At 37.6% G+C, this 121,896-nt stretch overlaps 7 protein-coding genes and 1 long non-coding RNA gene across 17 annotated transcripts; 3 read left to right on the plus strand and 5 right to left on the minus strand.

The window, feature by feature from the left end:
* Nucleotides 1-278: 278 nt before the first annotated feature.
* Nucleotides 279-7,733, minus strand: LOC108414116 (tumor necrosis factor receptor superfamily member 14-like). 3 transcript variants are annotated; one of them, XM_017686908.2, is made up of 7 exons: nucleotides 7,491-7,733; nucleotides 6,366-6,535; nucleotides 5,958-6,083; nucleotides 3,889-4,044; nucleotides 3,692-3,779; nucleotides 3,420-3,596; nucleotides 279-2,700 (listed from the first exon to the last, which is right to left on the minus strand). In XM_017686908.2, exons 2-7 carry the CDS (start codon nucleotides 6,502-6,504, stop codon nucleotides 2,664-2,666), a joined length of 723 nt encoding a protein of 240 aa, XP_017542397.2. In that variant the 5' UTR covers nucleotides 6,505-6,535; nucleotides 7,491-7,733; the 3' UTR covers nucleotides 279-2,663. The 3 variants fall into 3 exon arrangements, with proteins under 3 accessions (XP_017542397.2, XP_017542399.2, XP_017542398.2); XM_017686910.2 differs by lacking the exon at nucleotides 3,420-3,596; XM_017686909.2 differs by lacking the exon at nucleotides 7,491-7,733 and having other exon boundaries at nucleotides 6,366-6,884.
* A 6,238-nt stretch (nucleotides 7,734-13,971) lies between these two features.
* On the plus strand, nucleotides 13,972-31,318 carry LOC119262697. The gene is made up of 3 exons (XR_005129838.1): nucleotides 13,972-14,545; nucleotides 17,052-17,176; nucleotides 30,941-31,318. It is a non-coding gene; the product is annotated as an uncharacterized LOC119262697 (long non-coding RNA).
* Nucleotides 15,112-35,548, minus strand: LOC108414117 (tumor necrosis factor receptor superfamily member 14-like). Of its 5 annotated transcripts, XM_037535842.1 has the most exons (7): nucleotides 23,295-23,609; nucleotides 22,835-22,911; nucleotides 18,882-19,046; nucleotides 18,537-18,662; nucleotides 16,075-16,230; nucleotides 15,381-15,468; nucleotides 15,112-15,300 (listed from the first exon to the last, which is right to left on the minus strand). In XM_037535842.1, the coding sequence occupies exons 2-7, from the start codon at nucleotides 22,875-22,877 to the stop codon at nucleotides 15,138-15,140; spliced, it is 741 nt and encodes a 246-aa protein (XP_037391739.1). In that variant the 5' UTR covers nucleotides 22,878-22,911; nucleotides 23,295-23,609; the 3' UTR covers nucleotides 15,112-15,137. The 5 variants fall into 5 exon arrangements, with proteins under 5 accessions (XP_037391739.1, XP_037391740.1, XP_037391742.1 ...); XM_037535843.1 differs by lacking the exons at nucleotides 22,835-22,911; nucleotides 23,295-23,609 and adding an exon at nucleotides 35,366-35,548; XM_037535845.1 differs by lacking the exon at nucleotides 18,882-19,046.
* A 22-nt stretch (nucleotides 35,549-35,570) lies between these two features.
* mad2l2 (mitotic arrest deficient 2 like 2) lies at nucleotides 35,571-40,441 on the minus strand. Its single transcript, XM_017723198.2, has 8 exons — nucleotides 39,967-40,441; nucleotides 39,381-39,499; nucleotides 38,900-38,971; nucleotides 37,962-38,062; nucleotides 37,006-37,100; nucleotides 36,495-36,568; nucleotides 35,959-36,051; nucleotides 35,571-35,718 (listed from the first exon to the last, which is right to left on the minus strand). The coding sequence occupies exons 1-8, from the start codon at nucleotides 40,004-40,006 to the stop codon at nucleotides 35,665-35,667; spliced, it is 648 nt and encodes a 215-aa protein (XP_017578687.1). The 5' UTR covers nucleotides 40,007-40,441; the 3' UTR covers nucleotides 35,571-35,664.
* On the plus strand, nucleotides 39,779-45,902 carry smim1 (small integral membrane protein 1). 2 transcript variants are annotated; one of them, XM_017723199.2, is made up of 3 exons: nucleotides 39,779-39,882; nucleotides 42,819-42,944; nucleotides 45,481-45,902. In XM_017723199.2, exons 2-3 carry the CDS (start codon nucleotides 42,853-42,855, stop codon nucleotides 45,602-45,604), a joined length of 216 nt encoding a protein of 71 aa, XP_017578688.1. In that variant the 5' UTR covers nucleotides 39,779-39,882; nucleotides 42,819-42,852; the 3' UTR covers nucleotides 45,605-45,902. The 2 variants fall into 2 exon arrangements, with proteins under 2 accessions (XP_017578688.1, XP_017578690.1); XM_017723201.2 differs by lacking the exon at nucleotides 39,779-39,882 and adding an exon at nucleotides 42,281-42,408.
* A 2,549-nt stretch (nucleotides 45,903-48,451) lies between these two features.
* lrrc47 (leucine rich repeat containing 47) lies at nucleotides 48,452-59,790 on the minus strand. The gene is made up of 7 exons (XM_017723202.2): nucleotides 59,162-59,790; nucleotides 57,469-57,933; nucleotides 56,981-57,097; nucleotides 54,144-54,259; nucleotides 53,016-53,118; nucleotides 51,704-51,793; nucleotides 48,452-48,894 (listed from the first exon to the last, which is right to left on the minus strand). Exons 1-7 carry the CDS (start codon nucleotides 59,744-59,746, stop codon nucleotides 48,673-48,675), a joined length of 1,698 nt encoding a protein of 565 aa, XP_017578691.2. The 5' UTR covers nucleotides 59,747-59,790; the 3' UTR covers nucleotides 48,452-48,672.
* Nucleotides 59,791-60,045: 255 nt separating this feature from the next.
* cep104 (centrosomal protein 104) lies at nucleotides 60,046-111,618 on the plus strand. 3 transcript variants are annotated; one of them, XM_017723203.2, is made up of 22 exons: nucleotides 60,046-60,105; nucleotides 60,772-60,898; nucleotides 61,862-62,035; nucleotides 62,431-62,569; nucleotides 62,671-62,733; nucleotides 65,090-65,166; nucleotides 65,286-65,457; nucleotides 66,769-66,924; nucleotides 69,315-69,533; nucleotides 72,411-72,611; nucleotides 73,048-73,215; nucleotides 83,343-83,516; nucleotides 88,071-88,247; nucleotides 97,682-97,882; nucleotides 98,507-98,602; nucleotides 99,090-99,138; nucleotides 99,232-99,310; nucleotides 100,086-100,194; nucleotides 102,088-102,226; nucleotides 104,746-104,810; nucleotides 108,444-108,537; nucleotides 109,849-111,618. In XM_017723203.2, the coding sequence occupies exons 2-22, from the start codon at nucleotides 60,786-60,788 to the stop codon at nucleotides 110,013-110,015; spliced, it is 2,832 nt and encodes a 943-aa protein (XP_017578692.1). In that variant the 5' UTR covers nucleotides 60,046-60,105; nucleotides 60,772-60,785; the 3' UTR covers nucleotides 110,016-111,618. The 3 variants fall into 3 exon arrangements, with proteins under 3 accessions (XP_017578692.1, XP_017578694.1, XP_037391830.1); XM_017723205.2 differs by having other exon boundaries at nucleotides 69,315-69,440; XM_037535933.1 differs by having other exon boundaries at nucleotides 69,321-69,533.
* A 5,253-nt stretch (nucleotides 111,619-116,871) lies between these two features.
* On the minus strand, nucleotides 116,872-118,378 carry b3gnt7l (UDP-GlcNAc:betaGal beta-1,3-N-acetylglucosaminyltransferase 7, like). The gene has a single exon (XM_017723191.2). The coding sequence runs from the start codon at nucleotides 118,130-118,132 to the stop codon at nucleotides 116,945-116,947; it is 1,188 nt and encodes a 395-aa protein (XP_017578680.2). The 5' UTR covers nucleotides 118,133-118,378; the 3' UTR covers nucleotides 116,872-116,944.
* Between the last annotated feature and the right edge of the window lie 3,518 nt (nucleotides 118,379-121,896).

A 121,896-nucleotide genomic window follows, 5' to 3' on the forward strand; every position in this document is an offset into this window, starting at 1 on the left:
CAGAACTTTGGCCGATCAAAATTGAAAGGGTAAGAATTTTTGGTGAAAAACCAGAAGCTTATGATTCCACGTCTGCACTTCCTCTCTCCAAACCCCCAGTGAGGTGTGCACTACATAAAGCAATTCATAAAACAAAGTATGACTTTTTCAGTTAGAATTATCATAGTGCTATCATATTTAATACTTTGTGTATGGGTGCTCTCAACAGGAACCACATTTCTATTCTTGTTGATAACACTGCAGCGTTGGCAGAAGAAGAAACACAAGGGTGGCCATGATCCTGATCCAAAAAATACTCTTTACTGAATGCACCGGCAGAAACCAGAACATACTCAGAACTGAAACAATGCGAGACGTCACCATTAGGTACATGTTTTACCTTGACTGTGACCAAACCCCAAAAGATCCCTACACATCAGTTTCACTTCCCAACACAAATAATCCCAAAGAACACTTACATATAACACGACAACAATCAACACTAACTTTGTTTCCTAGAGACTGCAGTTTATGTGTTAGGATTGTGTTATTAGTGATATCAAAATGAAGATTTCTGCAGCAGTGAAGCTTTTCCAGTGCACAGTAATAACACCTAGTGGTTGGTCCAAATCTTTGTCTTGCATGTAATTTGTTTCAAAACAATAAAGGTAATTAGTGACATAAACATGATGCTGCAAAGTCTTCTTAGTATATAACATTACTGTAGTCTTTTACATATTCTTTCTATTCACAGTGAGAGCTTCATGTATGAAATATAAATAATGATGTAAATGTTTGGTGTTGGCCCAAAACTATAGAAATGCATACTAGTTAGCTTCTTCTGATTTCCAAAGCAGTCACATGGTTGTGTCCCAAATGAAACTTTGGAGGGAGTAGTCAAAAAATGCCATGCGAGTGAACTGGTTCCACGCCATGCTTAGCTAAGAAGTTGATATACCTGCTTGGCTACTTCAATAAACAGTATATGGCACTGAATCATGATGCAAGTTAGAGATTATGATGTTCCTAACCTTTTCTTAAGGATATTTTCTCTAACTGGACCTTATTGAATTTTAATAAAAGACCCTTGGTCTAGATCAGCAGTACAAGAGGAACAGTGCAATGGGAATTCCCCAGAGACAGATGAGAACCTGGTTGGTGAAACTCTTCAAGTGACGGATATGAAATCCAAACTGTTTGCAACTGAAACTGCAAAAGTCCTAAAACAGGTTATCAAATACATGAACAATAGTTGGTGCAAAGGTTCAGTTGTAAGGGCAATCTTACTACATGTGAGCTGAATTGAGTGCGTTATATTGCGTTTTGCTCAGGCCTAATAGGAATGTGAAACAAGACATCCTAATAAAACACATAAAGGGCACCAAAAAACAAGTAAGTGCAAGCGAGTGGCCAGAGCTGCTGTTTTTTGGCCAGTAATGAAAGCTGACATTGAACAAAATGTCTGAAGTGTGCAGTTGCATGGCCATGGAAACCCTCTTCATGAAGCTCCTAAAGCACAGTTCTTCAGTTGAAGTTGGTTCTAGAGGCAGTTTGGAACTCTTTGGTGAGGGATGCATGAGGTGACTTGTGGCAAAATTGGAGTCCTATGACAGTGCCATGTTAAAAGTCACAGAGCCCTTCAGTCTGATCTATTCTACTGCCAATGTTTGTCTTTGGAGGTTGCATGGCTATGTGCTTGATTTTATACACCTGTTAACAGTGAGTGTGACTTCAGCAATAGGTGTGGCATCAGAACTCATATTTGAATTGCCATGGTAACTATCGTTACAGTCACCATGCAGCCTCAGATGCGACACACAGATCACCGATCAGGCAGAGAAGGAGCTTTAACTCCAGCACAATGAAAATGATGTCACATAAATCAACATTTAATATTTATTCACTATCAGCAAAAAAACTTTGTCTTCTGGCTGACATGAGCAACAGTGGCTTTAAACTGAAGTGTTTTACTTTACATGTACTCATCGTAGACCACTGTAAAATGCAATAGTTATTTCTTTGTCATGTTTTTCTAATGTTTTGTGGAATGGGATTTGTGTTTCATTAGAGCTATTATAGCAAAAGTCTTTGTACTTAGATAGCTGAACTATCAGATGAATCCTCTATTAAACCTCAGAGACAGCTTTGACTCTGTACCACTCTGAAACTGAATGTTAATAAAGGTAAACGTCCTTGTGTCTAGTAATTTGTAGTGTTATTACATAGATTAGTTACAGATGTCTCAAAAAGAATAACAGTATCTTATGATACATATTTTACATTTTACACATTTAGTTAGAATAATAATTGTTATTTCATGAGGCACCACCTTTTTGGCATAAAAGCATAATGGATTTATTAGAAAATGTAATGACCTGACCTATTGCATGCACTGGCAGTGTCAACTTTAGTGTAAACTTTCAGATTATTGTGGTCACAAAATAAGATACAGATCCCAGTAACCTAGTGTGTACAATTAGTCACTGCAGGGCTGGAAGAGTTTTGTCCTTGTTCAGGATTATAATCATAAGTCTTTTCTACTTGTTCAGCAGAGATTGTCCTGCAATATTGTCCCCACATGAAGCAGGGTTTAGACCACATTGTTCAGCATGGGAGTCTTTGTCTGCCATAAAAGTCTTCACCTGCTCCTGAGATTGATTCCCAGCAAGGCCACAGCTGGGGACTCATTTAAGGTCATCTTTTTTGCTTGAATGAGGATGTCTGCAAAGAAGAAAAATGGCAATTTCTATGTTTAATCAGTTTTGTTATGTCTCAAATGAGTTGATTCTCTCAAGCCATGCCACTCCACCCACTAGCATCTAATATATTTGTTTTGCTATATAACATTGGGATAAACACAAATAAACACAAAAACAGTAAATAGAACATGCTGTTTGGCTAGAAGTCAGGTTTAGCTCCAGCCATCATTTGCATTTGTTCAATTCTATCAGCACCAGCACCTGGTTTAATTTAGTGAAAGATAAACTAGGTATTGGATGGTGACTGTAAATATTGGAATTCCCCCAGGAGAGATTTAGAAAATGGTTTAACTAACACACATCAAATCACAATGAATTATTTCTTTTTTGTTTGTTTATTTGTATTTTTTCTAATGTTAGTTCCCTAATGTTAGTGTTTCCAAGAGAAAGCACATCTCTAGCATCTCTATCTTATCTGACTTTTTATTTGTTTTTTTCCTTGAAGAAAAAAAAGAATTTAAAATATTTAAGTTTTCTCTTGTTAAATATTTCAGACAGAAGTAATCATGCATTAACAAAAAATGTTTAGAGGTGATCACAACAAAGCAATTCAACATCTAATCAATCTGAAAAAAGAAGAAAAAGCTGAAAAACAAATGTGATCATTTCAAGAATTAAAAACATAATATAAAAAACTACACACAAAAATTCTGAGCAAATAAATAAATATGAATTCTTTACCTGCATGTCAGTCTGCCACACCTTAACATGATTACAATTACTGCCACAGCCACAGCCACAGGTATTATAACAGAAACTAATATTCCAGCTATCAGAGCAACTGGAGTTTTATTTCCACATTCAGCATCAGAAGAATGTGTTCCTGCCTTTATTTCTTTAAGTCCCAGATCTTCACATCTATCAAACACAACATTGACCTGTATTTGTATTTTGCAATCCTGGAAAAATCGCAACGCAAAAATTATTCAATGACACTCTTTAAGTAAACTTACTTAGAATGTGGTTGGCACGTCTGAAAAGAACCATCTGAGAAGGTACCATCTGCACATTCAGCACATTCAGTATCTTTAAATGTTGTTCCTGCAAACATACAAGTTCTGCTTAGCCACAGTAAAGAAAGTAGTAGTAAGGAAAGTACACATGGTGTTAGTGAGAAAGTTTATAGTTTATACAGATGTGTTACACCAACCTTTATGCTTTATATATTGTCCAGTGCTGCACTTTGTGTGCTTCACAGCTTGTATACAGCCGCCTCTGTGTTGCTCAATACAGTAACATTCATCTAGTGGCTCACAGACTGTATCTGATGATTGAGTGCAGGGAATCTTTACTCTTAAACCCTGACCTGAGAAAAATATAAAACAACACTGTTCCTTTAAAACATATTACTATAAATGGGGCTGGTTCTAGCCTTCTGTGGGCCCTAAGCAAGATTTTTAGGGGCCCCCATCTGGCTAGCTGATAATAACAATGGTCCTCATTCAACAACTGTACTTAAGAAAAAGATTCTTAAAGCCCACTTTTGCAGTTTTCAGCAAGATTCTGACGTTCAGCAATGTTTTTTGTTTGGAATTTGTTTCTAGGTAAGAACAGAATCTACATACACAGAGCACAAAGGTGAGAGCTGATTCTGCAGTTTAAGAACTTCAGGAATCTGACGTATTACTGAATGAGGCCCAATGACTTCCACAAACTATAAATTTATGTAAACTTATAACTGGCCAATTTGTGTATTGCTGACTGACTGAATGCGCTTTGGGGTTCTAATAAGTAAGTACGTTTAAATTACACACAACCTTCTCAATGCAGGGGTCTGTGTGCTGACACATTACTTTCACTCATGCAAGTAACTTCAATTTGTTTTAACTTTTAATTTGAATTCAGTTATTTGGATCTAACTCTGGTTGTAGTGGTGACAGCTATGCTTTACCACTTGTAACATTGCTAGCTAAATCAGCAAGCTTTAAAGTGTATGGAACAGTAGTAGCAGTTTATGGAAGGGATGGAAAAGGAATAAATCAATGGTCATGTAAACAGCATGCTATGATTTCTTAAATCGGAGTAAAGTCTAGAAATATGATCAAGAAATCCAATGAAGAGAGTTGGATTTTAGCTCAGTAATCAGATTTCTGAGCTATGAAACACTGACGCAGATTTCTTTCAGGTTTCACACAGCAGACCGTGGTACCTGAAATCAATAAGCTGCGTTGCTGCAAAATGGTGACAAAACACTTTTGCAACAACAGTGAAATCAACTACATTACTGCCTGTGTTCTGTTTTCTGTTTATTGTAAGTCTTTCTCATTTATTATTGTACTGTATTGTCTTGCACTTGTGTTCCTGTGCTGGTCCTAGAGGAATGTTGTTTCGTTTCACTGTGTACTTGTATATAGCTGAAATGACGAAAAAGCCTGACGACATGCTTGACGAAATGAAAGATTTAAATATTCTTCATCTTTCAAGTAAAGTGGCTAGATGTTTTTAAAAATGCCACTGCATGATGTTTGAGTTTTACATAACACTAATGTCTTCTGTGAGTTTACTGGCTGATTGCAAAGCAGAAATCTGAGTGTTGCCCGACTCATGTAAATGTAGTTTGCCCATTATCTGATCACTCAAGTGTGTGTAAATGTGTTGATCGGATTACTTACACAATCTGATTTTCTGTAGCTATTGGATTTTTAAGTGCATGTAAACGTAGCCATTGCTGTTGATAAGTGATTTCAGCCGATGGTGGTGTTAACCATATGAATTAATCCAAAGATGTTTTTTATTTCTGTTTTGTCTTTAAAATGCATAGAAAACAACATCTGTCAGTCTGTCAGGTTGTCTGGTCCAGGCACATTATTGCCATATCTGGAGTTTTACATTCAAAATCTGTTGCACTGTTAAACTGAAGATGTGACTGAGCGAATAGCAGATAGAAACTATTGCTAAGCAGTGACTGGAGGGCTAAGAATACGAAGTGGGCCTTGAGAGTGGTCTGTCGAAGACAGGAGCTGTTAAACATGCAGGAATCACGAATGATGCTAAAATATGGTACATCTGATTAGCATCATTTTTTTCTGATAAGTTATTAGCCAGTTGTTGGGGGGGGGGGGGGGGGGGGGCTGAGGGATCCCAAACTGCCACAACTATGTCTTAATAGGCAGAGTTGGCTCTGACCATAAAGTGCATGTTCTTAATCGTGTGCTAAACATACACTAAGGATACAGAATTCTTCATAAAACATGAATTTCTTATGAAGGACAGACTTACCAGAATCACACACTGTACAGCTAAAGCAGTCTATTAGTCCATTTGGTGCATCAATGAAAGTCGAATCATGACATGAAACACATGTAGTGCTTGTTTCCACAGTACAGTGCTTATAAACACGATATCCTACAATTCCACAGATGAGCTGGCAGAGTAATGTTCTAAAGTTTCTCCAGTTATGACAAACCACTATGAATGACTTCTTCCTTAATAGAGTCCAGCTAAAATTAATAGAATTAATAGCATCATAATTATATATTTAATCCACACTCAATTACATGCATATGAATCTCAATACAGATTTGAGACCCCTCTTGTTTTGGGTGAATTCACACTTATCACTGTAACGCTTTTATCATAACTTATCATAATACAACTCTGAATTCAGTCAAATTAGCTTTAGCTTACCAGGTGTACACATGGGACAGCATTGTCCATCTATCTCATACTCAGCTCGGGCACATGAGCAAAAACAGAGCTCGAAATTCAGGGAGAAAATAGCAGCAATAAGAAAAATGATCTCCACTCCACAGATCATTTTAAACATGTTTGCATTTTATGATTTCAAGGAAGAGAAGCTGGAAAAAAGGGCAAAAATATTAGAAAGGTTGAAAGTTTTGTCAAAAGTGAATAACAAATACAGCATTATAAATCAAACTCTTGGATATGATTACAATCAAGCATCTTTGTATGTAATCTTTGTATGAAACTGAAAGCCACTACAACCATTCAGCCACTACAACAATGCATTCCTTATATTGTAGAATGTATTGTATTAAATTTAAATTTAAATTCCTTGGTACAACTGGTGGATCCAAAATGCGCTTCCTTATATTCTTCATAACTTTCATATTTTATGTAAGCTACATTCAAAAAGTGGGTGTCATATGAGGCCGTGACTGTCTTCCTTCCATTCAAATAGATGGGTAATGTAATTTTAAAACCTTATAATAGAAGAAGCTGAGCTCACAAATTTTTTTTGTCTACTGGAAGTCGACCCACAAATCTGGCCTATAGACTATAAACAGATGACGTCTCTTCAGTGATATACTCTGTAAAAATGATTTTTTATAAAATAATACAAAGAGTGTCTAAGATTTCTGGCTTTCAGCAGTAAATTGTAAATATATAGCGATATGTGTAATCATAAAACACATTTTCTGTTAATTTGAGGGGGGCTTTTACAAAAAAATAAATAAATAAAATAAAAATTTGCATTTAGTTTGCATTTATTTAGTTACTGAAAAATCTGCCTTACAATTTGGGCATGTAAATTCAGATGGACAAACCAAAATATACCCTGGAGCATTAGAGGTTGAGGCAGTATTAAGTAGTTTAAACCACCAGTGGAAGAAGAACTAAAATAATTTATTTAAGTACAGAACTGAAGTACAGTCACATAATAAGTACGCGAGTACATAAATACGTAGATATATAAGTTAGAATTGTATCTCTTCCAAAATTCTACAGTTGAAATTACAATCTAATCTGGAACCTAAATATTGAAAGTAAGACCCTATTCTTTTCACTCACAACTTCCATATATCCAGTTTTGATGGAATTCGCAACAGATGGGAGCTGCAACAGAGTAATGAGATAAAAAAACAAGTGGTGTCAAAACTACAGTCAGAACTTTAGTATTAGCACATTAGTAGCACAAACATCTTTAATGATGAATTTTCCTTTCAACAGTGGTTTATAAAGGCTGTAACGCACACAGACTTTTTTCACTGCTGCCGTCTGGCAGAAGGTACCGGAGCATCCGTGCCACCACTGCCAGACTCTGCAACAGCTTTGTTCCGCAAGCGATCAGGTTTTTAAACTCACAAGGACTGATCTGAAAGCCCCCTCACACAAACGCACACACACACACACACACACACACACATACACACACACCTCTACTTGCACTATCTGAAATATTGCTGCTAACACTGCGTTTACACCATTTACTGTTGTAAATTTTACTACCTCAGTAACTGCTGTGTTTGTTACCTGACTGCATGACTCAGATCACAGCATGTTAAATATCTCTGCACCTTATTCCACGACCTCATGTCCAGAATGAGTGCTGTGTCGGTGCTGTGCTGTCCTGTCTGTTTACTGTGTCTGATGTCTGTTTAATTTATCATATTTATTGTTTCTAGCTTATTTTTTGTTCGCACACTATGTCTGGATGTTTGCACTTTATACTTTGTGTTCCTTGTTGCGCCGTGTTGCTCCTGGAGGAATGTAATTCACTCCACTGTGTACTTGTACATAGATGGAATAGCAATAAAAGCCTCTTGACTTGACTTGACCTATATTGCAATGTGTAAACCACTCATCTTCACCAAAATGAACAAAACCAGAATAAAACAAGTTTAAAAGAAAAGAGATCAGTAATATAACACCACAAAATCTACCAAACTTAGGATATTATTCAATAATTAATTATAGAAAATATGGAATATTTTAGACAGTCTGTCAAATATAAAAACATAGTGAGGTATATTCAAGTGAAATTTGGAGTAGGTTTGTAATATGAGACTCTCACATTAAGCTATACAGATTTCAGAAACATTTTAGAACAGTATGATCTAACCACGCTTCATTTCCTGAAATCATGTGTTAAATGTTCTAACACTAACACTAGAGGTCCCTTGACATTATTGACAGTCTATCTAATACTACTAGATTGAATAACATATAAGATCATCATAACATGGTAAAATGCAGTAGACCCACCTGTTTATGTGGAGCCTGGGGTCCTGTCAATACCTTTTTAACATGCCCAGTGTAACTTCAGCTCACTTCTCAACAGCACAAACATCATAGAGACCCTTTGGGTTTTTTTAATTTCCCATTAAAATTGCCATTAAGTACAAGTTATTTGTTTTTCAGGAGATGTTTCTTAAGAGATTAGATATAAGATAATTCACTTGCTCAAAGAGGGGAAAGTAAAAAAAAAAAAAGACACTGGACTTTAAAAAAATTGAAGAACTCTGCAAGACCACCAAACCTGTCCCCAACTTAAATCTTGCGTCTTTGAGAGAGAGGAGAAAAACTAACTCTGCTCTTGCTTCAGAACTGAAAAAATCTCCAGGTGTTTTTTTTTTTCCATCCTTCCACTGTGAGAAGAGAACTCAACACTGTGTCTGAAAGGATGTGTAGCTGTTAAGAAGCTCTTACTGAGATAAAGAAATAAACAAATAAGAAGAACATTTGCAAAAGAAGCTGTTTTTATTCTCAGAACAATGGACTGACCACCCCAGAGTCCAGACCTCAGCATCACTGAATGTGGGGGTCGCTTGAATTGTGAGAAGAAAAGGTAACCTACTTCCTAGAGTGAACTTTGGAGGTTTGAAGAAATATTCTTGCAGATCTTTGAGAAACTGAAAGCAGGTCTCCTGAAAAGAATGGACACATTAAATACTCTCTCATCACCTAAGCTGCTTATCCTCCTGGATAGTAGGGGGTGCTGGAGCCTATCCCAGTGCTTACTGGGCAAAAAGCAGGAAACACCCTGGACAGTTCCCCAGACCATCACAGAGCAGACACACAAACATATGCATTCGCACACATCTAGGGGCAATTTAATATCTCCAATTGGTCTGACTATCTATCTGTGGACTGTATGAGGAAGCCGAAGCAGCCAGAGGAAACCCACACAGACGATGGGACTTTAACCTAACTTTTCTTGCTGTGAGTCTACACACTCGTGAAACATATATCATATTATATTAATAGTACATTATAAACTTATTTAGTTGTTGAGACTTTTATGTATTTTTCTGTTAAATGTGTGATCTGTTTTTTCTCTGATGCTGAAAAAAGTAATGATGGCCATTCAGACTAGAAATTAGATAAATGAACAGTGATTTCTGACTTTTGCCATTTTACATTTGGCCACTTGCATAAAAAGGAATGAGAGCATTGAGCAGCAGTCTTATTTAATAGAAAAATGTTATCCACAGTGAGTTATATATCTAGCTATACAAACTTTATAATGCAAAAAAAATTAAACATACATGCATTCTCTGAATAATTGCTTATACAGTGGTGTGTTGGCTTACTTTAAGTTGTTGCTGACTGCATACTTGAGCTTGAATGAGCAGAATGCAGAATTTACCATGTAAGATATCTTTTCTATTTATCTTCATTTCCCAAACAAACACACACAGTGTCATTGTTGTGAAGCACCACTCTGAATGAGTTACAAGCCAGGTCCAGGAGGTGACTGGTTCAGGAGCGTAAAAGTGTCGAAATGGTTCAAATCCCTGTTTCAATACACCCATCACTATGGTTTGATCATGAATTTGATTTATTGACATTATCTGATTCTGAAAAGGCTGTTAATGCATACATATTTGGCATTTTCTATTCTGCTCCAATATAAAAATGTATTTAAGGCAATTACTATATCTAACTGTGACAAACTGGAGTGTTATAGAAACAAATATTCAATTATAAACCAATATAATTTATCTTATGCTGTGCAGCAAAATAACAGCACAAAATCCACCAAACAGGATATTATTAAATAATTCATTCAGGAAATATATGAAATTTTTGGACATTCTGACATATTCATATGAAATTTGGAGTACATTTTTAATATGAAATGTATCATACACATTTCAGAACAGCAATCACACTCCATTTTTGGAAATCATGTGATAATGGCCACTCTGACACAGTAAAGTGAGCAGCGTTAAGTGTTATATTATCCCTTTACACAGTGAGAAAAAATCCGATCTGATTCTGAAAAGGGTGCAGGCTTTTTCTTGTCTGCTTCATTATAAGAAGATATTTTAGACAATTATCACATCTAGCTGTGTCAAACCTAAACAAACCTGAATGCTATAGAAAGAAATATTAGCAAAGAACAGCTATAGCCTTATACAGCTCAGAAATAAGTACGCCGGTGTAACCTTGCCTTTCTACAACACTGCAGCAACACACACAAATACAGTTTGTTAAAAAAAAAAGGGCACTCCATTATGATGAATGGCCATTAGCAATAATTAGAAACTCACTACAAACATTCCAGAATATTCTACTGAAGTTACAAAAACATTTGGAATTCCAGCCTGATCCTTCTTCCATTCCTTATCCCACCATGTCCATTGTTTTTGAAATGTGAGAAAATGATCTTATAAAAAATAAACATTTTTTACATTGTGATTTCTTGTAATAACACTAAATTCAAGAAATTTTACTAGAACTCTACAAAGGGTGTGTCAAAGCCCACTTAGTTAATCACATGTTAAAGAGTTCTTACTTTGGAAGGCTGTTCTCTGAAGAGTCCAGTGATGTGAATGAACTACTGACACAGTGTAGTTTAGCTTAGATTTTCCCAAAAGCTCCAAAATGAAATCCTGTTTCCTATTTGAAAATAAAATGCCAGGTTGTTGTACAGTATGAACACACCTCAATAAAGCGGGCAGCGCACTCTACCTCATAGAGTACCTGGTTCCTCATAGCTCCAGTAAGAGGTCATGCATTTTAAATAGTCCACACCTACTTTTTTCCTTATGACTACAGACTATTAAATGATTGTATGTGTTCAAATCTGCGATGGCAGAGAAGAAACCAACATTCCCTTCTTACATCCAAGAAAAAAAAACAAACAAACAAACAAAAAAAACATAACACTCCTTTTCACAGTGATGGTGAGGTTCAGTGCTCTAAGCCTTACAGAGAGGTAGGTTTCTTAGTTGCTGATAAAATGCGAGCAAATCAAAAGCAAAATGTTGTGAAGTTGTGTTAAAAACCAGCAGGTTAACATTCCACGCTATATTTTTGAAATGTAACAAGCAGGTTAGCATTCCATGTCTTTATATCCTCTCTCTCAAAAACCTTTGGAGACAAACAGCAATTAAATACATATATACATTAATGCTTGAAAGAACTCTTTAGCATTTTGTGAATGTCTGCATAAATGTGACCTAAATATGATGAGATTATCATTGAGTCATAACAATTGGCAAAAAGAACCCCATAAAAATAAGACAAACATTTAGTTTTTTAGAAAATGTATTAACCAAAGTGATCTAACATTAAATGTCTTTGTTGGCAAAAAGTTTGTCAATGTCTGCTTTCAGGAGCTGGTGTGACCCTTTTGAGCAGCAAAAACCTCAACCAATTGGTTCCTGTAACTGTTGATCATCCCTGCACATTGACGTGGATGAATCTTGGTCTGTTCCTCCTTACAGAACTGCTTCTAACAGAAGCAGAACTCTGTTATTTTGGTGTGCTTTCCTACGTTAAAAGCATCTCAACATTTCTATCGTATTAAGGTCTGGACTTTGACCCACTCATGCCAAAATGTAACATTTCTTCTGCTTCAGTCATTCTTCTTGCTTAACTGATGTTTTTAGGGTTGTTCGGGACCCACATTCTGTTGAGGTTCAGCTCATGGATGGATGTCCTAACATTTTCCTGTAAATTGTCTTCATACTATCCAGAATTCATAGTTCCATGATGGCCAGCTAAGCTAATCTCACAAACAGCATGTGCCAGTCACAATTACCAAAATGCCATGAATTTTCCATTAATCACTGCTGTCTGTACAATTAATTGCTGTCAGCCACAATTAATGTCCATTAATTTGTAGCTTTATTGGACTGTCATCATATGAATCATATTTTAAATGTTACGCATTCGAATAATAATTGTTTTTTTATTAGGCAGAACCTGCATTTCTTGCATGGAAAGTTAATGGATAATTTCTGGTAGCGTCAATATTGTAGTGTAAATTTTCAGGTTACTATGGTCACAAAATAAGCTACAGCTCCCTTTAACCTAGCGTGTGCAGTTGTTTAGTGCAGGACTGTAAGGGTTTTGTCCTGAACCCCTTTTCTGGGGTTCAGTCCACCTTATTCAGGATCATAAGCAGTCTTTTCTACTGTTCAGCAGAGATTGTCCTGCAACATTTTCCCCACATAAAGCAGGGTTTTGACCACATTGTTTAGCATGAGTCTTCATCTGCCATGAAAGTCTTCACTCGCTCCTGAGATTGATTCCCAGCAAGGCCACAGCTGTGGACTCACTTGAGGTCATCGTGTCTGCCCGAATTAAATTTATATGGCTGTCTACGAAGAAAAAATGGCTTATATTCTTTCACATCTCAGTCAAATCACAGCCACACTCCAGCATTCACTTGGATTTATTCAGTTCCATCAGTAGCACCTGATTTAATTTAATGAAGGATTGATAAGATAAAGTAGGTATTGGATGGTGACTGTAACTACTTGAATTCCTCCAGGAGAGATTTCTAGTCCTTACACATCAAATCACTATGGATTATTTATTTATTTGTTTTTTTAGTTTGTTTATTTGTTTTTGTATTTTTTCTAATGTTAGCTCTATTGTTAGTGTTTCCAGTTCAAAAGCATATCTTACCTGACAGTTTTTTTTAAAGTTTATTTCTCCTTGAAGAAAAAAAAGAATTTAAAATAAAAGGCAATGTTGAGTTAAAGTTTAGTCTTCTTAAGTTTTCTCTTGTTAAATATTTCAGATAAAAGTAATCATGCATTAAGAGAAATGTTTAGAAGTACTCACAACGAAGCATTTGCTTCTCAAACACTTAAGCAATCTCAGATGGAGAAGCTGAAAACCAAATGTAACCATTTCAAGAATAAAACCATGACTAAATAACATAAAAAGAGGTTGCACACAAAAAAATCTTAACAAACAAACAAATAAATAAATATGAATTCCTTACCTGCGTGTGAGCTTCTACACCTTAACATAATTAATATAATTGAATGAAATGAAAAATGATATAATAAAATGAAATAATTCCTATGCAACTCTTATTTTATTTTATTTTTATCCTTATTTTGTTGTAAATATTCTAGAGATTTAGCTTTAAGTTTTATTATTTATAATGATGATAATGTTTATACTGTTTCCCATTTCTATTACTGAGTGCCTTACTCCTGTTACTCTGCTGCTGCTGTATTACTGTGAATTTCCCTGCTGTGGGACTAATAAAGGACTATCTTATCTTATCTTATCTTATCTTATAAGAAGTGCTGTTGTCACAGCCACAATTATGATAACAAGAAATATCAAATCAGCTTGTAGTTGACTCCCTCATGGGAGTCATGGCCAGAGACCCCGGGGCCGTCCTAGGACCCACTGGAGGGATTATATCTCCAAGTTGGCCTGGGAGCGGCTTGGGGTCCCCGGGAATGAACGATGAATTAACGATAATGATGATGAAAATAAAATATGGCATGTGAAAAAGATTGGGAACCCTTTCAGTTGCTCCATTATTGTTATTTTTTGGTCATATTTATGTAATTTCACTCATTAGGCATTACTCCAACTCAGATGTGAAGAATTCCAGAGCACAATACCATGAGCTGTTATATCACACTGTTGTAAAGTAAATGTGTCCCACAGTCTAAAAATCAATGTGTAACATTATGAATTGTTATTATCGAAACATCCTGTCCAGGGTGTATCCTGCCTTCCGCCCGAAGACTGCTGGGATAGGCTGCAGCACCCCCCCGCCACCCTGACGGAGAAGCGGCTTAGAAAATGGATGGATAGATGGATGGATGGATTGTCGAAACACGTATTTTCTGCTGTACATTGTAAGTAAACTTTGTGTTTCAATAAAAAATACTATGATTATATGTGTGTGCAACTGTTCAAAGCTGTGTTTGCTAGTCATGTACTAGCCAGTGTTTTTAAGCTCTGCTCAAAATGAACTAAAATGATCAATATCAAAACAGTGACTACTAAAAATTTGGTAAAGTTTTAGTACTGTAATGATTTTTTTTTGGTAGTGACAAAATAGAGTGTTTAAGGTATAGTGTCTCTCAAATGAAAAGGGATTTAGTCTAAAGTTCAGGTCAATTAAAAGTCTGAAATATGTTCTGAACTCTGACTGAAAGAAAGGAAGCTTGAATGTAAAGCTTTCCATTACTGGGCCAACATTCCTCTTTTCTACTCAAGTACAGAAAAAGTAACTGTCCAGTTCCACCATGTACTGATTCCTATCGTAAAGTCTGTTATATCAGTATATTGTTCATTTGCTGTCCAGATTCAGGTTAAAAAACAAAAGGAAGCACTGAAGCTTTACTTAAAACCTTACACAAGATGTTATCTGCTGAAGAACTGTCACTCACAGTGTAGTAATGACACGGTTACAACAAAATGAAAAGAAAATCACACAAAAACATTTTATTGTCTTCTTTGAAACAACATCCGTAATATCAACCCTATTATTACTAATGCATATAAAGAAAAGGTCACTAAGCAGAGAAAATGAGAACGTTTATCTGTACATTGAGAATCTGACGACTTTGTTCCTGGTGTGGTTGTTATCTGTCCTGCAGATTCACACCTGTGAAGAGGATTAATTGTATTTAGATCTATAAGAGCAAGCATATTGCAAGCATATGATAAGTCACAGATCACACTCACTTTCTATGTGGTTTGCAGAAAGCGAAAGAGCCATCTGAATATGAACCTTCAGAGCAGTCTTTACATACAGTATCTGTAAATGCTGTACCTGTACAGATAAAAAGAAATATGCATCAAAGTTGGTAACAAGGCTGTATGTGTCAATTACGTGACCTATACTTGATGTTACAAAGTTGTCATACAACAAGCACTAGAAACTAGAGTACAAGCACTGCCCAAAGTTGATAAAATGGAACTGTATAATTCACAGGAATATTACTGTAAAAAAAACTGTAAACAGTAAATTTCAAGGTACAATATTTTTTCTTAACTTTTTAAGTAGCTGAACACAAAAAAGCCTGTAGTCCAAACAGGGAGTATGGTGTTAGTGCTGAATATGGTAAAATCATGTTCCTTAAGTAAAGGGACTGAAGACATACCCTTGAATGTACCACCCCAGTAACAGTGTTTTATCCCTGAAAGGTACAACTTTTGTTTTGTTGTTTAGCTTTTATCACTGTGTACTTAATCCCTGTATATCACTGTATATTTAATTCCCAGGCATATTAGAGGCTCATTATTCAGTAATTACACTGAAAATGATGCAAACTTATAGGAATGAAGCCTGGACCTACTGATGGATAATAGATGCTTATGTCACAGAAGAATTCCACTGTGGCTTCACTGTGGTTATAGTGGATTGCACAGTACTGACCAGTTTTGTTGATGTATTGTCCAAGAAGGCAGGTAGAGTGCTGTCTTGCTGTTCTGCAGGTCTTGTCGTGTGTCTCTACACAATAATATCCTGACTGAGGCTCACACACTGTGTCCGCATTTGAACGACATTCTTGTTGCATTCTTAAACCAATACCTGGGAAAGGAAAAATGAAAAAAGAACATTATATACATGGCTGTAATGCCTTTGTGGTTCTGGTCATTATAAAAGCCAATTTGGGTTACCCCACTACCCCACTGCCAAGACCAGTGTTTCCCTACTCCAGTCCTGGAGGCCCCCTGCTCCCAACACAACTGATCCAACTCATCAGCTCTAACTGAGTTGAAGTGCATGTGTTAGAGCAGGAAGGACTGGGAAACGCTGGGCTAGACACTTTCTTTATGTGCTTAATGGAATATTCTGCTGTTTTAGTCACAGGAACTGATGAACTGATGATCTGAGACTGGTGTTGCAGAGAGATTTCTTATATTTATTACATATGCACTAATTTGAGGGCTATTCACATACGTATGTTGATATTGATGCTCATTCCAATACACAACTTGTATGTTAACCATTTTACTGACTTTTTAATGCATTATTTTACAGTGCCACATCATAGACCAAATTACAGCCAAAATACAAAAAAATACAGCCGCAAACAGCAAGCTGGGTTCAAGCATGCATCAGCACAATAAGCCCTTATGCAGCCTTTGTGCCGCTACAGCGCCCCCCCCCTTGATCAACTGTGTTGATTTTTTTTGTCCAGTGAGATGTAAACAAACCACACCTACTCACTCACTCAAAAAAAAAAAATTATACAAAAATAAAAATCCTAACAAATCCACGCTGTGTGTTTGAACCCTAATAAATGAACCAATTCCTGGTGATGTGCATCCCTAGTGTTATGACTCAGCTGGTTGCTTGTTGAAAACACGTCGTTTGGTTTGTTTGTCTTTCCCTCTTTCTCTCCACAGGTTTACCTGCCTACCACTGTTAGTTATGTAAGGACCACTGACCAATCAAAGTCCTGGTGTGGAGTCCTGGCATAACTGGAGGAGGAGCCTAAGCCTTAAAAGTAGGCATTCAAACTGGCTGAAGAGTGAGAATTATGATTACAACACATGCTGTTTTGTCCTTTTTTTATCTGTTGTGAGTTTGTGCTTATAGTTTAGATATTTTACCAGCACATGTACTCACTAGGTTTACAAGGGGCTGTGCATCTTGTGTTAGGGGTGTGCTTAGTTTGATAATCTACCAGTACTTAATAACTTTGTTTACAACAGATTGCAGCTTGTGTGTTAGGACTGTGTTTATTAGTGTTGGCAAAATGATGTTTTCTGCAGCAGTTAAGCTTTCCTTTAAACTGGGATGGAAAGGGTTCATTATTCACAGCTTTTGAAATACAATAAACGTTATTGACACCTGCTGCTTAAAAGCATGAACAGCAGCTGTAAGTTCCCTCTGTCCTGGAGGGTGTTTCAGGATTAAAGTTGATATCTTTACCTTGAAGTGACTTAAAAGCATATAATTAGTTTCTGAAACAATAAAATACATCACCTTAGAGGCTCAAGACAGTTATATAGCAAATCTCCTGACAAATGCCTAACCTTCTTCACATATAACATTACTTTAGTCTTTTACATATTCTTTATAGTCAATAATCATATTCTTTATTATAAATAAAGATGTAAGTGTTTGGTAATAGCTTGAAAACATGGACATCTGTAACAGTTAGCTTCTTCTGAATCAGTTTCCAAAGCAGTAATATGGCTGTGTCCCAAACAAAGCTTCAGACATCACTGCTCATATGTGCATTTGGAAAACAAGCTCTTTGCTTGGACTAAAAGTTGGAAGGCATAAGCATGATCACATTAAACATGTTTGGGTTGGATCCATCCTCTCATGCCTAACAGCATAGTGTGCTGGTTAACCGGAACACATCACTAGGGAATAAGATTTGTCATGGTCCCTTGAACCAGATATGTTAAGTAAGACCATCTATTCAGTCCATTCGTAGACCTACTTATCTAGAGGATTCTGAGGTAGAATATGTTGGTGCTGGAGGATTGCAGTGTGAGGGTGAGGAGCAAATCTGGCCTCATCATAAACATTCTCTGCATGAATCAGCTGTTCAGCCAGTGACAGTGGTTCCTAAGCAAAATGGTATTTGTTGGAGACTATGGTTAAATATTCTTTCAATATACTTTATGATGGCTGATACTTGGTGCACCAAGTATTGAGTCATATAGTTAAATGGCATTGATGCCAACATTGTGTAAAGTTTATCTAATCTAGCAAACATTGAACAAAAATATATTTGAGAGTGGAAAATAATAAAGTATCACCACAGGGTCAGAATTTAATTAAACTGTCTACTGACTGTCTCTGTGTACATTAGTCTTAAATTATATTCCTAATTACTAATGATAAAGAAGTTCAGTGAATTGGCCTGTATTTACCTTCATCACACACAGAGCAGCTGTGACACTTTATCAGTCCATTTGGAGCCTCAGTGTAGGTTGACTGCACGCAAGGCAAACACGTTGTGCTGGAATCTCCTGAGCAGTGTTTATATACACGTTGTCCTGAAAAACATAAGTCCTCTCTCAAGTTTTGTCTCATTTACATTAACCATTTATTATTGTCACATCTATTATAGTCACCCACCATGCCTCATCAATTATAAAACATTCCAATGTTAGACTCTTGTATGATGTCACAGACCCACTGCAATTTCCCCACACAGAAATATATAGCTGCATAAAAATAATCTTTTATCCAGTTATTTATTTGCATTGTCTTACCTGCAGAACACATTGGGCAGCATTCTCCATTAACCTCATATTCACCAGGATTGCATGCTCTGCATAGCATCAGTGCAATGAGTTTTAAAAATGCTAACCATGAGATGAGAACATAAAATTGCATGGCAGTTACCACTTGTAGAATAGAAGACTTCATAACCAACACTGAAAGAAATAAAAAATAATTTATTTAAACCAGCAGAAAAAGGCACTGGCAAAGCCACTGGAATAGAAGGCAGGTCACTCCTATTCTTACACTCCTATCTCCTCCATAGTTAAGACACAACCTCGCACTAGCTGAACCCACATCCCAACACATTAATACACATGCATTAACAACATTAACAAAATTTTAAAACCAACATTTAACGTCCCTTGGTGAAGGAAAGCAGGGCGCACATAATTTTGCATTTGAGACATCAACCAAAATCAAACCAAACCATCTTTTAGAGTTTGTGCAGGTGACATTAGTACTCCTGTAAAATCTGACCAAATCCCTCTGACTTTTATATTATTATGCAAGTTTTTTTTTTCTCCTGACTCAGCAATGAAACCTCCAGTTTTAATGTCTTTATCTTACACTGTGTTGTTTTAGAGCTATTTGACATTTATTTGTAATAAAGCAAGAAAACAACAAATTCTTAGGGTGAGACACTTTGAAAAAGTGATGGCAGAATATTGCAAACACTGTCCTAAATGTATTCAAGATATTCCTTTATGTAACGATGGGGAGCGAGGAGGCGGACGCATTCGCTGAGATAAGCGACTTTTATTGAGGGCAAATCCAGGGTTGTGGTCATGACAGCCCAGGTTCAGGTAGCCAATACGAAGAGCAGGAGGGACAGACATGACAAAGCACACAAAAATCCCAACTATACAAACAGCACGTCAGAACAGGCTTACAAACAATTCAAACAGCAAGCAAACAAACAGGTATACATCAAACACAATCAAACAAAGACCAACAAGAAACTCAGGAAAGCACAGAGCTTAAATACAAGAGGGCTAACAAGGGTTCACAAGACACAGGTGGAAAACAGGTGGAAACAGTCAAGGGCGGAGACAAGAAACAAGGGACAGAGCCGGAGGAAACCGAACAAAGAAGGACATGGACGATTAAAAAGTAAACAGAAAAGCACATGGAGGAGGGGGAGGAGCCAAGCGTGTTTTCAGAATACATTGAGCAGATGGAGAAAACATCTACCGTTGCTTTTTTTCTTTAATTCACGCTGTTTAAATATGTCATAAAAAATCACTCATCCTTTCAATGACATTCTTATCTATTTTTTTGCTCTCATCTCATGCTTGAGTTTACTGCTATATAAGCTGTACACTGACTACTTCAAGTTATATCCAAGTTTCATTTTTATAGTGTCCCATGAAAAGATATTTGCAGAAATGTGAGGGGTGACGTCACTTTCGTAAGATACTGTATATAGGTTTTGTAGCAACATATGCTGCCAACCAAATAACCTCTTTCAGGCATTGCTTATTCAGCAAGACAATGTAAAATCACATTCCATATGTATTACAACAGCATGTCTCCATAGTAAAAGAGTCCAGGAGCTAAACTGACCTGCCTGCAGTCCAGACCTGTCACTCACTAAAAACATTCTCAATCTCAAAGCTGCATTCTCAAATGAAAAATGTGACAAAGGAGATCCTGAAATGCATTGATCAGCTGAAAACCTATACCAAGCAAGAACAGGGAAACATTTCACTTTCAACACTACAGCAACAGGTCTTCTCAGTTCCCAAACACTAACATAGTGTTATTAACAAAGTGGTAAAAGTGTTTTTGAGACATGTTATCATATTCAAAACAGACTCAGCAGCCACTTTATTAGGTACACCTGTCCAATTGCTTGTTAACGCAAACGGCTAATTAGCCAATCACATGGCCACAACTTAATGAATTTAGGCATGTAGAGGTGGTCAAGACAATTTGCTGAAGTGCAGACCGAGCATCAGAATGGGGAAGAAAGGGGATTTAAGTGACTTTGAACGTGGCGTGGTTGTTGGTGCCAGACGGGCTGGTCTGAGTATTTCAGAAACTGCTGATCTACTGGGATTTTCACGCACAACCATCTCTAGGGTTACAGAGAACGGTGAGAAAAAGAGAAAATATCCAGTGAGCGGTCAGTTGTGTGGACGAAAATGCCTTGTTGATGTGAGAGGTCAGAGGAGAATGTGCAGACTGGTTTGAGATGATAATGTCAGAAATATTGATAAAACATGTCCTTGAGTCATCATTAATAAAAGGTTTGCGGCAATCATTAATTTAATAAGAAATTATTAAAATAAAGGATAAAGTTATTTTAACTAAGGCTGGCAAGCATAGGTAGGGAAAAGAAGGCCTAATGCTTCTAGGCAAGAGGGTGTCCGTGCCAGCCATTGCTTCAGTGTTAGAAAGCCTTGAGAGACAAGCGGACACCTGCATATAAGAAATATTGCCTGTTCGGTAAAAACAAGCTAGCTTTTAGTGAGGAGATAAATAAGCAGCAAGCAAGGACAGGTCATAACTCTTAAATAATTAAAAAGGCCCAATATGGAGTCATAAAAATGGTGTTTGTCTGACAAAGCATATAGGTGTCAAAAAGTAAATTTAATATAGAGAATATAATGATAGCCAATGGGAACCCTAGGATGTTCGGAGAGGAGGAGTGAAGAAATCACCCCAGGGAGGGGCAATGAGCACATTCGAAATATATGTAATGATGTAATGTGTTGGATCTCCGCATTTTGGCGATCCGGGAGCCGGTTTGTCACCTGAAACTTAATAAATGAAGAGGGCCTTCTCCTTCATCAAAAGAACCACCGACTGAAGTTTGGTTTTTCATTTTTCTTTAACATTCTGCAAGAATGCTTTTTAACCTTTTTTGCATTTTGCTAGAATCCTTTGATTTTAATTACCCTTTTGTGCATTAGAGAACAGAATAAATTAGTACTAAAACTTAACAACTTAACTTAGAATTAATTGATAAGCAACACATGTTTTTTCCACATCGTCTGTGACTCAGGGTAGGAGGATGGGGCGCTCTGAGTCCCGACAATAGAAAGGCAACAGTAACTCAAATAACCACCAAAATCTCTGAGGAATGTTTCCAGCACCTTGTTGAAAGTATGTCATGAAGAATTAAGGCAGTTCTGAAGGCAAAAGGGGGTCTGACCTTTTTCTAGCATGTACCTAATAAAGTGGCTGGTGAGTGTATTTTTCCCAGTTTCAACAATTGATACGTCATCTTTGTTTGTTTTCAAGTAAATATAGGGATTAACTTATTTGCACATTATTGCATTCTGATTTATATTTTGCACAGCGTTCCAACTTTTTTGGAAATGGGGTTGGAACTGTGTTAGTAGCTTTAATTTAGATATCATAGATACTGGAATATAATCAGACACTATTTTAACAATTACTTTTAAAGATTTTTTTCAAAGACATCTAATTTTGCTAAACTCACCAAAAGAAAATTCTAATAAATCGTTAAACACAGGCCCTTCTTGATGTGAAGCGACAGCGCTATCCACTGCGTTAACCCACTGCTATTAACATTGTTACAAAAAAAGCTAAATAATGTCTTATTTCTTTTTATCATTTATTTGCGTGTCGTAAAACTTGACTTCCTTGTGATTTTTTGTACACCACACATTATTATACACAGTGGTGGATGTTGTTTTATGAAGACCATTTGAGGGGGAAACAGCTCAGTTTTGATCTTTGGATTTTTTAGAATCCAGTTCCAGTAAAAGTACCCATGTTTATGAGTCTTCATCCAGGTAAACTATATAAATGTTTGTGGAGGTGGCATATGACCGTTATACAGAGCAGCAGCACCTTTTTAGATCTGTTTTCTCAACAGAGAGTGAAAACAGAAAAGTGTTCCAGCACTTCTGAATGCATCAATTGTCACAGACTCTGTCTTAAATCTGCCATAAGGAAGAACTCAACTTACCATCTACACATAAAGTCCTGCCCAGTCCATCATCATGAACCATTCAAAAAATCAACAGAATGTAATCAAATCTGCTCCTGTTAAATGTACAAATAATACATAGATTGTTATGAATTGTCCTACTGAACTAAAGAGTAAATGTACTTTCACTCACATGTCAGTCACATTTCTTCTTGGTTTCTGTTCTCCAATCATCAAATCATGTGATTAACTGGAAATCTACTTTTCTGTAGATCAGGGGTCAGTTTAACACTTTGTATTGAGATTTATTTTACATCAACTTTATCCTTTCATATATTTTTGTGATCAAACATTTTTTTATGCAACAATAAGTAGAGTTACATTCCAAGACTCTGGTTATCCAACAAATGATAAACTATTCAATAAAAGAGGATGAGGTAAAGTTATTACTTTACAGAAACCAGTAAGAATGTTAGGAGAGATTAGGAGTGTAACCTACCAGAGTTGTAGGGCTGTCGTTTTAGCAGCTGTAATACTAGCAAATATTAAAGGTCCCGTATCATGGAAAACTAAATATTCCTGTTTTAGGAACACTGCTGTGCCCAAGTGATGTAGAAAAATTAAAAAACAAAACAATGTTTTTTTTTTTTGGGGGATCACAACAATATAAGCGTTGCTAAAGTTTCTGTTCACTCCCCAGTCAGTACAGCTTATATATGGAAAGTCAGCTACAATACATCCTGTTCTGAATTAATTGCTTCCATGATGTCAGGAAACCTCACACTCACACAAACCCACACTCACACAAACCCACACTCACCTGCCACTTTATTATGTTCCTTGTTAGTAAAAGGTTGGACCCCCTTTTGCCTTCAGAACTGCCTTAATTCTTCATGACAGACTTTCAACAAGGTGTTGGAAACAATCCTCAGAGATTTTGGTTGGTTATTTGAGTTGCTGTTGCCTTTCTATCATCTCGAACCAGTCTGCCCACTCTCCTCTGACCTCTTACATCAACAAGGCATTTTCGTCCACACAGCTGCCGCTCTCGCTCTTTTCTCTTTTTTGGACCATTCTCTGTAAACCCTAGAGATGGTTGTGCATGAAAATCCCAGTAGATCAGCAGTTTCTGAAATACTCAGACCAGCCCGTCTGGCACCAACAACCACGCCACGTTCAAAGTCACTTAAATCACCTTTCTTCCCCCATTCTGATGCTCGGTCTGCACTTCAGCAAGTTGTCTTGACCACCTCTACATGTCTAAATGCATTGAGTTGCGGCCATGTGATTGGCTGATCAGCTATTTGTGTTACCAAGCAACTGAACACCTAATAAAGTGGCCAGTGAGCGTATATCATTCTTAAAGGCACAGTTACAAAAAACAGCCAGGAGAAAGAGAGGCTGGAAAATGCTGTGTCTGTCAGTGTAGTGTCCAGAGGGTGGAGGCGCTACCAGGAGACAGGCCAGTACACCAGGAGACATGGAGGAGGCCGTAGGAGGGCAAGAACCCAGCAGCAGGACCACTACCTCCGCCTTTGTGCAAGGAGGAACAGGAGGAGCACTGCCAGAGCCCTGCAAAATGACCTCCAGCAGGCCACAAATGTGCATGTGTCTGCACAAATGGTTAGAAACTGACTCCATGAGGATGATATGAGGGCCTGATGTCCACAGATGGGGGTTGTGCTCACAGCCCAACACCGTGCAGGACGCTTGGCACTTGCCAGAGAACACCAGGATTGGCAAATTCGCCACTGGCACCCTGTGCTCTTCACAGATGAAAGCAAGTTCACACTGGGCACATGTGACAGACGTGACAGAGTCTGGAGACGCCATGGAGAGCGATCTGCTGCCTGCAACATCCTTCAGCATGACCGGTTTGATAGTGGGTCAGTAATGGTGTGGGGTGGCATTTCTCTGGAGGGCCGCACAGCCCTCCATGTGCTCGCCAGAGGTAGCCTGACTGCCATTAGGTACCGAGATGAGATCCTCAGACCCCTTGTGAGACCATATGCTGGTGCGGTTGGCCCTGGGTTCCTCCTAATGTAGGACAATGCTAGACCTCATATGGCTGGAGTGTCAGCAGTTCCTGCAAGATGAAGTCATTGAAGCTATGGACCAGCCCGCCCGTTCCCCAGACCTGAATCCGATTGAGCACATCTGGGACATCATGTCTCGCTCCATCCACCAACGCTACGTTGCACCACAGACTGTCCAGGAGTGGGCGGATGCTTTAGTCCAGGTCTGGGAGGAGATCCCGCAGGAGACCATCCGCCACCTCATCAGGAGCATGCCCAGGCGTTGTAGGGAGGTCATACAGGCACATGGAGGCCACACACAATACTGAGCCTCATTTTGACTTGTTCTAAGGACATTACATCAAAGTTGGATCAGCCTGTAGTGTGTTTTTACACTTTAATATTGTGTGTGACTCCAAATCCAGGCCTCCGTTGGTTAATAAATTTGATTTCCATTGATGATGGAACAAAGTATTCAAAGAGAATATTTCATTCATTCAGATCTACGATGTGTTATTTGAGTGTTCCCTTTATTTTTTTGAGCAGTGTACATTCACACCTAGGGCCAATTCAGCCTCTCCAAATTAACTGACAGCATGTCTTTGGACTGTGGGAGGAAATCCACGCAGACACAGGAAGAACATGCAAAATCCATATAGAAAAAAACTTGATCGCCCAGCTGGGGAATCGAAGCCAGGTTCCTTTTACTATGAGGCAGCAGTGCTATTTACATGCCACCCCAACTTCAAAACATTTTATTGTTCTAATTAAAGACTGTATTGTTATAATTTATTGTGGCGCTTATCCGATGGAAGTAATGTATCCTCAGGTGCTGTATGACAATGCATTGTGACATTGTGAAATGGTGATACAAAAATGTGACTGTGCACCATTAAGAATTATTCTATTTATTATGGGATCACATAACTGCCTTGTTTGAACACCAAAGTTTGCAAACAAACAGCACTAATCAACAACTCACACCAGCATACTCATGCCATACCCCACCCTTCCTCTCTTCTCCAAACAAGGTTTGCAATAACACAGACATTGTGGTCATTTTATTAAACCTCTGTTAAAATTTGCTGAGAAGAGGCAGAGGCAGACCCCAAGGGGATCTCTTCACCCTAGGACTTCTGAGGTCGGCATGTGCAACAATTGTGTTTTCTACAGCCTTTTTAAAAGACAAGCTTGGTTCAGCTTCTCTCCAAGGACAGAGCCAATGTACAAGCATCATTACTCTTGGACGTCCCCTCTGGAGCAGTACTGACCACCTGTGGAGATCTCTTCTCAGTTACTCCAACCTGTCACGGCTGCATGATTTCCCAAAGTGCTTTAAATTCTTCCTGAAAAACACGTGTCACCTGGCACAATGTGGTTACTTTGGACAACAACTGAACAGTGTCAGCAGTAAGAGGCACTTATAGCTTCTTTATAACTATTTTGTTAGAAAAAAATGAGGATTTATGGTTGGCTCTAAAATACGGATCTAAGGCACCAGCTCATAGCAGTTAGACAACATCATGGTTAATGTTTCAGACAGGTATATTGGAGATTTGGGTTTACATTTAGGCACAGTAACAGTAGTTACTTGATCTTCCATTCCAAAATCTTCTTTAAGGTGCCATAGAATAAAAACGGCATTTACATCAGCATAGTCAAATAAGTGGAGTTCAGTATCTGGAATTGACAGACCGTAATCCTAAAATACAGCTGTCTCCACTTTCAAATGCAAATCCCGCAGTTAAAAAGGAAGATGGTACACTGTTACATAACAGTGTTAATAGTTACTATCAGCACTTTTCATATCAATCCCAAGGAACGGAACTGTGAATAGGCATGGCTGGTGTTCATCTTTAAACAAGGCTAAAGTTTAAACAAGGCCTTTAATATTACAGCATGTAGAGGCACCAGAACATCACTGCGTTATTTAGGGTGGACTGGAAAATATGCAGTGAGTATGCAAATATGCATTTGAAGTGAGCTGGTGAACAGGAAGCCAACTTTAGCATCCACATCTTTAACAGGATCCTGTACAACTTTATTTCAACACTGTTAGTTCACTCTGCACGTTTCACTCCGGAAAGTTTCGCAAACCTTGAACAGTGTCAAGCAGCGTTTGCTCAACATTTTACACTGAAGAGATGGAGGGGCAGCTGCAACTTTACTAGCATCACGAGCCAAAGAGCAAACTGGTGAGGTTGTGACAGTAATAAAGCAGCCATGCTGTGTGATGCTGTGTGAGACAAGGCAAAAATCACAGTTGGAGAAATGGGCAAAAGGGGCCATACACAGAAAACACGAACGGCAACAAAGGGACGCTTTGTAAAGAAAGGAATGAACCACAAACAATACCCGGCAAAGAACACTGGAAACAAGAATGCATGTATAGTGGAGGAAACAGGTGAAGGTAGTCTAAAATTCAGGTGACTGAGAGCTGGTGAGAGTCATATGATCAGTTGGGAGTTGGTGGGTAGAAGTTCACCATCAGTGACAGATGCAGGCAGGAGGGGGACGGCAGAAACGTCAGGCGTGACAGCTTGTTAAAGGCAAAGTGCAGTAAGAACAGAGCAAGTTTTGGAGCTCAACCAAAGGCATAGAACAGAGAAATGTTTTAGCCTAGATTTAAAAATTGCTACATTTGGGGCATGTAAGAAGTTTGTTCCAGTTCTATGCAGCATAGCTAAATGCTGTTTCACCATGTTTGGCTTGGACTCTGGGCTCTACTAGCTAACACATGGATCTAAGAGACCTACCCGGTCTTGTTGCAACTATTCAGTGATTTATAGACTCGTAGCTGCACTGTAAAATCTATTCTGTTACTAACTTGAGGCCAGTGTGAAGATTTTAGAACTGGAGTAATGTGCTCTGTTCTCTTAGTCCTGGTTAAAAGTCTAGCAGTAACATTTTGAATGAGCTGCAGCTGTCTATGTGGGAAGTCCAGTTAAGAGACCATTATAAGTCTATAATTAAACTAAAGTCAAAATACATAAATACATAGCTGTGGCATACTCTGACACTGGTTAACAAGTTTCTTGGCAAAATGCATTTGGGTCATTTTACGGAAACGTCTAATTTTTTATCTCTCCATAGCAGTCATTGGTGTTACACATGAGAAAGGTAACACCAGTGACAATTTTAATAAAAAATGGATTTTATAAAATGGCTGCTACAGAGCATCAAACCACATGTTGTCAATCTTAGAATATCCACCAAAATATGCAATTCAATCCGTCTGTATTCTATTTTTTATAATTACCTAAGAATAAAGTTGGTCATACCAGTGACTTCAAATAATCCAATAAACACGGTGGACTTATTTCAGAGTAAAAGATTTTTTGTTCTGCAGTAACACCAGTGACACGAGTCCTGGGGACCACAACTTTCATTATATATTTCATAATATTTACTTGGCATTTGTTTTCTTTATGTCATTTAAATCATATATTTCACAGTCACATATGGATTACTGCAGTTAACATATGTAACGCGAGACCAGGGTAGAATCCAGTCGCAGGTTTATTGAGGATAAGGTTAAACCAATCCAAAAAACGTACAAACAGAGGGGAATCCAATCATCGTAGTCGGGGTACACAGAAGAAAGATCATCCAGAGGCATACAAACAAAGGAAAATCCTAAATCGTGGTCAGGTTCAAACAAAGCAAGGTCATACACAAAAAACACAGAGAAAGGACAAACGCTTCGAAATGACTATGGGAAGACAAGACGTCGCGAGGTGAGTTCAGAGCAGCGTGCTTAAATACTGAGCTAATTACAGATGAGATGCAGGTGAGTGAGTGCTAGAACTGGGGCGAGAGTGACCTCCTGTGGGCAGGAGGGGTAACTGCAGGGCCAATAGTGACAACATTACACAGTAAAATATATTTTTTTTACCTCAAAATACGGAACTCACCCTTTACACATGGCTGTGAGGAACAAGCACTGGAATTCTGCCTGGAATTCTATATAACTGATTTAAAAACCAATATTGATTAATTGATGGCTCAAAGAGATGTAATTGTTAATACAACTTATTTATTTTAAAATATAAATAAATTGTAAGCCTAAAATGTTTTTAAGTATATCTATGTATGCTAGGGAAAGATGGACTTTTCTGTAGAATGACCCAGTAAGACTTGTACACAGGTTGTTTAGTGGATGTCACACAGCTTCATTACGCATATGCAGCATGTAGTAGTTAACACGCTTTTGCCTGTGGTATGACAGCTTATTTGTTGACTGCTCATCTCACCCTGGACAGGTCACCTCAACAACACTAATCATAAATATGCTCTAAAATAGATTCTACATAAAAGTTATAAATATATCTAAAAACTCTAAGTGGCCATCATGTGTGTTCTCGCTGTTAAAAGGCTGTACTGGATCATAAGGTGTCATGTTGTCGTGTCGCGCTCGGACTAATTTTTAGATGCTCCTAATCAGCTCTCAGCATTTCAGCAGACAGAAATCACCGTGTACTATGAGTTTAAAAAGGTATTCATTGCATACAAAAACTATGAGGGAGCTGATCGTCTTACAAATAAAGATTACAAATACAAATAAAAATGTATATTTTGCGCCCATCATTGGAACTACTGAAAAAAGGAATCATGCAACTTAAGAGCTCGTAGACTGCGCACTATCAGACTGTTAACGTCGGTCCACTTCACCTTTAAAATGTGGCAGATTAACATTCACAAAAGTTTGATTTACATCCCATCAAACTGTAGAATTTTCAGATCTCAGTTCTGACAATAAAAATGAAATACGTGGTTAGCCACGTCTGTGTCACATTGACCTGTTGTTCTCAAAACTGCTTTATAACATTTTCTTTTAAATGAGCCAAATCTTAAAAATTGTCCTGTGATGTGACTGTCTCAAGCATAGTTCGGGAAATTATAATTTTTATGAATTAAAAAGAAAAGCATAAAAATAATAAATATCCTAGGCATAATTTTACAAGTATCTCTTTTAGTAAATGGCAGTCATATTTGTCATCCATATATTTCTAAAAGTGTAGGAATTTCACACATTTTGACACTAAAAATGTGTCCTTCAGTATGACCCCATATCCTGATTTTAAACCTGGCAATTCCCTGGGCAGCTTTTAGCTAAAGAAGCCCAATTTTTTCAGCCCACTGAAAGTGTTAAGCTTTGTTGTCCTTTGGTGTGATTGGCCCTACATAATTTTTTTAATCTTCACCAGAGCAGGGAGGACTGACCTTGTTTCTTTCATTGGAATACAGTGAACTGCTACACTTAAACTGACACACGTATATACACACACACACACACACACACACACACACAGTACGGGACCCTATCCCAGCAGTCATTGGGCGGAAGGCAGGATACACCCTGGACGGGTCACCAGTCCATCGCATCTTTTTTATAGTAACTTATTGATGTTTTTAGCTAGACAACATTGGGTGTTTTTGCCAATAAACACCAAGCTAAAGATTGCTTCCTTTTTTTCTCTGTGATTGTAATATAATGTTTTTTACACACAGTTGTATAATGTTTATAATATATATATATATATATATATATATATATATATATATATATATATATATATATATGCAAGGTAATAATCTCTAAAAGCTTCTTCAAAACATACAAAATCCACTGTGAATAAATATAATGATAATATGGAAATTGTGGATAAATCCTACATATTTTGTTATTCTAAAAATATACATTTCTCACTAAATTCATGTGTCATTACATATACATACAAGCTAATATACATCTTTTAAAATATGTTCTCTGTTGTGTGTTTTGTTTATACAAATGTAGCCCTAATCAAGCAAGAAAGAATGCCGATTTGTGATAAACAGAAAAAAACAGAAAGGAGTTATATATAAAGTTAAATATAAGTTGAGTAAGAAATACACTTGTTAGCTGTATAAGAACCATACAGTTTTTGTTGCATATGGGTTGTTTGGCAATAACTAATGCTCTATATCACAGAAGGTATTTACAGATACAACATTCTATTTAATTATTATTCGTCAAGTTTAACAAAACCTGTTCAATGAGAAGCCAATCTTGAGTGTAGCTGCACAAATGAAAATAATACTGCTGTCTTACCGTCATGCAAATCATACTTCTGTGTTTTTGTTGCAGCTATATGTTGTTGCAGCTACAAAAAATGTGTCAGGCTATAGGCTGAAGAGCAGCAGCTGGAGCTGCAGAGAGAAAGAGATACGTGGAGGAAGCTGCAAAAAGAAGTGGACAGCAGACCTGATGGATGTTCTCAGTGCAGGCGTTATCAATGGAGTAACGCTTTAGTGACTGAGGCGGATTCAAAGAAATTTATTTCATTTAGAAAGAACGTTCACTAAGAATAAATGACTAAAAAAGTCAGTCAGTTCAGTCACAGTTATTTGCATACTCAAATCCAACTCTACTTTGCACTCTGTCCTAGTAAGCTGATGCACAAACTAGTGTGCTGGAAAATGTTGTCACCACCCCTAATCCTAGAGATGTACTCTCCTGCCAGCTCCAACCACAATCTGTCACTGGATCAGAAGCATTAGTGTTAGGTAAGAGTGGTGGGGTTTAGATGTAAGTTGTAACTAAACTCTGCTGGAAAGGAGATCTCTAGGAATAAGTTTGGTGATCACTGATTTATGAGAATAAGGTGGGACTGAAACAAGAAGCCTGACGTCACTCATCAGATGACAGTATTTTGTGAGATCTACCAGTTAATATGAGTTTAACACCACAAAGCTTGCAGGAAATTAGACCTGGAAGAGTTTAAAGAAAAAAGGAGGAAGTGATTTTTTACAGACAATAGCAATAGATAAAATCAGAAGAATCAGAAGCCATGAAGAAGACTCAAACAGAGGACAGGATATTCTGGTGAACGTGATCAATGTGGTCAACAAGACTTGGAATTTAATGGCACTAATCATAATAAAGGTAAGTAATAAACTGGGGACAGTGAGGATGCTTCGTAATGCTTTAATTTATTAATATTTCGATGAGTACTTATTTACTAAGGCTGAGTAGCATTATTATGAAACTTTCTCAAGTTCTAAGTAGAGCTCTATTTTTGTTTTGACACAGTCTCACTATGGTAGATTGTGGTTATGCCTAGGGCTGCATGCAACACTTCTGTTACCAACATAGGAAAAGGTTGTGACAGTTTGGTGTGTTCACACCTTGCTGAAATAGCTCAGAAACAAAGTCGTAAAGCACCACAGAGTTAGTTTTATTTTCAATATTTGTCTTTTCAGTGTTAATAACTTTAAAGGGACTATTATGGCCAGTACAGACTTATGTTTTCACAACATTATGAGTGAAACACATTTTCCACAGTGTGGGTGAAATTTAACATACTCCTCTCTTTATTGTAATACTGAAAAGCCCGGAATAAAAAACGGAATAAAATTTATGTATTTCTGGGCCATGCCTACATCTTTGCACACACATTTCAGTGCAGTTATGTATATTCTTTAGTGTTCCCATTAAAAGTAGATTATTAATAAAAAGCATAAATACCTTTGTAATCACAGTGCCAGTGCACATCTGCTTAATTGTGTTGTTAACTTTGAGCTTTGGGGGGAATTGCACACTACTTTGATTTTGAATAGAGACATTTGACCAACCTGTAGCTAACAGATGTTAAATGGCACCCAAACCATAAAAGACAAGGTGTGCATCGTAATGGCCAGTGTAGTCAATTCAAAAGTTACTAATATCGAAAATAAAACTAACTTTACTGTGCTACACCAGACAAATGCAATTAAACTGAGATGGTATCACCATGTCAGTCACCATCTTAATGGATAATTTGTTGTGTTACTTCATTGAATCTGCTTGAAATGGCTAAAATTCAAACATTGCAAGTATTGTGTTTACACTTTCATTAAAGGTCAGGCTTCAAAAAAAGATTAAAGGAGCAAAAGCAGTGTTAACTGAACTCTTCTCCACATGTTGTACTTTCAGATTACAGGTTTCAGTATATCATAGACATAAGATTGAAGAATATGTTTTTGTTGGTCTCTAGTTTACTGGCATGTCTACACATCAGCCACGTACTTGCTAGCATATTTATGTAAGTTCTGCTCCACAGCACTTGCTTTCACATGTTTTTCTTTTTACAGGACACATATGTGAGCGGTTAAAACTTTGCTCTATACTTGCACTTCCACCACTTCCTGTAGTCTGTACACACCAAGTTGAGTTCTTTTACTTTTGTTTTTGAGAGATGTGCAAGAAAAACTGAGATGTAGGATGTAAGACTCTTCAGTCTTACAACAAATGATGCAGATACAACAGTCCTTGATCAACAAATTTGTGTAGGCCTAACTGTATATCAGTGGTTCCTATGGTCAGATGGCACCCTTCTGCCCTGCACATTAAATGTTTTTCCTGCTCCAGTACATTTGATTCAACTAACTTAACTAAGGTAATTAATGAGCCCTTTCTGGGAGGAAGGGTTACAAACATGTGGTCTACAGTCCCACCCTGTGTTGGTAGAGGTGAAAACCAACATTCAGCAATGCAACACAGCTTACAGTTTACATACACAAAATTGTTGTAGTACACAACACAGCAAAGCAGATTTGTTTCTTTAACCTGATTTAGGGCTGTCAATCATGAAATAGTTAATTGTCATGTAAATAATTGAGATTAATAATATAATTGTCTTTTCTTCCTCATAGTTTGAGCCTATCACAATTCTAATGACCAGATTGGCTGATAGCCACCGTCCTTGCTAGCTATGTGTACTTCATTGCGAACACTGGTTGTACTGTATCAGGTTGTATCAATACTGTGTATACACTCATACAAATGTCTACAGTTACATGGTGTCATGTATAGAATTAAGCCTCATGTTCTTTACAAGAGTGAAAATATAAGCCAAAAAAAAAACATCCTGCAAACATGCTAAAAAACATTAGAACTACACAGCTAATAAACAAACACTACTTCGCACTGCCCTCTAAACATGTTAGAGCAAGTTAGACATTAGAACCTTTTTTAACATCATAAGTCCCAAAATGTCTCAGTGAATGTATTTACTGATTTATTTTATTTACAATTTTTGCTACCCAACACACCCAAATTCATAGTGTTTGTTGAAGCATAATATGACTGAGAAATCTAAAAACTGTGAAAATGACTGCAGACATTTCCAGTAATTGTGATTAGGCTTTATTGTAATAATTGTGCCATGCCTAATCTGATTTTTACACTTGCGAGTTCTGAATCTAAGTTACAAATGAACACATTATTTGTATTGTCAGGCTGTGGTGACTTGGATAACTCCTTTTTTTCCCCATAGTAACAAATCATGTGTGAGTATCGCCAGGGGCAAGTCTAAGATCAGAGCTTTAGGGGTGCTGAGCTAACAAGAACATAAAGAGTGATCTGTGATTCAGTGCAGCAAAAATGAGTACTGCTGCTAACGCCTGTAATGTGTTGTTGCTGAGTGATAAGAAATCCTCATCTGTGCTGCTTACTGGAACCACCACACCACAGACAGTCAAACTGTGCTCAGTGCAACTACTGCACGGCTTCGGTGAAAGCGAGGCGGGGAAGGAACGATCACGCTATAATTCACAACAGCATCGCATGAACAGAACATGACAGGATAACCTGGTCAAGAGCTATGCAGTACCTAGCTTAAATCTTCAGGCACCATAAAACTACAACATACTCATTGCAAAATGCTGCCTAAATGTCTGTTAAAGGCTTCAAAAACTTTTTATTCTTGGCATCATGAACTGCCACAGCAGATGTCTGTGGTCCCAACCTGCAGAACCACTCCTTTATTGAGTGTGTCTTGCTAATTGTCAATGATTTCCACCTGTTGTCTATTCCATTTGCACAACAGCTGTGAAATTGATTGTCAATCAGTGTTGCTTCCTAAGTGGACAGTTTGATTTCACAGAAGTTTTATATATATATATATATATATACACACACACACACACACACACGAGATCTGAAATGAGGATTTTTCAGAGTATAAGAATGAGCAGCATTAATGTGTTCATCTTGTTGCTTCATATAGTGCATATATATGTATGTATATATGTGTGTGTGTGTGTATATATATATATATATATGTGATAAATAGAATAAATAGATAGATACACACAAGAACTGCATCAAAAATATTTTAGTGGGTATTTCATTCAGTGATCATGGGCCAGTATAAGTATGAGCAGCATTAAAAGCAAATCATATTCAGAAAGCATAATGTCTTCATCTTGTTGCTGCTGTAGTGGCGATACTGAACAGGGTGTATGAAACATTTCCAGTGAGGTGGAACAGCTTGTTCTCCTGCACACAGCAACGTGAGCATGTAGTGCTTCATTAGTTCTGTGAAATTATCACCAATTTTCAGAAAATACTCTTTTGACAAAAATGCACTGAAACTTGCTTCCTGGAACGCCACACTGGAACTAAAGACCAGCTGGTCCAAAACAAAAAAATGATGGAAGCACAGGTACATTTTATCTTACAACTCAAAACACGAACTGATGGCTTGCACTCATCCTTTCACTTAAAAGAACAGTTATTTTATGTACTTACCACCGAAGTGGTCATTGCAAAGTATCAACGCCTGAAGTCAGTCACACAGTCAGTTTCTACCCACGAAGGAAACAAACTGTGACAACAAAGAGGAAGTGGTTTTTTTTTTAATACTCTTCTCTGCTATTCAAAGCGAGCGAACAAATTAGGCTTCAGATGTACCTTTTGCACTTCCATTGCTTATTTTAAAAATGAATAAAATGTATTTTGCTTAAGATTATATTTATTTCTTTTTTACAGAATAAATGACCAAAAAAATACTGGCAAAGCTAAATGAGTTTTCAGCAGGCACAGTCCATTCATGCTGTGTTTTGTTGTCCTTTATGTGCACGTTCCTCAACGTATAGCTGCATCTGTTGAAAGTAGGACATTGCATTATGTGATGTAAGGACTATGAGAGTCTGACTGTTTACAGCTGCTTTAATAAAACTTATAAATAATGCAGGTACAGCATAAATGTTTTAAAGCTTCATGTCATGCAAAACAGTGTTTTAAGCAGCTAAAGGTGAAGGGATTGTTTTTATTTCTTTCTTTTAACATTGCCTAGTACAAGTTACTATATAATTACCATCAATGGGAAAATGCAGTGTTACCTTTACAATGTCTGAGGTCATAGTTTTCAGAGGGATGAGTCTGGGCTCTTGCATGAGGACCTCTTGCTCATCTGCTACAATCCAGGGAAAGTCCTGCACACAACAATTTTTTTAATATCACATCTCATGACAAATTTAAAAATAATGTTGACAACGAATAAGAGTCGGTTCAGTACTAAAGCAATTACACACATTACAAGAAAGCTGGAGGCTGTTTCTGCAAAATGTTTGCACATGGCTGTAAACTCTGCAGTGTTGCAGTGTTTGTGTGGGTTGTCCCAGCAGTTTGGGAATTAGTGACTAAGATTTAGGTGTACTTGTAGATGTCGCAGTAAATTAGACATAACACACAAACATAACATCACATTAAAATTCTGAGGTTTTAACAACGTGTGAGAATAACTGTAAATGTAAAAAAACAGTTATACAGTTGCACCATTACTGTAAATAACGCTGATACAAAATGTATCATTACTGTAACTGAGCAATTCTAAAATAAAGTAGGTGAAATAACTGAATTTGATATTTGCCCCCACCTTGATCACCTGAACTTTCTCCATGTTTCTAGTGGCAGATTCTCTGGTATAAACTAACACAGTGAATGTGCACCCTGTAAAGGAGAGAAAGGAAACCAATCAATCCACAGTATAGAGATATGAGTCAGTTGATGTGAGTCCAAGATGAGTCTTGAGTCTTTGGGGTGTGAGTCACAAGTAGAGAATTTAAGTTTTGTCTCATTATTAACTGCAGGCATTGAATTGTACAAAGATAAAAAAAAAACTCCAAAAACCAGGCAGGGTTGACATGGCTGCAAATAATGAGCTTTTCATTATAGAAAAACCTTCAGTCTAATGTTTAAAGAAAAGTGGCAAAACACTTTGAAACTGCTGGTTTGTCTGTAGTTTGTAAGTATGCCATCTAATTAGTGTAACTGCTAATACAGCTGAAGTTTACAAAATTTTAAACGAATATGATCTGCTGAAACAGTTGATGAATCTAACTTATGTTTTAGTAAATTAGTTATTGGCTATTAGGCTTCTATCTTACCTGGTGGGTTGTTATCTAGAACAGCATCACATACACTGATCTTCAGGATTACAGCTCGCAGCAGTTGCTCTACATGAGAAAGCAGAGTCTCAGAGCTGCAAGAGTGGATATAAAGATAAGAGATCATGCACTGAAAACAGACAAAAAAAGAGACGGTTCTATGACCACCACATGACTAGCTTTGAGATACAGGCCCAATCCCATTTCACCCCTTGCCCCTAACACTTAACCCGTTTTGCACGTTCACGCCTAGGGGTAAGGTTGTCCCGATTGTTGTTTAGATGGAGGGGTAGGGAGAAGTTTTGGGGCTACATGGCCCTTCAAACTGAGATTTTTCAGAGGCGCACTAATTCCCAGAATGCCCTGCGAATCATAAGCATGCTGGCTGCACAAGTGACCAAAGAGACACATAAATTTAAGCATTTTATGTGTTAAAAAGCCGTTGTATTGTAAGAGAACCACCGTAATAGCGTTTTATGGTCATTTCCTTCATAACACACATACAAATCGCTAGTAATGCGCTGATGTCTCGGTCACTACCTGGCAGGAAAACATGATTATTTTTCCAGGCTATTTTAAATATGACTCACCTCTCCTGTCATGTGACAGAAGTGACACAGCTGGAGGCATACTTGAAATGGCCAGAAAATCTCGTCTTGTATGCTTATGTAAAAGTCGCTGACAACTGATAACATATCCGGTTCTTGAAGGGTTGTCCCATTTCATAGGGGGAAGATTTTAAACTCTACCCCTTGTAACTCAGTTTCAAGGGGGAGGGTTACACTTGAAAACAAGGGGTAGGGCTACAAATAAGAAATGGGATTGGGCCACAGAGTTCAGATGGTAAGTATTAATGGTTCTGGTGAAGTAGGGCAGTTACTTGTATTTTTCATTAAAGTGCAAGTTCCTAAGAAGTTGATTTAGTAACATGTCAAGAAAGTGCTTATTGAGTTCACCTGATTGAAAGGAGAGGAGGCTGTGAGATCTCAAACACAAATCTCTCCACCGGGTGATGCTCTTTATCCATGATTACCACTACAACTTTCTCTGCCTCATTCTGCATAAAAAGCACAGGTGTTAAATATTATGCACAATTACAACACGACAGAAAGCTGAACTGTATATCGCAACATGTAATTCACACCATCAAAGAACCAGTTAGAGTATACAAATATGACAATGAATCAATCTCAGAGATGCGTAATTAAATTTAGGGCTGTGCGTAACAAGAGAGCACTTTAATGATGGGAGAATGAAGCATCATTAAGCTTTTGAGTTTTTTTTTCTTTTCTAATTGTGACTCAAAACACTTCATAAAGCCTTGTAGCTCTCAAAACAAACCACAAAGACAGCTGGTCAATCCCAAGACGGCAGAGGAAGCAATCTAACGTGCATTAGAACACATTGTGTGTTCATTTTGTTCTGAAGATCATGTTCACTTGTTGAAGTGCTACAACATTAAAGTATTATATGTATGATTGTTTTTAATTTCTTCATTTCTTTGTTTGATGGGTGTACATGTGCTTCAATAAAAAAATTCATATGTGTAACAAATACACAATGGGTGGTTTCTCTCTAAAAGCTTGTGGAATATGGGAATGCTATGACACTGTGGACCAAGTAAAGCAGTAGCATTCAAATACAGAGCGAGTGTGCTTACCCGCCTTTTGATCTCTGATTCTTGCGTCCCTGATCATTAATATTATTCAAATACTCCAGCCCCATAAAATGCTACATCATCAGCAATATTATACCATACAGTAAATGATGCCACAACATGGAACTACAGCATTGGTAAGCACATCACAACACACAGTGCTTCATTTCCGCTCATAAGGACCAGTGATTGAGATCTATACCTTCTCAATCATTGGGCCATTTCTGTAGGTCTCACCTTCTCAATAAGGGGTTTAACACATTGGAGTGTGTCCTGAATATACTGGTTCAGCTCGGGGTGACATGACATCTGAAAATCAACAAATATACCCATATTACACATTTAAAGAGGGTGAAGGAATTTATTGTTTTGAATTGTGCTGTACCTGTGTTACATATTCTGTATTGTGTGTGTCTGTACTGTGACTGTATTTAGAACATTCTTCTGTCTATTCTTGTTTATCCCTATATGGTCATGTTTGTCACACCTGTTACTTGTTCTGTATGTGCTGGGTCTATTCTTGGCATCAGTCCAGCTATATAACTGTGTTAGCCCTATGTCTTATGGACTAGCTGTGTGTGTTTGTGGCTGTGCGCAACAACTAACTCTGCAACAGACAACAGACAATAGACTACGTTCTCTGGGTTTTCAAGGGTTTGAAATTCTTCAAGGGTTCAGGGTTCATTCAAATCAAACCTCTCTCTTGGTTCACTCTTACCTGCACAGGAACATTATATTTTTTCCTCTTCTGAAATATCCCAGATGGATAAACTTCTCTAACGTAAAGGATCAGGTGAATGGCTACTTCCAGAAACTCACAGAGAATATCAGCCACCACTGAAAGAAAAAGCAATGCGATATCAGACAATGTGACGATATATTTACAGAAAAGGTCTATTTGAAAACTATACGATTTCTGTAGTATTAATATTATAACATTATATTACATATATGACAATCTGCATTACTTCCCTCTCCAAGTATACTTCTTAATGAACTGTGCTGTAATAATGTATAATATATGTAAAATAGCTTGTAGTATATGGTAATGTTCCAGGGGTCACCAGTCTTATTCACAAAGGACCAGTGTTCACTTAAATCAAGCAGGACCAAAGCTGATTGAATCAGTTGGGCTCAGTCTTCAAACAGGTGATTAGTCATATGAGGGATCCTCATGCTTGGTTGGAATGAAAGCCTGCAGCCACACTGGACCTTTGTGGGTAAGACTGTTGACCGACTGTGAAGTATATACATCTTTTTCATAATTTGTTTAAGAACAAACAGTGTAGAGGTGAACATTTTACCTTGACCAAAATTAAGGTCCTGTCTTGTAAGAGTTGTCATCGTTGCAGTTACAAAAAACAAGGCGTACAAAGTCTACAACTTTTTTAAGTCAGACACTGATTGTCAGCTAAAATACATGGTAACACTCCCTTCTATAAGCCGTGACTACAAGATACAGCCGAGTCACCAGTTATGTTCGGATGTTTTAATGGAGGAAAATATGAAATAAATCCACAATGTGGCGCTTGTTTGCTAGCTTAGCTAGCTAGCTTAGCTTATCGTTTCCCGCTCTTCAGACAGTCCTCTCAGTCAGGAATAAACTCGCCGTCTCTTACTGGAGTCGGCTTTGATTCATTGACATAAAATCCAGTGAAAACGTCTGAACGACCGCGCTGAACATTTACTGACAATTAATATTTACAACTGTGTTGACATGCGAAGCTTTTCTTCTCGTTTCTGGAGTGAACTCAACACCGCCGCTGCCTCCTAGCGCACTGGAGGGAATCAGCAGCAACAGCAATGATACTGTGTTGTGACTGCACTGCTCACAGACCCCTGCAGAGAGTAGCTCCTGTTCCCAACGTCCTTGTTGCTTTATATGTCTGAAAAAGCAGAATTAAAAATCCAGTGAAACACCAAGAAAACATTCTGCATTACTTCTTTATTTACAGAAGTATTTACGAGAGGTATGTGGTTACATTTACTCTCAAGTAACAGTTAATTCACTCAATTTCCTTAAATGTACTTACTCTGACTAAAATGAAGACAGTGCTACACCTGTTAACATGCTTACCTGCCTCCTACATAAGTAATAGTCCAGAGAGTGAGGCTTGCCGGTTTAAAGACTAGAAAACCTCCCTTCTGATGATGTATCTTGAAGGTGGAACTTCTGGAAAAACTAGAACTGCTTTGGGGTTAATACATAAGGCTAGACAAGCTGTATGATTTATTTATTTTTTTTTTTGCTAGCTGGCTAATGCAGAAGATAGCTGATTTTGCTGCTAGAGGAAAAATATCACATTGGCATTTATCAACCTCTACATTAGAGCATTTCTCTATCGCTGTGGCTGGATTCCCAGTGATTGTGTGATGTATTTGTATGCTGTGTATTATATTTAGAGAGCGCAAAAATGCAATAAGTATACAAAAAAATTATTTCCATCGACCTAACCAGGCTGTGAGATGCAGTACTGCACTGCATGAAATTATACATGACAAATAACATGAATGCTGGTTTTATGTAGGAAAGGCCCTTTTCTTACTTACGACTTTGGTGGATTTGTACTTTTATAAATGTTTGTCCATTATAATTATTCTTTTAACTCTGTTTCAATTTAGTCACTCACATTTATAGTTCTTAATGCCTTTTTTAGTTTTGATTTCATTCTTTTCTGATGAAGCCTCTGGACTGTTTGCTCACAATGTATTTTTGGCTGAGGCCAAACAAAATAATCACAGACCCGACAAAACACTGCAGTTCCTGTGCTGATTCAGTAGGCCTACTGTGCAAAGAGATCACCTTCTTTGTTTGTACAGTAGGCCTACCATTCCAGTGATTTAATTTCCAGTCAAAACCTTTTAGCCTTAAGGCATGGGCTAAAAAAAAATCAGAACATCAGAAAAAAGCAATCATTAGAATGAAAAAACAAAAACATATTGAACAGGACATTACACAGAGCCTCAAGTATCAAATTAGTAATTAAGTGTTTTGCCTTTATTGCAGCCTCCATTCTTTGCTTTGAGTTTTTCACAGAAATCTGCAGGGATATTTTTCCACACCTTCAAAGTTCAGTCTTAAGAGTTGGTTACATTTTATGCTTCTCACAATCCAAGTAATCCCAAACACATTCAGTGATGTTGCCGTCCTGGATGGTCAGTCCATTGTTGTGAGAACACCTTTGTTCGATTTGCACATTTTCTTCTTTTTTGTCTGTTATTTTCTCAGTAGCGGCTTCTTGACAGCTACACATCCCAAAATGAATAACTTGTTCTTGATGGCTGTTTTGATTGAAAATTAAATCAATGAAGGACGGTCTTTGACTTGCTGTAGATGCTGGAAGTTCTGCTGTAGTTTTATAGGCAACTCAGGCCTACCTTTCTTAACATTATTTATCAGAAGTTACGCTTTTACTTGAGTTCAGTGGGTTTAGGCCATTCTGTCTATTTCTATCCCCAAGATGGCTATAAAAGTGCTTAAACAAAGATTTCTTAACAAGATCTACTTATTCTCAAGGACCGGTAATGAGCAGCAGGGCGCTATTTAAAAATCTCTTTATCAGCACATTCATGGATCTTGGCCCGATTATCTGCAAGCGGTGGAAATCACCGGATCCTTGGGTGCTTTATGACCGGCAATGAGTAAAAGTTCAGTTCAGAGAACTCATAGAGCTGCTGCTCTTAAGCAATGGCATAAAATAAGAGAGTGAGAGAGGAGTAAACCACTCAGTGCGAAAGGAATTCATGTAAGTATGACTGAGATAAAGATTTAAAAGCTTGTAAGAGATGACTGTGCAAACTGCAGAATCAATAAGGATTGTTTTTCTACGTTGTAGTAGAGTTTTCAGAAGTTGGTGGATTTGAGGATTGCACTGGGGTTAATCAGTCTTAGCACATTTGGAGTACTTGTAAAAAGAAAAAACCTCCTCAAGAAGCAGTCTAAGCATATATATATGAAACAGTCAAGGAAAATGTGGAGTCATGACCGGACATGCTGAACTGGACTTCAGCCAACAAGCTGCCTTGACTTGCTCAATAGCTCTACTTAACACACAACAGTCACAATGTGCTGCTGTGAATGCTAGTCTATGAATGTAAGCATGCAGTGTTGTTGTTTCTACATTACATAGGCTTTACTGACATATTTCCTTCACAGTTGTCACTATATAGACTCTAAAGGCTTGTAGGAGATGGAATCCAGTGAAGCGAGTGTACAATATAACCGCTGGAACGATGACAACATTAACGTCAATGTAGCTGCTTCTCAGACCAATCTGAATGGGTGAGTGTTCATTTATTCTACCTTTTAAAATCTGTTTGCAATGAAGATATACAAAACCTGTCATGGTAACCCCATGAACTCTTAGGCTTATTGTTCAGTTAACCATAAGTGACCACTATGAATTACATGTTAACTACTACAAATTAATGGCAAGCTATAAAATATTTTGAGTAACTTAGACCACTGGTTCTCACACTGGTCATCAAGAACTCCCAGATGGTCCACATTTTATCACTATGCCAACTTCTAGAATCCATATATCTAGGGGGCCCAGAGGACCGGTTTAGGAACTTCTGACTTAGATACGTACAGTTTATAGCAGGGGTATCCAGTCTTATCTGTAGAAGGCCGACATGGCTGCAGGTTTTCATACCAGCAAGGCAGGAGAATATTGTCAGTTGTTTAAAACAGAGACTTATTGATTGAAAAAGTAGTATCTGGTGTGCTCCAGCTTCTTTGTAATGAAAACTTGCAGTCACAATGGCTCTCTATGGATAAGACCGAGCACCCTTGCTTTCAGGGTTAAAAGAAAAAATCTTTATAAAAAATTTTCATTTCTCCAATTTTTTGTCTTCCAGTTAAAACCAACATAAATGTAAAATCACTTATTAGTAATAGGTGACTAATACCAGCAGCTATTCGCCCTGCTAAAATCTATGTATGATTAACTGACCTCATCTTTCCTTCTTAAGTCAGTGAAGACAATGTGATTTTTACTAGTACATCTTTTAACCTTCATTTCATGGTCTGGTTCATTATTTTTGAATCAACCAAATGCTTTTTTTCATTAACATCTCTTCTTGTTGCACTACACTGCAAAATCCTTCACATACAGTAGCTCCCCTCAGTAACTGAAATAGACCCAATAGGCAAACTACCATTCATTTTCATTCAATATCAGATCAAATTAAAAGTGGTTATTTGGTAAGAAAGTGACTAAATTATCTTAAAGACCCTAAAGTAGGATAAAGTAGGAGGGGGGAAATCTAAAACCATGTAAACATTTATTTTAATATCATGGATGTCCTTGGAATGAGGATGTCAGAAGTGGCATCATTTAAAACAGAGCTGCCCAAAGTGAAAATAAAGTAACACATCCTCTGCAGTAGAGGTGCCCAGTCCTGGTCCTGGAGATATACCACCCTGCCCAGGTTAGCTTCGACACCTGATCCAGGTAACGAAGGCTTCTGAATACTACAGCCCTGTGTGTTGGACCTGAACTCTCCAGGTTGTTAGATCCCCAGAACCAGGATTGGGCACCCCTGTTCTGCAGAGAACACACTTCACATTTTAATGCACAATTACTGTTAATTTGCTGAATGTTACCTATTGAGGGGACAAAAAAAAACATAAAATGTGGCCTGTGCAAAACTTATGGCACATTAAATTTTATGTTTACTTTTTCCAATATGTTAAACACTAGTAAATACAACTTGGGCAATAAGATTTGCAGAAAAAAGCCATATTTAAATTTGTTCTCTGTAGAGGACGTTAACTAATTACTCAGAAAATCAACATAATGTGATTTGATTAAAGGTGTTTAAACTTTTGCATACCACTTTATAAGATTCACCTTGGTATTTTTAAAGTATTTCAGTAACAAAGCTTTGTGTAATGTTTAAAAAAAATAGATAAACTTATATACCTTCTTTATTTGTGTACTGTTGTGTCCTTTTGACCCTCAGCCCACCACAAATATTACACTTTGGCCAGACAAGAAGTTTGGATACTCATCTGTCAGACCCTACAAAATTACGTCCTTACAAGCCAATCTGAGAATGTTCTAAGGACGTCATTTTGATAGGTGGGATCTTGCAGTCTGAGATTTTCAGTAGTGACAACAGATGCACATATCAATGTCCACATTCATATTCTTTGTCAAATAATACTGTAATAACCTACCTGGGTCTAAAACACATTTTGTCTGGGTTAAAACTGCTGGGTCACTGATTGATTAATAGAATTCAATTTTCTTTAAAATCCTTATTTGCATTGTTGCATCTCTACTTATGTTTTAACCTTTCCCTCACATTTACAAGTCCAGAAGTCATATGGAGTTCACTGTAATTTAAATATAAATATCTACTATTTTTTTTACCTCATTTATGTATTTAAAATATAAGACTCCTCTGCCAAAACCTCACACATCATCTTGCTTGGTTAGGTGTTCTTTTTGTTTTTTTTCAAGTCACATTAATGGACTGGTCATAACTATAGGCCCAATGCTGACCATCAGTGACATCACAGCTGATAGAAACTCATAGGCTACAGTACTTACATTGCCAAAATATTTTGTATACCAACAAGAGCTTTCCATAAATATATAAAACATGATTGCCTGTTGCATATTACTTTACATGACTGACTCTGTGACCCAACAAGTTCCAATTAAAAACGTTTTGAATGAATGCTTTTTGCATGACATTTGTACAGCTGTACATTCTCAAACAGAAAAAACTCATTTGAATTCTTGCAATGTACTGCAGGTGTGAGCCCGTCTCGTGTGATTCTGATCGTGTTTGGTTTTCTGGTGTAGGATCTATAACAAGATGTGCACGGGGCAGCTGGGTATCGCTGTAAGAGTGGCAGGCTCGCTGGCTGTAATGGCTGCCATGTACATCGTCGGATACATCACAGGATACTACGTTCACAAGTGCTGATGCCCAAAGGGCCATTTAAATGGCTTTGTCCAACAAGATACAATATGATGAATGAGTGATTAAACTGTGAGCTGCTTTTTTATATATACACACACACCATCTCCAAGCTGGAATTAAGCACGTTTCTCTTGTACCACAATTTTCATCAGAAGGTAAACATGGTTTATGACCTGGTTTCCCTGTATATGGACTTGATGTATTCTATTGTAGAAAAACGTTTCATGGAATGTGGTATAACTGTAATTATAATGTAATTTTACATGATCTCCATTATAATATAAATACTTTTGAAAAGTCACAATTGATGTCATGATGTTATTTTAATTTGCCTTAGATAGAACCATACACAGAAATGAACAGAGATCTTCACAAGCTGTTCAATGTGAGTCTGAGTTGAGTCTCAAGTAGAGAATTTTCATTTAGTCCCATTAGCTTCAGGCTAACACAAAAGTAAACCCTTGTACAAACCAGTCAGTTTAAACACAATTTCAAATAACATGACTCATTATAAAAGAACCTTCAGTCTGAAGGACAGAACTGAAACGACACACACAGCAAATGCAGTGTTAAAAGTAAAAACAAGTTGAGGCAGTTGGTTAGTCTGTAGTTTATATAGCACCTATATAGCACAATCTAGCTGAAGTTTTAATAAGTTTTAAAAGAATGTGTTCTGTAAATTACTAAAACTTCAGCTAAATGAGCTGTTAGCTTTAGCTATAACAGTCATCACACTAGCTAGCTCACATAACCTTACTTGCAATCCAAACAACTTACTAGCCAACCGATTTCAAGGTGTCTTTTCTTTCTTTTGAACGCTGCATTTACTGCATGTAGTGCTAAGTTCAGTCCAACAGACTAAAGGTTTTTATATAAGACTTGCTATTCGAAGCTGTATTGAAGATGACACTGCTGCCAACTGACTGTAGCAAGGTTTTTAATCAATTTACCAATTTGTGGTCCAGACTTAATCAATTGTATTTGCGTTTTTCTTTTTCTCAAGCTGAAATTTCACAACTCCAAAGTTCAAGTCTAAAGTCATTTAAGGGCTAAGCTGAGTCAGAGTTGCGTCTTAAGTCCTCATCGCTGATTGAGAACAAAATAATTACTTTTTTTTAAATAATGTAAATAACCATCATCTATATTTACTACTGCACATGTAGAGGTCTGTTTGCAAAAAACATAAAAATACACCTCAGTCTTGACCATAAACAATCTTAATAGTGTCCACATCTTCTTCTTTGAGCAGCGGTTTATTCAGCTCATCTTTTGATGTCGAGAAGAGACTTGCATTTACTCCCATGATCCACTGTATTATCCTTTGATTGGTATAATATTCCTCTTCTTGATCATCCAGCGCTCCAACTTTTCTTTCCTGTCCCATCCTTCTTTTCCTATGTGAGCTCTGTGTCTCCGTCTCGATGGCAGAGTCTGAGTGTGTCCATGTATGCTGTTTGGGCCTACACATGCTATGAGAGTCTTTAATTCCTTCTGTTATGACCCCACTGTCCTTGGTGATGGGGCTATTCTCCTCTAAACCCAGAATCTTACTAGATTGGTCAAGGGCTGACCTGCTGAGTATTTCAAGCTCTAGATTTTGAGAGTGTTCCGTCACAGTGAATGTTGCCAAGCTATTACAGATCAGGCCCACCGTGCTAGCAAACTGACCACCCTCCTTTTGTCTCCATATCAATGCTCTGTCCCTCCTTAAACTAACAGTTGAGATATTGGTTTTCTTACCCATTTGTGGCATCTCGTGTTCCCTAAGCCGACTTGGCACCCAAGCCTTCCCGCCATGAATGGAGGTTACTTTTGAGCCATATATTGGAGGCAGCGAGTTGCTCTTGACTAATGTCCTGCCATTGCTTCCTTTACCTTTATCCAACGAACTGGTCTGCAACACCACCTGCCGAGGTCTGAGGATGAAATCTGAATTATTAGTTCGTATTCCCAATAGTTGATGAGATCCATTCAGTGCAGTTGATGAGGGCCCACGGGAGCCAACAGCCTTTGGGCCATCAAGCTGCTTAGAATGAACGTCTTGGACATTCGCATATTCCTCAAGTCTAGTCCAACATCTTGTCTTTTTGTCCACGGCTTGCTTGTTCTGATTGGCCAGCTGAATGGTTCTCATAGTTCGCTTATATTATTGTAGAGATTCAAGTGTGTGGTGGCATGCTGAGAGCATTCAGGGAGGTGCCGGCTGGAGCGACTTTGCTCATCTTTTATATCTCAGGACGGTAGGGCTCAGTCTCTGAGACTCCTCGGCTTCACATTCCCTCAGGCCGCCGGTCATCTGATCTGTAACCAAACCCGCTGCTTTCACAACAACCCACAGGTCCCCAAACAAACCTATACCGGTCAGTGATCTACCTCCAGGAGACGTAAAGTTCAACTGTTCAGCCAATATGGCCAGTTTAAAATGGATGTTTTGATCTTTGATCAATTCCTTTTTGAAAATTGTTGCATTCAAAGATAGACTCTGTAGAATTCTTTAAAAACCTTTACTAAGCCTATGAAATGTGATCGTTAAGAGGGATTGTGTCATGTATTTGAGTTCCAGTATCTACAGTCGTTCACTTGTAATACAAGACTGTCTTTGTCTTTGAGTCTAGGTATATGATACATGAATTTTGACCTTGGTGAGAAGTGGAAAGTTTCTCAATGTATTCTTATAAAATTAAGAAATATTTAAAATATTGTGTTTAAAATTATTTATTTTTCTTTTCTTGAATAAGTGCTGGACAAAATGCATTATTGTACATCTCTGCTCTATGAAGATTCTGTTTGTAAACAACATGACAGCATTCAAGCCTTGAACCACTTAGAACTGTAAATAAACTACAGGTGAACAGTAATAATTTTTTTAATCACAAAAATAAATCCTGGTTTAATGATAGTGTTAAACCTTGTACAGAAACTGCTGCAGATACATAATTGTGATGTGGCGAGAAGGACAGACAAAGGTTAAAGAAAGCCAAGTGACAAATTTTCTGACTGCTTAAACAGTGTATTTCCTGGCGTTGGGATAAATATCTGCTATTTTGATGCAGTTTTCTTGTTGAATTTGGTTACCGGACGATGGTCAGGTGGCTAACGTCAGAGGTCAGGTCAGTTTTGGATGGGTACACAACCTTCAGATTGCCTTCAGCATCCAACACCTTCACCTGCACTACACTCAACTCAGGTGAGGCTGAGCTGTCCACCAAAGGGTCAGAAGTTGAATCCATTTCCCCATCTGATCCAGCCTCCTCTTTATGGTCGAAGGTAAACTTATTCAGCTCAGCCATTTTCTGTAACCGAGACAGAAAGCACTGTTAGGACAGAAAGCAATGCTCACAATGACTAACAAAACTGTGCTTCATGGATGCTTTATGAATTCATCTGCCATTCCCAGTTAACTTGCATTAATATAAAATTACTTTTTGCAAATACATTTGAAAAAAGAGCTGGGTTTGGTATTTGATGACCGATGATAGTATTGAAAGGTCCATTATTCAGAATGTCCAGATCACGTTTTGCAGATGGTTAAATATTCAGCAGGAACTGGAGCTGACGTAAAAGAATGTAGGACAGACGTTTCAATTCCTTTCAGAGCAGGAATCGCACGCCCACTCCACAAACCACAAAGTTTTGCCTTCCATCTCTGGTTTCAGATATCACCTTTTCATTTAGCAATAGTTTTAAAATGATAAAGCCTAAAAACATTAGTAAGGAGCAGATTTTTAAGCTGCAGATGCTACAGTACATGGGTCGATATTGCCTATTGTCTGGTGCCCCTGGCCAAAATGTCGCATTTTGGCCACTAGCAGTACAGAGCCTGTGGTCCCTGTGATCACTTGCCTTGAGATTTTTTGGGGGTGTTTTTCCTCTTTAACAAACCATCAGATCAGTTTAATTTTCACATATTCACAAATATCCTCTATTAATTACACATATAAATATAGTGTATTTTTCCCCCCATTCTGGACACAAATTCAAAATTTGGCCTAAGAGATTAATTGGTTTGGTGGCCCAAGTTTTCATATCTGTCAACTGCTGCTGCAATACATAACAGTGCAGCCAGTGATTATGCAAGGCCTTCAGTAAATTACTATACTGCTGTAAAGACTGATGAGGCAGGTCAGTGAAACACTGATGCATGTCTGATGAATCCACACCTGAGAGAACATGCTCCGTGCCTATGTGCATCTGAAGAGTTTCGATTGCAGCTGCATTGTGCGATGCTTACGTGACACAGTACACTCTGTGTTTGTTTTAGTGTGTGTCTGAGTGTGTATATTGCTGGTGTAGAAAGATGAGCTCATTCCTTCCTTTGGTGTTCAAACAGGCTGAGGCTTGGCCATTAAAAGAGCACAAGACCTAGAAACAGATCCCTCACTCTCCACACTACAGCTTCACTGACAATTAATACTGTAAAAGGGCGTCAATTTCACTGCAGGGAATTAAGGAAAACCTCCCAGCACGCTCACATATAGCTTTAATATTTGCAAGCATTTTCCAGTTCTATTTGATAATATTACTTTTCCTTTGAAGGGCATTTCCTCTAGATGGCACAGTGCCATTTTATCTTTTCCAATACCAACGCTGAAACTGAGTATCGGCAAATGCGGATACACATCCAATATTTATTTATTTAAAACAACTGAATACTTCACTTACACATCAAATTCATTATCAATTCTTTCTCAGATATTACATTCACAATTTTCTTTGCCAGTATTATATCAGTATTGGCAGGTAGATGCTTAAGAAAAAAAAAATTACAACACTTGAATTCTGCTACACTGATATGACCATAACAAGCATGTCAACACAAATGTCACATGCTGTTATGCATTGTCATAACAGATTATAGCCAGAGATATAGCACTGCCATGGTATCATTGCTGGTAAATGTCATGACAGATGACAATGCTTGATGTCACAACACCAAACTAGAATACCCTTAGCAAAAATTAACATGTGACAAACTGTCATAGCATCAAACACCATGCCATATGACATGATAAATTAACATATGACATGTTTATGGCATAGTTATGTCAATGTTATGTAGCAGGGTTCAAGGAAAGGGTTAACAAAATATCTGCATTGGACAGATATAAGAAGTCTTGGTTTCTATATTCTATAAATGTTTATGTATTAGTATCAGCAGATATGTCCATGAAAAATATCAGATGTCAGCACCTGTCCATAATTTGCAAATCGATACATGCCTAAAAAATCTATTCTACCACAGCACACACTCAGACTGTGTGATGTGATGGTGTTAGCTGTGTATTTTGTCCTGTGGAGCAGTAGAGTGTCTGAGCAGTTTAAGGTTTGATAGATCACTTAAATGATATTGTACTTTTAATGAAGTGCTTCATTTAAAAATAGACTATTTTTAAGATGAGGGTTTCAGTACTGATATCAGGGAAGAAAAAAAAGTGGTGTTGTTCCACCCAATGACTGCTGGGATAGGCTCTAGCTCCACCAGCAACCCAGGAATAGAAGTGGCTTAGAAGACGTGTGTGTGTGTGTGTGTGTGTGTGTGTGTGTGTGTATTCCATCTCTAACCTCCTACACTTTCCACCTATTCCTAAACATCAGTAAAAATGCAAAAATCTGATCACTTTTTTCCAATGTAAAATACAAGGTTACAAACTTCATATGAGAGTAGAATATTCTACCAGTACCATAAGTAGGGAAGTGGTATGCAAAGGCTTGAATATCCTTGGTCAATTTAAACGTTCTGTGGGATTCTACTGAAAATTTTAATGCACAGTTTTGCATGTGTGTTGAATTTAACATAATGGAAAATAATGTAAAATATAAAATGTGCCATAGCTTTTGCACCAGCCACATGTCCTCAATACGTTACATCCAGAAAATAAGCAGTAATTGTGCTTTAAAATGTGCAGAAGTGTGTTCTCAGTAGAGGATGTGTTAAAAAATGTGCTTTCATATAAACAAACATGTCATTTGACCAGGAGTACCCAAACATTTGCATATGACTGTAGCTGTACTTCATAACACGCGTGTTTGTGAGAATGTAACAGTGAGGAATTTTTTTTCAAAAACATCTTCAGAAAATGAAATGTAGTCTGTGATTCTTACTATAATCAGTGTGTCCATAACATCCTTACAGATCTGCAGATTGGTAGAACTCGTCACCTCGAGGAACAGTTCACGTGTTGTCTTTTTGATCTAGAAGGGAGAGGGAGAGAAAGAGGGAGAGAGGGAGAGAGGGAGAGAGAGAGAGAGAGAGAGAGAGAGAGAGAGAGAGAGAGAGAGAGAGAGAGAGAGAGAGAGGGAGAGGGAGAGGGAGAGGGAGAGGGAGAGGGAGAGGGAGAGGGAGAGGGAGAGAGAGAGAGAGAGAGAGAGAGAGAGAGAGAGAGAGAGAGAGAGAGAGAGAGAGAGGGAGAGAGGGGGGGGGGGGAGAGCGAGAGAGAAAGAGAGAGGTAAACAATGGAACAACCTCAAATACTGGAACTATATACTTATTGAAGCGCTTTATACATCTATTAGTATCAATCAATTAACTTCAATTGAGACCTCAGGGTGCATTGAGTATGAGCTTCATTTACAATGTAGTGGAGCCAATACAGAAATCAGGGACTGAAAATATTATACTGTAAAAACACATCAAATGCTAAAAAAGTACTGCTAATAATAATCATAATAGTAAGTAAAAGTACAAAAACAATTCTGAATAAACAGAATTGCTAAATAAATTAACTTAACAATAATAACACACCAAGAAAGTGTACATACATACTAAAATTAACATAAAAGTGAGCTAAAGGCAAATAAATAAAACAGTTGCAGTGTGGAGTGGCTTAAAGACAAAAGTTTAAAATGTTCATGTGACACCAGCAAGTGAAGTTTTAGAAATTTCTTTAATGAATCCCAGCTCGCTGGTGCTCTGTAGCTAAAAGCAAATATTCTAAATAGCATGAGATGGCATAAAATAAATAAAACAAATACACTCATGTTGCATACAGGAAACTGTTTACAGTAAAGTCACTGCACTAGGCTATTTCTGAGGCCCTCTTTAAAACAGCTCAAGTGAAATGGAAATAACAGTTTGATTATGCATATGATCACATGAACATCTGTGCATGCAAAAGCCAGAAGCAGCTGCACTGAGCTCATACCACAACCACTGTGATGTGGACACTATAAAATAAAAAAAAAGAAGAATTTGAAAGGAAATAAATCTGAAAGTAGTAATACTATAAGCTCTTTTAGGGAAGTCTTAAAATGTTAATGGATTTAGAAGTGCATATAACCACTGAGTGAGCAGTAATGTTCTGAGTATCAGCAGCTGTAAATCAGTTTCATACAGTCACACAGCACCTGATCTGCCCTCAGCGGTGCGTTCAAATGTTCTGGAATGTCCTGTAATTACACAATTACAGCAGATTACCTTTGTCCTCTCACTGTTTGTGATTGGAGGGAATGAGATCACATGACCATCGGCATCCACCAGGCAAGGGTAATGATCTTTCCCATCCAGCAGCTGAAGATACCTGGGACAATAAAAGAGATTAATTAAACATTGCAGTGCACTGTATTCTCAGCTAATATTCTTTACTATAGCCATGCAAATGCTCTGGATTTGCTTCAAATGTTCATAAATGTACAGTATGCAAAAGTTTGGGCACACTGGTCAATTTGTTTACATGAAACACATTCACAGTACATACTGTCTTCAGAAAACACATGTCTGCAAATTTTCTACACCTAAATGTAACATATTGAAAAAAAATAATACATGGTATATGCAAAATATATGGCGCACTTTATATTTTGCTTTAGTTTTTCTAATTTATTCACACTTAGGAAATCAAAAATGTGTAATATGCATTCAATTGTACGTCCTGTGATAAGATCCTGCTGAACTCATTTTCCAGAAACCCCCATCAAATAAGAGCTACATGGCTAAAGTGGTTAACAAGTAAGGGAAGCTAATAGTCACCAGTGAGCAATAGGCACACATCTACTTTAAACTGTGTCAAGTTGTTAAGCACTCTCAAAAAGATGGTAATATGGTTTGTCAGCGCATGACATACTGTTTAGATATGTGCTGATGGTGAATCGTGATCCAATATCCGATACGTTCCATTTATATATATATCTGTAGATGTTGATACATAAACAGTTGTAAAACGTAGAAATGGGATCTACTTGGATATATTTTTAAGTAGTTCAAAAGCATTAAAATGAATAAAATGCTTATTTTAGCACAGCAGACCAGTAGCAGCTAACATTCTGCTCTTCTGGAATGCAATAAATACATCAAGAATCTTTGTAAGCAAACATCTGCAGATAGTGATGTGATTCCACTATTATCTAATACTGTTAACTATAAAAATGGACAAAAGTTCATCACACAGTTAAAAACTTTAAAATTTAACTTTAAAACTTTAAAAGTTTTGTCCACATTCTCTGATTTTATAAAGAACAGTAAATCATACAGTGTGGTAGACCTTCCTATTAACACATCAGCTGTCCTGCTGGTTAACAGGATTTCTGGGAGTTGAATGTTTCTCACTTGTGGAGGCCTGACACATTCTGGCGTCTCTTCTGCTTCCTCTGTTCATCTGCTTCCTGCTGGAGCATCTTCAACAGGTCGCCTGCTTTCATCTCCTTACGACCCAGAGGAACTATCTATAAGCAAAGACATACAATAGCATGTTGAACATCCTCTGTCTTGCTGCTAAAATGATCTTTAGTATGAATATGACAAATTATAACAAAAATGCATTTCAAAATAAAGACTAAAACTCTGGCAAGGCTACACATTATGAACAAAAATTATGTTACTACTTCACATTTACAATACTATTCTCATGTGAATGCTGGTTTGTTAAAGGGAACGCTTGCACATAACAGCCCACTGAAATATCAGTACTTTCATAATGATTACAAATGATATTTAGTAAAATGATATATTACAAATGATATACTGTATTTAAGAGACTGTTCTGTGATAACAGCTTTAGTAAGAATATAAAACACACAACAAAGCCTCTGCCACTGCTAGATGTACAGACACAAGTGCTGTATGAATGTTCTGCACAAAGAAACATGACAAAAAGCAAAAGCGCAGGTCATGCATTATTAATGCCAGGAGTTATGTGTGTTCTCAGTGACACTACTTAACCAGCAGATTAGAAACTAGATTCCACACCATTCATAAAAACAAACAGTCTTACCAGATGTCATGAAATATTCATAATACCACCCCCCCCCTACTGGCAGTGGGAAGATTATGCAATCCGTTACTGGGTAACATCACTTACTGGGCAGCCTACTGAGTAAGGATCATTTTGTACACAGTTAACACCTGCAGCTCAATGACACTATTAAAATTCAGGCAACGTCTGAAACATGGAGTTATACATTCCCTGTTTGAGTGGAGCAACCGGCGATCTGTTCTCCTGTGATTGAGTGTAAGTGACTAGATAAGTGGTGTAGCCTAACTGTACTGTCCTACAGTGAACTCACCTCTTTACTAACATCCTAGCAAGCTTTACCAGCGTTGAATCATGTCTGCTCATCTCATATTTAACGCTCGGTCATAATTTAGTATTAGTGCATTCACGAGCAAAGAAAGTAAAAAGAAGAAGTGGGTTCATGGAAGTTACAGCCCTGATTTAAACGAAACTAAACTGAGGAAGCTGTAAGGCGCTGGAGTGGGAGAGCACCATCTTTCCAGGCTAGTTGTTTTTAGCAGCTGTCTAAGTTGATGCAGCGCTCCGTCACTCGCACAACACGGCGAACTGATGATACCGTAGATCAAACACGACACAAAAGCACTGCTTTCAGTTTAAACGTGCCTAAAAGTAGGACACTGTCTGGTGTCAGATATATTGCGGTTCAGCCCTTAAACTATTACGATAGATTAGAGAAATCCAGTCGTCTGCTAGCTGGTGTTTGAACACTGATATGCTCTGACAGGGATGCGGTAGGAGCGCTGGCAGTGAGGCGGTGTGATCCATCACTGACCTACCGAGCCAGCTCATGTTTGCTGTTCGTGCTAACCATTTAGCACTGTTGTTGGCCACTTGTTTAGCATTTGTAATGGGACAGCCGAGCACTCGTACCAGACAGCTAAAATAATATTTTCTTTCTTAAATTATGACTAACAAAAACTGCGGCCGTGCTTTTCCAGCTAGTAAAAATAGCCAACCAAACATTTTCTCCCACTCTCCCATGACGGATTAGTGAAATGTTCCACTGTTTGGCGAGTGGAACAAAAATCAGCCTTCAAACTTGAAAGAAATAATGAATTGACATTAATTGCGATGCGTGTCGATATCAAATGATATGAATTTTGTTTGTCGTGTTACCATTTTTGGCCATATGGCCCAGCTCTACATCTAATAGCAACAGGCAACAAAGGCAAGTGGTTTTCCATGAATCTCTTTCAAGTGTATTTTGAAAACATGCATAAAAACCAGGATAGGAAAGCCAGGAATTAAAAAGTTTTTCCCTTAAAGTGGAATCATTGCTTTTTCAGTAATGGAGATATGGAATAAACAGTGATGGAAAGTGATTTTTTAAATAAGTGATGACAAAAGTCAGGCATTTCCGCTCCAGATGATGACAAACTGGCAGATGACAATCATTGATGCTACATCTAGACTGACGTTCGAAGGGTTTCGGCAAAGTGGGAGTAACTTCAGCCCTTATTAAATGGGCTAGTGCCCACTCTCCCCAGCGCCTCTGGTGTTAAAACTGCCCTACAGAGCGTTAATAAAGGGTCGAATCCCTCCACACACAGTGTGGGAACAGGGCAATTACTGACTTTTTGTTTTGTGTCGTACCGTACAAGCATGTAAAGCAGCTTTGGGGATTTGTGCATAAGAGTAGTTGATGGAAACACTTTGCTTCAAATGTGCAAAATGTTTGAATGAAAAAACGGTTTATTTGTGCTTTAGCTAAAGGTCTTATTTTGCAGGGTAAATGAAGGAACAGATGTGAATCACACATGATGGTGTTACTAGTGGGTTGAGCAGGCATGGATGTGCGCAAGTTATAGCAATGTACTTAAACGCAGACAAGGTGTACTTTTAAGGCTCACCTAACTTATAAAATTGCAATGCTAATCGGAAAAATAAAATGAACTGATTACCAATTGTATATTAAGAAATAAAATTGTCAGAAATTTCAGCAACTAATTTTTTTTTACCAAAAATTGCAAAAAAATTGCTGTTCCTTTCACCTTTCTGTGCTGGTCAGAGCAGGCGCATTCAAACTGTTTAAGCAGCAGAGGATCCACAGTTAAAACACCAGCTATGTGGAAGCATTTCAGAGTTTCTCTCATGGGACACATGTATGCACATACTCACATACACATGTGCAGTGATACTGATCCATCCTTACCCTCAGAACATCAGGAGGTCTGGCATCATACTGCAGAGGAGCCTTCAGTAAGCTCAGGTCATGAGTAGCGATGGTAGCTGCCGTCCTTTTGGCACAAATTTCATCGTGAAGCTTAGTCTGAAGAATTGATAAAGATAACAAAAAGAAAAAAAAATAGTAACCAATAAATTGAAAAACAACTTTTTTTTTGTATAGTCTTGATTTAATGAAGGATGTTCTTCACATAAGAAGTGCTGACTGAGCCATTAGAACTAGCCGTGTCTAGCGCAAATATTGTCATTTTATTTACTATCTGAGTTACTATGTACAGCTTGGCGCTGAATTAAAACAATCTGTTCATGCTTTGGGCAATGTTTGCAACCAGTAAGATATGAAATGTAGTGTTCCTATGTTACTGTTTGGTAAATTAAGCTACTTTTGACCTTTTTCACTAAAGATTTTAGAATATTTTGCAAGATGAGATTGGACTTTCCATCATTTTTTCTTACCTGAGCTACAAGAAACCTCTTGAATGCATTTCCTGGTTTCAAGTTCATGCCCTTAACAATGCAGCACACGATAAACGGCCGGACATCCTTCACCTGTGGAGAGACTTTCACCATCACTGCAGCAGGGGAATCAGACACATGCAGAATCCTGACCACCATCTGCTTCAACTCATCCACTTCCTCTTCCTCTGTCTTATTCTTCTGCCTCTGAGCATTCTTCTTCTTGGAGACATTGCGATTCCTATCACTCCTCTCAGCGCTCTCCCCGTCCTGCTTGCCCTTACCCTTCCCACGGCCTCCCACTCTCAGGTAGTCCAGAACAGACTTGGTCTGGCAGCCGTTCACCATCTTCTCCAGCCGCTTGTCTTTCAGCTTGTTCCCTTTGAAGTTGATCTCCTTCAGCTTGGGACAGTCAGCCAGCTCGAATGGAATCTCCTGGAGCTTATTGTTGGACAGGTCCAAAACCTAAGGAGCAGTATGGATACTTTAAGTCTATAAAGCTGAAATTATTACAGAAGTAGACTAAAATATCAGAACATTAAATGAATTGACTCTGCATTCAAATTTATACTGAACCATATACTTCATAATATAGATACCTTGTATTTACATTCAATGTCCAATTTATTGGGTCCCCTTACTATATAAATATATGCACTTTGTAGGTCTACAGGTACAGACTGTAGTCCATCTCTTTTTCTCTATAATTTGTTATTCAATGATCAGGACCCCCACAGGACCAACACTGAGCAGGTATTATTTAGATGGTGGAAAAACATAGTAGTGGCCCATTAGTGGGTGTTGTAATGTGGAAATGATGGAAATTTATAGTCTGTCATATATTACAATTATTTTAGGTAGATACACATAATACAGGAAAAAATGATCAGTATTTCATACACATTTGCCTAAAATACTGACAGCTTTGTGTGTCGCAAGACAACTATTAGTGTTACTCAAACAATAAATTATTTTATAATTGCAAAAGTGACAATGAAGCATTTGTTTTTCTCCGTATAAAAAGTGACTTTGAAAGTAAAGTTTTTTTTTTTTTACATTTTTGTCAGTGGTGTTATGGTCAGCTGTGTTACAACATTACTGATGTTGACCAATTTAATGTTTCACATGAATTATATTTCAACAATTCTAGTTTGCCACTGGAGTGGTGAAAAAGACCCTCCTTAAAATGGCCAGTGAGGGCATTCATAGTGGTAAAAATTATGGACTCCAAAATCATTTTAAAAAAATACGAAGGTTTTATTTTGGAGATTTTAGTCTCTCCAAAAGATGTAAAGTTACTTTTTTACAGGAATATTTTTAAGAACACAACGAATATTGCACCTAACTGGACATCATTTCAATGGAGCCTTCAACAGCTTGTATACTTGGGGCCAAGTCTAGGACAGTAAGGGGGAAAAACTGCCTTTGTGAAAGTGAAATTACTCACCTCCTCCTGCTAAACTCATCAGTTATATATTTACATCTACTACTATTGACCATTCACTAACAGTTTTCCCACCATTATTAGCCTTTTAGTTTAATTTTTTGATTTATTTAACTGTCACAGAAGTTTAAAAGGGTTTCCCCCAGGGTTCGTGGTTGGAGAGGGAAGTTCTGAGAATTATTTTGTATTTGTGATGGTCACTTTTTGTCAAAAAAAAAAAAAAAATACTATAAGTAATGGTCTTCAAACCTTAAGTGCGGACAGGTTGTGTATTTCACTGCTCAGCTGCTCTATTGCATTTTCTGAGGCGATGAGAGTGTTGAGCAGCTCCAGGCTGGAGGAAGAGCAGAGATCTTCTGGAAGTTGGGTCAGCTCGTTTTTAGACACATTGATGCTGCACAACTTCGTGCACTGACTGAGTCCAAGCGGCAGATCCCTGATGTTGTTACAGCTGAGGTTGAGCGTGGTCAGCTCGCTCAGACAACCGATCTCCTCGGGCAGGTCCTGCAGGGCGTTGACCGACAGGTCCAGAACTTTGAGCGCCTTCAGCTCGCCGATGTCTTTGGGCACTGATGCGATCTTATTCCTACAGAGAATCAGGCTCTGCAGATGAACCAGGCTCCTGATGTCCTGGTGGATGCTGTGTAAGCTCGGACACTGACTGACTTCCAGGTAGTTGAGGAGAGACAGAGAGTACAGTCTGGGATGGATTTCGCCGCAGCTCTCTATCTTCTTATCGACTGCTGCGCCGTGCAGGACCAACTCTCGTCTATTTTCTCTTTCGGCTTTTTCTATTTCTGGCCAAACAGTCTGTGAATCACTTTCCGCCGCCATGCTGCCCAACACGACACCGGAAGCAGCGAGTGACTATATCCTGAAGAGGCTGTACAATCTGGTCCGCTCAGAGGGAACAAACAATCTTTGGTACAACTTCAGTGACCCCAATAAATGTGGGGAATGGACGATGTGTACATTTGCGTCAAACAGACAATGTGTGTTAGCTAGAAAGCCACAGCTTACCACAGTAACATAAAAATAAATGAGGATATAAACGCCACTGCTAAATATACGTAAAAATACAATTACCAGAATCCTTTTCGAAGGAACACAGAAAGCGCATGCGCATTGGCTAACAGTTGTCAAACGGTGGTTATGGAGATGAGATGGGGCTAACAAACTGTCTTTGTAGTTGGGTAAATATAGTTTTTATTCTCCTTGCGTATATAAAAGCGCTTACAATTTCACAGTTACGTTATTGTGACATCTCTGTAGGTAATATATGCGATATGTAGCACCGTTAATTACAAGTTTCTGTTTTTCAAACATTGTTTATGTTTAGGTTAGCTTTGTTAGCTTTGGATACTTCAGTCTTTTTTACCTGTAATCCTGAGACATTGACTGCACAAATCTTATAAATGAACGTGTAAAACAAACGCTGGCCTGGTACTGCAGTGCTGCAAAAGTGCTAAAAGATTGTTTCAGCTTGTTGCTAACAGTAACTCAACAACGTCTTAACAACTTGGCCAGCAAAGGTAAACTCTGACCAGTACCTCAGCCTCGTGCCAGCACGTTCCTCTTGAAAGGCGAATGAGGAGAAAAGGTCACTGCACATTGTAAGATGCCATTTGTCTCTGCTAGGTTGAGGCTAATCAGAGGTCTGAATTTGATTTAACCTTACTTTACAAAAAAGTTGCTACTCTTTTCATTTTTCCTGGCTTTATTAGATTATGTATTTTTTTTTGTTTGTTTTGTTTTTTTGCAGAAAGACCTCTCTCTTGCTTTTCATGTGTGCCCTAACCTTGCCTACCTTTATAATTGGACTGACTTAAATTTCTGTGTTCTACATCATCTATTTGTAGTGCGTTGGAGCAGGATGCCACGTAAGATAGGATTCACCGTGGTCAGCTGGTCTGGCCATGAAGAAAATTATAGTGCCAAGGAGCTCATGGTTCATGCTCCCACTGTCAGTGGTTGGAGGTCTGCCAGGTAAATGATATTGAGGACCAGCCTGTCATTGTCAGTATGACAGTATATGATTAAAACCACACAAACAGTAATCATTGCATGCACTGGACCAAGTTATTTCATTATTCACTCGCTGTCAAATAAAAGATATAAAATGTGTTGAATATCATGCAAAATGAAAGATTATTGGCAAGCTCAGGTGACTTACTCCATGTAAATCATGGAGTGTTCTCTTTGTTAACAAGGTTGGATATACTAATGTTTAAAGTTCACCTCACACCAAGACATGTTTTACATGTTTTGAATAAAGATTTAAATGACCTTTATTTCTAGGGCACATCCATGTGAATATGTAATAATAATAAAAAAAGCCTAAAGGAAAAGAGGGAAAGCTACCCATGCATGCTGGCCATTGCTTTTATTTAGGAGTGCTTTAGTGTGAGGTGAAATGCTGTAAATGTAAATGCTGTAAATTAACTTTGTATTTAATTTAACTCGAGAACTCTCTAGACATGGGTTTCTGCAACAAATTTTGCCAGCCTTGCAGCTGGACATGCTTTTTAAAGGTCTCATGTCATGGAAAGCCAAATTTCCTTGTTAAAATTAAATGAAGGAGTAGAAGAAGAAGTAATAAAGAAGTAATATGTAAACATTAAGTTTCAAAACATATCATTCAATGTCCAGTTCATATATGGAAACTAAGCTGCAAAAGCAGCCTGTTTATGATTTTTTGTGTGATGTCATGGGAACCATCTCCTACATATATCCAGCTATTTAGCCTACAGCTGTTTCATATGGTCATGTAAAAATTCATAATTACCATTTTGGTCCTAAAATTACTCTGATGTTATAAGTAGATCTCAAGGGGAGAAAAAAATCAAGAAAATGTAGGATCTGCTCCATCCAGATTTGTAAAACTGTTAATTTAGTGATTTTACTGACAGTGTGACTACTCTAATATTAGGTTACTGTCACCATGTACAGGTTCTGTACATTCCCACAAGAGATCACGCTGCAGATGGTGGAGAGATGTCGCATCAGGAAGCTGCAGCTGCTGGCCCATCAGTACTTGATTTCTGCCAAGATTGAGTTCCACATCGGGGGCAAGCTGCCAGAAGCGGCCTCCCCTCAAAACTCCCACCAGCTTCATAGACTTGGGTCAGTGATTGATCTCCGTTCTATGCATATTGCACTGCCAGTGTCGAGATGAGTAAATTTCAAGGACATACTTACTGAACATACTTACGGACAGCTATGCACAACTCCTTGTCCTGTTAAAGTATGTTTTTTAGACCTATATGATATTACATTCTGTCCAAAGCTTCAGTACAGTACCTGATTGGACTGTGCAACAGGTTTTGTTTTTGTAACTTTAATTTACCAACTTAATTTAAGTTTACTAGTGGTTAAAGTGGTTTTTGGAACCACTATATATACTCACCGTTGCGCAACCTAATATCCATGATACTGAATGCATCAGTACTGTTTAGTTTGTTTAAAGTAAAGCAGTTTTTATCCTGAATATGTACTTTCTGAATGTCTGTGCTTTGCAGGTACGTGTCACTCTCAAACAATGAGAAAACAGGCTTCAGAGCTCGAGAGTTGAAGTCAGTGCATGTAGATGCGGTGGGGACGTATCTGAAGCTCACCTTCCACCGGAACCATGTCAATCAATATAACATCTATAACCAGGTGAAGTACATGCTCAGACAATAAGTGCTTATTTGTTCTATAGTTTTGATGTGTTTTTTTCTCATTTCTCATGTGCTTGTTTTTCCCTGCTCTGATTCTAGGTTGCACTGGTGGCTATAAATATATTAGGTGACTCGGTGGATTGCAGTGATATCAGCCCAGCAGTAAGTGAAACTATATGCAGTTTGTTGTCGGTCATGCAGTGCAACTCGCTACCACCAGATGGTGATATCTGCATTTTGAGAGGAATGAATGGGAGTTCAAAGAGGGTATAATTCTATGAAGATTATTTATGACAATCAGGGCTGGGTTTTGCTAAAGCATCTTAGGGCAAAAATAATTTTTAACTGAGAGGGCAAGCATGACCTTGAACACTTTTAACAGTAAGATGGTTTTGGGAAACTGGGCCCAGATATATGTTGTAAAACATTAGAATTTAGGTCAACATAAAAATTTGAGTCAACTTTCTAAATAGCTTTTTTTATGAGTAAAATAAAATAAGAAGCTGTGCAAATGTCATCTTGTTTAGTTCTGTCATTGTTAGAAAATAGTCGTGTGCAATAATTTGGGCACCCCTGATCAAATGACATGCTTTGTTCATTTCCATAATTTCACTTGTGGAAGTGAATATGTCCCCTATAGAGATCAATCCTAAAAATGACAATTTTCTGCAAGTTTTTAATGCACCATTTATATTCGTATGATTTGAACACATTGAAAAATAATAATAACATGCTTGAGCAGGCCACATGTTATATATTTATTTGTAAATGAACAGTAATTGCACATTAAAATATGCAGAAGTTTGTTCTCTCTCATTTGACCAAGGGTGCCCAAACTACACTTACAATATATATATATATATATCAGTGTGTGTATATATATATATATATATACATATATATATATATAGCTGCTTATAACTCTCTGACTTAAGGGGAAACACCTGCTAGTTGGCAGTACAGAAAATGTTTAGTTTGATTTAGTTTTTCTCGAGTGCTGGTTTAGCCGAAATATGGTAGTGGATTATCAGAGCAGAGAGCTGGAATGCAGCTCAGTTTGTAATATGACTCAGAGAACTCCATAAGCAGCACTGTGTAGCCCCAGACCTAAAGAACCAGTCAAAACTGCACTGATAAACCTTGGAGCTCTTCTCTCTCTCGCTCTCTCTCTCTCTCTCTTTCTCTGTCTCTCTCTCTCTCTTGCTCTCTCTCTCTCTCTCTTGCTCTCTCTCTCTCTTGCTCTCTCGCTCTCGCTTTCTCTCTTTCTCGCTCTCTCTCTTTCTTGCACTCTCTCTCTCTTGCTCTCTCGCTCTCGCTCTCTCTCTCTCTTGCTCTCTCGCTCTCGCTTTCTCTCTTTCTCGCTCTCTCTCTTTCCTGCACTTTCTCTCTCTCTCTTGCTCTCTCGCTCTCGCTCTCTCTCTTTCTCGCTCTCTCTCTTTCTCTTTTCTCTCTTTCTTGTTCTCTCTTTCTCTCTCTCTTTCTCTCTCTCTCTTTCTCTCTCGTTCTCTCTCTCTATCTCTGTTTTCGTCCATCTTTCTCTCTCTGTTTCTGTCGTTCTCTCTTTCAGTTTTCAACTGGCTTATTCAATCTCCTTCTCCCCTTCCTTTCTCTTTCTATCTTACTCTCTTCTCATATTCTCTCACCTTGTCTCCCTGTTTTTTGGCTAACAGTCTCTCATTGTTCTGCTAATCTCTCTCTAACTTTACCACAGAAACAGTAGAATTGACCTTTGCAGCAGCAGCTAAACTAGCTGAGCGTCACATCACTGCTGATATTGCCAAAACTTTCTCAAAGTTTATTTTCAGTCAATGTATATAGAAAGGTTTTTCCATAGATGTTTGCACAAGTCATTTAAAATAATGTGGAATGTGAATTTTGTGACTGTGAATAACAAAGCCTATATTCACCATGAGCTGTGATTAAAATACAGAAGTTATTAAAAGATAAAATAAAAACTATAAGTTAAAAAATAAGGTGTATGTTTTATGTTCACTCCATATCTTTAATGTTAGTCTTTTTCTGTAATATATGTATGAATCCATGTTGCATGTAGTCAACCTGGGTTTATACATTTCAAATTTGGTAGCATAACAATACTTTCACCTTAATGCACTTAAGCCAAAAGTAAGCAAATCTTAATAGTAAATCTATATTGTATGAAGTAACATCAATGGTATAAGGGTCAGTGGTAGGAATGCAATATTTCATTTTTACATTCATACAAAGCTGCTGGAGGCAAAATTGTTGCCGTTCCATGACATGGAAAGTATTTGTTTTCTTGTAGTTTTAGAAGGAAATTTTTGCCATCTTTCACAGTTTAAGCAAAAGTACAGTGTACTGTGGCATTGATCAGAAGAAGAGTCAGGGAAAGTCACTCACAGCTGCCACAGTACGTTTCAGAGCTGGCCTGTTATACTTATATATATGAAATATACACACTTCAGTGTCCCCTCATGAGGGAACAGTGAGAATCAGTGGTTTTATGTTTATATGTATTTTACCTCTGTTTTTGCTCCAGCCCAGCAGAGATCGGCTAATTGAGCAATATCTCAGCAGCACACAGCACAGCTCAGCACTGGATGGCTCATACACAGGGTAAGGGTTCCTTTAAGTTTTGTTTGGATGAAAGTCCTTACAACCTGGTTTCTTTTCAGACATTGGAAAATATGGAACAATCCATTCCCATTGATCAGTGATGTTTTCTGTATCTGCAGGTCTAAGTATGAGTCTATCTCGCCGCTGGATGATTTGGCGTTTGACATGTATCAGGACCCTGAAGTTGCCCATATCATTCGCCTACTGGATGATAAGAAGCAAGACATGGTCCGGTTAGAGAGATACGACCTGGCCAAAAAGCTCAAACAGGCCATTGCAGACCTACAAAAGGTACAGAGTGAATTTTGCCTGAACTAGTAACTGGACAAATCATTCATTAATACTTACAAACATGACCTGAGCCCCTGATTACAGTCTGTTAAGCTCCTATGAAAGGAAGGATGTATTCCAGTGTACATTTATAGCTATTTACAAGTAGTAACTATGTACAGTTAAAAACAGTACAGTTTTTTGCAAAAAGTTTGGGTACTTCCAATTACATGTTTCTAACAAGTACATATAACTTTTGTAGCATTATTGTCAGTATTGTTTAGAAAAAAAAACATAATGTGGTCTGTGCAAAAGTTATGACATATTTAGATTTTAGTTTTATGTTAACTCAGTATGTTAACTTTATGTTTTAGTATGTTAACTCAGAAAATAAATGGAAATAATTGCGCACCAGTGTTTACAGAAAACTGGCATGTGGATGTGTTGACTTATTTGAACCCATTTTTACAAATAAAATGGTTAAAACCTGCATACAATGTAACTATATGTTACTTCCATTACACCCATGCCATTTAGGGGAATTCCTTCAACATTTGCATAATTGCATAATTAAATTAAGATGCTTCCAAAGTCATTAAGAGTAATTAGTGGTCACATCACAAAGTTATTGCATGAAAAGTTTATGAATATACTGCATGATGCCAAAGATGTTGTTTTACAGTAATTTTGAGATAAAGTTTTGACTTATTTTTGGTAACACTTTATTTGAATAGTCCAGTTTAGATGGTTTGTAGATACTTCATTTCCTTTCATGTTACATTCAGCTAAATTTCTACTAAATTTACCATAATTGTCTTTAACTCTAAATGCGGTTCTAATCCTAGACCTAACCTCAACCTCGACCCAAAACCTAAACTAAACCCATACCCTGGTCCTACCCCTAACCCTATATATTATAGTGAATTATCCAAATAAAGTGAGTCGTAATTTTTTAATGTGTTCACGATGGAGAGACATAGTAATAGTAATAATTTGAATAATAATAATTTTTATTTATTTAACACTTTTCATGCCGGTGGCAGCTCAAAGTGTATATATGCAAGGTATTGTAAGACAAAATAGTCTCCAAAGAAAACTTGCTGAATGCAGAAATTTTGAAAAGTCTGTAAAAAATCCCCCTGAAGTCTGGCCTCTTTGGCTGAGGATGGGCCACTCACTCAGCACAGGGATCTTTATGCATCTTCTCTCTCTCTCTCTCTCTCTCTCTCTCTCTCTCTCTCTCTCTCTCTCTCTCTCTCTCTCTCTCTTTCTCTTTCTCTTTCTCTTTCTCTTTCTATTTCTCTTTCTCTCTCTTTCTTACTCTCTGTGTAGGTAGGGGAGCGTCTGGGCAGGTATGATGTTGAGAAACACAGTGCTATAGAGAGAGAGGATTATGACACAGCTAAGCAGAAGAAAGAGCAGATGGAGTCATACAGACTCAAAGTGTACCAGCAACTCGAGCTACATGACCTGCTGGATATAGGACAGGTAAGACTTCTATCTACTGTCCAATCACAAATACTATTTATCCATCTCAACCATGCATTCATCCAGTTAATCAGTTTATTCATGTATTCATGTATTCATTCATCCACCACTCTGTCCAGTAATCCCCTCCATCATTCATGTCAATGCATTCAGTCATCTATCCGTCTAGCTGCCATGCTGCTCTTCCCTCTGTCCACACTTCAGTCTGTTTTCTGTGTGCTTTTGTATCACCTGATTTTATCTGTACACTCTTTAATATTTTAATAGGTTTGTCTTGCAGCAGTACAGTAGTCATATGATTACTGTGGTGTTTCTGTCATCATATGTCTCTTTCTCATATTTCATTACTCTAGCTGATGGACTCAAAAACCAAGAATTGTTTTTTAAAACGTTAGCACAAAGAGAACGCCTGAACAAATACTGAGCAAATACTAAGTCCGATAGATTTTGCCTGCCTCCTTATTGTTGCATGCTTTATGTTTGTTATGGCTTGTTGGTCTTTGAGAGGCATTCTTATTAAGCTCCTTCTGTTTGCTAATTAGTGTTCTGCGTTCTGTTTTATATTACCTTCCTCTGTTTACTCTGTATATGTTTACACACTTGGCTTTGACGTCATCCATGACCGAGATGGTTAAAAAAGAAATCTAACATGTAGAAACATTGTGAGAATCTAAAACATTTCAGTGTTTTTTTTTTGTTTTTTTTTTGAGTATTTTTGTTCTAATAGGAATGAATTTTGTACTATGCATTCTCATGAAAAAAAAATGACCATTAACAATTTCAATTGAATAAAGATGTTAATTTGTAGAACCCGCAGCTCAAGACTGGTCTTAAATCTTCCATCTTGGCTTCCATAGATTGATGACGACCGTGATTTAAATAATTAATGGTAATGTTGTAATGAAACTGCTTGTGTAGTGCAAAAATCATTTATATTCGAACAACCAAAATAAAAGTGAGTTTGTGGGATTTGCACTGGCGAGAAATGCTTTGTTACTTCACAGTTCATTTCAGAGTGATGAATGCTTGTTATCAAAGTACGGGTGGACGATATAGCCAAAATATAATTTCACAAAACAAAGAGAAATTTCTGCAATACATAATATTTATAATATTGTGAAATTTCATTTTTTCTGGGGTGTGATAAATTGGAACAGACAAAAAACAGACCAGAAGGACCACATTTAAAAATTACGGTCAAAAACTATGAATACAGTGATTTTTATTTCACATCCTGTGTTGCACTAAAACCAGTTAAACAGGACTAATTATACCCTCTTTGTAATAAAGCTTGCAGGTCAGTGTTCCATCATATCCATACCGCTATCCATAATATGCTCATTAAAAACATATTGTGGCAGAATGGTATCATGATACTGATAAAATGTTATCATTTTGCCTTCCCCTAAATCAGTCAGCAGTGTGAACCATACTATGTGTAGTAACAAATGTTTAAAAAAAGCCCCATCAAGCATTGCAAAATGCATGTTATCAGAATACAAAAAACATTCTACTGTCTAGGGGTGTCTAGGGGTTTTCACACTTGGGCCATTTCAGCATCTGAAGTGGACTGAGACCGCTGAGTCATGGTTTCTTTTGCATATGTGAGCAGTTTCAGTTCACTTCAGACACTGAGATAGCCCAAGTGTGAAAACACCTTAATTTGTAAATTGTGAAAACAGAATGGCCAAAGTCTGCATTAGCTAATGCTCGATGCTCACCGTACACATAGCCTGGTGCACTGATAATGCACATAAAATAAGGTATGAGATACTCACTTATTTCACAGACAGTTTTACTGTTTGTCGTATAGTTATGAAAGTGTGTGTTTGATGCACAAACATTCACAAACATTTAAGTGGTGTTTATTTTATCCAACCAATTCAAAGCTGTGTTTTTTTCACTTTCACACTCTAAGTACATTTTAAGTTTATATTTCATTCATTCAGCACATTCTTTACTTGTGTAGACTACTGTCAGCTCCAGCTATAGAAATATGCTCCCTTTTGTGCCTGTGCATGAAAAATGATCTCTGATTCACTGCTTACAAAAAAACGGTTATTTGATTTATACAGAGGTGGAACTCTTTTTGGTGCATGATTTCTGTATATAAATACTGTCTTTAATAACAAATGTTTTATATCTATTTTTAAAGATGTATCATTGTGTAGAAATTGTATGTATAATTGTACATTTTATAATGTAGTAAAAAGGATATTTCTAAATGCCTTATAATACTTCTGTAGTCTAATGTATCAATCACCATAACGACCTGGAACATTTCAGACTCTTAAGTATTTTATCCTCTGCTCAGTTTGTGTGAAGAGTTCATTAGTATGTAACTGAGTTCTAAAAATGTGTTGACTGCGACTAACAGTTCTCTCTTTTAGTTACAGGTCCAGAGAATGGCAGAAGAGGTGTCCGATTGTAGCATTCCCTCTCCACGTGTCCGGCCACTCAAACATACCACAGGTCTTTCCCAATCACCAAAGAAGAAGAAGCCAGTGCAGCCTTTGGTGCGGGAGGTTCAGATTACACCTAAACATATGAGCCCCCATCAAACACATCCAACACCCCATTCCCCGCCTCCTCATCTCCCAAATACTGACGTGAGTCTCAGTATGATTTATTCCTGTCATACCCGAGATTAACATGTTAACCTAGTTAAATGATTGTAAGTTAGAGTTAAAGTCTTAAGTCTTATATTTAGCTAACAACATTTCACTGAAATAGGCACTCGTACTCATTCCTTACCTTTGAACCTTTGTTTTAGAAATTAGCCCCTTCATGTTTCTTTGTTAGAAAGGTCCAAGCCAAACAGACCACTTTATTATAATGGGCATATAGACAGGTTATAACTAACAGGTTAGTTATATCAAAGTCTCTGGAGCTGTACTGGAGGGATGGAGCACTGTTCTACCAAAAGATATTTCCTTTTGATGTTCATTTTATAGAATGAATTTATATATTGCTTTCAAACTTGTCCCTCCAAAAACTGTCATAGTCTTAAACAGTGTTGAGAATTAGTGACTGTGAAGACCATATATGATTTACATATTTTTTTATACTCATCAGATCAGACTATTAAGGGGTCCCTTGTGCTCCTAAGAACCATCTCATTATGTTTCTCCATTCATTTGTTTGTTTTTTTCTTTTATCAACTGTCAGTATAAAAAAATGCCTTACATTGGAAATTTCATTATTAGCTGGTGCAATAACTATTTTATAACTATATTGTCATAGTCACGTCTAATTTTAGCTGTGGTTAAGGTTAAGGTTCAGGAAAAACACATCCAGGTATGCTTGGCTGTTCTCTGTCTTTTCTTAAAGGCTGTGCCTTTCATGGATTGTCCTAAAGTGGCAATGAGATCCAAACAACAGAGAATAAGGAAAACATTATTCATATTTGGGTTTCAGAAGAGAAAAAACTTGCCTTCCAATTATACTTTAAGCAGATACTTTATACAATGTTTATAGCCAATCAAAAAAGAATTCTTTACAGTATCCACTAATGTAATATGTAATCATCATATGATCAGCATGCACAGGAATCAGTGTTTTTTTTTAAGACTTTTGAGAGGTGTGAAGTGCAATGTATTCTCTCTGCTGAATAAAAAAATTAACTCCTATCCTTCAGCATTCATAGACAGGATTTTTTCCTATTCTCAAGAGAAATGGTCTTTTGTCTTTTTCAGTTCCTCCATATGCACACTGCAGACCCCATCAGTTGAAATATCTCTCTCTCTACCTGACATACATACTTTCTCATGCAGGGTAATATTAAACTCTCTCCTGGCTTGAGGAACAACTTGGAACATCCATTTGACTTTACATGCTTTTCTGGGATTTAGTAGTCATGTGACCTCATACACTGTCAAATTTAGGATTTTAATTAAAATAACTCTGTCTGTTTTTTTTTGGTGTAGGTTAATGTTGAGCCACTGACACCACATTGTCTTAGGCTTACATGCTTCTGAACACTTTAATGAAAGGGATCATGCACGTTAGACGATGTGCATATGTAAATTCTACAGGACAGCAGATATCCAGGAGCAGTGTTCTCATGTAGAGGTGCCAAATCTTTAAAGATACAGTGACAAATTTTGAACACTCCTGGTCAGATTACATATTTTGTTGATTTTCTAAGTGAAAATAAGTTAACACATACACTAAAGAGAACAAACTTAAATATGGGTATTTTAGTGCTTAGTTTTATTTATGTGCTAAATTTAGCATGTTGTGAAAAATTAAAACATAAAAAATAAAATGGGTTGTAACTTTTGCAAAGACCATGTTTTTTTCTCTCCAATGTCTTAAATTCAGCAAATAAACACTAACTGTGCATAGAAATGTGCAGAAGTGTGTTCTCTCTAGAGGATTTTCACCAGGAAAATCAACAAAAACAAGTAATTTGGTGCCTAATCTTTTACTTGCAATAGTATACATTTTAGATGTGCACAGCTCACCAAAGAAACTGCATGAAAATATTATCGTTACAATATCTGTCTAACTTGAAGGTACTCAGCCTGCAAAATGCATAGTGGATTGGTAGTAGGTGTGTAATTGCGTAGACTGATTTGGCTAAAAAAGAACATTTGCAAAACTATATAGCCATTTGTAATGTAGTGATGTCATGTAACAGTGCAACTGAGCTGTAAACAGTACAGAAATAGACAGGAAGCACCCAGATGCCTAGTTTTGATCTTTGACTGGGGTTTCTGCAAAAGGCAGCAAGTGAGAGACCCTTGGAAGAGATGGAGGGTCATATCAGTGATACAGTTTTAATAAACTCCACAGTACAATGTCCATTTTCAGATTTTTCGATACTGTATTAAAAGTTTGTGAAGAGTATATTGTGAGTATATAAAACTTTGAATCTATGAAATGGTAACTGTATGGAACAAGACAGTAATTTTTCAGACTTAAATGTATGTCTTAGCATAAGTAATTTTGCACCATTTCTTTTCGTCTGTTCATCATCATACATTGGAGGTGCACAACTCCAGTCCTGGAGGTCCACTGTTAGCACAGTTTGGTAGTTTCTGTACTCTTATACGCCTACTAAACCTGGTAATAAACAAAAGACTCAGGTGTGTTTGAGCAGGTAAATCACCAAACTTAGCTGGGCATCAGCCCTCTAGGACCAGAGCTGTGTACCCCTGTCATACATGTTCACACAATGTAAAAGGGCAGCTACTGTGCTTGATTTGTCATTTCCTCCACCTGTTGGAATTAGCCTGTAATTAAGGTGGCGCTCTAGCCGCTGTCATTGTTGCAGACAGTTTATATGCAACAGGAAGTCAAATGTCAGCACTGTGATGATAAAGAATCAATCTTACAGCAGAATAGCCGAATATGGTTCACTTCAATATACTAAATAATTACCTATTACTGAACGACAAGACTGACTTGTTAAATTCACTTTACTGACAGTAGACAGGGATGATCACAGTTTACCCTTTATGTATTTGTATATATTTCCTCAGGTCTTATCAATGCCATATGATGAGAGACCTCTGCCTGCCTTGAGGAAGAGATCAGGAGAGCAGCCTCAGCATGAACACTTAGCTGCTCTGCTGGACTCAAGTGACCCCCGCAGTCCTAGAGCCACTGGAGAACCAGAGCCTCTCACTGAGAAAGCTCAAAGAGAGGCCAGTCTGCCTATAGAGGTCTATGGAGACAGTCTGGTGAGGAATTACATCCATCCCAAGACATTTAATTTGATTTCAAGTATCTGTCATTGAACTGAAATGCAAAAGAGAAGTATTATCCTGGGGCATATTCTAACTTAGTTTAAAGTTTATGCTTCTGCGAAATATGACAACATGGCTTTATATTGAGAGAGACAGTTTAGATAAAGTTGCAAGATTTTAAGATTTAATTCTGACTTAGAAATCTTTTTTTGGAGTCTCTTATAAAGCAGTTATAAAATTATAATAATATAATTATATTTCTTTCATTCATTATTCATATTCATTTACTTCTTTGCCTTAACTGGAGATTTTATAGATTTTTCCATTTAAAAAAAATTTAATTATAGACCTGTAAAGTCCTTGATGTTGTATTTTATTTTCTGACTTCTATGGCTTTTATATTTTCCTACTTTTACTCTCCTTCTCTCAGGTGGCTGGAGTGTACTCAAAAACTTGGTCCTACAGGGAAGATGCATTACTGGCTGTGTGCAAGAAACTGACCGAGGTTCCTCCCGGAACTCCGAAAGCGGAACTGAAAAACATGATGAGAGCAGCAGTTTTTCTCTGCAAGAAAGCACTTTCTGATAAAGTGTCATCAGTAAGTCAAGAGTTGCTATTTCTGTCGCACTCTCACGGTCTCAACTTACATGTGTGAGTGTGTGTGTGTGTGTGTGTGTGTGTGTGTGTGTGTGTGTTATTTATTTAATCCTGTCAGCTTTATTTTTGTCAGCATGACGTATTTGTTTCTGATTTTGTGATCTGCAATAGTTGTTTCCACCTTAAGACACTGACATGACATAGGGGTTAATCAACATGTTGTCAGGGACAGCAATGCGTCAGTGGGGCAGGGCCACCAACTCAGCACACAGTAGAAAGCACATGAAAAGTTCCACAAACCTAGAGTTTCTCAATTAATTAGATAAACTCAAAGGCATAAGAGTAAAGCTAAGAGACGTTCCTATTGGACTAGTCCTGGTACCAGCCACCTTGAGTTATGCAAGATAACAGGAAATTTAGTTAGGAGTTTGCAGTTGAAGAGAGTGGACCTGGTCTGGTACACTAGCTTCCATCTCTTTCTTTTAGACACCACTCTGAAAATGATCAATAGAGAGTTCCACCTGTATGGCCCTCTAGATAGTCGGTCCCACAGATGAGCCCCTCTAGCTAACAGTCTTAGCTTTAGCCGAAACATATTGTGTAATAGCTTGCTAGGTTTTTCAGATATAAAGTGAATATTAGCAGAAAGTGTTTAAATCATTTTCAGAAGTCTGCTGGATTCACCCAAACCATTTAGCAAATGCTATTCAAACCATTTAGCAAACAAGTCTGAATACTTAGATTTTTTGAACATGCTCTTTGTGGCTGTGATTTGCTAGAAAAATGACATTCCTTTATAATTCCACAGCAGTGACTAAATTATTTCAAGTTAAAATAATAAGAACAAGGATGAAAATGAAAATATTGCAAGAATAAGGTGAAGTTGACCAAATAGTGGTCTGTGCACTGTCAATGTTCCTAGGCTTCTCCAGTGCTATTACTAAACAGCATCTCCCCATGCCCCAGTGTAGTGAAAAGATGGTCGTCTTTATCGTTTGTTAAACAATCCAAATAGTGGAACACAATGATTCCCTGTTTTGTTGAAATACAAGAGTTTAGTGTAGCATGTAAACATTATTACAGTTTCGAAACAGACTGTTTACTCTCCAGTCCATACATATATGGACGCTGGCCTGCAAAACCAACACATTTACATACAGCAGGTGAAATAAGTAATGAACGTCACCAATTTTCTAAGTAAATATATTTCTAAAGGTGCTATTGACATGAAATTCTCACCAGATGTTGGTAATAACCCATCCAATCCACACATGCACACTCACCACGCAAGACACCATTGTTGAAGAAAAAGCATGTTGAAGCAGGCTTGTCTAATGTTGTTGAGCAAACTTTAAACGCTAAAGTTTGCTCAACAACATTAGACAAGCCTGTGAAATACTGGGAGAGTATATTCTGGTCAGATGAGACCAAAATTGAACTCTTTGGAGGACATAATACACACCATGTTTTGAGGTCAAAAGTCACTGCATATCACCCCAAAAACACCATAACAACAGTGAAGTCTGGAGGTGGGACCATCATGGTGTGGGGCTGTTTTCCAGCATACGACACTGGCACGCTTCATATAATTGAAGGAAGGATGACAGCAAGACAGTGATCCCAAACACACAGCCAAGGAAACTGTCAGTTGGTTTCAGAGAAAGAAAATAAAGCTGCTAAAATGTCCCGGCCAATCACTTGACCTGAATCCAATTGAAAATCTATGGAAGGAACTAAAGCTCAGAGTTCATAGAAGGAGCCCACGGAACCTTGAAGATTTGAAGAGTGTTTGTGCGGAAGAATGGGCCAAAATCACACCTGAACAATGCATGCGTCTAGTTTCTCCATATAGGAGGCGTCTTGAAGCTGTCATCACCAACAAAGGCTTTTGTATAAAGTATTAAAAACATTTCAGTAAGCGTGTTCAATACTTTTTCCCTGTGTTATTTCTAATTATTACTCATAGCTTAATTTATGGACATCTGTGGATTTCTTTGCATGTATGGATTGGATGGGTTGTTACCGACATCTGGTGAGAATTTCATGTCAATAGTACCTTTAGAAATATAGTTACTTGGAAAATTGGTGAAGGGCAGCAATTATTTACATAGATCAGTCTTAAAGACATAGTGATTAAAAAAACTTATTTAAAGAGAGATTGGAAAATGGTCATGCGAAAATTAATTATGACTGTTTTTGCTACTTAAATCCATGCCAAAAAATATCATAAGTAGACCTCAGATATAACAAAAATATATGATATGGGCCCTTTAGTAAAGATTTAAAGGAAAACCCTTTCAGTATTTATTCAGTATTTAGTATTATTTTATACTGTATATATAATACAACCCCATTTCCAAAAAAGTTGGGACGCTGTGCAAAATATAAATAAAAACAAAATACAATGATATGCAAATCATTTAAACCCTATTTTTCATTGAAAGTAGTACAAAAACATCATATCAAATGTTGAAACTGAGAAATTTTATTATTTTTTGAAAAATATTTTCCCATTTTGAATTTGATGGCAGCAACACAGTCCAAAAAAGTTAGGATGGGGGAACAAAAGGTGGTAAAGTTAAAAAAAAACCACACATGCCTGGTGGTTGATTGGCAGCATGTCAGTTACGTGATGTATAAAAGAGCGTCTCAGACCGGCGGAGACTTTCAGAAGTAAAGATGAGGAGGGGTTCACCACTCTGTGAAAGACTGCACCATCAAATAGTGCAACAATTCAAGAAGAACGTTTCTCAACATAAAACAGCAAAGAACTTATGCTTTTCATCATCTACGGTACATAATATCATTAAAAGACTCAGAGAATCTGGAGAAATCTCTGTATCTAAGGGATGAGGCCAAAAACCAGTATTAGCTGGCTGTGATCTTTGGGCCCTTAGGCAGCACTGCATTACAAACAGACATGATTCTGTAGTGGAAATCACTGCATGGGCAAAGAAGAAACCAAATATAAACAGGATCCAGAAATGCTGCCACCTTCTCTGGGAGGGGAATTGGAAAAGTGTCCTGTGGTTACGACGAACCAACATTGGAAGTGCTTTTTGGAAATCATGGACACTGTGTCCTCCAGGCTAAAGGCCACTCAGCTTGTTATGTGTACAGTTCAAAAGCCAGTATTCATGATGGTTTAGGGGGGCATTAGTGCACATGGCATGGGTGACATGCACATCTGTGAAGGCACCATTAATGTTGGATGACATATACAGGTTTTGGCCACATATGCTGCCGTCCAGACGACGTCTTTTTCAGGGTAGGCCTTGAAACATTGAGTAAGACAATGTCAAACCACATTCTGCATGTATTACGGCAGCATTGCTCCTTATTAAAAGAGTCTGGGTGCTAAACTGACCTGCCTGCAGTCCAGACTGGTCACCACTGAAAACATTCAGCGCATTATGAAATGAGAAATATTGTAAAAGAAATCCTGAACTGATGAGCAGCTGAAATCTTGTATCAAACAAAAACAGGAAAACATTTCACTTTCAGAACTATATCAGCATCTCCACAGTTCCCAAGCACTTACAGAGTGCTGTTAAAGAAGAGGTGATGTAATACAGTGGTAAACACGCCCCTGTCCCAACTTTTTTGGAACATGTTGTTGGCATCAAATTTAAAATATGCAAATATTACTAAAAAAAGATATAATTTCTCAGTTTTAGCACCTTATGTGTTGCTTTTGTACTATTTTCAATTAAATATAGGGTTTAAATGATTTGCACATCTTCTCATTTTGTTTTCATTTACATTTTGCACAGCGTCCCAATTTTTTTGGAAAAGTGGTTGTATATAGACCAACTGACACTGACCCAGTCAGGCATATCTGTGGACACAGATTAATGAAGTCTTTAGTTCAGTTTACAAAAGACCTGGTGAATAGTGTGAACAACCTTGTTTTCAGTTAATGTAAAACCAACCAAGGCAATGTTAGCATGTCCTTCTAATAGATAGCGATAAGGCTGCTGGCCAAAGTCATAACATGGGGATAGAAAAGGATGTCACAGATATCCTGCTGGTTGAGGTTCCATATGTAGGCAGTTGTATTAGCTGAACAGAGAGTGATGGTGCAGAATATGAAGCAGATATTTATGTAAGTCAGTTACTTTCAGAGAATTAAATAGTCACAGAAATGTAAATGTGCCTATTTGTCACACTGTAATGTTTCAGATCCTCAAACTCCCTTTAGTGTTAGACAAAGATAATCCAAGTAAATTCAATGCTGTTTCCAAATGATGATTTCATTAATTGAAGGATAAATGCTGTTCAGCCCTACCTGACACTGTGTGAAATAGTAAATGCACCCATCTGCTAAATCAACCAGTTAACCAAATTCAGTTGACTATTGGGTTCCGTTTCATTAGTCACGCTGGAGCATGATTATTGCCGGACCTGTTGAATCTAAACTTAAATAGAACCTATCTGGCAGTGTGAAGTAGAAGGTCTTAAAAAGCAGCACATAATTCCATATTCTAAAGACATTCAAATACAGATGTGAAACAAACTCATTGAAATGTATAAGTCTAGAAATGGTTACAAAGCCGTTACTAAGGCTCTGGGACTAATGAGAGCCATTATCCACAAATGGAGAAAACTTTGAGCAGTGGTGAATCTTCTCAGGGATGGCTGGCCTACAAAAAATTTGCCAAGAGCACATCAAAGTCTTATCCAGGAGGTCACAAAAGAGCCCAGACAAACTTCAAAAGAACTGTGCATGTGATTCCACAACAAGAAAGACACTGGGCAAAAATGGCAGGGGAGAGTTGCAAGGCACAAACATCGTGGTTAGTTTTTGCATTACCTCAAGACAAGGCTGTTCTCACTATTAATAATGTCTTTCGTAACTGAACTGAAGCCTTCATTAATAGATTCCACAGGTAGGCCTGACTGGGTCAGTGTCAGTTGGTCTATATATTATGTACCTATAGTATAAAATAATCAGCTAAATAAATGGCTTTTGGGATAATATTCTTTGGACTCATGTGTCGTGGGTCCCATTACATCCAGTATAAATCTAACACTGTATTTCTCCATGAGAACATCATACCAGCAGTCAAACATAGTGGTGGTAGTTGGTAGTTGGGGCTGCTTTGCTTCTGCAGGACCTTGTTATAGATGATGGAGCTATCTCCACCTGTTAGTTTATGACCTTTAAGGGAGCAATTACTTTTTCACATGGATGATACACATTTTGAATAAATCTTTATCTTCAATAAATCGAGTAGTCATTGAAAAGTTACTTTGTCATTATTTTATATTAAAATTTGTAAGAAGATCTGACACATTTAAATGTGACAAATTGGAAACATGGAAATATCAACTGACATTTAAAAAAATGTCTTTTTGATGGTGGACTATAATTAGACTGAAAAACAAATAAAAAAAGAAAAGGGTTGCGCTGGATTTAAAACACAAGACAAAATGAGAGTGTCATTGTGAAATGTAATGCGGCACAATTTTTCACAGTTTGATAATCTTGTTTTCATCATCATTGGAAGCCAAAATTGTAATTAAAATTGCATTTGATTAGTCGCCCAGCCCTTCTCCGATCATAAAAATCTTTCCAAATCAAGTGAGTATATCTGGACAGTTAGGTGCAATTTTCCTCTGAATTTTTAAAAAATGTGCTATCTTGGCCAAAATGCTTGTGCTTATGGTCTTCAAGGGCCTGGGTCCTGTTTTTCTACAGCTCAGTCTGCTTAGGAGATTTATGTGATTTTATGTAACAAAAACAGTCATTATTCATATATGATTGCCCAGTATTGTGCCTTATTTCAAAAGCAGTTGCAGTCTGGGCTGAAACACTCAGTAGGCGTGCAAATGAGTAAACTGTGCTAAACTATAATAACTGAATAAGTGGATGTACACTATATTGCCAAATGTATACACTCACCTGTACAAATCATTGAATTCAAGTGTTCCAATCACTTCCATGGCCACAGGTGTATAAAACCAAGCACCTAGGCCTGCAGACTGCTTCTACAAACATTTGTGAAATAATGGGTCGCTCTCAGGAGCTCAGTGAATTCCAGCATGGTACCGTGAAAGAATGCCACCTGGGGAACAAGTCCAGTCATGAAATTTCCTTGCTGCTAAATATTCCACAGTCAACTGTCAATGGTATTATAACAAAGTGGAAGCAATTGAGAGCGACAGCACTTCGGCCACAAAGTGGTCGGCCAATGAAAATGACACAGTGGGGTCAGTGGATGCTGAGATGTATAGTGCGCAGAGGTCGCCAACTTTCTGCAGTCAACCGCTGCAGACCTCCAAATTTCATGTAGCCTTCAGATTAGGTCAAGAACAGCGTACAGAGCTCCATAGAATGGGTTTCCATGGCAGATCAGCTGCATCCAAGCCTTACATCACCACGCTCAATGCAAAGCGTCGAATGCAGTAGTGTAAAGCGCTGCCACTGGACTGGAGACATGTTCTGTGGAGATATGAATCAGCTTCTCCATCTGGCAATCTGATGGACGAGTCTGGGTTTGGCGGTTGCCAGGAGAACGATGCTTGTCTGACTGCATTGTGCCAAGTGTAAAGTTTGGTGGAGGGGGGATTGGTGTGGTTGGTTTTTCAGTTCGGCCCCTTAGTTCTAGTGAAAGGAACTCTTTAATGCTTCAGCACCAAGAGATTTGACAATTTCATGCTCCCAACTTTGTGTGAACAGTTTGGGGATCGCCCCTTCCTGTTCCGTCATGGATGAGCGAGTTTGTTGTGGAAGAACTTGACTGGCCTACACAGAGTCCTGACCTCAACCTGATAGAACACGTTTGGGATGAATTAGAGCGGAGGCCTTCTCATCCAACATCAGTGTCTGACCTCACAAATGTGCTTCTAGAAGAATGGTCAAAAATTCCCATAAACACACTCCTAAACTTTGAGGAAAGCCTTCCCAGAAGAGTTGAAGCTGTTCTAGCTGCAAAGGATGGGCCAACATCATATTAAACCCTATGGATTAAGAATGGGATGTCACTCAGTTTCATATGTGTGTGAAGGCAGACGAACAAAAACTTTTAGCAATATAATGTTTGTAAAGCATTGTTTTTTGTTTCGTCACAAAACATTGTTTACATACCATACCATAACGCTTTTGTTGGAAGAAGTTCATCATTGATTTCAAAAGGACTATCAGTGAGCATTAATGCTATGTGACACTAGTCTTTTTCTCAGATTTGATCTTTTTACATGTTTGTGGAGTCTTTATCTAGCTGTCAGGTCTCTTATGGTAGAATTCTGTTATACGATCCTTTAAATCTCCAGCTCTTTTCAGGGGTTCATTCATAAACTCTTAAAAACAGCAGCAGTGAGAAGCTGAACAATGCGGGCCCAGTGCTGGATACATTCCCAAAGCTTTCTCCCTAAGGTCGTTTAGTTGAACAAACACAGCACAGGCTTTAACAGTCAACAGCTGTAGCTGCTGTTAACAGCATCTCTGTGCTGTGGCAACCAGTAAAATTCTCCATAGGTTTCAGATTCTCTGTGTAATTTTTAAGAAATTTACTTTCGGTTGTGCAGAGAGAGAGTGAAACAGTTTGACACTGTATCTCAAGCTTATATTCAGGCAGTAATACTTATACTTGATCATAACCTCTGAAATGAGCTCCTTAGCACTTTAATTCTGTTTATTATTGAATTAAGGTGACACATTCAGAGGAACTTGTGATGGCCTTGATAAATGGGTAATATCAGTACTTCTACAACACTGAGCAAATGCATGTATCATAAAGACAGATCAATTATAGAGAGACTGTAAACAATACCAACCACTGTATAGTAACTGTAAACTCCATAGTAACAAGCAGCTGATTGGATAGTATCCCATCCTTTCATATATTATTTAATTCACCTGTTGGGTTTTCCCTCCTGTTATTTCATAAATAATGTATTTTTGTAGAATTGGGTTTTTTCATAGCATTTTTCATGATTCCAGTTCCAGTTCATAATAGCTAAATATTGTGATACAAACTATGTAACACCAAAATTTAATTTAATGTTAAAGTACTGTAAAATGTTTTATTGTTGCCATCGCACCATTTTCATTTTGAATAAAAGTCTCTTAATGCTGTTATTCTGGCACACTCTTCTCTTTGGAAAAAGAGCTGATATCACAGACCTTCTGTTCTGAAAAAATCCTATGACTTAGTGATCCACATCTGTTCCAGAGTTTTACATATTTTCCCTGTTTTGGCCAGTTTGGCTTCGCCCAGGCTGCATATCGTGGAAGACTTTAGTGCATTTTCTCAAACTCATTTTGATACATAAAAATATAGTTTGATCAATACAGAATGAGCATGCCAAGCAAAAACAAACTGTAAGGAGATTTTCCTCAGTATATTATAATTGGCTTGTATGAGCTATACAGAATCATCAGTTTTCTACTTTTATTTGTCTTGTTGCTGGAGACTTAATGTAGTAGACATATGCCTCAGCAAAGTTTTTGTTATAAACCAGCTATTTTCACAGATAATAGAGGAGAGTGGGCCTCAATCGGATGCAGAGTTAAAAATAACGCATTGATATTTTACGCAGTTAAACAGGTTAAAACAAATTGTGCAAAAACCTCTTCCTGTGAATTTTAACAGCCATTAGACCGATATTTCTCAGAATTCCTGCCTGAAGACTGATTAACTTTCTTCATCATACATATTATTTGATTACTTGTCACAGAATTCACACCTATAGTCTTATGCAAAGATGAAAATAAGTTAACACATCCTCTACAGGAAACTTAAATATTTTTTCTGCAAATTATAATGTTCCATTTGTATTTATTTGGTGAGTTCTTAAATTCACTAAATAAAGAGTAAATGCACATTAAAATGCTTATGTAAAAAATTATCTTATTTAGCAAATTTAAAACTATTTATCAAAAGCCAGTGAGTATAGGTTATGCCCCATTCTTCCCTACTATATCTGCTTTTAAAAATAAAGAAACTTTGTTTTAAAGAAACTGTTTCTAAAAACTGCAACTACTACTGCTTATGTAATAATTTGACACAGTGCTTATGCAGTAATTAGGCAGTGCACATAAGGTTTGCTAAAGTGTGAGAGCCAGAAGCAAGTCTGATTGAAAGAGGAGTTTGTACTGGCTGTGGTACTGTTTGGGCAGCCATCATAACCAGTTTGCAAACTGAAGTGTGAAGAACTTCAACATTTTATGCTGATATATTTGTCAGTTTACAATGTATGTATTATGTTCTACAACTTCATAGATTTCAACCAATTTGTAAAAAAGTAAGAAATTTAAAATGTTTGCAGTGGTCAACAGAGCTATACAATGATGTGCTGTATAAAACAATATGTAATACATATGTAATATAATACTGTATAATGTATAATGTAATAATGTGTCTCATGTATAATGTACACTAACACTCACAGAAACAGATAAACACAGTTTAAAGGCCTTCAGATGTTTTTTTCTCACGTGTGTCTAAAATGGCTAAAGGAGATATTTTTCTGAGGAGTTCAAAAAATTATTAAAATATTTTGTTTACTTTACATTTTTCTTGGATTTTTGGTTCCATAATAATTGAGGACGCTATGTTAAATTGAAATGTTAGAGTGAAAAATGTAATTAAAAGCATAAAAGTTGTGATTATTTGTGACATTTCTTTCTGCAAAGATATTATGTAATAGCAGTATGTTATTTATCATTTCAAAAATATTATCAAGTTGCAATATTAAATAAAACATTAAATTAAACTGAATAAAGATACCTTCTACTGTCCAGATTATAATGTTTCTGTTTACATTATATGGGTTTTTATTGAATAAAATGACAATTAATAATGACAAGTGACTTTTGGACAATAGTCGATGAACAACACATTATTGTTAAACACACTCTGCAATAAATACGTTTTTTGGAAGTAACAACATTTCCAAATATTATTATTATTATACCAAGTTATTAATATTTTGTGAGCTGGTTAGAAGAACCTGACAAAAAAGATATCTTGATATTTTGTCCTCCAAGTTCCTTTTGTGGACAAACTGAAGCAAGTGCTTGCATTCAGCTGTCTGTTTGTGCATGTCAAGAAAAAAGGAAAATACTGCATTGAATTTAGCATTTGAAATAGTGACATAACAGCAGATTCTTGTCTTGTCCAGGTGTTCCAGGCTTCTCTGAAGCTGCTGAGGATGGTTCTGAGTGAATTTGTGTCCTCTCACCAGCTGGGCAGATCTGAGGTCAGTTACTGTGGGGAGCAGATCTGGCCAGCACTTCTGTCCCGCACTGGCGAGTCCACACCAAGGCTCAGGGCACTTGCCATCACTTTCATACAGGTAACATACACATAACAAGTTTGCTGCCTTGGCAAGAGAGCAGGGAAAATGTCCAGAGTCTTTTGAGGTGTATTTGATGTGGAATGCTTTGTGTTCTAGGGAAATATACAGAGTCAGAATGTTCACAGTGGTGGTGAATTTTTAAAAAATTGTATTCATGGTGGAGAGGTACATGCAAGGTGTTTTTGATCCAAAATAGCCCCTAAAGAAAACTTGCAGAATGTGGAAATTTAAAAAAATCAGTATAATTCACTCAGCACAATCTTTATACATGGCAGAGACATTGACCCTTGTTCATACAGTCAGATCTGATCATAAAATGAGTACATGCAAATTTTACCGTCATTTCTGTAATTCATCAGTTTCATCTTTAGCGTATGTGTATGATCAAACTCCCAACTTGTAGAGGCATATGTAAATTTGAGCGTTATAGAAAAAATGCTTGATTTGTGATTAACTAACCAAAACTATTATTGGAATCATCTATACTATCAATAATTCAATAAAGAATATAAATAAAAAATAGTCATAATGCTAATAATCTGTGCAAATGGCAACCCAGTACAAAAAAAATGTATTACTTATTTTACTTGCGCATTAGTATAAACAAATGCTGCTCCATGCTTTTTAAAGACATATTTTACTGTGCTTTTGTTCTATACTACTGATATCACTCAAAAGATAAAAAATAAAAACTACAATTAAAAAAAAAAAAATACAAAACAGAGCTTGGCAGAAGCATCTCCTTACACAAATAATCACACTACCTAATCACATCACTGTACCGTCTTACAAAAATAAATTTTGCTTATTTCACATTTTATTCTTTCCAGTCATCGTCCTTTTATCACTGTACTGTTTTGGCAGTAGTGCATTCACTGAAGCTGATTCATCGTTTGTAAATCTTTGCTGGTTTCCACATTGTTCAGAGCTTCCTGAATCAGACACTGGGTAGTATGTACATCATTAAAGGTGGTCAAATCTGGGCTCTTTTTATGCAGATTTTTAGTATAAGGGTCATTGTTTCATGAAAGTGTTGGGATAAGGCTTTAACCTCAAACATTTTTTAAATATGTTTGTGGTGTGGAGAGTACAAGGCAAAATATTACCTCGTGGAAAACCTTTTTAGATGTAACATTGTTTTACCATCATCATCAGTATATGTAAAACTCAGAAGACATGTGTAGGTTCACTTAGAACATTTGGAAAATGTATAGAATAGTAAAATCACATCAAATCATTTTCAAAGCATTTTGATGCATGTTTTAGTTACCTAAAGCTACAAAGGCAAATGTGTGCCTCAGTTTGTCAGACCCTCATCAAAATTCAGGTACCTATAGCGAAATTCTATATTTGTGAGACACATATGCTGACTCAATTACACAGTTAGCTAAAGGTGCTCCAGTTGAAACATTAGAACCAGGAACTGAGGCAGTGTGCTTATGCTATGGTTTTGTGTTATACTGCATGCTGACATATTACATTATAGCACCGGGGCATTAAGGGGTCAGTTATAGATATGGTTTATGGAAACATTCTACTTAGTCACTGTTTTTTTTCCAGTATGGTTGCTTTATGAACATATACTGTACCTTCAGGATAGTTAGAAGTGACCTACTTCTCTACTTTAAGATCAGTGAGCAATGGATTTTGGATTGTAACAGAAGATGCTTTACTGCATTCATATTGTTTTCTCATCTACTCTTTCTTCCAGCTTTAAGATCTGTCCCCAGTTCTTTTAATCGAGTTAGATTGGCGTTTGTAATCCAGAACTAATTACTCAATATCAGTGTCTGAATCAAATCAAATCCTTACAGCAGTGTTTCAAAACCTTGTGTCTACTGTGGCAAAGTGGGGACAAACTGGCTGTTAATACCATTCATTTGAATAAGCTGGTGTCTGCAAATATTTGGACATAAATAGTATGAGGCTAATGTGTCAAGTAATGGATTATTGTACACTACCAAAAAGTACCATGCCTTTTAATTTGTGCATAAATCAATGTTTATGATGTAAGAAGCAAAGTCATTCAGAGCGGTTTGATTTGAAATGGCTCATTATAGAGAAATTAACCAACTCAGATTTTGTGATAGAACCCAACGATGACTATTTGTTGTTGCAACACAGACATAAACATTTTATGTACCATCCAAAATGACCAGTGACCCTACACAAGTCTTCCTAGTTTTTCTATCTAATGTTAATAATGGTAAAATAGTGATAGATCTGAAAAATGTACCATTTTAACTTGTATGTAGGCTTCAGGTAACTTATTCATGTAAAAGCTTTCTGTAAGGGGTGAAACATTGAAGCATTAAACTCTTCAGACATTTGGTTCCTATCAACACTGCAAACAATTCTGATGAAGTAGGTTTTTCTCAAACTGAGTATTTCTCATCGAACCACTCTGAATTGATATTCTCTTTGTTTACATCTTAATGAATTATGCAGAAATTTTGAAAAACAATGGAATTGCTCTATAAATGCCTTGCTTATGTGGCTTTTGACATTATTCCAAAAATAGACAAAAGTTTGCTGTGATCCCATAAACAGTTTGGTATTATGAAGCTTTTTTGTACTTTTTTACATTTCTTGTTTTAAAATGACCCAAAACATCACTTGAAACTAAATCTTTAGTGTGCTTTAGTTACATGTAGGTGGTTTTTCAGCTGTATGGAAGTCTGAAATTGAGAGAGCTAATTGGAGCTGTGACCTAGTCCAGTTACTTTGCCAAAAAGCTGTTTTTTTGTGTATGAGAAACCTCTCTCTGTGCCTGTCTGTCTGACTGTCAGATTCTCTCTCTCGCTCTTTTTCTCTTCCCCCCCCCCTCTCTCTCTCTCTCTCTCTCTCTCTCTCTCTCTCTCTCTCTCTCTCTCTCTCTCTCTCTCTCTCTCTCTCTCTCTGTGTGTGAGGGTTTTGGCATTCACCCTCTGTTGGGCAGTAGTCAGTAGGCTGACTCAGACCTTGTCTCAGTGTAGGAGCAGCTGTTAGATCATACTGCCTCCCTGGCCCTCCACAGCAGCTAACTAATTAAAGCAGCCAAAGCAAATCCAACATATGAATGGAGCTTTTGTCACATGCATGACCACATTCTGTCCTCTAATGATCGTTAAAATATTGCCTCACGTTACACAGACAGATTCTCAATAAATGATTTGACAATTATGGGGCTGTATTGGTTCATGTCACCACTGTTGTGAACAATTGTAAGTCTCTCTCTTTTTTATCTAAAGACTAGGCTGTAACCTTGGTGTACTAATGGAGTCTGACTTCAGTTTTAGTAGCCATGTCAAAACAGATACCAAATCACCATTTTATCACCTTAAGAACATCAACAATATCAGAGATTTCCTGATTAAAGCAGACCTGGAGAAACTCATTTCACACCTTTTTCTAGCAGTATTGATTACAGTAGTGATCCCCTAACTGGACTCCCAAAAAAACAAACAGCTTCAGCTGATTCAAAATGCAGCTGCCAGAGTCTCACTATGAGTAAAAGAAGGAAACACAGGGGTTGTAAAATTGCACTGTGTATCTAATACATTTACATTTTGTGTTATAAAACTGTGTTCTGTCAGTCATTATACAGTTAGTTCTGACAGCGCAGTCTGACTGGTTCAGAAGTGTTGTTGTTGGGCTGTTATTTGTTATATTTGTCATATTGTGCTTTTGGAGCTAACTGTAATTTATGATAAATATATTTTTTCTAGCAGAAAGTTCCACATCTGTGGCAGAACAACTTAACAAACAGGAATAAAACACAAAGTAGGCTAAAAGAAGGCAAACTCACATCAAATCACTTGTACTAAAAGAGGAGCTTTCTTTAACTGGGATTTGTAGGAGGTGTAAAGGACACTACTCTCTTAACTACAAGTCATTTGATTTGATTTTGCTTTATTTTGGCTAAATACATTGGAAATAATGTTATGCACTGTTTAGACTGTTCCTTAATGACTAAAATGTCCATGATATGCTTTTCCGAACCATTATGTGTAGCAAAATGTAATAAAAGAAGTTTTGTTTTTTGTCTTTCAGGAGTGAGAAAATGTAGATTTTATCATTTTTATCATGTTTATTTTAAGGAGAGATATCCAGAGAATATCCATACCAGGACTTGCCAATATTAAAACACATTTGATTTGATATACATTTGCTACTTTGCTTTTCTTTTGTTAATCATTTTTCAGAACTGTTGTATAAAAGCTACAATAGAACACTTTGAACACATGCAATATTATTTGTAATAACACACTTCTCATGTTGTATTGTGAATTTCCCCGCTGTGGGGTTAATAAAGGATTATCTTATCTTATCTTATTGCTTGATACGGGCATAAATTTGAATATTTTCCACTGTTCTGTAAAAAAATGCTTCTGGAAATATTTCTATATTGAAAAACTGTATTGTGCTAGATAAAGCATACAGTACATATTTTATCATGAAATGTTTGTATCATTACACCCCTACACTGGGATATTTGTGTCTAATAATTACAAAAATGTCCTTGTATATCTGTTTTTAGGCATTAGTATATATGTGTGTTTGTCTCTGCAGGAGATGGCTGTGTATAAGGAGGTTCGTGCTCTACAGCTGGTGCCCACTGAGCTGGTAAAGCCCATGAAGAGTAGCCTGCCTGCACGACTGGCCCTCAGCAGGCTCGAACTGCTGGAGAAGCTTCTCGAACAGCTTGGCACCAAAGATTCCGGCTTTACCCTCGAAAACGTCATGCGGGTATAGACGTCACTCACATTTCAGCTCATTAGTGAGATCATCTCACCCAGGCTGCGTCCCAGATCACTCTCCCTCCTTTCTTGCAGACCTCCAGCTCTGCTCCTCTCACTCTTCAGTCACTATACCATTCTAAATCCTGGCAGCAATTGTTTGTATGCAGCTGAATGGTGTGAAAAGCACTTGTGTAGATAAACTGTGCTTTCATGAGTTAATACATAGTACAGAGGACCATATTTATTGGCACCAGAGAGCCAGACAATCCGCACCCATGTCCTGAGAACAAGCCTTACGTACCCCTTTGGCTGAGGTAATCTCAGCCCATGGCCCAAATGATTCACAGTTACACTCCCAACTCTCAACAGTTTGGTGGCTAACTATATGATTATATGTTTTTAAAAGCCTACTGTAACCATAATGGCATGTGTCTGAGCCTAATACTGGCCAATGTATCATCTATGCCAGTGTTGGTGTTGGTGTTTAATATTGGTTTTTAGTTTTACGTTCTGCAGTGTCATTTGCTCTAGATTGTTTTGGAAGAACACTTTAAACTTAGGGCCTGTGTAATCAGAACATTTTGTGGCCAGTGAACATACTGATTTAAAGAGACTAAAAGTTCCAATAATCTATGATATCCACCAGTATAATTTTATATTTATATTAGATTTTAATTTCATACCCCTGTAGTTTTAGTTAATCTGTACTTTACCTGTACTTTACTGACTGTCAGTTCTCAGTTACATTTCTTAACCTCAAATAAACAGCAAAATCTCACAGTTTTAAATAATTTAGACATTACAGCACTGTGCGGGTGAACCTGCACAGAATTCTTTACCGTTTCAGCTTCTGTTAATTACCTCTTACTTTCCTAATTTGTTTAATTTGTTATTCTTCTGCTAAAGGTTAGATTTGGATACATGATTATTTTATTCCAACCATGATAGTGTTGTGTTCAAATTTGCCATTTTAACTGCCTAAGGTTTTGCTCTATCATCAGGACATCATAAAATCAAATCCCTGCAATGTTGCAACCACAAGGAGTTGGTAATTATCATCAATATTTTATCATAATTCAATACCAATTAAAACATGGGTCATCAATATCAACAATATTATTGGTCAGTCAATATTTCAGTCAGGCTTTGCTCACCATCCATGAAAACTAAACAAATTGAGTCTTTATTTTCTGTAAGTTTAGTTTCTCTCTGGTTAACATTTACAATACTGTATCAGCTTCCCTTTTGGAGATGCAGGGCAGACCAGACTTATTCAGTCAAAACAATTACACCAGGTCTGTAAGACATTTCTTTTGCATACAGTAGTAGATATCAGGAAGCACAGGTTCATTATGTATAAATACCTACAGTTCAGTTCCTCACTCTCATGCCAAGTTAACTTCATAGTACTTACTGAATATAGTAGTTATTGAATAGGCTTAAGATAACTGCATAGTAAGGCTGAGCTTCATAGGGTTAACATTTATTAACCCTTTCAAGCATATATTTATTTTAATGGAAAAAGTAAACCCCTACCATGTTACATTATTCTTAATTTGATGAAGGAAATAAAATATCTTAGAATTATATGCTTTCTCAACGAGAAATAACACACAGAAATTATGTAAAAATTTTGAAAGTCACAATTTGAACCTGAAACAGAGCTGGATGTTTTTTGACAGAAATGACAAAAATGTCTTTCATACAAAGGCATGTGAATTAATCATGTTACAAAACAGCATATACATTCCAATAAGAGAAAAGGAGAAAATCTTAGAGATAAAGGTATGTTTTGCATTTTGGTAGTTTAAACATTATGCAATTTTTTGCCTTCTAGATGGACAAGAAGTAGTGAATCTGTGGTCTGTCTAACAGAGTTTAACATAGACAAACTATTTGGCTGTTTTGCTGTCATGTCACTCACATATACCCAGGGTATACCCAAAGCAGCCTAATGTTACTTTAAACTTATAAATAAACATCTATTTTTATTGACTGTTCACTGTGCGTTTTAGTGTTAAAAAACAGATAGGTATGGTTAGCATTTTGTACAACAGCGGTTAACAATTTTCTCTATTAATCCAGGTTCAGATACTGACCAGGTTTCACTGTAACATCAAATAAAAAATAGATAAAAAAAAATAACCATGAAAAATCACAAAAAATATTTATAACATAAACATTTTCATTTACAGTGTGCTTCCTAAAATATCTTTGACCAAATAATGGCAAACAGAACTTGCTCTTTTTGTGGTGAATGCACCCAGTTTTTCTTCTTCATGCCAATCATTAGAATAGTTTTGCAGAGGTATTAGGCTGAAACAGAAAAGCTTTTGTATGTCAGAGTGGGTGGCGTCTGTGTGTTTGGCTCTTTAACTGAGAGGAACTGGACAAAAGCAGTCACTGCTGGACTCTATGCAGTTAGACGCAATCCTTCAGCAGCTTCTATTGAGGAGCTCTGCTTCTAAAGACTGCATGTAAACCATCCAAGTGCTGACAGAAATGCTCTCTCTCTCTCTCTCTCTCTCTCTCTCTCTCTCTCTCTCTCTCTCTCTCTCTCTCTCTCTCTCTCTCTTTCCACTTTCTTGTGCTCTCTCCCTTCTCTCTCCTCTCTCTCTCCCTCCTTGGGCTTCATGTCCCTCACTCTCTTTCTCTCTCCCTGTCCTCTCCCTCTCTCCTCTCTTTTTCTCTCCTGTCCTTATCTCCCTTACTCTCTTTCTTTCTCTCACCTCTCCATCTCTTTTTGTCTTTCTCTCCCTCTCTCTCTTCTTTTCATCCTCTCTCTCACCTCTCCTGCTTTTCTCTCTCTCCCTTTCCCTCCTCCCTCTACCCCAATTCTGTCTGTCTACAGGCTGTTAACAGTGGTTGATATTTATCCTCTGCTTGTGTTTCTTTGTGTGTGTTTTTGTCGGGCACCTGTGCAGCCTGAAGAATGTTTGGTGGGTAAACTGCGAGGTCTGCAGCAACAATAGCCATCCAAGTTTCACATGTGTCTGTAATCAGGATCTGAAATCTTTTCTGCTGTGGCTGGTATTTAGTTGCAGGGCTGGTATCTTGGTCCTCTGGTGTGTAACTGCAGTAGTGGATTTGAGTTTCATACCTTTTGTACGCTCATTGTTTTTGACATAGACATACAGTCTGTGTAATCAGAGAACTGTGTTTAGCAAACCGAAGGTGAATATTCAAAAGCCAGATCGTTGCTGGTCAGCATTTTCAGATACAGTTTCAGAAACAAATGGATATTTTTGGACGTTTCACAATGTTGTATTGTAATATAATGCATCTGAAACTGCTTTCTGTTACAGGAAATTGTGCTGTATGTGTCAGCCAGTAGTTTAGTGTTGCAAATCTGCAAGTACAGTGCCCTCAAGAAATATTGGCATCCCTGTTAAACATGATCAAAATAAGCTGTAAAAACATTTTTATTGATTCTTTTTTATCTTTCATTTAAAATATTAGTAAATATCTTTTATTTGAAGAACAATGATTGAAAAGAAAAACCAAAATCTTATCATGAAATATTTATCCCAAAATATTTTTGCCATGGTTGTTGGCAGTCCTACAAATTCTTATGAGTGAAATCTTACAATATGAATGAAATGTAAAGCATGTTTCATATTTCACCTTAGCTATTAAACCGTCAGCAGTGGCTTCTTATTTCACTGGGATGTAATTATGAGGTGACACATAACTCAAATTCCCTTCGTCATCCATCACTGTGAGGAAAACCAGAGAATTTATGCCTGGCAAAAGGTTGTTGAGCTGCACAAATCAAACAGTTGAAAACACCCATTTGCACTATCAGGGCATTACTTAAGTTTAAGGTTTAAAGCAACTGGAGATGTTAAAGGAGCAGTATATGATTCTGAAGAATGATAGCTGATATTTGAACTCATTGTCGAGGCCTACACACTTGTTTAAAACCCTTCGAAAATTTTGTACAGACAAATACCAGATATAAAAGAGTGAACAGTGTCACAGCAAGTAATGTATCTAACACTGAGGTTAGCAAACGGCCGCTACAGTGTCTACTGTGAAGGTAACCAGTTGGTATCACAAACATTCACAAACAGGACAAAACATTACTGACCTATTGATTCTGTGAAACAGCAAAATTGAGATAATGTTACCCACCTGTCCAGCAGGAGCAACCTCCTCATCCCTTTTCATGCATTTTTTGCCAACTTCTTGTTCCAAATATCCCATTCCATCTTAAACGTTTCAGCAGTTAAGACTACATTCTGGTGCCTTAGCTTCTTGTTTGAATTTTCCCCTTCTGCTTTAAATTGTGCACACTAAGTGGGCATTGTGTGGGGAGAGCAAAACTAAATGTCCGGAGGGCCAGCGTTTTCACAGGGCAGGACAAGCATCCACACGTGGCTGGACCAGCTGTGAAGGACTCTATTACACTACTGTGTCTTTACAAAGATAGCCATGCAAAAAGTACCTGATCCCCACTGTAAATGATGGTGATGGATCTGTGATGTTGTGTGGCTGTTTTTCTTCCAAAAGCCCTAGAAAACATGGTTGGATAAATAATGTCATAGATTTTTATTAAACCAACATCTGACTGCCTCAGCCAGGAAACCTAAATGGGGCGTTTTCTAAGGGTCTGCAGTAGGAGATAGTGGCTTGCTAGTCAACATTCACACAGTTCTACAATATTCCCTCCTCCATTCACACTGTTCTGGAATGTTCTTCCTCATTCACACTCTTCTAGAATGTTCTTCCTAATTTATACTGTTCTAGAACATTCTTCCTCATTCACACTTTTCTACAATGTACTTTCCCATTCACACTTCTCTAGAATGTTCTTATTCATACTGTTCTAGAATGTACCTTACATTGTTCTACAAATTTCTTGTTACTTTCCTACTGGACCTTTAAATATTGATTATTTATTTATCAATTGTGTTTAATTATTCTACCCCTGCTAAACAAAAGGGGTTGCTGTGGGTTACCAAAGGGGTCCAGGCTGATGACTGTCTCTTCTGCCACTGGTTTCCTGGGAGATGGGCTGCTGGGTCGAGCTGAGATGCGATTGGGTTTCCTGTAATTAAAATGAGGGGAAGAGAGACATGCAGCTCATGAATAGCATCAGTGTATAGAGAGAGAGAGAGAGGAGACAGGGAAGAGAACACTAGGAAAGATTGTCTAATGAATGTTGTAGAGGCACCTTACTCAACCATTAGTTCACCCGTTATTATGGTCAAAAGTACTTATAATAAGTATGTCATGCAGTCAGTTATGGAATGTTTAAATATTTTAACTTGCCAAGTAGAATTACATCAGATATTGTATGACTGCGAGGTTGACTACAAAAAAGAGTGTTGCCAGTGGCACTGAAGGAAAATGCAACACCCGATTTTGCCTTTAAATTGGATGACAAAACAACCCATAAGCAGTAGGTGATGCAAAGTGATCTGAATAGTTTGTGTTAAAATGTTATATAATTGTCATTTTTGTAAAATTACATTAATTAAAGTGTGCACTAAACTTTTGGCCATCATATAAAAGCAGCATGTTCAGTATTGTTTTGTCTATATTCCGCTACTAAGTACTGTGTTGTGCAAAAGTCAGAGACCACCTTTAGTTTAGTTAATTTCCAGTCAGGATGGCCTAGCTATTCATTTTAAAGCAGAAAATGTATAGTATCTTACAGTACACCCATCACATTTCTGCAAATATTTTATTCTATCTATCCATGTGACAACAGTATAGGAATGTAACTTGGATATAATTTAAAGTAGTCAGTGTACAGCTCGTATAACAGTATAGATTTACTGTCCTCTGAAAATAACCCAACACACAACCATTAATGTCTGAATAGTTGGCAACACAAGTGAATACACCTCACAGTGAACATGTCCAAATTGTGCCAAATTGTGTCATTGTCCCTCCCTGGTGTCCTCTGACAAGTTACAAGGTTCCAGGTATGAACGGGGAGCAGGGCTGTTAAATTTGGTGTTTTGGGTACAAATCGCTCATACTGGCCACTGGATATTCAACATGGCACCTCATGGCAAAGAACTCTTTCAAGATGTGAGATATAGAATTGTTGTTCTCCACAAAGATGGCCTAGGCTATAAGACCCTGAACCTGAGCTATAGCACAGTGGCCAAGGTCATACAGTGGTTTTCCAGGACAGGTTCCACTCCGAACAGGCCTCACCAGGGTCGATTAAAGATGTTGAGTCCATGTGTTCAGCGTCATATCCAGAGGTTGGCTTCAAAAAATCGATGGATGAGTGCTGCCAGCATTGCTGCAGAGGTTGAAGAAGAGGAAGGTCAGCCTGTCAGTGTTCAGATCGTATACCGCACAATTCATCAACTCAGTTTGCATGGCTGTCATCCCAGAAGGAAGCCTCAAAAATGCATAAGAAAGCCCACAAACAGTTTGGTGAAGACAAGCAGTCCAAGAACATGGATTACTGGAACGATGTCCTGTGGTCTGACAAGACCAAAATAAACTTGTTTGACTCAGATGGTGTCCAGCATGTGTGGCAGCGCCCTGGTTAGGAGTACCAAGACAACTGTCTCTTGCCTACAGTCAGGCATGGTGGTGGTAGCATCATGGTCTGGAGCTGCATGAGTGCTGCTGGCACTGAGGAGCTGCAGTTCATTGAGGAAAACATGAATTCCAACATGCACTGTGACATTCTGAAGCAGAGCATGATCCCCTCCCTTCGGAAACTGCCGTATGGCAGTTTTCCAACACAATAACAACTGCTGCCTGGCTGCAGGTAAAGGTGATGGATTCTGCAAGTATGTCTCCAGACCGAAACCCAGTTGAGCACCTGTGGGGTATCTTCAAGCGGCAGGAGGAGGAGCGCAAGCTGTGTAACATCCACCAGCTCCATGATGTCATGGAATGAATTCCATGCCACAGAGGGTTCAGGCAGTGCTAGATAATAATGGTGGTCACACAAAATATTGGCACTGAGCAAATTAGGACATGTTCACTGTGAGATAGACTCACTTGTGTTTCCAGCTATTTAGACATTAATGGCTGTGCGTTATTTTTACAGGACAGTAAATCTCTACTGCTATACAAGCTGTATACTGACTACTTTAAGTTATATCCATGTTTCATTTCTATAGTGTTGTCCCATGAAAAGATATAATAAAATATTTGCAGAAATGTGAGGGCTGTACTCACTTTCGTAAGATACTGTATATTTTACAAAATGTTACACAGAAACTTCAAGAACTAAATGTAATATATTTTTTTCAGTATTTCTTGTGTACATCCATTGCCTTTATTAGAGCTTCCGTTCTTCTCTGCAGGGATATTTTTCCACACATCCAAAGTTCAGAAGTCGGTTGCATTTTTCTGTTTCTCAATCCAATCTTGAACACATTCACTGATGCTGATTGCTGGACTCTGGGGTGGACAGTTCATTATTCTGAGAACACCAGCAACATCTTTTGTTTGATGTGCACATTTTCACATTTTTTTTATTTGTTACAGCTATTATATTTATTTTTATTTGTGTTACAGCTACACATCCTTTTGGTCCCAAAGCGTTGAGTTCTCTTTATAAGTGGAAGGATGGACAGAAACATCTGTGGATTTTTTCAAATCCTGATAAGAGTGGAGCTTGATTTTCTCCTTTCTGTCAAAGATGAAAGCTTTAAGTGCTGTTTATCTGATGTTCACTGTGATTGGTAAACCAGGCTTTGCATGTTTGTTAGGAGTCTAATTTTCTCTTTCTTTTAATAACTGTGGTTTTAGAAACTCTTGATTTTTACACTTACTTTCCTTAGTCTTTCCCCTGATTTATGCAAGTAGATTATCTATGATATCTAATATAATCAGAAATATCTCATAAAATACTGTATATAGAAGTTAATCGTACTTAAGGATCATTTTGACTGAAAAAGAATTAAATGAAGGGTGGTCTCTGTGCACAGTACTGTTGCTCCTTCAGTCATGTATATATTATTGTATCTTGAGCATTAATTCTCAGTCGTACCAAAGAAATTGAATCATAATGAACTTGCTTTCTAAAGAAACACAATCCAAATTGCTGTGACCTCATGCATTATATATAGTGCCCTCCTGTATTGCACTTTATCCTTTTGGTCTTTCATTCAAAATATTAGCAAAAGTACAATGATTGAAAAATGAATATTTTTCTTATATATGTGTATACCACAATCACTGGCACTCCGTTGTTTAAAAGTTTGTGCAGCCTCCTTTTGCAAAGATAACAGTCCTGAGTCTTCTCCTGTAGTTCTTAATGACACTGGAGAACACATGATAAATGATCTGAGAGAGTTCCTCCATACAGAACCTCTCCACATCCCACTGATTATTATTTTATATAAGATTTGCACTGTAGACTTGCCGCTTCAGCTTATCCCACATTTTTTCTAGGGGTTTAGGTTAGGGTCAGGACAGGGTGGCCATGGCAAAACCTTAATTCTGTGGTCAGCGAACCATTTTAGATCCAAACTATGGACCAGTTAAGGCTTCATGGCTGAGGCAGTCAGGTTTTGAGTCTGTTTCTGCTGGTACTTGATGGAGTCTGTGATATCATGTCTCTGAATAAATTGTCCAGGTCCTTTGGAAGAAAAACATCCCCACAACATCACAGGTCCACCACCATGCTTCACAGTGGGGGTGGAGTACTTTGCTGCATAGCTATTATTGTGTCCAAGCTTACCACTGCCAGAAACCTCTATTTTGGTCTCATCTGACCATAGAACACAGTCACACTGAGTTTGTTTGTCTTTGACAGCAAAGACCTTCTTTTGGTAACCCATGCAAACAACTTGTGTTTATGTAGGTGGTGTTTGATTGTAGTTTGGAAGACACTGTGACTCTAAGACCTAACTAATGTCTGCAATTCCTCATCTGTGATTCTCTGAAATTGTTTGTCCACCATCCTCCTCACTGTGTGAGGCATCTGTATTCTTCCCAGCAGTTTAATTAAAATTGCTCAATGCTGGAAATGGGAAAGGGGCATCTTTTTTTTTTAACTGTTTAGCTATTTTCTCGTAGCCATTTCCTCGTTTGTGCAGCTCAACAACCTTTTGTCTCACATCATTACTGTTTTCTCTGGTCTTTCTCATAGTGATGGATGACTGAGAGACTTTGGCCTAATTGCTCAGATGAATTTTAAAACATAAAATATGAATGGGAATATACTTCAGTTAGGTTTCACTCATAAGAATTTCTAGAACTACACACAGAAATACATTGTTTTTTCTTTGTCATTGTACCTTAAATAAAGGTTGTATTTGTGTAAATATTTTAAATGAAAGGCCAAAAAGAAAAAGTAGTAAAGAATATTTTCATCTCATTTGCTCATGATTACCAGGGATGCCAATATTTGTGAAAGGCACTGGAATAATTACACGCATCATGTAACATGTCCTTTAATGCCTTCAGCTATAGTATTAAATGAACGTACTGTATATGTGTGTGTGTGTTTAGTTTCTGACAGGTGTGTTGGAGCACAGCGCTGCATCAGTGCGAGAACTGGCAGTACGAGTAGTGCAGACCATGTACCGTCAACATGGCCCTGTGGTGCTACACTACCTGCCTTCTGAGGATGCCAACGAGCGCAAAAACGTCCTCTACAAGAACCTCTTTGACTCTTTCTCCAAGATAGATGGAAGGCTTCCAGACACACAGGTAACCATCACTCTGCTGTGGCAGCTACAAATCACTGCCAGCCCCACCATCGCAGTACACGTACACACTAGTAAACACGCACACACACACACACACACACTAGGGTGCTGTGAGCACACTTGTTCAGAGTGGTGGGTAGCCCTATCTACAGCTCTGATTCCCTAACCTTCAGCCCACGACTGCCCCAGATACTGTTAATCAGTATCTCACAATAACTCCACACACACTCAGTTATGCTCTTTACTCAGAATGCTCTGCTGTGTTATTCTTGTAAGCCCTTTTCGACCGGGATTAGTTTTATGGGGAAGTGCTGTAATTCGAGTGGTTACTGACGAGATCCATGATTTTTATCCAATGCGAACGTGCAGTGTGTCTGGATTTTACAAGTTTGCAAAGTAATAATTCTGAAGTGAATCACCTTCTATACTTCACTATAGTTTCCTTTTTTCTCTCTTCCTCAGCACTATTTATTTTTTTTCTGCCATTACTTTCTTTCTTTTTTGTTTCTTTGTTTTTTTTTCTTGTTTCTCTCTTTCCTATTCCTGTTCTTTCTTTCTTTCTTCTTCTGTTGGTTTCTTTCTTTATTTCTCCCTCTTCATTTTTCTTTCTCTCCCTCTTTTGCAGATGCTAAAAGGAAGAAGCATGCAGAAGGAAGGAGAGAGAGAGAAAGAGGAGATCAGGAGTCTGCAAGAGCAGCTGGCTGTTCTGAAGGAGATCAGTGTAGGTTCTGCCAACCATGATGTCATCTTCCTCTGGAGGCGATTACATGATGTTCTGTGCGTTTTCACACAGAATGAAAAAAGCAATAACACGTTTACCTACTTTATATAAGAGTTGTGTGAAAAAGTTTTTGTATTCAAGACTGTGCAGGTGACAATAGATATATTTTGAGGTTTGACATGATTCGTGATTCTAACTTTTAATTTGATTCTGTTTTTTATATTTTCTGCCTTAAAAGCAGAACATGTACTCTATACTATACACATGTACTATATATTACACAGATTCATCATTTGGCTCTTTGGCAAATGTCCTTGTGTGAAATTGTGATCTTATAAAACAACCATAAACAATACACCCATTCGTGGTCGTTGTACTAAATTGAAATTATGACTCTCCATGGACAGTTTGTTTTTGATGTCTTTTAACATAATCCAGACATACACATAAAATATGGCAATAACATTAACTCTTATTGTTTCTGAAGGAGAAGGGGAAAGAAAAAAACAAATCACCTGAAAGGCCAGCTAAACCAGGTCTGTGTTTCTGTTTGGTGTGTTCATACAAACATGTGATCTTTCCTGAATGTTTAAAGTGTCAGACTAGCTAAATGTCTTTGTTCTTTGTAGGTGTTACAAAAGGAACTCATTCAATTTCAGATGATGCAGTCAAAGCAAGCCAGTCAACTGTAGCAGACTACTTAGACAAGTAAGCATCTGATTGACTGATTAACACTGGTGGTGTTTTTTTAAAGATGGTGTACATTTTTTAAGTAAGTACTCTAAAAATATTCTGTTAACAAGGTAACTGTGTTCTGAATACTGCCTTTATCAATGTAACTTTGCAGGTACTCACAGATAATTCATTTTTGTATTCTGAATTTGTATTCCCAATTCTTGTATTCCATTACATCTCAGCCCTGTAAATAAATTATATCTGGTTCAGTTTAGAATAGATCATACATTTATGGCAGGCATCATTTCGCTCCAAAGCATAAAAAATACAACACCTTTTCTGTACGTGGCCGCTAAAACTAAAGGAGAAAAGATGCCTTATATGTAGAACCGCTTTCAATTATTGGATGATGAATGCTCAGTGCAAAATTACCAGGAAGAGGCACATAAACCGTGCATAAGATTGAGTGATGCTTATATGAGTACCACCATCCATACAATTCACACTGTGTTGGCTCTGTCATGTAAGACAGAAGGAATATCAGCTTTTTTCTTCTTTTGTTTCCTATGTAAACCATTTCAAAATTTGACAGCACAAACAGAAGGTCTTTTTACACTGTTAGTACAGCACAGGATCTGCTCTGCAACCACCACACAAGATCCTTGCATTTTAGTCAGTTGTTATGTTACATATAGTTTAGAAATGTTTAATAATAGTTAAATAAAATATAGCATAATACATAACTTCCAGTGATTGGTGCAAATGTGCTGTGCTCCAGTGTATGTTCTAATTGCATTTTGTACTGCAGTTTGTGTATATTCTGCGGAGAGAAAGACAAATCTTTTACGGAGGAGGGCTTGGATCTGCACTACTGGAAACATTGTCCGATGCTGTGTCGTTGCCTCCAGTGCAGACAGGTATATCAACACTACACACACACACACACACACACACACACAATAGGGTAATAGCAGAAAGATAGGAATATCAAACTGGATATGTTTTTGTGGCCCAGTTTAATGAATTGCATTAGTGGAATCACATGGATCATCACAGTAAGTTGCAGTGCACTCTTTCTGAAAAGAAGCTGGTGAAATCACCAGATCACACATGGCATTTCAAAGCAATCCCACACCATTATTCCCCCTCCACCAAACTTTACACCTGGTACACTGCAGTCAGACAAGTACTGTTCTGGCAACCGCCAAACCTAGACTTGTCCATCGGATGGCCAGACAGAGAAGCGTGATTCGTCACTCCAGAGAGCATGTCTCCACTCTACAGTCCAGTGGCGGTGCTTTTACATCACTGCATTCGACACTTTGCATTGCGCTTGGTGATGTAAGGCTTGGATGCAGCTGCTCTGCCATCGAAACCCATTCCATGAAGCTCTTTATGCACTGTTCTTGACCAAATCTGAAGGCCACATGAAGTTTGGAGCGATTGACTCTGCAGAAAGTTGGTGCACTATACGCCTCAGCATCCGCTGACCCCACACTGTCATTTTACATGGTCTACCACTTTGTGGCTGAGTTCCTGTCATTACCAATCTCTTCCACTTTGTTATGATACCACTGACAGTTGACTGTGGAATATTTAATAGCAAGGATGTTTCACAACTGGGCTTTACATAGGTGGCATCTTATCGTGGTACCACACTGGAATTCACTGAGCTCCTGAGAGCTACCCATTCTTTCATAAATGTTTGTAGAGGCAGTCTGCATGCCTGGGTGCTTTGTTTTATACACCTTTGGCCAAGGAAGGGATTGGAACACCTGAATTTCATGATTTGCATGGGTGAGTATACTTTTGTAAATATAGTGTGTGTTAGCATATCTGATACAAGCATGGAATGTCTTTGACAGGCTCCAAATATCCATGTTTAATCTAGTATGGCCAAAAAAAAAGTTCATACTGTATGTTCATAGGCCTTATATTAATAGTCGCAGTTCACCACTGCTTGTTAGCTTCAATAACCTTGTAGCTCCAGTTAAAATTAAAGAACATTAGCTGTTGGCTACACTTGGTGTAAATTTGTGTAAATTTGTTTGTTAGCTACTCAGTAAATCTAGCAAAGCAAAACAATATAAACAGGATAATACTGTAGAACAAAGGCTGTAAAGCAGAGTGGCATACAGTCAGACTGAGTATTATGCCATTGCTCTAAACCTGTTTCATATGTCATTAACCTTTGGTCAATGCTGACAACTTAATTGATAATAATTTCAGGCTATAGAGACTGAGGGAGTGCCTCTTTGTTTCCTGGTCACAGGTTTCCCCGGTTTTTCACATTGACAGCTCACTTTAGAGAGGTCAGCTGTCACTGTGTTTGCTTTAACAGCATTCCAGCCTAGTGGAACATTCACTCTAAGAACTATATTGACCTTTCTCAGATATCTTACATACTTCCCTCTCCTCACCCCACTCTCAGCACAATGCTGAGTTCTCTTTTGTGACCTTTATGCATTATTTTCTTATGTTTCTTAAAGTCTGGCAAGGGTCTCCTCAGTTTGGCGCCTTGCAGTTTTACCCTTAGATAGAGAGAATGGCCCTCATTAGTTAATGTTGCATTGCATACCAAATACCAAATATTAAATTCACTTGAATTTAAAGATTCTACATTTCACTTGTATTGTTATGTGGATAATGTAAATTGTAATAAGATGTTTTGTATCCATTTAGAAAAGAATGCAAAATGCATGTTCTATGAGTATTATATAATGAGTTTGATTACATCAGTGGTACAAATTGCCACACATGTCATCATTCTCACGTATGTTTATGTACATGTATGTTTGTTTATGTTTTAGGTGGTAGAGATTTCTAGCCTGACTGAGCACCTACTCACAGAATGTGAGCACAGAGCTGATTTTGTTCAGTGTCCTTGCTGTTCAGAGGCCATCATCAGAGATCAGCTAACTGAACATGCTCAAAGCACCACCTGCAACTGTGAGTATTTCCTGTGCTGTCACGCTTTAGTGTTCACACCATCAGCAGACACAGCTGTGGTTTCCTAAACACATATGAAACACATACTTTGCAGTAGTCATCTGGGTGAGAATGATTTAAATGTTTTCTGTCACAGTATAATATAACTGCAGTAGGCATGGTTCCAGTCTAATGACCTGCACCGGAACCAAGCTAGGATGTGGCAAAATGTCACTCTTTTTGGCCTTCCAGCAGTTTGCTTGCAAAGATCTGATGACACCGGTAGCTGGAAATTAACCACAACAAGGTGTCTTTTTATAGTTCTCTTGCAAGTAATACACAATGGATGGATATTGAAGCTTAATATATTATTTTCCAAAATTTATTTCATGGGAAAATTTAATTATTGTTATCAGTCGAGTATTGGAATTACTGCTGATAATTGCAACCAGTAACTTGGCAGTCATTTGTGCTTATACCTATCAACTTAAAATGTCACTATTTTTTTCCTTTTGTTTTGTCAACTCTTTGAAAAAAAAACAGCAAAGTGGATAACACCACTGCTACACATACAGAAAAGCAAAGGCTTGTTTCTCTCACACAAATACAACTGCTGTATTATTTATTTGTTTGTTTTTTATTTCTTAATATTTTTTATCTGATTTCACTATGCTATGGCTGTGTGAAATGAATCAATGAGTGCATTTACATGCTCTTAATAATCCAATAACTGCAGAAAATCAGATTGTGTCAGTAATCTGATCAACACATTTACATGTACTTGAGTAATCAGATAATGGAGAAACTCTGACTTTACATGAGTCAGGCAGTAGTCAGATATTTGCAATCGGCCAATAACCTCACAGAAGAAGACGTGACGTAAACGTAATGTAAAAATCAAACTTTGTGCCAATGATTTTTTTTAGAACATCGCGCCACTTTACCTGAAAATATGAATATACATCATCTATAAGATGAAGCATATTTAAATCTTTCATTTTGTCGCAGTTGTATTTGGTTTCAGCATTGCTCCAAGTGTCTTGCTACCATCTCGAGGCAACGCTGCTTGCTCATTTCCAGTACCGCTGTCTGTTTTTGCACATGTGCAAACTGAGATATCTGAAAGAAAAGAGAGTAAGAGTTTACATGCTCTGAAAAATCGGATTACTGAGCTAAAATTCAGCTCTCTTTATCTGATTTCTTAGTAAGTTTTCTAGACCTTACTCCGATCTAAGAAATTGGAGTGTGCTGTTTACATGACCATTTGAATGTGATCAGATTATTGACTGTGTGTAAACACACTCAAAAACCATCTTTAGAATGTAGAGTCTTCTGCTCACTGTGCTTAATATAAGTGTTAACATATATAATCTTGTTTTAAAATGCAAAAGATTATTGGTTATTGGTAATGCCTGACTGATTAAAAATTTTGTGACCTATACCAATACTGATTTTAAGGGACTTAAATTTCCAACAGCTGTTGATCTTGGCCAATATAATTTTATATTTATATTTCAGATTTCAATTCTATATGCCAGTATTAATGATTGCTTATTTGACTGATATGATTGTTAGTTCTCAGTTATCGCACTCCGTAAACTTAAATAAGCAACTGAAACATACATTTTTGAATAAATAATGTATTGTAGCTCAGAATGCTTTGTGCTTTTTGTTTCTATTTATCACCTCTTATTGTTCTGATTGCTATTTAGTTCTCTTCATAAAGTTTTTGTTTGTGTAATAATATTATTCCCATGATAAAGGTGAGATTTAAATGTGTTTTATATTTGTAGTACCATGATTGTAGTTTGTGTTCAGACTGTGTTCAGAGCTGCTCAGTGCCACAAGCTTTTGTCCCATTATCAAGAGATTCCGCATTCAAATCCTTCTATGGCACGACCAAAAAAAAAGTAGACGTTATCAGCTGATGCTGATTGTTAATATCAGGCAATATTATAGAATAACCTATTTAGTATTGGCCACAACAAGGTGTTAATTTTCGATTAAATACGTAGCATCCCAAATACAGCTATGTGTACAAAGCTGTTTAAAAGTTTTGAATTGTCTGCCATATTAAAGCAACATATGGAGCAACATATGCTGCCATCCAAGCAACGTCTTTTTCAGGGACGTCCTGCAAGACAATGCCAAGCCACATTCTGCTCGTGTTACAACAGCGTGGCTTCGTAGTAAAAGAGTGCGGGTACTAGACTGGCCTGCCTGCAGTCCAGACCTGTCTCCCATTGAAAACGTGTGGCGCATTATGAAGCGCAAAATATGATTGAGACCCCGGACTGTTGAGCAACTGAAGTTGTACATCAAGCAAGAATGGGAAAGAATTCCACCTACAAAGCTTCAACAATTAGTGTCCTCAGTTCCCAAACGCATAGAGTGTTGTTAAAAGGATGTAACACAGTGGTAAACATGCCCCATGCCCCTAAGTAAATATTTAATCTATGCTGTTTTTGGGGAAAACATGGGGATAGCATTACTTCACTTTGAGTACGTAACAGTTTTGTTCACTTCTTTTTTCGGATCAGCCCTTCCTGATGGAAGCTGTAACCACTGTCCTTTATGTCATGAGAACTTACCTCCAGGAGAAGAGGTAAGACGCACATCCGCTTAATACTGCTCTTTTTGAAATTCTATCCTTCTCTCTCTCTCTCTCTCTCTCTCTCTCTGTCTCTTTGTGTCTCTCTCGCTCTCTGACATAATACCTTCACAACTGCCTTTACAACAGGAGCATAATTGCATAATTATGTACAGTGAGAGAGCAAATTATTTATTTAATTTTCAGTCAAAAAAGTCCAAGTCAGTCAGCCTCAGGAATAAAGCAGGAAACATATATCTTTAAAAAAGATGGTTCTTCATGAGATCTTTAGTAAAGGTAATGGTTCTGTTTAGAGCAATGAGTTCTATATAGAACCATTTCATGCTTAAATGGTTCTTTGCATGGTAAAATTGTTCTGTAGATTGATGGAGAATGTGTCTGAAGGACCATTGTACTATGCAGAGAACCATTTAAGCATGAAATGGTTCTATATAGAATTCATGGCTCTAAATAGAACCATTCCCTTTCTTAAAGAACCATTGAAGAACTGTCTTTTTAAAAATGTATATTTAACAGAAACTTACACAGAAGCCTCAACAACTAAATTTATTGTATTTTCAGTATTTAGTTTGTTCAGCCTTCACCTTTATTACAGCTTCCATTCTTTTCAGAAGACTTAAGAAAGGAATAATTTTCCAAAGTTCAGTTTTAGAAGTTGGTTGCATTTTCTGCTTCTCACCATCCCAAGTAATCTCAAACACATTAAATGATGTTAAGGTCTGGACTCTAGAATGGTCAGTCTTTCGTTCTAAAATCATGAGCAGCTTCTTTGTTTGATTAGCAAATTTAGTTATGTTTGTCTATTTCTTCTTCTCTGTAAGAGGTTCTTAACAGCCACACATACTTGCGGTCAAAGTGTTGTGTTGTCTTTTCACAGTGGAAGGATGGACAGAAACACTTGTGGAACCATTCTGTCCATTTTTTTATCAAGAGTGGAGCTTGATTATTTCCTCTCTTGATTATTTCCTCTTCCTGTATTTTCTATACTTATAATTTAATTTGACTTTAATTTGACCTTCCTTATTGATTATCTTATGGATTGTCTTATAACCAGTCTTCTACAAAATATCTTCTAAAATATGAATAACATGTACTAAATGTCCATCTTAACTACAAATTAAAAGGGTGGTCTTTGACTTTTATACAGCACTGTATATAGCTTTTAAACAAACATCTACCATCTGGCACCCAGTCTGTTCCACTTTCTCTAAAGCATTGTATCTGAGCTCTCTAATTACAGGTTCTGAGAAGGCTGTGGTTACACAGCAAGCTAAAGTCCCTGCCAGGCACCAAACAGGTGTGCATAACTTCTACACAGGAGCAACAATAATCTGCAAAGTCACACAGGAAAAAGTGCTGCCAGACAGAGTAAACCATTAAAATAATAAAATAAAAATTAAGTTTTAAAGAATGCTCCTGAGCAACTGATGATTTACACTGCTGTAACAGTAAAAACACTCTAAAATGCTTTGGTTACAGTATATGTGTGATGTTTTCATGTCTTACGTTTGCCTGCTGACACTGAAGACTCCCCAGGCTTCTTTCTTTGCTACTCTCCAACCCTAGAAGCCCGTAAATATTTTATGTGCCAGGATTCAAGCAAGGGTAAGCAGTCCTCCTCCAGAAGTTGCAAACTGCTGCAGGTTTTACTTCTAGCATTTCTGAAACATGCCTGGGTCTAATACTTTAGAGCTGCTTAGTATTTTTACAAGCTGAGGTAGTTCTTGCACTATGTGTTTTCATCTTAGTTCACTGAGGGCCACAGAGGCTAAAGGTATGTTTCAGTTCTTACCAGCATCACCTGATACATGTAATGAGGGTTTCCTTCATTTCAAAGGAATATTCCAGCATTTTTCAACCTAATCTCTATCTTCAGTAATTTCACTGCATTCCTCTATACTTATAAAAAGATCTAAAAGCCTGTTGAGTCTCAAAACTCATAAACTTATCATTTATGATAGACGCTAATAGGCAGTTGCCTGTACAATTGAATACAAGTTTGTGACTACACAAATTCAAAACAGCTGTTAGACTGTACTGTTATGGAGGTACTTTGATACAAGAAAAGATTTGCATTGCTGCTCAAATAGTTTCTCCTCTAATGATTTAATCAAAGATAAATGATTTAGTTTATGTGGTTAGTAACATCATGTAATTAAACTTGATAATAGCAAGCACACAGAAGCAGCCTGGTAATCTGGTAATCTAGGCTGGAAGGCCAAACAGTGGAGAAGTCCATGTCCAAAAATATGCATGTGGACAAGCAACTCCGTGCAAAATCTCTGATGACAGATAAGTATGTAATGTAACTTTATTGTTTAGTAGAAAATGCAGCTCATCACTCCAGTCAACGGTGTTTATTTTGCTAAAATAAAACAGAGCTTGCTGAAAATCAGACATTCTGCCACAAATGTGCTTTCTCAAGTTCACCTATGACAGTTGTGCTGCTACCAAAGATGGGGTCAGTTTTACACATCTTACAGGAAGTTGTCTGATGTTAAAGTGAAGTATTCTCCTATTTTTACACTTTTTTTTGTTGCGTGTAACCCTGTACTGTAGTCCCTGTCGTTTGTATTTTTCCTCTTTCGTTTTTTTTTTTTTTTTTTTTTTAGATTAGTTGTTGAAACCCTTCATTTCACTGTCATGAGTTATTGCTCAATGGTTTTCTGTGGGTATGACATTTAGGTTAGATTTCTGTCAGGTTGCTGTAGCCATCTGTACAACCAACAATGCTAAAGTCTCTTATGTCTTACAAAAGTTGTATCCAACTTTCTAAAACTATAGCAGTACAGTAAAAAGGTTTTCTAGAAAACAAGGCCCATCTCTGCAGGAACTAATCATGAAGATTTGTAGATTAATTTGCCGCTGTCTGACTGAGGGATTCATGAAAGTGTTCTTAAAAAAAACAAGAGTTTTGCATAGCAAAAGTGATACTTTAGGCATATTTTTAATAATTGTGTTTACAAAGTATAGGGGGACAAATTTTTTAGGAGATTTTTCTGAAGAGATTCAATGTAATATAATCCATTGAATGAAGAAGTAAAGCAAAATAAACAAAAAAAAACATGTTTCTAAAAGTTCTAAAAACTTATTACAAGATAAAGAGAAAGTGTGACTCTTACTAAAACTGTCATCATTAAAGTGCCAAATCAAGCTGCACTTCGTCAGATCAGAAAAAATCCACCGGTCTTCCTGTCCGTCCTTCCACTGTGAGAAGACAACTAAACACTATAAGACTGAAAGGATGTTTAGCTGTAATGAAGCGGTTACTGAGAAAATTAAATAAACAAAAAGATCAGACAGAGACGCTGCTAGTGTTCTCAGAACAATAAATTGACCACTCCAGAGTCCAGACCTCAACATCATTGAAACTTGAAAGACTGAATGTTGAAAGTGTGGAAAAATACCCTTTCAAATTCTTTGAAAATTGAAAGCAAGACTCTTGAAAAATGCCTGGAAAAGCCAACTGAAAAAAAGTTAGTGAGTGTATGTGTTCTCTTATGGCCAAAATTGTGTACAGGGCTTCAGTATGTCTGTGTGAGTATAAGACACACATACATAGATGCATGTACACATTCCTCTGGCAGTAAGGTAACAGTGAGCGGCTTGTGTTTTGTGTATGTGTAGGGCTGGAAGTCTCACCTCATGGATAGCAGTGCAGGCTGTAAGCAGAACACACGCAGGACAGTGACGCTGCAGCGAGCTCACATGCACGCACAAGGTGAACCATTCATCCCTCTCTGGGCCCCCACAGAGTCCCCAGTGAGCCCCATAAATGCCCCACACAGACACAGCAAACCCCCCCCAAACAGCTGCCTGCCTGGGGGAGGTCCAACTTGAGAAAACTTAACACTGCAAAACAGCTAAATAGCTTTTACGTTCATCAACACAGCACTTTCCACAACAGCTGTTACCAAAAAGCAGCCTGTGGCTCATTAATTAAACAAAGGCAAAGAAAACTAAGATACAGAACTAAACCTCAAAATTGGAACCAGAAATTGGAACCGGTCCATTTCTTCTTCAACCTTGAATCCGGTGTCCTGTCCAGGATTGTAATCACTGGTATAACAGGTAATAAAAGAGCTGTTATTAAGGTCTAGATCACATGAACTGCTAACGCAACTCGTATAAAAATGGTAGAGATGACGAAAAATGAAGCTACTCAGCTGCTTTCATCTCTGCTGTGATGATACAGCTTATTTAGCCGTTGTCGAAGATGCATAAAGACGCTTTAGCATTCACCCTATAAATGGTATGTGGTCATATGCATCCCTCACTGACTCAGAAGGTGATGGATTAGATCATAATACATCTCAAAGACGCTTTGTAACCCATTCATGCTTGTATTTAGCGCTGTCCACTTATGATCGGATCATGTTAATGTCAAATAAGAACAAGGCCCTAGTCAGCAGAGAAATAATGCACTAAAACATGTTGTACTTGCATACATCTATGTGGACTGATGTTAAAGCTCAAAAGAAGGTGCGGCTGGGCTTTATATCTAGGTACTGGAGGTGTAGTAGCATAGTGGATAACACATTTACATTCCCTATCTGTCTGGTAATTCCAGTGCTATAGCAAAGACATTCCTTGCACTTCACCTGTCATTGTGTCATTTGTTGGACATGGAGGATATTCAAATGTTTTTTTTCTACAAGTCGCTTGCAGTTATTATACACAGTCATTTTTTAGGTTGATCTGACGAGCCATTTTTTACAGTGTACATATTTGTTTAAAATAGTTAGATCAAGACCTCCAATTCTTTTAGTCTCTAATAATGTGTAGTACCTATATTTGGAAAGTGATTTAAAAGTGTTTGATCTTTGTATCTGATTTACACAGCAGCAGCTTTAGAAGTGCCTAAATGTAACTTGAAAACCATGTTAGGGTTTAAGTACTTATTGTACTTTTAAAATGCCTAAAGATAATGAATTGGACACTGACTTAAGTTCTTGCATCTTAATTCACTCTTATTTTCATCTTTGTCTTTTATCCACAATTGTTTACTTTTTCTGCTTCTGGGTTTGATCAGGGAAGACAATCAGCATAGGCATCTCGAAGACAACAACATTTTCTGTTGTTAAAGGCAAAGGGGGCAGCAGGGGAAGTGGCCGAATCCCTGCAACTGCACCACGGCCCAGCAGAACTAGTCACGTCAGTCCAGGCAAGACCGTGAACAACAGACCAGGACAAGCCTGAGGTTTAATCTGATCAGATTTTCAGTACTGTCATGTACAGTAACAGAAATTTACTTCAAGTTTGAATTTTACTTTGTGCTTTGAATCAATTTGGATCTAATGTGTTCATGTTGGTTCCACATGAACAAAGTACATTACATTAACACACTGCAGAATTAAGAAACTGAAAAGCAGTTATTGAGCTGACATTACACATTTGAATCTAGTGAATTCACTAGTGTACAATTTTCTTTTTCACTGTACCCATTTTACTCACAACCTTAAAGTGCTTCAGCCATAAAGCTCATCCTGCTAAACCCCATTGGCAAATGTCATTGTCAAGAGCCACTTGGTCCCTCATAGACTGATTCTTTGAAGGGTTTTTGCCTTTTTACACTTACAATATTGGCGTGTCATTCAGGGAGAGATTTACAGTCATTATTGTTAAATAAAAATATTAGGCCCATATCATGGAAAACAGAGTTTTCTTGCTTGTATGTAATAGGAGTTTGATGTTGTATGTAAACATTGTTAAAATTTCCAACGATACTGTTTACTTCCCAGTCCACACAGTTCATATGGGCAAACTAAGCTGCAAAAACAGCCTGTTTTGAATTCATTGTTTTTGCGATGTTATGAAACCAATACTTTAACATACAACCCTCTTTCCAAAAAAGTTGTGATGCTGTGCAAAATGTAAATAATTACTTGTAAATCATTTAAACCCCATATTTAAGTGAAAATAGTACAAAAATAAGAGATTTTTTAAAATTACACCCATTTAGAGTTTGAAGCCAGCAAAATGTTTGCACAATGTTTACTGTGTTGCTATAGTTTTGAAAGAGAAATGTTTTCCCATTCTTGCTTGATATATAATTGCAGCTGCTCAACAGTTCAGGTTCTTCTCTGTCATATCTTTTGCTTCATAATGCTAAAAATGATATCAGTGGGTGACTGCAGTCTAGCCAGTTTAGCACCTGGACTCTTTTACTATGAAGTTATGCTGTTGTTGTATGTACAGAATGTAATTTGGCATTGTCCTGCTGAACTAATCAAGGCCTTCCCTGAAAAAGACGTTGTGTGGATGGCAGCATATATTGTAATATAATGGTGCCTTCCTAGATGTGCAAGTCACCCACACCGCGGGCAATAATGCGCCCCTGTACTATCACAGATGTTGGTTTTGAACTGTGTGCTGATAACAAGCCTCAGTGCTCAGTGGGTAGGGCTGTCGTAACCAGGGTCGTTTCTGTGCGGAGATTGCATTTTCTCCCTGTGTCTGCATTGGTTTCCTCCCACAGGCCAAAGACACGCATTCAGGTGAATTGAACATGCTAAATTGCCCCTTTGTGTAAATGTATATGTCTGTCTGTCTGCCCTTTGCCCACTGTCTTTCACAGAGTGGCGAACCCTCCCCATCTTTACGTCTGACTTTCAGCCTCTCTGGGATGCTTTTTATACCCAGTCATGTTACTGACCTTTTGCCAATTAACCTAATTAGTTGTGATGTTCCACCACGTGTTTATTAACATTACACAACATCACAAGTCTTTTGCTGCCCCTGCCTCAACTTTTTTAAAACATACTGCTGGCATCAAATTCAAAATGGGCATATATTTTTTAAAGAAAAAAAACAATAGAAAACATTTGATATGTTGTCTTTGTAGTATTTTCAATTAAATATAGGGTTTAATGATTTGCATATAATTGTATTCTGTTTTTATTTACATTTTGCACAGCATCCCAGCTTTTTTGGAAACAGGGTTGCGTATTTGCCTGTTTAGCCGACAGCAGGTTATATGGAGTGATTCAGTTTTTTGAATGAAGTGCAAAAAAAGGCAGGCAATCAGAACTGAGGCTATTTACATATATCAGTCTTAAAAGCACAGTAACAAAAGTAGCATGTGAAATTTTCAGAGATAAAGAGAGGTTGGCCCTGTAATATTTGTGTTCATGATATATTAAACCATAACAACATTTTACGTGGGCCTGAGGAAAAGAAATATAGTACCAGAAAAGTGTAGTATATAGGCCTTTAAAACAAATCTAAACCTGCTGAAAAGTTTGTTGCACATTAAAGATGTAAAAGTTAAAACAGAGACAGCTGAATTACAGCAGTAATTCTGATGCGCATAGTTTTCACGTTAGTTTACCGAATAAATCATCTATATAGAGTCAGCTATATTTTGTATCCATTTTAATATTTTATTCTTGTACTTGGATTTTATAATTGTTTATTTAATGTATTTCTGCGTGTGTTTTTCTATAGATGTGTAAATGAAGCACTTTGTGACATTTGTAAGTATTTTTAAACAGTTTAGGTAGATTGAAAGTGTGAAAGAGGTAAACATGCTGACAAGTTCCTAACACTTTGATTTGCTGAATCTGTACCTACGTCATCACTGTCTGGGTGTTTACAGTACAATGATGTGAACTCAGGTCAGGCGCCTTTGAATGGAAAAACACATTTTGGATTTGGACTTCACACATTCTGCCATTTGCTTCATACGTTACATTTTCCAGAAACAGACAAATAAATAACTTTATTTGTGGTGATTTCCAAGATATAAATTAAGCCTAGTCTTAGACTAAATTGCAGTGCCAATGGTGCAACACTGTTAGACATTCTTTTTGGTCTAGATTTAGGCTTCACCTTTGTCTGGAAAACTAGCCCTAGAAGATTAACCCCTCAAACTGCAGGCTTAGTATTTTATTCAGTTATTAGTCATAAGACTCATTATGTATTAATTACTATAAATTACACTCTAACTAATTTGAGATAAATTTGTAAGTCACAAAGGTGTAGAGTTGGTGGCCCAGATACTGGCTTTTACTGTTTAAAGTATAGCAAAATACATTTTTATGCAACCACTGTCCTCCTGTTGAAATCTAAAATGACTTTCAATTTTCAAAGACTGTAGCAAATTATGCAACATACATTCTATAGGGATAGTATTTTATTCTGTCTCAGAAATTAGAATTAGTGAAACAATAATAAGGACTGCCAGCACATATTACAGCCACATCAAGAAAAATTAAAATGCATAACCAGCTGCCACTAGTTCCTCAAATGTTAGTAAATCATTCAGAATGAACCACACTTCCAATCTATAATATGCAGGAGGCACAGTTCCGATATGTGACACTCACGAAACATGCCAGCCTCTCTGTTTTGGGTAGACCCAAGTGACTCATTCATGACTTGACTCAAGTACACCATTTTGGCACTTGAGACTTGCTCATCATGACTTTGGAAAGCCTTAAGCTCACTTGTTATATGCTAAGCTGTTATTTGTCCTCATCTGTAATAGGGAAAATTAAGACAACAGTACTACAGATATATGTTTCCCAATGTGAGTGAGTGTAATGGAGCACCCACGTGAACAAGTAACGACTTAATACTATGCCACCAATAAACAAAGCTTGTTTGAAGGTGCTAGAATTGCATGAAGCCTTGATACCAAAGCCATATATTAAAATTTCTATTACTGAAAATGGCATATGCTGCATTTCTACAGGGTTAAAAAAAAGCACAAAAATCGCTGACTTCTGTTCCCAGTTCTGTATAAATAAGTACTTGATTTTGCAGAATTGGTTATAGATTTGTTTATAATTATATTTGCCCATGGCAAAGATGGACAAAATATAAAACATGTGAAGTCCACTAATACAGTGTTAGACAAGTGATTGCAATTTTAGAGTCTTAAAAAGTAAAATAGTGTCCATGGTATTAATCAGCTCTCCTTACATTTAATTAGATATTACAAATCCAAATAAAAGGCAACTCACTACACTTTAAAGCCTTAAGTACAGAAGCAGAACTGAACAATTGTATAGCCCTGAGTAAGAATCCATTTGTGTGTGGCTATGGGTGTTTTTGTATATATGCACACGCACACACATCTACAGTGGGCTCCAAATAAGTCTGAGACCAAATAGAATTTAAATTTAAGCCATTTTGATTTTATCAAAAAATTTAAACACACAAAAATCAAGTCAAAAGGGCAAAAAAGCAACAGAGGGACATACTGTACTCTGCATGAAGTTCTGAAATTCATGTTATATTTGTGTAAAGTTCTGTGTTTCGCTCAAATTGTTAAGCTGATAATATAATTTGTAAAAAAAAAAATCTCACTCATTGTGTGTGTGCGCGCGTGTGTGTGTGTGTGTGTGTGTGTGTGTGTGTGTGTGTGTGTGTGTGTGTATACATATATATATATATATATATATATATATATATATATATATATATATATATATATACATGTAGGTGTTTGCTTTAAATCATTGTAGTATTTAAATTTAGTTTTACTATTTATGAAACATTGATACATATCGATAGATATAGATGATATATGGAAAGATTATTTTGTAGAGTTGCTCATGTACTTCTTTATGATACAGTATTTATAGGTTTTTCAAATCAGGGATGGTACTGAAAATGTATTTATCTGTTTACTTTAACCAGTGTTCCTTTGTACAGTACAGTCAAACAGTGTCATATAACAAGTCTGTACATTTATGAATAAACCTGTAAATACAAATACACAAACCAAATTTACATTAAAGCGAACTTTACATGAAAATGTTAACATTTTAACAATTTCCAGATTTTTTTCCCCAAATGCTGGAACATCGATGTGTTGCCAGAAGAGAGTTTTTGGTCATACTTGTGCAAAATATAAGCAAAGTAAAAAAAAAAAATCATAGTAATTATTTTTCATAAGTACACTTAGAGTGAATTACTGGCCACTGATGTAGTATCTGGCATAAAACTGACTGGCATAAACTGACTGGCTACACAAATATTGTAAAAAATACAACAGACTAATCTGAATCTACTTGACTTAACAGACCACAAACACTTTTTGCACAACATTTATGACAAAGACTTTACAAACAAACTTTACTTTTCTCCACCAGGTTTTTATGAACACTTTGCAGAGGGGCAGCATTCGTAACTCTACATGACACCAACACAAGACCCACATGACAACTACCATAAACCTACATAAACATTTTTAAAGACTTATTGCAAATGCCAGCATTTGTCATATCAGCTTATATTTATACTGTTTTTATTTTTGATGTGATTTCACCTCAATAAGTGTTACGAAAACTGACTCTGGTTGAAATGTGTATACAGGTTTATGTCAGTTCTTTAAAAGGGTTTATGTAGGTGTTGTGTAGCCTTATGAACGCTGCACTACAGTAAGATGTAACTGGATTTTCGTGACCTAACCCAGTTGATAACTGACTGTTGATGACAGTGACTGTATCTGATTTTGAGGAAGTTCAAAGTGAATGTAGGAGTGATGAACTTTTGCCTGTAGCTGTTGTGTGTGTAAATAAAGTTAATGTTTTGGGATTCTTGTGTCATTTTCTCAATGTGCTATGGTGTTTAACATAAATGCATGTATGCAAATCAGTATTTATAAACAATATAGTTTAATAAAAAACTTTCCAGCATGGAGTCTTCAATCATAGATTCCTCCAAGGTTGAAAGAGTAAATATGCATGAGTCTTAGTTTTCATGGTAGCATGGAATGAATCACCTCAGAGAGTAGAGTGTGTGCTCCTCTTTATTAAAGATCCTAAACGTGGCTCATCACATAAGAAAACAATTTGGCTTTCAGTGTTTAATTTGACTTTTTTTCTGCAAATGTGGTTCGCTCTTCAGCAAGAAAGCTGAATATCATACAGTCCCTCCAGATGTTTTCTATAGAGCTCCCATTTCTTTGGTTTTCTTCTCTGAATTGCATATCAGGAGTTCCATTCATCTGCATAACATACACAAGTGTAACTGACAGAGTCAGACTGGGTCTTTATTCTCTATAGAGAGAATTTAGAGTCAGCCTGAGTCTTTATTGTCTATAGAGAGAATATAGAGTCAGACTTGGTCTTTATTCTCTATAGAGATAATATAGCGTGAGGTTGGGTCGTTATTCTCTATAGAGATAATACTGTGATGTTCAGCTGTTGATGACGTGTCAGTCAACCAGTGAAATTAAAGATTTATTATAGTGTTTGAGAAAACCAAAATCATTCCAATTGGAAATGTTTTTAAATTTAATGAGAAATAAAAGGAAAAAATTATTTTATTATATTATTACTTTTTATTCTTTTAAAATATATTATTTAACTTAGTAATGCTACTATTAAAAATAAGAAGAATAGTAAATTATTATTAGTATTAGTAGTATAGTTATAATAACAATATTTTATAACCCTCAAAAAAGATTATATTACTCTGTTATTACTGTTTTCAAAATTGTTTTATTTTTAATTAAACATTTATTATTATCATTATTAACAATGATAATGATGATATATTCTATAACCCTCATAAACATTCCATAATAATAATATTAATAATGTAATATTGCATTTACAAATTTACTGAAAACAGGGGAAATGTTCTTATAATTTGTATCATTTTAATTCTAACACATTAATACAGTGATTTTGTTTTGGTAGGTCTTATGATAATTTAATCTAATAATTTATTATTATAAATAAACATAATATTGAAAATATTACAGTAAAACAAGAATATATTTTGGAGTAAGTGTTATGAAATACATTTCCCAGTTGCTGCCTGTTGCAAACAGAGGTGAACAAACATCAGAACTGAAAATTGAACAAAGCCATCAGTGTCCAGCTCTCTGTCTCTCTGTCTCTCTCTCTCTCTCTCTCTCTCTCTCTCTCCCCCCCTCTGTCTCTCTCTCACCCCCCCCCCCCCCCATCTCTCTCTCTGTCTCTCTCCCTCTCTCTCTCTCTCTCTCTCCCCCCCTCTGTCTCTCTCTCACCCCCCCCCCCCCCCCATCTCTCTCTCTGTCTCTCTCCCTCTCTCTGTCTGCCCCCCCCCCCCTCTATCTCTCTCAGGAGACACACACACACACACACACACAGTTTGGAGCTGTGAAGCGCACAGTGAGCGGACCGTTTGTGCTATAGGCTGTACTTCTTGGCGCACGTGAGCTTGTGGTCCTGCACCACGCTCCACATCTTCAGCAGGTCGCGTGCGCTCAGCTTGTGCACCACGATGAGCTGGCGATAGAAGCAGGGCTCGCTGTTCATGGAGCTCACTCTGCGCTTCACTATACCGAACGTTTTAAAGCCTGGGTGAGACTCGGGCGCTTTGCCCAGCCTCTGCAGACACATGCCCAGGAACACGTCGTCTATGGGGAAGAGCTCGAGCCCCTCAGACGCCACGAAGAGCCTGCGCGCGACCGGCGCGGACATGAGGAACCCCCCTCCCCCTACGTAGGGCGGATAGGGCTTGTCGAACATCTCCTTGGGGATGTAGTACTTGCTCTGTTTGTTCCTGATGGGAATGGCTTTGGAGATGGTGTCCCCGACGAACAGCTCGCGCTCTCGGCCCTCCTCCGTGCGGAACCTGATCAGATCCACCAGGTTCTCGGTGTTGACGAACACGTCGTCGTCCCCTTTGAAGACGAAGGGCACGTGCGCGCAGTAGATGTGGAACCACCTCAGGAAGTTGACCTCCTTGAGCGTGAGGTTGAAAAACGTGTCCATGAAGTCCCACTGCAGGATGTCCCCGTAGATCCTGTCCTCGTATTCCAGCAGCTTCTGGAGGTTCTTGGTGTCCTTGCCCGTGGCTGGACTGCCCAGCAGGAAGAGCGTCTTGACAAGCTTGCCGCGCACCGTGCGCTCCGCGCCCCACGTCTTGCGCACGGCCTCGCGCCGCTCGTGCTCCTCGATCACGGACTTGACCACTAGCAGCACGTCCACGTCGCCGCCGCATTTCTCCGGGTGGTTGAGCAGCATGGGGAAATAACGGCAGTGCCTGTGGAGCACGAACTGCTGGAAGCGAGGCTCGAGCTTGAGTAGCCATTCCTTGCCAAGCGCGCGCGGAGCTCCCACGCTGCAATTCGCTGCCTCCACGCTCCAGGTGCCCAAGGGCCTCCGCGTGACCGCAGAAACCTCCAAGTCCCACGAACTCGAACCGTTTGCATGTGGCGTACTCTTCCACCACTTGTCCCGGGGCTTCCACTGCAGTTCCTTCACGCCGCTGTCCGCCACTTTGAACTTTTGGATGGTCAGCAAAGTGCCAAGCACTAACGTCAGGCTGAGCAGGGTCTTTAAGAGTCTTCTACGACGGAACAGATTATCCATATCGAGCAGGCAGCCCGCTCCCGGTGCCGCTCGAGCCACTCGGACTCTGAAAGCACTGGCCTCATGCAAAATGTAGGAGCGCGTGCCATATGTCGTCTGTACCCTTATGGAAAGAACCGTCGTTCCAGCGCATTTTGACGCAGCTAAGGTGCTATGCAGCTCAGGGCCACTGCTGCCCTGGACATGTCCATGTCTTCACTCTTTCACTTATCTTTCTCTCCAGCTGGCCTGGTCAGCTCAAAATCATTGCCTGCCTCCTTGCTCTCGTTTGAAAATCAGGGGTTGTGGCGTCTTGTAACCAGCCCCCACCAAAAATGAGCTCAGCCCACCTCAAAGAAGCTCAGCCTACCAGCATTTCTCTCTTCTCAGGGGGGAAAAAAGCACTCCTTGAGATAATTCAGTATATTTATAGTACTAACACAGGGCAAGTTTAATTACTACTTTGAAGAAATAGTGATGGCTGAGTACTGAGTACACTGCCCTAAATGTGTTCAGTAACATGTTCTGCTACAATATCTAAAAAGTAATATGTACAGAATACATTTACAATACTTCATGATAAGACACATGGGGAGATCTCTTTCTCTCACACTGTTTCTTGTTTTTGCTTAACGTTAGTACGTTTCATGAAAAAAAAGTATGTTTAAGTTGCAAATCTTCTCAACACCACCTGCTTCAGTCCACCACTGCTCCCACAATCCCCCAAGCAGGGGTCCAGTACAACACCCATGCAAAACACATCACTCGCAAACAGTCATCCCTTAAATAACTGACTGGCTCATTACATTGATTTATCAGTCTACTCAGGCTCCAGTGTCTATAGTAGCTGCTAACTGAGGTCCTTTTTAGAGTTAGTTTAAGAGCATGTTTGACACAAGTCGTATGCAAAATCTAACATAGTCCATGAACACGCACTGATGGTGTTTCTTTCAAAAAAGACTTTTTTTATTAAGTATTCTAAAACTATTCTTCTAAAAGTAACTATTTTGAATACTGCCTTTACAAAATGTAACTTGGACTGATTACAGATTTTTGTTTCTGACTACGTATTCCCAACATTTGCATTCCATTACATCCTAATCCTGTATGTAGCACATTACATACACCACTTACCACCACTAACCATGAATATGCACAATGTTTTAAAAACATCTCCCAAAACAATGAAAACGAGTGTTGGCATGTCAAATTTGCAGTGATGTGGCTTTTAGAGACGTTAAGCACCACTGTGAACAATACTGACTCCACATTTCTGTAGAAAAGACCATTTCATACCAAACTAGAGATATTCTAGAACTAAAAAGCTTAACATCCCTTAATATACTAAAACACTGACCTAGAAACTGAAAACGTTTCTCAGTACAGGTCATAAGTACTCGTTACTGCTGAAAGAGTGAATCTGTGACCCAAAGAGAAAGTAATCATTTTGACATGAAGCTTTTTTCTTTTGTTTAAACCCTTTATAAGAAAAACATATGGCTTAACATATGGCTTAACATGGCTTAATGTGCTAAAACAACACCACTGGGGTACTCAATTCTGATGCTGGACATCTACCACTCTTTAGAGTTTAGCTCAAAATTCCAGGTAATCCAGGCCTTGAAGGACTTCTGAATATAAGAACCAGGTAGATCTCCAGAACCAGGACTGGGCACTCCTTCTGCAGAATGTTGGGTTCATTTCTTACAGCACAAGTGTGTATCAGGGTGAACAACTTCTGTCTTGGAGGGCTGGTGTCCAGCACAGTTATTTAGTTTTCCTATCTAAACAAACCTACTAATCTGGCAATTAAGAGAGTAGCTGAATCAAGTGTTTGAGCAGGAAAATCACATGTTCTGAACACCAGAGTTGTGGACTCCTTGTGTATGTAATATATTTGTGTTTATGTAAAAAACAACAAAACCTTTAAAAGCAGTATGAAACTTACGACCCAGTCCAGGTCAGGCTGCAACATAAAAAAGAGACATCCGTTCTCTCCTGGTTCCCCAACGGATTAAGGGAAGGGAAAATTAAGTCAACAAACTTAACAAACAAATGAAAAGCAAATATAATTTGTAACCTTCCTAACCAGGAGAAAACAAAGGCAAACAGAAATAACCCTCTCCACACAACAGCAGTGATCTGTATGAAAATCCCAATAACAAGCCACAAAGGACCAATAAGCCATACACTAACCTTCAAACTCTTACACAGGTTCCGCTCTATAGCTGAAGTTCTTTCACTGCTTGCTGAGGGGACCCGGGAACGCCGGGTCGCACTTTCTCTTGGATGTGTTCTTTTTATAGGTGGCTCCCCCTGGTGGTTGCTTAGTGCATCTTCCCCTCTCACAGTTCTGTAATCAATACAGGAGAAAACAGACTTCACAAAAACCACACACATTCTGATCCATAGGGTTCTAACATAAACTACAATTTAGCAAGCAAGTATATTTATATACTTATATTTATTATATCACCTTTCAAACAGAGTGATTCAGTGCTTCACAGAGGCACAAAAACAGACATTAAAATAACATTTAAAAACACAAAGTGAAAACAACAGATTTAGAAATGCATTATAATTAAATGTTAATTTGCTATTTGAAGGCTGCAGGCAACAATATTTCAGCATTATTTTTGACTTTAATAAGCCAACAGTTTTAGCAGATCTCAGGTATTCAGGAAGCTGTTCCACAGTTGGAGAGCAAAGGAACCAAAAACTGCTTTACCATGTTTGGTTTTATTCTGGGAACACAGAGTAGATTTTAAGATCTATCCTTTGACACACAAGAAACCAATGCAGTGAATTAAGGGCAGGTGTGATGTACTCCACTCTGTGAAGACACTGCAATAGTCTAGCCTGCTGAAAATAAATGTACAGGAGTCCATAACTATACCAAGATTTCTTGCTTGATTTGTAGTTTTTAGTGTTATGGATTCATATTGTTCATATGAAGCCAAAAACAAATTTTTTCTGTGTTCAGTTTCAAATTCTGGTACATTCACTCATTAATTTCTTCAATGCAATTAGTCAATGAATACAGGGAACTGTGGTCAACTGTGGACACTGTTAGGTATAATTGTGTGTCATTTAAGTAATTATGGTAAGAGATTTTATAATACTCCCTAATCTGAACAAGGGGGAGCATGTAGATGTTGAATAGAAGAGGCCTGAGAATGGAACCTTGAGGAACTCCTCATGTGATTTTTGTTTGTTCAAATTCATAACTGCCAATAGGCACAAAATAGTCCCTATTGTGTAAATATGATTTAAACCAATTTAGTATAATGCCAGAAAGTCCCACTCATTTTTCCAGTCTGTCCAGCAGTATCTCATGTTATGTTTTTACACAAAACATAACACAATTTACTTTAGGGACAAAAAAGGCACCACTTTTATAGATTGACCCTAATAACAGAAGATGTTTATCAGCAGATCCATCAAGCCCTGTTATGGTGATGACAGTGACAAATAAGTGAGGAAGGTCTCATTTTGTAAATATGTCTGACACGTATTCTTCCATCCTCACATATATCCATGCAACCTCCTTTCTCATAGGGTGGAGCTCAGATACAAGGATAGATCGAAGTAATTTCTCCAGTAGTATGCCAAAATCAAACTCAGAATTAACGTGTTTAGTGTCTTTATATTCATATAATGTAAATATCATAAATAGTACAACCCCAATTCCAAAAAAGTTGCGACGCTTTAAGTGTAAATACATGTAAATAAAAGCAATACAATGATTTGGAAATCACAGACCCATATTTTATTGACAGTAGAAC

Source organism: Pygocentrus nattereri, chromosome 28 (assembly GCF_015220715.1).
Source record: "Pygocentrus nattereri isolate fPygNat1 chromosome 28, fPygNat1.pri, whole genome shotgun sequence".
NCBI lineage: Eukaryota > Metazoa > Chordata > Actinopteri > Characiformes > Serrasalmidae > Pygocentrus > Pygocentrus nattereri.

What these genes read in the sequence shown, in the direction of transcription:
- smim1 (XM_017723199.2), top strand. Translation starts at nt 42,853, where the DNA reads ATGGAATCCAGTGAAGCGAGTGTACAATATAACCGCTGGAACGATGAC. An exon ending in TCTCAGACCAATCTGAATGG is followed by an intron (nt 42,945 to 45,480) that starts GTGAGTGTTCAT and finishes TTTCTGGTGTAG; the next exon opens with GATCTATAACAAGATGTGCA.
- lrrc47 (XM_017723202.2), bottom strand. Translation starts at nt 59,746, where the DNA reads ATGGCGGCGGAAAGTGATTCACAGACTGTTTGGCCAGAAATAGAAAAA. An exon ending in ACAACCTGTCCGCACTTAAG is followed by an intron (nt 57,934 to 59,161) that starts GTTTGAAGACCA and finishes ACTGCTCCTTAG; the next exon opens with GTTTTGGACCTGTCCAACAA. An exon ending in GACCTCCTGATGTTCTGAGG is followed by an intron (nt 54,260 to 56,980) that starts GTAAGGATGGAT and finishes CTTTGCTTATAG; the next exon opens with ATAGTTCCTCTGGGTCGTAA.
- LOC108414117 (XM_037535842.1), bottom strand. Translation starts at nt 22,877, where the DNA reads ATGGTTCATGATGATGGACTGGGCAGGACTTTATGTGTAGATG. An exon ending in CAGGACTTTATGTGTAGATG is followed by an intron (nt 19,047 to 22,834) that starts GTAAGTTGAGTT and finishes TATTTCTTTCAG; the next exon opens with TGTTGGTTATGAAGTCTTCT. An exon ending in CTGCCCAATGTGTTCTGCAG is followed by an intron (nt 18,663 to 18,881) that starts GTAAGACAATGC and finishes TATGTTTTTCAG; the next exon opens with GACAACGTGTATATAAACAC.
- mad2l2 (XM_017723198.2), bottom strand. Translation starts at nt 40,006, where the DNA reads ATGACAACTCTTACAAGACAGGACCTTAATTTTGGTCAAG. An exon ending in TTAAACCCCTTATTGAGAAG is followed by an intron (nt 38,063 to 38,899) that starts GTGAGACCTACA and finishes CTTTTTATGCAG; the next exon opens with AATGAGGCAGAGAAAGTTGT. An exon ending in TCTAGATAACAACCCACCAG is followed by an intron (nt 36,569 to 37,005) that starts GTAAGATAGAAG and finishes TCTCCTTTACAG; the next exon opens with GGTGCACATTCACTGTGTTA.
- cep104 (XM_017723203.2), top strand. Translation starts at nt 60,786, where the DNA reads ATGCCACGTAAGATAGGATTCACCGTGGTCAGCTGGTCTGGCCATGAA. An exon ending in CACCAGCTTCATAGACTTGG is followed by an intron (nt 62,036 to 62,430) that starts GTCAGTGATTGA and finishes TGTGCTTTGCAG; the next exon opens with GTACGTGTCACTCTCAAACA. An exon ending in TGAAAGGCCAGCTAAACCAG is followed by an intron (nt 99,139 to 99,231) that starts GTCTGTGTTTCT and finishes TGTTCTTTGTAG; the next exon opens with GTGTTACAAAAGGAACTCAT.
- LOC108414116 (XM_017686908.2), bottom strand. Translation starts at nt 6,504, where the DNA reads ATGTTTAAAATGATCTGTGGAGTGGAGATCATTTTTCTTATTGCTGCT. An exon ending in ACAATATATAAAGCATAAAG is followed by an intron (nt 3,780 to 3,888) that starts GTTGGTGTAACA and finishes GTATGTTTGCAG; the next exon opens with GAACAACATTTAAAGATACT. An exon ending in TGTGGCAGACTGACATGCAG is followed by an intron (nt 2,701 to 3,419) that starts GTAAAGAATTCA and finishes TCTTCTTTGCAG; the next exon opens with ACATCCTCATTCAAGCAAAA.
- b3gnt7l (XM_017723191.2), bottom strand. Translation starts at nt 118,132, where the DNA reads ATGGATAATCTGTTCCGTCGTAGAAGACTCTTAAAGACCCTGCTCAGC.